The sequence below is a fragment of the Oxyura jamaicensis genome, chromosome 2 (genome assembly GCF_011077185.1).
Source record: "Oxyura jamaicensis isolate SHBP4307 breed ruddy duck chromosome 2, BPBGC_Ojam_1.0, whole genome shotgun sequence".
NCBI classification, from domain to species: domain Eukaryota; kingdom Metazoa; phylum Chordata; class Aves; order Anseriformes; family Anatidae; genus Oxyura; species Oxyura jamaicensis.
In genome coordinates, this window is record NC_048894.1 from 119,640,280 (window position 1) to 119,762,150 (window position 121,871).

A 121,871-nucleotide genomic window follows, 5' to 3' on the forward strand; every position below is an offset into this window, starting at 1 on the left:
CATCCAAGCTGAAATGCCATGTAAAGTAGCGAGGAAGCATTTCTCCCTCTGCTTAAGGATCAGGTAGCTTTAAAGAGAGCAGAGCTGAGATCATGGTAGGTCAGTGAGGCCAAGATTATCCCTTACCTGTTAATGCAACCCTTTGGGCAACTTTTATCACCCTGTGCTTCAAACCAGTCTTGCAAATTCATGGTGGTAAGTGATAAAGCTTTTCGAGGTAGTAAATATTCATATCAGTCCACAATTCTCTTGCAGGCTCTGATTTACCTTCATGCAGTGTGTCAACAAACACCTAATGCTAGGAAAGAGGACTCTTAAAACCCACCAGAACCTCACAGAAAAAAAAACACTTGTTTTCTTGAAAAGGGCCAGTAAGCTGAACATCTCTGAGAACAAGTTGATGGGGTGCCTTGTACGGATCCTGAGGAAGTTCCACTGGCATTTTCCATACTCCCGTATAATTCTGTTGGCATTGTGGGGCATTTACTTATGCCAGAACCCTAAAATAGGCAGTCTTTTGGTCTGACATTTCCCAGCTTATGATTTACTGATGTTCTTGTGGATGTTTATAAGTCTTGAGTCGGCAGTTACTGGAGCCTGTGAGACATCTAATCCCCTTCCAATCAACTATTACATAAACACTTCTGAAAAATAATTACATGGTTCTTCACACTGAATTGTTCCCCAAACCAGAGTGATTCAATCAGCTAAGGTGCTTTAGTCTTTCAAAATCTCTGTGGGATCCATCTGTCTGAATTTCAGAAGTGGCTGTTATCTTTAAAAGATAAGTAGAGACTGATGAATTATGTGAAATGGACTTTTCATTTTAAAAATCTGTGGCTCTTCAATAATTGCTCTGAAGTGACCTCTCTCTCTTTTCATGACATGTGAACCACTGAAGATTATTTGATTTTGATCATTTGATTTTAAGTGTGTCTCATAGAGTTGTCTGTCTTGGCAGAAAACAAAGTAAAGTCAACAACAGTTAGCAAGGCAGGTATTTACTTTGACAGTAGTCCATTTAATAATATGTAACCTCTTTATTGTTTAATTCTAAGGTTACTGTGAGGCAACGACTGCTTTTACCACCAAACCTCCTTATACAGCTGGCTAAAGAGGGACCACCGGCATAATTATGCTCAAGCCCCCTCTGTGAGCTGTTTGAGTGTGTTGATATAACTGCAGTTATTGTAGTGTGAATGAGGGCAGATCTCGGTGCTATGTTCAGGCTGCCGATTACCCTACTTCAGTTCATAAACAGTGGATGCCTATTTACCTTGCTACAGCTATCTGATTACACTAAGACTATGGACAGTATCTTCTGAAGCATGCTACTGACAACTAAGCTGTAATTATCAGGAAAGCATATTTCACGCTTTCAGACAGAATTATGCCATGGTTTCTCCTCTTTTTGCTTCCTCTTCTTTTTATCTTTGGAAAATTGCTTGAAAGGTCTTGTAACGTAAAGACTAGCTTATCATGTTATTTCTACGTTAAGATCAAAGAACAGTTTAAGAATTTCATCTATGATTTGTAAAGTCTTAGCTCAAAACTGCAGTCATTGAAAACACTTATGTTGAAGAGTGGCTAGCTGAACCTAGAAGCAGCACTGTTAATAGGCACCTACCGTTCCTCTTTTATTTGAGCCTAGGAGTGATTTTTTTAATTATGTTTTTTAATTGAAAAGAGCACCTTGCACATGGCTTTGACCCTCAGCCCATCAGGACACGAAGACCATGAGGACCTCCTCCCCTTCTGCCGCTGGGGAGTTCCTCAAAGCAGGTCTCAGAGAGAGGGTCCACACACAATGCAGTAGCAGCTTCTTCCATTTAAAATTTGGCTGAGATGGTCTTAGATTCATCCTGCCAAGCAGTTCCGGGCTGAACCTGAACCTTGAGAAAATCACTAGTGTGCTGCAGCTCCCAAGGGCCAGGTCCCAGCCACCTAGAGCCAAAACTACCAAGACCCCTCTGTGCTGCATCCTCCATGTCCCAGGCCTGCCACTGCCACCTCCAAGCGTGGCTGCTGCTGCTTCATGCCCATGCTGCTGGAAAGAAGCTGCTTCATCCTGCCAGAGACGGTTGACTGACCAAGCTAGTTTTACATGACTTTTAGCAAAGGGTAGCAAAGGTGTAGTTTCTTTGCAGATGACTCCCAGCTGGTGAATAGCAGTGATGGCCAGCAAGGTTTCAGAAATGTAAAACTGTCTTTTTCTGATAAGGTGCCTTGTTACTTTAGTAAGGTCATCATGTCACTTCCAGGAACTCCAGCATGAGGAAAGATTTCTTTCAGCATAAAAACTGTAAAGCATTTTCTCTATCTTGCTTCCACCTCTTCAACCAAAGTGCCTCTCTGCTGGGTTATACACCACCTGCTCCCACTCAGCTGCCCGTGTCTTGCTTCTTATCCCAAGACTGCTGTGCAGAGGCACCTACCAAGCCCTTTGCAGAGCTCATCAGGGTCCAAAAAAAGCTTGTGCCCTTAAACCCCTCAGTGTGCCTAATCTACCAAGTGCTTGTGCCTCCCTCAGGAGGTACCCTCACTTTTACTCACCATGGTTAGTCTGCCCTCAGCATGTGGACTTGATTCCCTCATCTACCTCCAGGACTTCAATCCCATGTCAAAACTGAATAGTTTCTCAGCTAAGAGAGGATTTTAATTAAAAGAGTACAGGTTGGGAGACATGCAAATCATCCTGCTCAATTTGTTCAGTTTTTCAGAGAAAAGCTACCACTGGGGAAAGCAGTGAATACCTGAGTTAGCCTAATGATTAGGATTCTCACCTAGGAGGTAGGGGGTGGGGTCTCTGCCTCCTTTCTGCCCATATCTCCTTCTGCGTAGTAGATGTGAAAGACCCACACAACCCATGGTGTAGGCTGCCTCCTTCATACCAGCCTGGATTTGCACGGTATTTTTCTTGTACGGTCTTTCATCTTCCTTTTTTTTTTTTTTTTTTTTTGTCTCATATCTTGAGAAAAGTATTGTTATTTGGAGAGGCAGCGCAGAGAATTGCCCTGCTATAACTTTGTGGTGTCCGTGACCCTGGCAGATGAGTATTGATTGCTGAAGTATTTGATTACATTAGCTGAGGCATAGCAGCCACAGACTTTGTACCATTTTCTCCCCTCACTTGCATCTGGGTGACCCTGGTAACAGAGGTTTAAATGAGGTTAGAAAGTAGCAGTCATGGAAGGAAACCAAAATACTTGCATATTAGCTAATATTAAAAATAAAAAAATAATAATAAAAAATAAAAAGGAAGGAGAACTGTTCAAACTTTTCATTTGCATTTCTTTTGTCACAAAGTGGGGAAAGTGCTCAAGAGGTTATTCTGGATCTTTTCAGCTTCATAACTCTAGGGCAACATTAAAAATTGGCATTGCTCTGCAGAGCCCTCTGAAGATATGCTGATATGCTCCTTACATTACAGGAGTTCAGAACAGGGCAGGAAGAGCTGATCACCTCTCTTGTTTTATATTTCTTACCCAATGAGTACCAATTCACAGCTTATGGGTCCAGATGTCCATTGAGAAATCCTACCCCAGTGAAAGAGCGGTGATGGGAAGTTGAATGGCAATGGCCATGCTCCCACAGGAATTTCAGCAGAAGCACTTGAGCCATCCCTGTGGGACCCTGTGTATGGTCTGGCTACAGTTCTGATTTCTACTGATTTGCAGTGAGTCTGCAGTTAAGGCATTGCACTTTGGTGGGATGGGTGTATGAACCCTCCTGCCTACCTCTGTGCTGTGATTTGTTAGATGGTCTCACTGCCTCTCATGGTAAATCTTTGAATTAGCTCTGTGGGAGAGGTGTAAAAAATCTGTTCGATATTATCTGCATTACTATTATTACAAGATAGTTGTGTTGCATGAACTAGTGCCAAGATCTGTCTTTTGGAAGTCTCCCCACATTCCTAATGGAATGAGCCTTCATCTGGCTCAGGTACCTCAGAGCAGTAGATGGTTGTGAGTCAGATTTATTGTAAATTCTTTGTAGAAAGGCTTGAGTGCAGGATAGATCATTAGCCTGCACTTGGAGCTATGTCTCTGAATGTTCTTGCTCTTAATAGGTTTAAATCAAGTGCATAATATGAATGAAAGGATGTGATAGGAGAAAAAAGTGGAGTGTTGGAATTTTCTTCTTAAAAAACCTCTCTCCCATTTTCTTTCCTTTTTTTTTTTTTTAAAAAAAAAAATAATATATATATTTATTTATAAAAGCATAGACCAGTAACAAAGGTAAAATACAAAACATTTGCATAATATGACATATTTGCTTTAAATCCCAGAATGAATGTGGTTGGAGTCTAAAATAAAATCCTAGTATATATATATGTAATTTGTGGTTACGGCCTGTGAAAATACTTCTGATAAAACTGAAAGTTATAATCCTCTGATTTAGATTAAAAAGGATATATTTATCACCTTTATAAATAGTTTATAGAAAGATGAGCTGGCTGGTTAAAAAGAATTTGGATAGAACTTGATGGTGTCTTTACAACGTAGCCAGAGCCTAAGCAGTTTGTGGACATTGCCAGCCCAACTCTAAATAATTCGTATGGTCATAGACCTTATTCACATGACCCTTATTCACATCTTTGCTTGTTTGTTTTTTAACATGGTACTACTTTGCCCAGTTACACTAGCATGATCAAGCCAGTTGGAGGACCCATGTCTCACCGTTCACTTTATTTGACATTAATTGATTTCCAATTCTTGATGGGGATAAAAGTTACAATTTAGATTGGTATTGGCTTTTGGCCTAGAATGATTAAGTAGTCCTAGAAGGCCTAAAGAGCTAGTCTCAGCTAGTCTCAGTCCAGACCTTTATCCATGTGCCAATGGAAGTTGGACATTCATTCACATCTATCTCACATTTCTGGCAGGTGTAGCCAGACAGACAGATGCTGAAGAAGTTAAATCCAGATACATGTGAATCCTGAAGCACATTTGCAGGCAGCGTTTCCTCCTAGAGACATCGTTTCATGAGTTCTCCCATTCTTACAGGTATTACATTTTGATAAGGAATGCATTTGCCCTCATTAACACAAGGTTTGGAATCATCCATCCACTGTTAAATAAGTTTCATGGACACAGTTCTAAGATGGACCATAATACCTCAGACACAAAATGTCTTGGGAGCCCTCCTGGCCATTCCTTAGTCATATCTGCCTTGGCAGAGGTATCTCTCTTTTGTATGAAGCTTGGGTTTATAAAAGTTTATTTGAAAAAGAAAGCTTTTACTTTCCATATTGCAGTAAATTTTAAAGGAAAGTTTTTCATCATGTGCATCCATATGTATTACAAATAAAACAGTACAGTTATTTTAATTGCAAATAGAGTTTTAAGAGTAGCAGTTTAGATTATTTTCATTGGAAAATCATAGGGATTTATGCAGGTTGAAATGAAGCACTTTTTGTTCTAAAATGTCAACAACAATTTAGCATTGGCTTCAAAACCAAACATAAATTTGTAAATAACGGTGTAGTCAGAGAACCTTACATTCTTTATTATTATTATTATTATTATATATTTGGTCTTCACTTTCTTGGTGCAAAATTAGCTGAAGGCTATAGACAAACCCTAACTTATTTGTAGCATATATCTTGTACATTCTGAACATTAACGACCTATCTAATCCTCACTAAATCAAACAAACAAAAAGAAAGAAACACAAAAAACAAAACTCAAACAGAAACTGAGTTTCTTCTTATATGTCAGCTGCATTTAGAAATGTGGATGATTGCCTCTAACTGAACTTGTAGACAAAATACTAAGGTGTATATGAAGGGACTGAAGGACCAGAGAGACTGCATCTATTTACTTTCCAATACCCTCTGTAGATCTGTCCATGTGGCAAGTAGCCAGAAGGAATAAAAGAAGATGTATTGGCAGATATACTGATTTAAGAGAGTGTGTTTCAGAGTCCTAGGAAGGAAAACAGGCATCTGATCTAATGCACACACTATGGGTATAGTAGGGAAGACTGAGTAAGTGAGATTGGACCAGTGAAGCAAAGCCCTGAGAACATGTTTCCAATGGATCAGGTTTATCATACAGCAGGGGATGGAAGTGCCAAGCAGTCCATGCAACCATGGAGATGCTGGCTTTAGTATCTCCTGTACTGTCTCTGAGGGCATGAACTCTTGGGGATACAGTCAGTAACCTCCCCACAATGTTCAGAACCCAAATTTAATCACCCGAGTGAATCCTGTGGTGTTTTCCACACCACTTCTCTACTGTTGTTATTCGTTGGGTAGCTAAAGTCAGGTCAGCTTTAGGAGCCACTGAATGCTTTGATTTCTCATAGATAAGGGAGCTGCAAGAAAACATTAAACCTTAGTCAGAATAGACTGGAGCAGTCAATATGAAGGAGACGAGAGGATATGAAAGAAGTTTCACTTTCCAGGGAACATGGAATTAAGTTAGCAATCTTCTTATCTACCATTATCTACTGTTGCAATTCTGTTTTGAATTCCTTTTCATCACTGAAGGTTATTTTGCTTAAAACATTGCACACACTTTCTACTCACAAAAACTCTAGTTTTAGGAAGGATTTGTTTAAGAAAGGAGGAGTAGATACTCTAATGGCAATAATACGTGCCAGGGCATAAGTAATTATGATAATGTCAGGCTTTCATATGTTCTCTGAGTCAATACTAACTTACAATGAATGTGCTGTAATTTATTTAAGTCATACAAAAACAGAATTGACAGAAGTATGAAAAGAGGCTGTACCCAAGACTGGGCACTTCCCTTACCCAGAGAACCAAACTAATAATTCAAAACCACTTTCATTATATCTAATTGTTTAAATAATATAGATATTATAAATGGCAACAATGTAGTGATCTTTGTTCTCTTTTGAAACTGAAAAACATTTAAATAAATTTACAAAGGTAACACACAGGTAATAATCACACACTACAGAATCTTTTTCTTTGCCTTTGAATATTTAGCACAGCGGATAGTGAGAATAGAAACAGATACATAATTTAAAGCAGCTCCAGGACTGGGTCCAAAATTCCATGTTTAGGAAGGGCTTTATCAGCTAGATTGGATGTCTTGCCAGAATGTGAAATTTGAAAATATCTAATGGCTCTGTGTGTCATCTTCTGTGATGAGGCTCACGTTTGAGTAAAGGACAAAAGGTCAGATCATAAATCCTTAGAAACATACAAAAAAATAGGATAACAACAATATTTCAAGTCTATTTGTTCTTTTCATTGGGAGGTGATAAGAAAACTCTTTCAGCCTGTTTCATTAAAAACTGGACTTTTGTGACACCCATCCATCATTTGCAGCAGAAATGAACAGGATGTTACAGAGAACCTAATGATATGCCTGAAATGATTGTTCGTACAGACATGACACCACTGAAGGTGAAAGGTGTGGTCATACCCATAGTAGCTTTAATGGAATTAGACTAGGAAAATCTATGGAGTATGACCAATAGAGGTCTATGGATATACAGAATTTAGAAAAGGGTGCAAAATAGCACTGGTGACTATTTACTTAGCTCCGTATTGGCAACAAAGATGGTGAAAGGTCTAGAGGGCAAGATGTATGAGGAGCTCCTGAGGTCCCTTGTTTTGTTCAGCCCCAAGCAGAATAGACTGAGGGGAGGCCTTATGGTGGCCTGCAGCTTCCTCACAAGGGGAGCGGAGGGGCAGGCGCTGAGCTCTGCTCTCTGGGGGCAGCGACAGGACCCGAGGGAACGGCATGGAGCTGGGACAGGGGAGGGTCAGGCTGGGGGTTAGGGAAAGGTTCTGCACCCAGAGGGTGGTCAGGCACTGGGACAGGCTGCCCAGAGTAGTGGTGATGGCACTGAGCCTGCCAGAATTCAAGAAGCATTTGGACAATGCTCTCAGACACATGGTCTGATTTTTGGGTGGTCCTGTGTGGAGCCAGATGTTGGACTCCATGATCCTTGCGGGCCCCTTCCAAGCCAAGATATTCTATGTTTGAGCTGGCTAGTTTAAAGGTGGCTCAGGTGGCCTGGGATGAGTGCATAAACCTTCAAGAATGTTAAGACAATAAAACAACCAACAGTCTAGAGAGGCATTTAATGCAGACAATATCGTTTATTGTAATACTGTTAAAAGTTTCTGAACAGAAATATATATTACAAAGAATATAATACAAGTTTTGCAGTTTCACTAGAACGTGAAAGATTTTATAGATTTTATTCAAGTATTTTCTAGTTTTTAATAAAAACATAAAGGTACTTCCCCAGGAAATTCTCCCCTCCCCCAGTCTGCCTTTATACCATAAAAATTTTTATTTCACCCACGGTGAGAACCCTCCACCTCCAACATTTCAGTTATTAAAAAAGAGTATGTTTTAACTCCTGTTGAATTTTTATAATTATTTTGAACTACCTGATGAAATTTTAACTATATTACTCTGGGAAGGTATTTGCTGGCAGAAAAAAATGAAATATTGTACACACACAATTCAAAGTCATAACTTGCATTTTAGAATGGTTGGTAAAAGGAGTAAGTTTTGTATCTACACCATGCATTAAACCCATTGTCTGCTGGTACCATAACAGTATTATGTATTCTCTATGAGGCTGATGAAAAGCATCTTCCTATAGATTTTCCCCTGAGACTTGCAATGTTTCATTTGCATATATACATAATATATATACAAAGTATATGTTATATAGTGTATTTATACTCTACACTGTTTATAGATATAATAATATATATATATATTCATAGACATTTCAGTCTATACCTGAAATCAATGTCATTGGATGGTTGTAAAATCCCCAGTCCTGCACGGGATTGATCTAAAGAAGGACATTGAACATTATTGTCCACAAGCTCAATCTCAAAGTATGAAAATATCAAAACCAAAAATTGTTTAATTTCATGGACAGCAAATAACCTGCCAGGGCATTTTGCTATTCCTGTCCCAAATGGCATATAATAATACTTCAGCTTGCGACCGTTGCGGTAGAAGTCAGTCTTTTCTTCTCCATTCTCATTGAGATAGCGATCATATTTGAATGTCTGTAATAAAACCCACAAAAGAGTTAGTTGATATCTGAATACCTCCAAGGACTGGATTTTAAGACACAAAGTCTGCTATTAAGACACAAAATGCAGGCTAGGAGGGAAGAGACTCTGGCAGTAAACACTGTACTGGGCAGTTTTTGTGCTTCATGGTCGTATTAGGCCCTAAGGTGCTTTCTGGAAAGGGTAGCCCCTGAAAAGCTCTGGCATGTGGGACAATATAATCTCAGGATGTTTGCCAGAGCTGAGCTAGGGAATCCTTTTGATAACTTCTTTTCTGGCCTCTTAAAATAAGCAATACAACTTGCATCCTTGTTCATGCATCAGAACTGGAAGGTTTCTCTTTCTGTTGTTGAAAAAATATTATTCTTATCCTTGTCCTCTCTCAATCCCCTCCCCTTATTCCCCTCCAAGTGGTAATCTGTCCTTATTGGGGAAGGCAAAAACTAAAAGGCTCTCCTGGGTTTCCAGCACACCTTTTGTTTACACCAAAACATGTTTTGCAGGTAGCGCTTGCCTATCCTTGAGACTCCAGGCATAAGAACAGACTGTCTGGAGCACAACAGAGAAACAGCTGTAGAGCATTCTTGGTAAGTGCTCTATTAAAAAACATGCTGGCTTCTGCTAGAGCTCAGAACTTAATGCACTGTGATAAATACTTACCAAGGGATCAGCATAGATTTCTGGATCAAAATGCAAAAGTTGAGGATAAAGAGCTACAATATCATCCTTGCGAATGTTGTAAAAATCATTTTCTAAGTGCAAAGTGAAATCCTCTTTAGCAACTCGGAAAGTCATGGATGCACTCGATAGTCTCATTGCTTCCTTGATGATGCTATCTATAGAGAGAGGAAAAGGAATGATTACCACAGAAATAGTATGTATATGTCCTTGGGGGAGGACATATTTTGAGCTATTTCAAACACACTATTAAAAGAAATAATTTAACAATAACTTTATAAATGCCTAAGAAAGTGTCTTTCTCATTTCTTGTTAGCATTATTATCCCTTCCGCAGATAAAACTGAGAACATAATCTGCTTTCCCCTAGAAAATTACTCATAGCTGATGCAACAGAATATTTGAAAGTGAGACACACTTTTAAGCTGAAGTAAAGAAAAAAAAATGAAAACATAACAAGAAAAAGAAACAGTGCAGTGATCAGGATTTCCTGAAACTTTTAGTGCTGGTGCACAGAAGCACCTTGTTTTTTGTTTGATTTCAATATAAACTGATTTAAAAAATCAGCAGTAGTCAAATTGACATTTTCAAAACTCTTCCCTGTAACTTGGACACTTGAAATATGAAGAAATTCCAGTAATGGTACTAGAAGATCTTGCTTCACTTAATAACAGCTGGGATACACAATTTGGCAACACCCTTTTATTTGATCTAAAGTCATTACCAAACAAAATATTGATCTGAATTATCCATGGGTGTCCAACACTGAATAGTTGTGCAGCAGTATTCAGACATGCCATTACCCATGGAAAAAAAAATAAAAAATAAATGCTATTCATGTGAATTGATACACTCAGGACCACCTCTGATGCTGGGAAGACTGATTGTGTTGGCCATTGCCAAAGAACATAGAGGTTTTTGTTCTGGTGTTTGCTGGTTAATAGTAATTCCATAGCAAGTGCTTATATGGTGACAAATAGAAGATTGTGAAAACTGTGGGGTGATTTCTGGTACTCCTGCAGAAAACAGTCATACCTAGTACTGGCATATTATCCAGCTGTTTTCTGTTCAAGGAAATATGTTTGCCATCTGAGCTGATCTTCTCTCCAGCACTTTCCAAAATACTTTGCACTTCTTTGGTAGCAGCTCTCATTGCTTCTGGATTCCTAAAATCAAAAGTGCAAAAGTATGACATAATGTTATGCTTAAGAATTGTTTAAAAAGGGTTTGTGCCATTCTTTTTATTCCTAACTAAAATTTAGTTTGTTAGCTGACAAGTACAACCTTCCAAAATGAAAATGTTGCAGCAAAATCTACTTAAGCAATTAGACTTTTTCACATTTTGGAAAAGATACAATAGGTTCTATAAAGGAAAAGAACCCCAAGTGTTTGATCTGTCTCCAATGGCAAGTGGGACAGAAATAATGAGCATAACACAGGTAATAAATAATGATGTCTCTAAAAAGCAATGCCAAGAATAAGAAATGAAACAATCAATTGTATATTAGGAAAGAGCTCCATTGCAGGTAGAAGATTTGGGAAGGGGATCATAAATCAGTTTTATAACATCACTTATCCTGGATGATGTGACAATATTCTGTTTAGCGGAAAAGAATCTTCCAAACTCTAAAAGTCCAGATAGTTTCCTTTACTATTTAGACTTTCTTACAGAAATATAATATATGAACAATGTATGGTACAATATGTATAGATAATAATGCAGGATTCAATAGTGTTGTCATTATGAAGGCACAATCAGCCAGGACACTTTAAGCCAATGCCTTCTTAGAATGAAAAGTACCAAATAACCTCAGTTATTGGCACTGGCTGGTAGATATGAGGTTACAAGCTACTGGCTAAATAAAAAACATCAGAAATTTAGATACATACTTAAGAGCTGGGGTAGTTTATATTCCATGGAGTATACTCACTCTAAAATGGACAATTAATAATTTTATCTGAACTGTGCACTCCTCTCATGAGTAACAACCGCAGCAGTTCCACTTCATACTGCAGATATCTAAAGTTAGGAAAATACTATATAGGAAAGTCTACTCTGGAAATTTAGGAAATTATGTATAGGAATCTTGACCCACTTAAAGCTTCAAAGCCCTTCCTTCTCTTGAGGAATTTGGACATATACCTCAAGTGAATCTCAAATCACTGGCCTAAACATGTATGTATAGTTCAGGATTTTGGGTCTCACTCTTCATGCTGCTGCAACAGCTTTATCCAAGTGTAAGAGCTCTGCTGCAGTCTCGGTGAAGAAAGCAGCAGGGAGCTGCCATGTTGGTATTGCTGCATAACTATTGTAACCTCAGTAGGATCTATCAACATATAAGCTATTGTCTATTAAGTATCTCTTAAATCATCCATGAAGTTAAAGCCTGTTTTGCCTGATCAAGTGAGATGGTCTAAAAATGTCTGATTATACTGGTAGCCTTCAATGCAATTAAAATTCTGACTGCAACCAGCACTTTTAGTGTCACATATAAATTTACTCCCAGTTTGTCTTTACAAAGTACATCACCTGCTACTTTTTAATGCTAGGATTCAAGGCATTGCCCTGGAGTATTTTTGAAAGTTTTCTCTGCCATTGCTCTGTGGTACCTCTACTTGGTCTGAGACAAATGAGGGGGTTTTATGCAGAAGTCCACAACAACATGCCACTTGTGTTGTAATCAGTAAACTTCTAGATACTAAAGAAGTATCAAGCAGTGGAATTTACCCATAGTAGTGAACTGGTTTCTGAAAGACAATAAACATTTTTTTTCTCATTTGGAAGCAAGAAATGCTGGGACTTACTTAAGAAGATAGAACAAGCTCCAAAATGTGGCAGGAATAGTGTTGGCTTGCGAGGCCCAGAGAACTGCCACATGGGTCTTCGCTTTTTCCATGTCATCAAAGGTTGACAGAGTGTCATTCAGGAACATACGGAGGGTGACAAGCTCAGAGAGGTTATTCCTTTTCAGGAGGTTCTTGTGGAGCAGTGCTTCCCCCAGCTTCTCACGTGCAGTGTAGGCACTCTTGAATAGATGGATAGGCAGCCCCGCCACAAGAGCCGGAAAGATCTTATCAAATTCCTTGAAATTTTCAAGGGCATTTAGAATATGTGCTCTCTCGGTTTCCTGCTTTGATAGATTTTTGTCATGATTTGAATTAAATTCTTTACCAAAAAGTGTTAAAAAGCCTGACTCAAACATCACCTGGCAACAGAATGTATAAAGTCCTTCTGTTACCCAGGCATTAAACTGAAGTTTAGATGTTCTTGACTGCAGCATGACGTCTTGTAGATTTTCCATCATTGTTTTGATGAGGTCATCTAGGGCGTTACCTTGAAGGGTTCTAATGAAAGTCTGATGAAAATTTTCAGTGGTGTTTCCCTCTGCTGGGTCAATGCTACCATGCCCAAAAGCCTGTCACAAAATAAATTGCACGTATGATAAATAAGACCTGTCATAACCTTGATGATAAAGTCTAACAGAAATTAAAGCCAAAGTATAACTTCTTATGTTATTAAAGGAAAGTATAATAATGACTGTGAATACTAGAACTGATACTTTCTCATAGCAGTTAAGAATGAAAATGAAAATAAAATCAAGCATGCTTTCAATAAATAGATGTGGTTACCTAGAGCTTCATTCAGTTCCCACTGACACAAAAAGGACCCTTTTTGCTTACTTCAATAAGAGTTTCATTGAGCTTCTCTTGTGTTGCTTCACTTTTTAAGGCACTGGGAGCTAATCTTCCATAGTGATGAGAACCTCCTGAAGAAGTTTTCAGCTTCAGCAAGCTATATATCATTTTGTAAAAAGGTGCTAACCATGTTTCTACTTTAGCAATTAGGAACACTACCTGACTAAATGTCCTTCTTTTACAATCCAAATTACTGTAAATTTCCTTTCTGTTAAGGAAAGGGGGGGAAAAAGACACCAGTGTTTTAAACCAATAAGAGTGCAGAAACCTGAAATCAATTATATTTCAAAGGCACAGTTATGCTACAGGGATTAACTAGGTACTGTTTGTCCTGCCAGCAGATAATTTACATGTTAGATACTGAAGCCACTTTTAACATGGTACCTTGGCAGAAGTAGCAAAATGGAACTTTTTCCAGTCCAAGTGTTTTCCATGGCGTATCAATGAATGGTATGAAAAAGGGTCAGTGAGGAAATGAATGTATTTCCCTGCTACTTGGCAAGTGAAAATGTGGCCATGCTTCTTTTGCTTTTCTCTGAGGAATTCGAGGGGGTTGGCACCAAACTGCAAGGCACAGCCCAGGTACGGAAGGAACCCATTTTCAAGTGGCGGCTCTCCTTTTTGCCTACAAAACACAAACAAAAGCTGAGTTTAGAAGTATGTATCAATATCTCTCCTCCAGGAGAGTAAGCAAAGGTAAGTAAAGGTAAGTAAAACAGTGATGCGAGGGTTTTTGTAATAGTTGATTTCTGCTGCTATTGATAAGTAATTTCTTTGCCTTTAAAGAATAATCCTATTGTGATGTCTATTGTATACAAAAGAGAAAAACTTTACCGGTCTGTATTATGATAAGCATAACAAAACACAGTTTGTTTGTCACCTTTCCTTTCGCTAGATCAGGAGTTTATTTTTCATGTATTTAAATGCAGCATTGTTGCCACTAGCTAACATGCACAGATGCTTAATTGCCCCATAAATAAATAATCTTTCCCACTAATATTGTCTGAAACATTTTTGGCAGTGGTATTCACAAATCAATTTGAACACCAAAGAGAATAGCCTTTTGAGTGTAGAAAGGTTGTTGTTATTGGCATATCCCATTTGGACCAGGTCCTGCTGAAAACAGTGGGAATTTGGCCATGATCTTCAGTAAGCATAAGATTTAGTCTTTCGAGCAAAGCATCATTAAGAACATGCTTTATGTTAAGCATATGCTTAAAATGAAGCATATGCTTAAATGATATTTTTTATTCTGACAGTCAGAAAACTACTTTCCTGCATACAGTCACCGTGGCTGCTAAAATAACTTTCAGATAATAGTTTAGTTCTTCTACTATGTTGCTGGTGGCTATTATTATACGGACTTATATTTTTACCTTTTCATTAAACTCTTTATAGTAAAACAAGAGAAGGATTGATGAAAAATATAAAATTACAACAGATAAGCAAATATACACTTGCTCTGTGTAACTAGGTAGGATATATTGATAAGATGAAAATGTTTGTAAGTAGGTATGAAACTATAATTAGATAGAAGTAGGTATTATCTGCAATTTGAATGCAGGTAAAGCTATAGCCCAGTACTTTAGAAAATCAGAACATGTATATTAATATTTTAATTTCCTCATTTATGCATAGATTAGTATCAACACATGCCTAGGCATTAACTCACTATTATTAAAAGTCTGTTTGGACAAGTTCTGTTGTAACTAAGTCTCTCAAAAGACCAAAGTACCTTGTTGCCCATGTTATCCTGCATTTATCTACCTGCATTTATCCACTTGATAAACTTAAGATTATACTAATTTTAGGCACATATACAGTATGTTTGTCAGAAATAGAGACTTGGTATACTGAGATACATTTACAGATTCCTTACCTCCTCCTCCTCCCTAGAAGAAACCAAGAAGTGCAACAGAGTATTATTACTATTCCCCAGATCCATGGTGATATGAACATTTCTGGCTGTACACAAAATCTTCCAGGTGGACAACCTGGTAACTACCAGTATGGCAGAAATGGTGACTGAGAATGATACAGACAACAGGTCACATCTTATATACAGTAGGTGCACCACTGTATTTAATGGCACACAGTCAACCTTGCAAGCTATTGATTAACCTTTTCTGGACATAGCCCACTTTGTCTCTGTTCTGACATCTTGCTGCAGAGCACTTCACTGGATTGATGCAGACAGTTGCAGACATGGCCTTGAGCCGATATCGGGTATCAGTAGTGGTTCCAAAGTAATCAAACAGCTGTAATAGTTGATAATTTGAAGGTCTCTCAGGTGTGTTTTGATCTATCCTGCAGATTTACCAATTACAGTCTATAGTTCAAGTTTAGCAATAAATCAAATGGCTGCTGACAGATGTCCAGTGGATTCAGACTGGGCTGAATGGTGGCTGCAGATCGTGTTGTCCTTTGGCTGCCAGCCTGACCATGCCTTACCTTTTCCTTTGTGTGGACTGACCTGGCTCTGGTGTGCTGCTGTGAGAGGGAATGGGAGAAGTTTAGGAACATGAGAAGCCTAGGAATATGGTCTCTGGTCCTATTTCCCAGAAGCTCTGAAAAATATATTGAATTTTCAGCACCCAGAGGACCAATCCCCCCCCCCCCCCCCGCCTTTTTTTTTTTTATTCTTTTGTTTTCTTTCTGATTGACTCCTTTCTGCTTAAATATATCCCTATGTACTCATTCTCTTTGATCATCCACATTGAGTTCTGCCATAGATCAAGAGATTCAAGCACCTCTCCTATGAGGAGAGGCTGAGAGAGCCAGGACTGCTCAGCCTGAAGGAGGCTCAGGGGAGATCTCACCAATGTCTATAAACACCTGAAGGGAGGGTGCAAAGAGGATGGAGCCAGGCTCTGGTCAGTGGGGCCCAGAGCCAGGACAAGAGGCCATGGGCACAAACTGACACACAGGAGGCTCCCTCTGAACATCAGTATGCACTTCTGTGCTGTGCTGTGACAGGTTGCACGGAGAGGCTGTGGAGTCTCCTCCTTGGAGATATTCAGAATCTGCCTCGGCACAGTCCTGGGCAACTTGCTCTGGGTGGCCCTGCTTGAGGGCCTCATCCACTCTGTGATTCTGTGATACCCTGTCCATACATTGCTAAGAACTTTCTAATTCTCCATCTAACCAGCCACTTTCGCTCTGACGTTTGCTTTAATCAGATATCACAAATCCTGGCATTGTCCCACTACTGTATTAACAGAAATCACCCACAAACTTCCTCTACTTATCTCATGCACTGCTCTGAATTCTAATTGCACTTTCCTCACTCCTCTGATTCCACACCTTTCTGTTTTAAAACTCAAAATCCTTTCAACTTCTTAACTCCCAAGCTTCAAACCTTTCCCTTGCCTACCTCCATCATTATGAACACAAGAGATTACAAACCCAGATGCATCCTCTGTGTCTGAGCAATAACTATGCCAGTCCATGACACCTTGCCAACAGGCCCTTCCCAAGTGACAGGAATTACCATGGAAGGAACGACTAAATCATCTGTGAGATATGACTGACTTTTAAGTGGGGGAAGTGGAGTCAAAGGCTTGAAACAGAGAGATCTGGGAGAAGATCCTGACAAACTGACTTGCTTGGAGAAAAAAGAAGTGCATTGCATTGAAATTATTTCAGACTACTGTGAAGCAGCAGCAAGTAGCAGAATGTGTTTGAGCAGGAACATGAACTGCATGTGTACAACATGCAATGAAATAGGGATGAAGACTCACACTGGCCATGACCATTTCTTGGCTATTCATTCTTCAGTATTACTACTAATAAGGAGCTCCCTCCCATCCCCCAAGAAGAGATCGCCATTCTGCCACATGCTGTGTAAGAATATTCCTTATCCTTAAGAGGAACCACTTCAAGTGTAACTGAAGCAGAGTGGCCAGGAGAACAGCAAGAGAGACAAATACTGCTAATCTGGGAGGCCTAGGTGGGAAAAGGAAGGAAGGAAGGAGACAAGAAGACCTGTGTAGGAAAGAGGACTGGGTTAGGTGAGGGACCTTACTGCAAAGGGCCAAGTGTGAGATTGGAGCAAAAAGTCTGCTAGCTCTGGGCTGGAGGTAATCCAGGTGTGAAGTAACTGCTGGAGACACACCAGCTGCCCAAAGGTCAGCGCTTGGAGTGCTCCTGGACATGCTCCTATTTGATAGCGAATACGTGGCTTCTCCCTGCTCTTTTCCCTCAAGGCTGCAGGGAGTAGGACAGCACTTTTATGCTCAAAAGAGGTAAAAGGATCATCTGAGATGAATTTAGTAATCACTAAATAGAATCATAGAATCACAGAATCATGGAATCATTAAGGTTGGAAAAGACCTCCAAGATCATCTGGTCCAACTATATCCCTACCACCAATGTCACCCACTAAACCATGTTCCTAAGCACCACATCCAATCTTTCCTTGAACACCCCCAGGGATGGTGACTCCACCACCTCCCAGGGCAACCCATTCCAATGCCTGACTGCTCTTTCTGAGAAGAAATGTCTCCTAATTTCAAACCTAAACATCCCCTGGTGCAACTTGAGGCCATTCCCTCTAGACTTATCTCTAATTATGTCCTCCTGTGTTTGGTCTAAAGTCTTCAAGAAAATTTAAGTTTTCAAGAAAAGTCATGAGATCTATGCTGCTTCTTATTTGAAATCAAAAGTACAATAACTAACCTGCATACTGAGGGTTGTTGGGTGACCCAACACTGGAAAAGACAAAATGGTTATTTCTATCATGATGCTATTTTAATCATTTAAGATTAAACTTTTTTTACCTTTCTGTCAGTAGCCAGTGAGAGTTCAAACTTTGGCTTGCCCCTAGCACCTGGCATTGAGCCCTCTAGGAGGTGACTCAGGAAGCATATAGCAATTTCTCATTAATCACTCAGGGCCTAATATGTTTCTAAGAGAGAAAGTGCTGGGGTTTAGTAATTTTTTGGGCTCACTTTTGTACCAGTTTTGCTGAGGTCACTACAGCTGTGTGATAAAACAGCAAGGATTTGGACCTTTTGCCAAGATCTGCCACATTGAACGCTGCACTGAAGGCACTGAGCTGCAGGTCTGGTAGGTGCAAGTATTGCCCTGGCTTCAAACCGAGGCAGACAGTGAAGCATGGGGTAATTCTGTGCAAATTCCATTACATTGGAGGCAATTTTTAATTTTCTAAACTGAACAAAAAGCAACACTTTTTACATCATTGAGGTTTGCCCTCGCTTAATCTATAAGCCACTCCCTTTTGGATGTCAGCTGAGGATCCAGTATCCCATCCCATTTCCATTTAAGCACAGATGTTCTTATATTTTGCTACAAAAACTGCTTTTTCCATCTGCTGAAAATAGTCTGTTTATCCTGTTATAACAGAACCACTTTATAAAATTCATGCTTTCCCACTTCCTGCTTGTTCCTGTTATGGAAACACCTTTGACTACATACCGTCATTTCCTCATCCTAAACAAGTATTACCATTTTATGTTTGTGTCTAATTTTTATTGCATGTATAGGTCTCAGCCTTTTTATGTCCAAACAGCACAAGAAATTTGGAAGTTTCTGTCAGTTTTGTGTCTAACATCCACAATACTGTTTGTCCAGCAACTGATACTTGTGGCTCCTCTCACCCTATGTGTAGCACGAGGTAGAGTTGCCAGTCACACCTGTCTTTTCCCTATGTGATTTGCGTAGCTGTGCTGCAGTGTGAGGGTAATGCCATTTACAAATGGCATCAGGCTGCCACACTGGAGTAATTTCTCTAAAACTGCCCATATTTCTCTTTTTGATTTGCACACATATAACAGTATCAAATGTCCTTCTGATAAATCTAAGCAGGAGCAGTGCCTGCCACAGATACTCCCTGTAATTCAGCAGATGAGAAATTTGATTCTCCTTTCACTTATACCAGCGGACACAAGGCTTTTCTGATTTTTCACCAGCACCAGTAAGGGGCCCTGAAGTTCTGGATATGGTATTTTGGTGCTCTTTAATTTCAGAGACATGTCATCTGGCTAGACACTGGGTCCCACTTCCCACTGCTAAAGCCCAGGCGGATGCCCTCCAATCTGCACAGCAGGGCTTGAATACACTGTGATGTCCCACCCTCCTTGACAGATATTTTCTGCAGCATGCTGTGTGTTCAGTACAAGGCTGGCTATCTCTTGCCCCAGCCTGAAAGGGAAACCCATGCAGTCAGAAAAAAGTTTGCCCACAACTGGGCCATACTGTCTGGTTTTGCCCCGGCTTTGTGAAGCAGACTCCCAGCATAAATGGTAAGCAGATTAGTGAAAAGAACTGACATGACTTGGGCTCAACACTCCCCGCAGGCCAATGACACCAGCAGCAGTAAAGTAGCACTTATACCTGTTTTGGGCGTTCATCCCTTATGAATAGTGGAGAAACTATTTTCTCCACTATTCATAGTGCATTTGGTGCACTTGGTGGTAGTCAAAGACAAATGGGACACACTTTAACAACTGCCAAGTGGCAGTGCACAGAGGCTGCCAGGAGCACTCACCTCTGCTCCTGTCCGTGAACTATTTTTGGTCATGGCCTCCATGGAGCCAGTGCTGTTCCCATGAAGCAAACAGCCCCAGCTTCTCTTCTGGAGAGGGACGGCTGTGATTCCTGAAGCCCGAGGGAGCCTCCTGGCTCACTACATGCAGCTGCTTGGAAACACCTCGCTATCCACCTAAACCCCAGCTCCATCTCTTATGTTGCAGCTCCACTTCTTTCTTAGTTGTCACCTGCCCATGGCGTTTAAACAGCTAATAATTAATGGAACAAGCTGAGGTGAATTGTTTTTCTCCAGGGTTACTGATGGCTTCCAAACTTGAGTGCATTTTCCTGAAAATATCAATTTTGCACACAGCTAACTATAAAACCTGTATATTCAGTAGAAGTCAATAAGAGAGACACCCTAGAAAAAAAATTATTTACTTTTTTTTTATTCTTCTTCTTTTTTTTTTTTTTTCCCTTTATTGTGTTGTGAGAACTGGGCTAATGTTTTTCATCAGCAGATAAAAAATACAAAAACTTTACAAAACACAACACTGCAGCACGAGGGCAACTGTAGTTTGCAGAGTGGTGTAAGGCTGACATGCTACAGCCCGGAGATGCCATCACAGCTATGAAACATTTCAGCAGCAGTGAAACATATAAAGGGTATCTCAGAAAGCTGCAGAAATATGAAAGGAAAAGTTTAAAAGTTCCACAGATAACTGGTTGTAGCTCAGAACTTTTTGTAGGCAGAAAAATACTAATAAATAATTGCATATCACCACCTACTGGTAATCCTTTTCAACTAACACATTCTACAGCAGTCACTGAACTTTGCTAGCGAGTTTCTTTCCTTTCTACAAAACAAAAATGGTTATTTATTGCACATGCTTATGTATTTGTCTTTGCATTTATATATAATTATAGAACGTATGAAGGCTGTTTTATGGGGAAGAGAGATTTAGATTTGTTCAGAGCATGGATGTTCAGTAGCCAGTGGACTGCTGGCTGTGCTGACATGATGAGTAACATCGTTGAGGTTCCCAAGGTGCTGAGGTGAAAACTTGGCTTTTCTGGGGTCCCTGGGAATTTTGCCATTGACTTCAGCAGAATCACGGTTTTACTGTTCTCCAGCCATGAGAAGCAGCTATTTTAAGAGAGGAATGACATCTGTCATCACATGACAGCTACATTAAGGGGTGAATATAGGAACTGAAGGTCCAGCATCACTGTTGACCTGACACAGCCACCATATGTCTAGAAACTAATTCAATTTACCAACACCTCCTCCACAGCACTCTGGCTCACACTTTGGAAAGCATCGGTGATGCTCCAGGCACAGAAGGGACAACACTGGCTGTGGTGTCCACTACCAGCATCTAGACCTGGCCTCCCACTGTAGCATGCCATCACCCACCCAGCCTTAACTGCAGTTTCACAGTGGTCAGCACCTGTTTATGGATTTGCTTTGGCAAAGAACCGCCCCTGTGGGCAGCAGTTAATAGCAGACAAGCCATTAAGTCTTAAGCCTCATCTCCATTGCACTACAGCTTTTCTGAGCTTCCCCTTGAGGAAAAATTAGTACTAGGAAATGGAGTTACAGTGCTCCTTGATCCCATCTTATTTTCTCCACCATTTTAGAGTTCTGTTGTAACAGCATAAACTAGCTGCTGTTATCAATAGAGCATGCCAGAAATGTAGTATCTTCCGCAAGAGACTGTAACCCCAGAAGTAAATCCAGCAGATCCCAAGCTAAATTCACCTTTTTCATGGTTTTCTTAGATCAGTGGAAATGGTGGAAGCCTTGTTTACCTAAACAAGAATAGATTGTCTAAAAGAATTGGAGTAAAATGATATTAAACATGCTGCTGGGGAATAACGCCAAACTGTTTAAGTCCTTAATGATCTACATAATCTGTCATAATTTCATGCTACTACAGTATAACACTACAGCTCTATTTTAGCAAATGTCACGGTTGTTCAAGGGGCAGATGTTGTCTTCATGGTAATTTTGCCTGCTGCAAAATTTTTTAGTTATCTGGCTCCAGGAAAGTACTGTGCTCAGATTTCCTTTACTCTCCCTCCCTCTCCCCCTCCCTTGTTTGTATGTATGTACAACTCGTTAGTAACGATACCTTTACAATATCTTTGAACCTGTGAATTCTTTTTTGATTATGAAGCACTCTGTGTATACAATGCATTGTGTTTGTATTAAGTTAATAAACGTTGGCTGATTATAAAGACAGACAGGCATGGAAACTGGGCTTATTTACATCCTGTTTAAGGACAATTGCCCCCGAACATTTCAATAGCAATATGGACAGATGTTTCCTTGAATGAACAAGTTAATGTTTACATATTTATCTCAGAGCATCCTCTGAATGTGCTCGTATATCAAATAATGAACTTTGCTTGCTTACACCGTATCAGTTCATTTTCTCTCTGGAATTTTCTTTGTTCTTTGGGAATGTCAGTTCATGGTTTTGTAACCTTTCCATCAAAAACTGGATCTTGCTAAGCCACTACCTCTCCTTGAATATCAACCATCTTAAACTAAATCTTATTAACAAATACAGTAATTTATTTCATTTGAATGATAGTATTTTAATAATATGCTGCAATTTGGCTTAGCAGTTCTCCTTATAAATGTAGAAAAGCTATCGCTAGTACTGTTAAACCTCTGTTGGTAAAAACTGAGAATATTAAGATTTAAGTAAATTAGCTTTTTTTTTTTTTTTTTTTTTCTAGGTATCACAGAGAAGAAACTGAAAAGAAAGAGGGCAGTTATGAAAGTGGGACAAACAGGGAAAGGACATGGATAATGGATGTAAAATAAGCCTTGATGAGCTTATTACTACTTACTGCTACTACAGGGCATACTACTACTCACTCAGTGCAGCAAACTGCATCTTTCTAAAGCAATTTTTTTCAAACTCTTCAGTTGTTTATATTATTTGATAACAGAACAGCAGCTTCTATATTATCCTATTACACTTAAAAGTCTAATTGCAGGCACTCAAACACTGAACAGGGAGAAATCAAAGCTCAGATGTGATTATAAAAATGATACAGCTTCCTAATACCAAAGAATTATTTTGAGAAAGGTAAGCAGGTAACAAGCCAATAGAAAAAGACTACAGTGTAAATTCTGGAAAAATGTGCCAAGCTATTCTGGGCTGCCCCAGCAGATGGAGCAGGGAATGTAACAGAACCTTTTCTCCTGCTTCCCTTGGTTATTGTCTGTTATCGTCTCTTTTTTTTTCTTCTTTTTTTTTCTTTCTTTTTTTTTTTTTTCCCTAAAACAAATACACATTCTTCCTGTATCTCATATTTTATTGTGGCTCAGTACGTGCTCTAGCTGCTAATCTCCCTGAGTTTGCCACCTGTGAAGCGTAGCTCCTAATTCATGTTCCCTACTCCATCATACTCACAACTCATTTTTATGTTACCATTTAAAAGTCACAGAGATTGGGATGCTGGAAGATCCCCCGCCATCCAGCATTATGTCAGCTAACGCAAGTGGATCTTCCACCTTACTGGAACAACATTTCAGAGCTGGGAGCCGGCCTGGGACTTCTGGTCAAAGTGGGGTATATTCCACAGGGCTGTATCTGCTGATCTGAGGGAAGATGGGCCAGCAGGGAATTGACAGTTGGAAGCCATCAGTGAGTTCCCCTTGATGTGGGTTCACATGGCCACTCTGGGACTGAAATCTTCCAAGAGTACAGGGAATGGAGAAGCTGCATTAACAGCACCAACTGGAATGGCGCCGCAGCCTGGAAAGGCTGAGGGCTGCCTGATGGGCAGAGAAAAGTTATCACAACTTTCTTTGGACAGTTGCTCTTCTCTTTCAGGAGCTTCTATCATTTTTCCTACAGATCTATACACAAGCGCAGTGCTTATTTTCTGAGAGTATCCTTTGTGGGTTGCTGCTAGCCTGTTGCCTAGGTAAGAGAAATTTTGCCTAGAGTAACTGTACATAAATCTGACCTTTAATGTGGATTCAGGCTTCACTGGACTGTGCAAAATGTGAAGAGCTAGATGAAGTGTGGGGCACACAGCTCTGTGATTGATCCACATTTTACTTTTCCAATGGAAAATACATGTCCTTCTCATACTAGAACTGCTTGAATATTATATTTTCCCCATCTCCATGTGCTACTCTTTATTTTACAGTATTTGTTGGAGGATATGTGAGAAGAATTGAACAGTGAATTCCTTTATATATTGCTGCAGAAATCTGCCAACCATGGAAGATCCTTTTTTGTGATATATTTATCTTTGTGATCATATTTATATGTAGGCAAAGTTCTTTATTTATATGTGGGCAAAGTTTTTTCTTTTTTTTTCTCTTTTTTTTTCTTCTTCCTTTTTTTTTTTTGGCTAAAGGAAGCTGTGGAATTGAACAATGTCTTCATTGTGCAACAGAAAGGAAAAGTAAGGCATGTTGTGGTAACAGACATAATATGAAAACATCTTGAAAGTGTGAGGCTGCCCAACCATCCAGATCAGATTAAAAAGAGATGAATACAGGACTACATAAACAAGCTGTCTAAAGCACATCCCACTAGCTTTACATGTGAATCAGCCTTCTGGTCTGAGAAAATTGAATTGCAACTGAATACAGATGGCTAATTTGAAAAACTATCTATCTGTGCACAAGTTTAACAAGTAATTCTGATTTTCCACCACCAGAATTGCTGTAATACTGTATTTTACCCATCTCTGTTTATATATATTTTTAATGTATTTTTAATGTATATAGGCAAAACCAATTATGGCTTCGCTTTGCTAATGAAAAAACTTAAAGCATAAATAAAAAAGCAAAAATGAAAAAAATACAGGAAATGACATGGTAATACAGCAAGAAAAGAAGTGATGGATGAGGGATGACAGGTAGGTGTAACAGAGAACAGGAGGTGAGGACAATAAAGACAAAACACAAGGTAAAAGAGAGAAGCACGGAAACATCTGCAAAGTTTACAAGTTGGAACAGATTTTTGCTTTTCTTAACAAATTAACAAACATGGATGCTCCAGCAGCCATATGGCTCAAAACTCTGATCTTGTAAGTTAAGCAGGTTTTGTGTAGCGTGTGACATGTGGTGGCAAACTTCCAAAAAGCACTCGTGGTACAGAAAGCATTTGACTTACTGAGTCAGTGTGGAGACAGCTCCCCAGAAAAGCAAGGGCACTGTGCCATCAGCACAGCATCCCTTCGATGAGACCCGTGCAGTGAGTGTCTGGCTGCTTCAGGCAATTCCACTTCCCAGGGCAGTTTTCTCCAAAACTGTCAGGTTAGTTCAGGAGGGGCAAAGACTTCCCGTTGTGACGGGTGAACCTTGCTGAAGGAGTCGATGTCACTGATGGTTTCAGCTCTTCTTCACCTCTTCTGCCCGCAGTCTCTGTTCCTGTAGCGAAAGGCAAGTGCCCAACTCCATCTCAGCCACCCCAGCTCAGAGGCCAGTGTCTGGTCAAATTTATTCTCAGATGTGTTTTAAGACAAAACGCCAGCCTCCCATCCAGGCACCCACACCCCTGTTTCTTCAGGCCCCTCTTGCCGCAAGCACTCTTGCCGTGTTAGCAGAGCCTGAAGGAGAGCAGCCATGGTGTCGTCCCCACAGCGAGGTCTGCCTAACCATCGCAGTGTTGTTACTTCTTGGGTAGCTGCATTCAGACCTATCTCCGTTCCTGCTTGTCTTCCTTTTCAGCAAGCTCCAGAGTATTGCTGTGACCCAGTAAAGGCAGCACACAGAGGTATACGGTCGGCCAAGGCAGAGAGACGTGTTTGTTGTCCTCTAGTCTGGTGTCACGCTTCATCGAGACCACAGAATTTCACCAGTGGTGCATAACTCAGAGACCAGGGCCTCCGCCTGAGCTAGACCATATCTAATGTGAATGTATAAATGTTCATTCAGAGACATTGAGAGAAAGGGAAAAAAAACACAGCACTGCATTCCTGAGGAAGCAGTGCTAACAGTTAAGTTGCTGTTACTATGAACTATGTGCCTTATTTCTGCTATGCCTGGCTTCTGTTCTGTCTTTACGACATTAAAACAAAGGACATGGAAACGCAGATGCCAGAGAAGAGCTGCTGGCTGTATTTCAGCCCCTTCCAGCGAAGTTCTATCTGTGTCCCGGGCGCAGGAAAAGCGCAGGCGCCCCTCCTGCGTGCGGCCTGCAGCTCGCGTCCACCCACTTCCTCAGGGCGCCCTCCGGCCTCCTTCCTTCAGCCTTCCCGCTTCATCAAGGAGCCCACAGCCCTCGGGACCACTTCTACATCTGCCACAGGGGCCGAGAGGGGTCTGAGGAGTAGGGAGGAGGACCACGGAGAGAGAGAGGGATGTTTTTGGGGGTGCCACCCCGGGGTGGGTGCTGCTCCCTGCTCACGCAGAGGTGATAAACAAATGCTCTCGCCAGGCTCTCCACAAGCAGCTGCTGTGTTTCCCTGGCTCTCCGGTTGCCCCACAGGAGGCCCTGGAGGCTCGTTTGGAGAAGTGTTGGGCACACGCAGCCCAGAGTGAGCTCAGGAAGGCGGTCGTTTAACAAACCATCTTCTGTATCCTCAGCAAAGCAAAGTAAAATGTCATAGAACAGAAAGCTCAAAATAATGCGCTGTGAGCACACTCCAGTGAAGTGCCTCGACTCCCTGCCTGTACCTTGGGAGTTAGGACAGAAAATAAATTAGCAAGTGTTTGCACAGCACTCAGACACCAGAGTGTTACTTGGAAAAGACTGTGACAACATTAGCATTTCCATCTTCACAGCAGAGTTTGAATAGCAGACAGGAAATTGGGCATGAAACGGCAACTGAACAGTGGAAAATCATAAATTCCCCAAGCACCATCCATTCAGCAGGCTGATGGGGGACAATGGGAGTAATATGTTAGATTGTCCTTCGAAGGCAGGATGAAATGTATGCGAACAGGGAGTCAGAAATAATGTTACCTAGGCTATTTTCATTCCTGTAGTTTCTAACGTTACATACTTTAACTTGGTGAAGCTCTCATGATGTAATTTCTTCTACAAAGCAAGTTTTTACACTGAAATTCTTGTTTCTATATGCCAACTGCAAAAATTCTTGTTTAAGAAGTCTAGAGGTGAGCTGGTACAACTCAGAGCGATGCAGCAGTTCTGCATGTTGTTTTGGGGCTGGTTTGTTCCAGAAACAGAAACAACACGCCAGGATACTCCTTGCACCTGGCTTGGAGCAGGGCCAGGTAACGCACTCACAACTGCCCCAGGTTCAGAACTGCTCCGCTGCAATTATTCTGCTTCCAGTACTGACAGGGTGCTGTCTTGCACAATTTGTACATGCTTTCTGTGACTATTTGTAACGTCTCATTGTTGAATGGGTGGAGAGTTTCCTAGCAAACAAAGGCACAGTTTATTCCCAGGTTCAAAGGAGAAATGCGACTTTTAAAATAACTACCACGTAATATTTTATGATTTTTGCAGCTGCTGTGACTGATATTAATCAGTAGGTGGCCTCTATTATTCTCTGAAAGTTGGCACAAGACCGGGGAGGTGGAGAGGGAGTATATTGGCAATGGAAAATTACCATGAGATTGCCCACGGGTGTTCTAATTTTGATAACTTTTACCATTTGTTTCGCTGCTCTCAAGCAACAGAAAGTCTTGGAATGCTTTTTGCAAATAGCTCAGGAACTAACCAAGAGCCACTTATTTGGGTGTTTCTGACTCCTTAAAGCTCCCCAGTCACAGAGGTGTTATTGGAAAGATAGAGGAGCCAGGCCCTTCTGCTGCCCACCCCTGAACTCTGGGGTGCAGAAGTATCTCCCTAGTCCCAGATTCTCCCTTCACATCACAGAGACTGAGGCACGTGCCATCCCCTCCCACGCTTCGGTTTCCTTGGGAAGGAAATTCAGAGATGTGGGTTTGGCTAGCACTGTAGTTGGAATTGCCTTTGGTCTACAGGTTCAAAGCATAAAGACCCTGAGACACATTAAACTGCACTGGTTGCATAGATTAGACATACGTATTTTCTAATTGTTATCTTTCTATTTTACTACATTTTGTTCCTGAAATTAAATGAGCAATAATTTTGAGAAAGCTTTTCATTATAATTAGGTTAATCTTTCTCTGTTCAAAAACCTGTTCTTAAGTAAGAACATCTTAAGCATCTTCATACTGTTCTTCAGAATCTTTAATGGAGTTGTGTTTCATGATACATTTAGAGATGAAGATGAGGTTAATTTCTGTTAATAGGGTTTTTCATTCCCCCAGGTGGATGCTAGTACATCATCATAAAGAATGAATGTCCTTTGCAGCCTCTAAGGTAAATGTGCATTGACAGTGTGGGTCTGACATTCACTGACAAGCACTGCTACCTCGACAGTGGGATGTCTCAAAAGATAACAACAAGGGATAAAGTAATGCAGAAAACAGCAAGTAACAAGGTAAGAACAGTGTCTCTGCCATGAGAGGGACCGAAACAAAATATTGCCCTTCCATGGTCAGGACCAATAACCAGCAGAATTGTATCACCTGGACAGCAGTCAGTGGCATATCTGCTATCTCTGTGCTACAAGGGCACTACCACGGTATGGATTCTCCAGGGTGGGTACAGGGCTTCACTGCATGGGACTCATTGCAAGATGAAGAGTTAAACCCCTTTTAGGTATAAATATTGTAAACTTTTCACTTCACTTATGAGGACTGGAAAACACACATTGCAACAAAAATCTCTGTTTAGCGTTAATTAAGGTTTTAATTGCACAAGTAGGTCAAATGACAAAATAGCCTGTTAGTGCCAGAAGGAAGGGAATCCCTTCTCTCTCAACCCCATTTCTTCCTCCTCCTTCTTTACCCTGTTCCTAGCCACACCCCCCCTTCCCCTGCTCTGGCTGGCCCTGGTGCTCACAAAATCTTGTTGTTGCTAGTTTAGCACACCAGCCCAGCAGAAAAATATCCATGTTTTTTTGGGTGGATTAGCGTTGTGCTGGAGCAGTGAGTTTAAGCTGTCCCAACAGAAGAGCCTGACAACTGCTGGGACTGGCTGAGGACCAGCCAGCAGCTACAGGGCAGGAGAAAGGGACTGGCGGTGGGAGCAGATCTCCCCAGGGGCTGGGGAGCTGTTAAACACCATTGCTGAATGCTCAGGTTTATTTAGATTAAGGGGAGCTTTAGGGCGCCCAGCATATTTAGCTACCTATATGATGAACAAGCTTTGCCATCGGGCAGTCTAGTGAAGAAAGATTTTAAAGACTGAGAATTGATGGTAGCCAAGTTAATACTAGAAGCATGGCAAATGTGTAAGAATTACGGTAATTAAGTATAAAAGCCGTATAAATGTTCTCTGTTTTGGGTGCTCTTTATGCGATGGTTTCTCTAGGGGAGTTTCTCCAGATGAGCTGTGGGAAGCCCTGCGCGGGGCCGTGAGCCGCAGGCCAGGTGGTGTGGTCACGGCGGGCCCTGCGACGTCAGGTATTACGAATGCATGACGAGGGAAGGGAAAACACGACGAGATTAAAAATAAATCAATCGGTCACCGAAACAACGCAGCAGAGGGAACTTGTTTTAAACAAGGACAATGGAAAGCGAGCCTTTCCACAGGCAACCAAGCGATGAGAAGGCAGTAAGACGTGCAACACGCCGCGGGCAAGGCACCGCACCTAACGAAGGACGAAGGCGAGGCACCGAGGACCGAGACCCATTCCCTGGGGGGGGGGGGGGGGGGGGGGGCGTTCCGCCCCCAGCCCCGGGCTCCCCCGCTCCGGCCGCCACCGCCCCCCGGCGACCGGCGCCCGGCCCCTTCTCTCGGCCGTCGCCGCCGGAGCATGCGCGGGGCCGGGCCAGCCCCGCCGCCGCCCCCGCTCCCCTCATAGCGGCGCCGCCGGGAGCTGCTGGAGCTGCTGGTGCCGCCGCTCGTCCCTGCGCTGAGGGCCGCGACCGAGGGCAGCCGCCCGGTAAGGTCGGGGGGGGGGTGGAGGGTCTTCGCTCCCCTTTGTACTTGGGCGCGGGGCGGCGTGTGGGGAGGGTAGGGGGGAGGAAGAGGAGGAGGGGGCCCGGTGGTATCGGAGGAAGGAGCCCGGTGGTATCGGAGGAAGGGAAGGAGGGAAGGGCCTCGCCTGCGGAGACTTCGCGGCCGTCGCTCCCTGCCCGGCGCGGAGGAGCAGCCATTTCGTGGGGCTGCGGCGCGTTCGGTGCTGGGGGGCGGCCGGCGCCGTCCCTCACCGGGCTCCGCTGGCTGCTGTGGAAGGCAAAGAGCGAATAAATAAAGTCAGTGTGCGCTGGCGTCCTTTTAATGTTTTGGGATTGGGGGGAGAGGGGTTTGGGGTCTGTACTGCATTCTTCTTAGGGCCGCGTAATGTTGCGGGGCTGGAATGGGTTTGTTGTGTGTTTTGGGGCGAGTGAGCCTTTTTTCAGGTCTGAAATGGAGGCAGCAGATTTCTGAGCAAAGTGCATAGCGAGAGCAAATGCTCAGACTGTATCAGAAGAAAAATACTTCCCCCCCCACCCCCCCTTTTATTGGAGGACACCTCTTGCAAAACAGTTCCTGCTGTCTCAGCTTGACCTTTGGGAGGTTTTGTCCTTTAAAGACAAAACTTCGTCTTATGGCTTTTTAGCCGTTCCGGAAGCTGAAACCAATACTTTCCTCTAGGTGCTGGTTTTGTGGCCTGCTGTAATCTCTCCACAGGCATAAAACACTCTTATTCCTTCCCTTTTCCCCATCTCAATACCGTTTGCTGCCGCTTTCAGAGACAGCAGTTGCCACGGACAGGTCAGGCTTCAGCTGGCTCTTAGCCTGTGTTCAACTCTGTTGTTTCCGACCCAACCAATGTCGGGAAGCCCGTCACCTTCCAGGCGAACCACTGTGTGTGGTAAGAGCCAGCTCCTACTTCCAAAACTTCCTGCTGATAGCTCGAGAGTGTCACGAGTGCTGCCTGTCCGCGGTCTCTCCCAGTGATCAGGCACTTCCCTTGGTAAATAGGTTCCTCTTGTTGAGACAGCCTGCTGACGGGGCTGGCGGCTGGGTTTCTGAGCTTGAGGTTACTCAGAAACAGGCATTTTCTCCTCTGGCTTTCATTTTTGTTTTCCTAAAAGCTTCAGGTTACCGTGTGCTCTCCACAGGATGTAGGAGCCTGTAAACAATCAGGGCAAGTAGTTCTGTGTCGGTGTAGACCTGGGAGTCGCCCACCTCCTTTCCTCTCCGCTTTGTGGTTACCACTCCCCTGCTCCTGCAGAAAGCCGTGGCTGTTCAAACTTCATGTTCAAGTCTGTTTTTGTTGTGAGTCATGGACGGATTCTTCCTGACGTTACTGGCAGTCCCCGACAGTGACGACTGCTGCTAAACGGTCATATTTTAAACTAAACGGGGTATTTTGGGGCATCTCACGTTACCTAATGAGTGGTTAGACGTGTACTTCAGTGTTACAACTGCCTGCGCGGAAATTGAGAATGCTCCTTGCTGATGTAAAAGCAACAGAGCTGGTATGCAGAGAGACAGGCTCGCTGGATGCAGTGACGGTGGTGACCGTTATTCTGGCTGTTTGTTGAAAAACCAGAAATAGTAACCAGTGAGATTTTAAGGAGGGAGCTGGCAGGGCAGCTCCTCGGTGGCCGTGACAGACTTTGAAGCTTCCAGCTAGGGAAGGGAGGTGGCCTGAGCGGTGGCAAAGCAGTGGCATAAGCTGCTGGAGTGCTTTAAGTGATTGGGGAACTAATATAAACTAGTACGTGTTGAGTTTTGCTAGTACTCTTACAGAAGACTCCATGTTCCTCATAATAAAGTAGAAGAAGCTTCAGATGGCGGTCTTTGGCAAACGTGACTAGAGATTGCAGGGCAGGATGAGAGTAGTCTGTGGAGGAAAAACCAAAGCTGGTCCAGGTGGAAGCTTTCCACTGTGGAAATGATCAGTGGGACCAGAGACAGCAGAGCCTGGGTGCTGTCTGTGCTACCATGCAGATGTTGGAGCTCACGGTGGGCTTCTGCTCCCTCTGTTGCCCTGTGATGGGACCAATCTGTCCGATGGGGTGCTGACTGCTGACTTGGAACATGTGCTGCAGCTGAAATCACCGTGGCCAATGTAGCTTGGAAAGAGATGGCCAGCCTGATGTGTGTGTATCTTTACCGGTATTAGCAGCAGAGTGCAGTGCCCAGGGACTGCATGCCTGACAGAGGGTTTTGCTGGGCTTGGGTTTGCATTTGCTGTTACCATTTTGGTTGAGCAAAAGCATTTAATTGCTTTCAGGTCAATGCTGCCTTAAAATGGAATTTTAAACTCACTTTAAATGTGTTTAATTTTTAAGGCTTCCAGGTCTTGGCTATATTTGGTGTAGCTGCAACAACTTGACAAAATTATCAGTTGCACATAATTATGAACGTGTGGCCAGTTATGTCAGGACAGTTCAGATCCCTGCCACATTTTGGGCTCTTTTCAAGTTTTAATTGCAGTCTGACATGATACTTGAGCTCCTGGGCACTCTGCTGAACAAGTAGAAAAGCTGTTAGTGACCTTATGTAATGCAAGGAGACATCTATTGTGTTCCTGCAGTGTCATGTTAGGCATCAGATTTTTTTAATCAATTCAGTATCTGCATGTGAAGAAGCAGTAGCTCAAGGATTTATATAGTGGTCGCTTTTAGCCTGGGATTATAGTTAATTCATTACACAAATGAGGACCTCTAAAGTATTTGGATGAGAAAATTAATCCCCAAACCAGAAGCTATTAGTCGTGCTGCCCCGTTAACTGTGTTCTCTGCACCATATGTAACTTAAAAGACTTTGTCATATTTTGTTGTCTGTTACTGTTCCTCTTCTACCCTTCCTCTCCTCAGTTAAAATGTTCACATTATTTGGGGTGAAATGTCTTACTACTCTTTTGCAAAGCTCTGTTGACCTTGGCGATGACTTGAGTGAAGAATCTCTTGAAAATGGCATTTCCTAAAGCCTCTGGTGCCCAGCTGCAGCAGAGCTGAGTGTTGGTATGGTGCATTACAGGATCATGTGAAGTGTTTTTTATTACTTCCTGTTAATGTTGTCATAGGGCTTTCACAACGTCACATGAGAGGCAGGCTGTAGTCCCTGTGGATTTTGAAACTGGCCACTGACCGAATATGGCTAGCTCAGGGTCTCTTGCTACAATTAATGTGGTACAAACGGACATGAGAAGCCAGCTGAGTGACTCCTTTATAGGAATGTCAGAAGTTATCGGAGTGTTTAGATACTTTAGGTAATAGTGTGAAAGCTTACGTAGTTGTAGATAAATTACTGTTGTACTTCTGTGGAGGAATATGATTAGATTTTTCTTTCAGTCCTCATTGTTGCATCATTGCCTCCTACACTCTTTCTTTGTGATACGTAATGAGAAACAGTTTTCCCTGTGTAGGATTTCTCATAGCTGAGACCTGAACTTTGGCGTCACTAAATATAGTAAATAAAGCCTATTACACAAAGGCTATTATTGATAATAGATTAAATAGATAGCCTTAATGGAATTTGTCTTTAGTGCTGGGTATCTGTCATGCTGAGACTTGCAGGTCACAACTGAAGTTATTTAATGCTTTGTCTCTTCTTTCAGTTGTAATGTTAAGTAAATACCTGATGCCTAATCCTGTTTTGTTTGCTTTCCCCTTTCTGTGTCTTCCTGCAACCCAGTGAGACTGCATCAAAATGTCTCTCTATCCTTCCCTGGAAGATCTGAAGGTGGACAAAGTTATTCAGGTATGGTAGGCTTTCATGAAAGTAGTGTTGGTGACAATAATAGATGTGTTGATATTTAGTACAAGAAAGGGGGCACTTCTACTGAAGCTGTCATAAAATGTTTTACCATTGCACTTCTAAGGGTCATTGGACCCTTGAAGTTGTAGGTAAGGATTGTAGTTGGGATTTCTTTGTTCCATCTGCCATGTCCCATATGCTTATGTGAAAATACATTTGGGTAACATGAAATTTACCCCCTGAACTAACAAATAAACCCACCCTGCCTGGAGCTAAAGATCAACTGCTAGAGTTTGTGATCTAAATGCCAAATGTGACCTCTGAATGAAGCAGTGAGGAAATGGAACTAGGCTATCTTTGCATTGAAAGACAAAATCTGTCCACAGCAAATCAGTGAGATTAAAATGGCTGCTGGTTGAAATGTAAACTTCTTGCACTAAATATTCTAACCTGTTATTTTTGTCCAGCATTTTGAGTTGGAGACGTTTCTTCTAAATATGTTTGATAAATAATGAGTCACTGTTGCTCTGAAACTTCTCTGTAAACACAACTTCCTGAAGAGGACTATGGAATCTTCTATTTTTAAACATTATTTCTGTAAAAAACATTAAGTAATTTGTTTGTCTTGTTGAATTAAATGATTCATGTGTCCTGTACAGCATAGCTTTAATTGTGCTGAAACCTTCCCCACCTTTAATCTCTGTCTTAGAGATACTGGGATAGCTGTTCCTGTCATACTTAACAGGCCTCTGTATGGTAACTTACTTTAGTTGGCCTCTTCTATTTACCAGTCAGTTAGCAACATACAGTGAAAACACTAAGTTGAGTTTCTAAACTCAGCTGTGCATTTGGGACCTCCTGTAGAAAACTCTTAGGAGGTCCATTTCTTTCAGAAGGTGTTAAATTAGTAGCACTGAATTGTGTGGAATGTGAATTGCAACCTGCAAGTGACTATGGCAGAACTCATGACTAATACATGTAAGCAGTGAAAATGTAGAACTGCTGTCATTCAACTGAAAAAAAAAACTACAAAACACTCTGCAAAGGCCGTCCTTCTTATAATTTTAAGTTTTAAAGTTTTTCAGCCAAGTTTAATGTCTTTCAGAGAGATCTTAAGCTCTGGAACTTGCTTAATAACAAAACTGAGGTTGACACTTATGCAGCTATTCTGTATTATTTGTGCAACTATCTCTGAGGAAGGTATGAGTTTCTATTGACATAATACAATGTGCTGCAGTATTATCAAACTACTTCTTTCAAAGAAAACAGCTGACTTCAGAGCTTCAAGATAATGGTAACAATACGTAAAATAATGCATAGTCTCCTGGCTGCATACTTTTTCTTCTACAAGGTAACATTTATGAATTTCTTTGCTCTTAGGCTCAGACTGCCTTTTCTTCAAATCCAGCTAATCCAGCAATCTTGTCTGAAGCTTCTGCTCCTATTCCTCAGGATGGAGGTAAGGTCATATACTGTGTGGTATCCTAATGTTTTGGAAAGCAGTTATGGAACTCTATAGTTAAAGTACAGTCAAATACCTATCAACATGCATCTGTTCACTGAGGGTGAGGCCGTGCCTTTTTGGAAATGCTTCCCCAAGTGCAAACAAAAAAGGTGCAAATACTAACTGTTTCTGTAGCATTAAGAAGCCTTGTTTTTTTTTTTTTTTTTCAGTGAGTCTAACATAAGATCTAGTGCTGGTACTGTTTGATCTCTCCTTAATGCTTACCTCAAATGCTTATGTACTTATCACGTGTTTGTAAACTTCAGAGAGCAGCGTGAGTCTGAGTGTCTTACCCCCCCCAGCATATGAGCTTGCTGGGGAGCAAACAAGCGCAAACCTTTCTCAATAGAGAAGTGGAACTTTAGTATTGTCATGTTAGCAACATAAAGCTTCCTGCAGATTTGGGGGGTCAAATGTCAGTTAGGAAATCCATCAGACCTGAAGTTGGATTGACTGATATCTCCTCCTGTTTACCCCATGCTCATATACATCCACAAATATGCACGGGTATGTTTGAATTCTGGGCTATTAAGTTATGTTTGGTCTAAAGGACCTAAAATAGCTAACCAGCATGACCATCTGCAGTGCCAGAATAGCCATTAGGAATGTTGGTGGATCAGATTAAAGCATGGTAGGTGTACCTTTGTTTCCAGTTCTGCTCTTGGGGCTGGTGCACCTAAGATCGTTTTAAGGGTGGATTTTTATACAGCTCACTTTAAATCCAGGAAGGATCTAAGTTCTTACCTTACCTAGCCTCATTAGAGTAAGCTTGCTTCAGCAGTCCCTCTCTCTGGCAGCATTTTTTTCTATTGTCTGGAGTTTGAATTCTTCTGCAACTTCTGTGTCTACTGTACTGCTGGCCAAATGACATTTTTGACATCAGCTTGTCTGCAAATTGCTCAGGAGCTGTGTGTGGCTGAAGACTGCTTATCACTTAGATCACATTTCCCTTGGGATATGTTATTAACAATCTCTAGGACATGCCAAGCCCAAAGGCGATCACTCTATCTTGGTAAAGGCTGGAGAAGATATATCTGACAGCTTTTGATGACGATTTCTGCTGTTTTGGAGACTCTTGTTTGAATGAGAATGTAATAGCAAGCTGCATTCTACATTGTTGTCTTTTATGAGGAATGAAGGAGAAAAATCAAGTCACTGCAAAAGTCTTGGGAAGCTTTAATTGTGTATAATCATAGGGGCCTGAAAGGCAAGCAAAAGACAGATACAGAAGTACTCATTAGAGGCTTACTAATCTGTATCAGTGAAACTAGTTTGGAAATAAGATTGGACAGTTCTCATATGAAACAGGATGCTCACGTGACAGCTGAAAGTATTAAGGGGCAAAAAAAAAGTTTCTCGGTGGGATTAGAATTCCTTGTAATGGCTTTTGAGTTCCTTCCTGGAAAAGTAGCTTTCAGTTTCTGGTCAAATGTGGATTCTTATAATAGCAGTTCTTATACATATACCAAAAATGAACACAAAAAACATCATCTGTGGATCAGGGAGCCTGCATGCTTTCAAGGCTGCCCCTTGTACCACTTGGCTCTCCGAGCAGCCTTTTCTGTCTCCACTGATTTGGTTAAAAGGGTGTGTGTTCTGGTAACTGCTTCTTGTTAAATAGAATCACTTTATTTGTGGAATGTCAAGAGCAGCATCAAGCATCTTTCCAGAGTGGTTTAACTCAAGGTCTGACAAATCTGACTTTTCTCCCATTCCCAGCCACCTGCTTTTCTCAGAGTAAAGGAATGTCCTACTGGATATTTTAAGGTTCACAGTTCTTTTTCTGTTGGTATGAGAACTATATCTAAAAAAAAACCTTCAATTTGAAGCTATGGGAAAATGACAGCTACTTTCTCATGAAGAATATTATAGTCAATTTTGCTCTCTGTGTGTTGATTCTTTGTATGGGCTTCTGGGGCTTCTTTTTTAATACTATCAGATCCTACACATTCAGTAGCTGTTGGTTCCATGAATTCCTCTTGTACTACACGCTCATTTCTGTCAATGCCATTGCCTCACACACTGTTTTTTAATTTTTTAATGTATCCTGTGTTCTCCAGCTAGCCTGATGTGGGGGTGGGAGGGAGAGTAGTTCCCCACAAATTGACTGTAAACTTTGGAGGAAAGAAGGGCTTGTCATCATGAACTGGAGCACAACATTGGTTATGGAACTCATGACCACATATCTAATGTTGTTTGTGCCATAAAAGAAAGGAATGAATGGAATTACTTAAAGAATGTGGAGAACTTCTAGTTATTTCAAAAGCACTGCTCCTGTAGTTGCTTTTCTCAGCTGGGCTAGAATAACAGTCCTGATTCAGGTGATTCTTACGCTGTAGTTTTCAGGTTATGTACATTACAATATTGCAAGACTTGTTTAAGTTGTTGTATGTGTGATAGCAGTATACTGGTCTATTAAACGAACACATTAATGGTTTTGTTTTTCTTGTTTGTATAGGTTTATACCCCAGATTATATCCAGAACTTTCTCAGTACATGGGCCTGAGCCTCAATGAAGAAGAGGTGCAGAGAAACCTACCAGTGGCAGCAGCTGCTCAGCCACAAGGGGTACGTATCAGTCAAGCATGCTTTAGAAACGGAAAGTATAAAGACTAAATGTGTATCTACGATTCTATATCTAGATATACATTTATATGTATACATAGATATATACAATCTATGATTGTATATCTAGATAGTAGTCTTGTTTATAGTATGTACCCCACCTGACTGGTAAATTATTTAAGTAGTAGAGCCTATTTTTCTACAGATTTAAACTGAGCAGTATACTTCCAGTTTGGGGGAGGAGGGGAAGAACTGGTGTTGTGACTTGCATTTTATTTTTTTCTTTTTTTTTTTAATCACTTAATATAAACTGATGTACATGTGTTTAAAAAGTTGAAATTAAGTTGTCTGGCTATTTTGTCTTAATCAGCAACTGGTAACACGACCTTCTACTAATTACATGGTAGCTCCAGTGACTGGAAATGATATTGGAATTCGCAGAGCAGAAATAAAGCAAGGCATCCGTGAAGCAATTTTGTGTAAAGATCAAGATGGAAAAATAGGACTTCGCCTTAAGTCTGTTGACAACGTAAGTATAGAAGCTTGCTTTTGCCTATACAGAGTATACTGGTGGATTAAATCACTAGTTGAATTAGTGTATGGTCACAGCATTGTCTACTGTATAATACTTGCTTATCTGTTACTAGAATTTGAAAGCACTCCATTAGATCTGAAACTAGGGCGTAGAGTAAAATCTAATTTTGTAGCGGCAATTTATTTTCATATAACACCTGGAGAAAACTTCTAATATTTCTTTAGAGTATAAAATGTCCTTGCAGAGCTGGTGTGACACTAGTTAGCAGTTTAAGTACTTTGCAGAGTTTCCGTGAAGATAGAGATAGAAGTCTTGAAGTTCAACAGTAGGCAGAGAAATGCATATGATGTAAAAAATACCTGTCCTTTTATAAACTCTTGCAAAATGCTACTCATGAGAAAAAAAATAGGATAGTGAGGGTGTCACCTGCATACAAGGAGTAATTTCAAAATGTCTTTCCTAGTTTCCTTTAACATGACCATGGCCAAAACATCCAGGAGGCTGTCTGCCTTGGTGCTTCTCTGTTTAGGTATCTTCTGATTCTCAGTGTGAAAAATGCTAATTTTTGGTTGTCTGTCTCTTTTTTGGGTGTGTTTTGGCCAGGTCATTTATTTACTCAAGGATTCACATAGGATTAAAATGACTCTGTAGTTCTAACCCAAGAAATACTGGAGTTTTCCTAGAAAGTAGTGTGAATTTCTCTCTGCTGCCTGCCCTCACCCCATGGGAGGGTTTATCTACCTTCTGTGTTGACCTCCTTAACTTGGTTTTGGCAGGTACTTTGATTGGAAATAGTTTGTTTTTTAACATGTTTTTAACTTGAGGTGCTAGCAGTCAGTAAAAAAAAAAAGTTAAACTAATGGGTTGAGAAAGAAGAAACCTGCTAGAGAGTTCTTAGTATTGCTGATCTATTTCTTGAGCAGTCTATAGACTATCTTGCACAGGAACTTGTCACATACACAGGCAGGCATGCGCATTTAGTACAATCTAAATGTATGGTCTAGTTTCAGATTTCTTGTTAAAACAACAGTATTTCCTCCTTCAAGGAAGGTGTTACTGTTAAACTTGTCTCTCTTAATTTCTAGAAATCTAAACAGAACAGACTTACCTGTTTCCTAACTTTAAGAGCGACAGATTCACGTTAGAATAAAGATATTTATAAACTGACTGAAATTTCAAAATAGTATCATAAAGACTTGCTGAATACCTCTCCTTTTGTTCACTTGATATTACACAAGAATAGAAAACTAAAGGGCTGTATATTCTGTGATTGGCTTTCACATTTAAGGAAGAACAACCTGTTTCTACCATGCTTCATTCTTTTGTAGGGTATATTTGTCCAGTTAGTCCAAGCAAACTCTCCAGCATCTCTAGCTGGTCTGCGGTTTGGGGACCAGGTTCTGCAGATCAATGGTGAAAACTGTGCTGGATGGAGTTCTGATAAAGCACATAAAGTTCTGAAACAGGCTTCCGGAGAGAGGATTTCAATGATCATTCGGGACAGGTAAGGCTCACTTGATAACAGGTTGTTATCCATCTTGGAATAACTGTGAAGTTCGGGTCTCCCTCACTTGAGAAATATGGCAGGCATACAAAATACTTGTTTGTCTGTATACTTTAATAGTAAAGATCATTAGAAGTGTTCCTTTTTATGGGGAACAGTCAAAATAATATTCAAAGTAGTCACTAACTCATGAAGTGCTATTGTGCACATCATGCTTGGGCATGATGAGGCCCTAACATCTTCAAGATAAACTGAGTGATAGCATAACTTAAACATAAATTCTGAGTTCAAGAGTTCTGTGCTTTTTCTGACACAACTTGAGTTTTGCTTATACTTACTGAAATACCAATAAAGAGAATATCAAAATGGTCAGTGTATTAATGAGCTTAAATTTTTTGCTTCCATTTTTATTTAGCATGGTAGTTTTCTTGTGAACTTCATTGCTTACATATGAGTTCATGCCAGGCTTACTAAAAGTATGTTTGATAAACCAGTATGTTTTTAATCAATATTGGATATTTATTGTATGTAGCAATAGTGGGACAGATACAACATAGTCTGTAGGCTGAGAAGACAGATGATGTGTGATGTGACTAAGTACACATCTTCAGAAAGTTTTTCAATGTTCTTTTGTGTTTAAGAGTCAAGTTTGACCCCAGTGGGGGGCATATGACTTCTATTGTATTAAATCAAAATACTGTGGTAGTAGATTTCCTACTGTCTACCACTTCTGCTCTCTTGCTGGATTTCTTAACTTCTTAAGAGAACTTAAAGGTTCATTGTCTGTAACACAGTGGAAAAGATGTTGGGGAAGCCTTCATCTCCAGAATCATGCAGTCACCTACAGTTGTCAAAATGGCCTGCTGTATTTTAGCTACCTGGTAACATTTGTTAGGCAAAACTTAAGTTTGAATGGCCATTTGTGTGGTTGGCTGTTGGGGTGGGTGGCTTATTATTAGTAAGCCAGAGGGTGGAATACCTGTAGAAAAGGGAAAACAAAAAAAACTTTAAAAACAAATTTCCATATGGAATGTGGCTTCAGCCTAGAAGCAAGAGATTAAAATAGCAAGTATTCCCAAAATGAAGTTAAACCCCTACCACTTTTCACTGTACTCCTTAGACTCATACATCAACTACATTAACTTTTTGCAAATCAAAGGTGCTGAACTAGCATGTGGTTCTCTCTGTGGTTTGGTAGACTGAAAGCTTGTTTTTGCATTTTAAGATTCTTCTGTTTCTTACAGGCCTTTTGAACGAATTATTACCATGCACAAAGACAGCACAGGGCATGTTGGCTTCATATTCAAGAATGGAAAAATAACCTCAATAGTGAAAGACAGTTCTGCTGCGAGAAATGGACTTCTCACAGAGCAAAACATCTGTGAAATCAATGGCCAGAATGTCATTGGATTGAAGGTAACGTTTTGAGGCTTCTCTGTGGTTTCCTTTCTATAGGCAGGGCAACTCATTCTGCAACTCATTCTCTTCCTCTCTACATCTACCTTTTATAGTTGGTTCTCAGTTTTTATCTTTTTAAGTTGTTTTGCCAACAGAGGAGTAAGTTTCCCCATCAGCCTGTGTCAAATTATAGTAGGATGTCTGTATCCCTACTCCAATGAGTTCCTGTAAGGGATGACTCCATAGGAAGTTCATTAGCACTGCAGCTTAGTGATTTGCCCCGAAGTTTAAATTCTGTAAGCAAGGAGTTGTGGGGCTGTTAAACTGCATGAATGTGTCTAGATTAAGTTCCTGAACTGCTGCTTTATTATTTGTATCAAGTGATGTTGCTCATATGATTTCTTGTTCAATAACAGGACCCCCAGATAGCAGACATCTTGGCAACAGCTGGAAACGTAGTGACAATTACCATCATGCCTTCCAGTATTTATGAGTATATACTAAAGAGGTAGGTAACAACCAAATAAAGCAGCCATGGTGTTAATTATAATAAAGCTGACAATTATTTTGCAGGCTAAATAAAATGTAATTTGGTCTTGCCATGAGAACAAACCTGATAGAAGTACTAGTTAAGGTGGTGATGTCTGAAAATGTACTCAATCCAATGGTTTTAATCAGACTAATGTGATTTGGTTCTGTTTTTAAGCTGTTGATATGTTAGTGATGTTCCTTTTGACTTTTGTTCTCTTGAAAAGCCCTCTTCTAAGTGTAACTCCACTAAATTTGAATCTCTGAGCACTTTGAAGTGCATGGATAATACAAGCCTTTGTTACCTTGCAACTAAAATGTTTCTAGTGCAGCTAGTTCTGGTGATGTAAACATGATTCTTGGCAGGATGTAGTTGGGTTTCTCTAATCCTTTGGCAGCATTAGCTTTCTACAACTAAATCTCTCCTGGAAAAAAAAGTTTTAAAGCAGGAATTAATTGTAACACTTTGAATGCTTGAAGTATAATTAAATGTTCCTCCCCCACCCCCACTGTATGCTCTTCTTACAAAACTGTTCCCAGAACAACCCTTTTTCCCCCACCGCCCAGCCCTTTTCCTTTCTACTTGTGATACTGCTCTGCACAAATGCCTGTATCTTGAAAGATGTTTGTATCACAACCCAGCTGCTAACAAAAATGTTGGGTATTGGGGCATGTCTTATTTAGGCAGTTTAGTGCAGCTTTTCTATAGCAATGTATTTGTTAAAATGGTGGAGAGAGAAATTTTTAGATTGAATTTAAGGGCTGGCAAGGACAAAGATACAGTGAACAGAAGCTTTTAGATGGCTTCCACATCTGTCTTAAACTGAATGACTTTTCCTTTTCTATAGGATGGCAACTAGCATTATGAAAAGCCTGATGGATCACTCTATTCCTGAAGTCTAAACATGCATCATGTACGTGTCTGTACATACATATAATGAGAATTCCACTAAACTTGGGCTATTATACTCAGTGATTTCTTTCTTCTGCACATGAGCCTTTCTGGAGGCCAAGAGAAGATATGCTGCATCAAGCATTTGCATCTATAATGGCTGGGAATGTTACAGTTCAACATACCTTGTTTATTCACAAACTGTAAAACTTGTAGCCTTATGCTTGACGAATGTGAAATTCCAATTGTGTTATGACTTTCGTAGAGCTCTTTCTTAGTTTACTACTACTATAAGCCATTGCAACTAAAGGAACCAGATATCACTTGCAAAATTGTGTCATTACCTAGGGCAATGCTGTGCTTTGAATGTTTAAGAGAAACAAGTATTTTTACTGCTTTCTGTTTGCAAGAGTAGATATGAAATAGCCTGTTTAGAAGTATGGCTAGTACTAGTTTATTTCTTGTTCTAGTAAATTCTGTTTACACAAGTATGCCAGCTAAGCTGAATATAGCTGAGGGCATCATTCAGTAAGTATATTAAATAAGGTAGTGTACAGATAATCAAGTCTTTTTATTACTTGTTATACGAATTGTAACTGATATGCTTATCTCTCGCCTTAACCAAGTTCTTAAAGATTCAGACGTAACCAAATAAATGACTGAAACTTTAGATGGTGTGTGCATGTTCTTGAGATTAGCTGAGATAGGCTTCTTTCTTAATGTCATTTTCAGCTGGCAAGAAATACAGGGTAGGAAATAAAGTTTTAAATAGCTTTCTAACAAAGGCCATAGGCATGTTCAACTGAGATTTTTAAGTGATCTGAAGCTAAATGCTAGGTGGGGAACAGTTTGTTTTTTTCATGTTCCATTCTAGCTTCTAGTTGCGAAGCTGTCTTTCTCATATGCTGCAGTAGCCCAAGGCAAGTAATTTTAGCATAGTTATTAATGGGTGTGGGAAATCAATTTAGATTTTCTTTTCTAAATGAACAAATTTTGTTGGGGAAGATGGTACCTTGCTTGCTTGCTTGTCCATCTAACTGAAAAAAATACTTCAAAAGGTGAGTGCAAGTGCAATAAATAAAACAGTTCATAGCTTGACCCTGCAATAAGTATAGTCCCAGGTTGCCAATCCCTTATTAGCATAATTAGCTAGCTGTAGCTTTTCCAGCTTGTAGGAAATGCACTTGGGGGGTATAATTGGGAACTCACTTTTCTTCCTGGGAATACTGCCACATTTATCACTTCAAGTTCAGCTATTTCTGTTCTGCTACTGCAAGCAAAAACCAGTATCTTACTTCAGGTTGCAGTGATCAGGTTCTTCCTGGGAGCCACTAATTGGATTGTCTCTAAAACTAGTGGGGCAAGCACTTACTGGCAGTAACTGGTGACTTCATGCAGCCTTGGTATGGCTCAGAAGCGTGGGTGTTGAACCTGTGACCTGTAGCAGTAGCCTTAAGGAACTCTAGCACAGTATCTTACTTAGCTACGAAACCCCTGTAGCCCAAAGAATGTATGGGCTCTGTCTCTAACCAACTTCTCCTTAGGAGCAGACTATTTAGCAGGGGACAATTCTATACCCCTTCAAGCTTTAAAACCCCTTATTTACAGGTTTTAAAAGGTTTGCTTAAATACCAACTTGACCAGCCTTTCACTGACTAAATCCCTCCAATTCCCTACTAAGTGGGTAGGTTATGCTTATCTATCAATATATAAACAGTTAAAAAAAAGGAGGAACAAACACAGACGAGCAAAAAAAATTATGCTGCATAGAAGGCCCTCTAGTGTGAAAGGAGCATGCCTGTCTGAAACTTGAATAAGACAACATGAAAAAAGGTGTATAAAGGGAAAGGTAGCCCTTGCTTTTTCAAGCACAGAGTACAATTCAAGCTGAAAAATTGCAGCTTGGTACCTTTTACTTGGTTCCTGCTAAAATATAAAATGAAGTGCAGTGTGAATTTTAAATGTAGTATTATATGCAGAAAATCAAACCTTTAGGGCCAGGGAAGAAATACAGTAGGGTGAAGGTAAATGAACAATGACAGGCACAATTAAAGCTTTTAACATGCTGCAAAATGCACTTGAGACCTCTCCAGGCACTTGTAGAATTTGATGTCTTTTTTGACTATGTACAGCTCTATGTGGGAAATAAATAAAATGAAAGGCAAAGAAACAGAGTAAACACCAACCATTCTGCTGCAAGATGGAGCCTGGTAACAGAAAATGCGTGATATGGTTTAGTTTTGTTACATGTGCCTTCACCACACAATAATTGATTGCATAAAATTCAGTTAAGCCAAATGAATAGCATAAATGAAATAAAGGTTTGCTTTAACACTATACCATTAAAACACTGAAAAGAAGATTTAAACCCCATTTAAAAAATGGAAAAATAAATAAATAAACACTACCACTAACCCTAGAAGAGTTATTTTACAATGCTAAAGAAACAGCTGTCTCCTGATAAAGATGTTATGTTTCAAAACTAAGGCACTATGTCCTGAGACTGAAAGGACTGACAGTGTAATTTAGAGGAATGCTTGTCCTGGACACTGTGGCAGAGCTTCTTAGCATTAGCAATAGAGGATACCATCAGAGAAATAATAATCATGGGTCACACTGATGCAATATCACAGCTGCAGGTGACTATTTCTTAAGTATGCCACTTAAAGTCTATTACCTGAAGTCTTTACCCTTACAATAGTTCCCTGCAGGGAAATAGATTCTTAAGGCCTACAGGGAAAATAAGCCCAGTACAACACCACTGTGACCCTGGGTTAAGACAGAAATGGATCAGATAAATCCAGAAGTTGCATCTCTAGTGGAAAGTTGTATTAAAATTCCCTCCCAAAGGCTATTTGAGTTGAAAGAAGCTGAGAACACCAAACAGCCTATGAAAAAGGTGAAGATGAATAAGAGAAGGATAGTAACAGAAATGAAGGCAGTAGTAATAAAACCCAATTATTAGGGAAGATTTATATCACCGTGTGTATGTATTACTTCTGTAAGGGGACCAGTTTTACGCTTTGCTTCCTTTCAGGCTACTACAATAGGGTGTGATTTTAGGTGTATCCTTCCCCCCCTTTTCTTTTTAATAATAGGAAAAAACAATATAGAATGTGTTCTTATTCTTCTTTGTGCCTTTGCAGGTAATGACAGTTGGAAACTAGATAGCACTAGACTGACCACTGCTCAGCCCAACGGCTGCCTTAGCAGTAAGTGGTGAAAGTAGTATTTACCCTTGTATGCATCTTCACTAGGAAGAGGTTTCCTGCACGAGGTACATACATTATGTCATGAGACACAAGATAGAGGTGCAAGCATCCTTTAAAGACTTGAATGCAAAAGATTCTTCTTTTAAACCAGTTCAGACAACACGCCATGATGCAGTCTATGTAAATCAAACAATGACTGCCAGTTAAGAGATCTTTAATTACAGAAAAATAGGTCTTTAATGTAATCTCATATCACTTTAGACAAGCACTTTCAATGATAGTCCATGAAAAATAAATGCATACACTGTGGAAGTTAAGAGCTCTCAGTGAAGTCACCAAAATCTAGAAAGTTGTAGTTGAACAGAGCTTCCTATCTGGTTGAACTTCAGCAGCCATCATTGCACACAGTTAAGTTCCTTTAAAAGGTTTGGTTTAAAAATAAAGAGTTCGTTTAAATGTCTGGAGGGAAAGGCACTTAGTATTGCAGTTTCCAGAACATGATTTGTTTGTCTTCCCCTCCTGTAATAACACTGTTACATTGTTCATTCATCCACATAGACATTACACCACCTGGGGAAAAAAAATAATTTAGAATACAAGTAGTACTCATGAGAACAGAACATACGTTTTAAATATAGTTTAGGGTCAGTGTATACTTAGTGCATCGCTATATACTTAGTGTCTATGTACAATAAACTTCTATAGTGTGAATGTAATGCAAAGAAGATTAGGCTGCAAGGTGGCTGTTTTTATTCACAGTAATAATCTCATGCTATACTGCCTCAGCTGATTTTTGGAATTGGAAATGGAATGTAAGTTCCAGTGTACAATGCAGACAACACGGTGGCAAAAGGATGCATTGGGATAAGGGGAGAAGCTTCTCCAGAAAGATTTTTTTTCCTACATCATCTAAATTTGTCATATTAAAAGTACATAGCACCTTATAGCATATACTTAGAGGCCCAATTTAAAGATTCTCTAGCTGCAGCTTGATGTTAATATAGCTCAAGTTCCAGAATATAAGTTTACAGAATGGAAGATTGAAATAACTTCATGAAAGCAGCCTTAAAAGCAAACTGAATAAAACTGAGATAGTTATTCCTCCTTCATGCATTTGGGTTTCTCATGTATTGAAGACTACGCACATACATGTAAGATGTTTGTAAATCTCTAACCAAAATAAATTTCTTTAGTAAACTTTACTTAATTGTTAGATTTACAGTCTGGACAGACTTTAATATAAAGTAGTCTACACTATACTTTAATAGTACTGTGAAGTACAAGAAAATGTGATATTTTTGATGCTATATGAATTAGAAAATCCCAACTCATCTATTCTGTTCAGTCTTGCAAAGAGCAGTACCATTCCACTGCTTTTACATTTCCTAGGAGGCTCTGTGTACCTCCTTCTGGTGTTCTGGTGCTCCAGGTAACATCAGGAACCACTCAAAAGCAGAGCAGATGACTCTCAAACTTGTCAATATCAACACAGACAGAAAACTGGAAACTTCCATTCAATTTGAGAACAAGAATAGTTCAGGTATACCTGTATGTCCTCTGATTCTTTCAGTAACTTTTCCACCAAGAAGGTCCCAAATCAGTAATTCACCAGACTGACTTCCTGATAAGATGGTATTTCCATCCCATTTGAAACACCTGCAAAGGTAACTGTAATCAGTTCACTTTAAGCTTTTATACAAAAACAGCTGAACAATTCCAAACAAAGCCAAAGATAATTGAAAACTGAGGTATGAAACTGAAGGAAATTTACTATTTAAAGGTCTTTCTGGAAAGGTTATTCCACATTCAATTTAAAGGGTCATGACCCAAACTTTCTTTACTGACTGCCCTAGACCCAGCTTCTTTCCCTGCCAGAGGGATGAAGTGTATTCCTACAGCACAAGAGGACCCAGTCAGTTGTACACATGTATGGTACACCCAAGTGCTCTCGTGAACCACCACTTTCACTTCCATCACTTCATGTTTCTGAAGTGCAAAGATGACTTTCAGGGTAATAACTGAAGAAAATGGTGCTGAAAAAGTAGGAGTTATTTGCTTAGATAGCTATTTGTTTTCATTCCAGTTTGGAAAGCTTGACCATAATGCACACAACTTACTAGAATGTCAGCCTTTGCACATAAGTGCAAATTAAGTATTTAATTGAATTCAGTAAGACAATCTTCAGTATTACTACCCTTTCCATTCTGCTATTGCCAACCATCAAGCATCTCCACAGTTAACTAAGCTGGCCATGCAGCTTCATAATCTCTGTGTTCTCAGGATTACCTCTGTGGCTCGTCAGCAGTTACAGAAGATATGAGCATTCCAGTCTGCACGTCAATCACTTTAAAACAACAGTCTTCTCCTGCACTGAGTAGATGTCTGCTGTCTGTGCAAAAGAGCAAGCAAAACAAAAAACACAACAAAAAAGAGCATGTTTAAACATGCAGCTCCAATTATCAAAGAAGTCTACAGTACCACGTTTGCTGTGACAGGCCTGACCTACTTTTTTATACAAAATTTACTGTAAATTATCTTCAAGCATGCAATGATAAACATTGGTCTAGAGTCTAGACCACTGGATTACAGTCTAGTACAGGCTGGTGTAGACTTAATAAATTCTTTATAGTAGAGAATCACAGAATGGTTTGGGTTGGAAGGGACCATAAAGATCATCTAGTTCCAATCCTCCTGCCATGTGCAGGGACACTTTCCACCATTCCCATTAGATTAGTAATTTCAATAACAAGAGTGTATTACATGAAATCAGGAATAAGATTCCCTTTGAAATTCCCAACAGTGCACATTAAAAAAACAAAATCCAACATACCGGGACTAAAAGCAGCATCAAACACAGTCCCAGAATGACATGGCAACTGGTGCAACATTGTTGCTGTAGTAACATCCCAAATACTAATGGTACCCTCTTTGGTTCCAGATGCCAGTACGGTATTTGCAGCATTAAGGTCGATTGTATTTACCTAGGAAGTTGAAAATCCCATGATTTTCCTGTTCTTTCATGTAAGCCATCTTGAGACAGGTTTTAAACACACACACAAAAAATCTTAAGATGCCATTTTATTTACAAAAGCTTTTACATTTAATTCTACAACATCCTTAATTAAGTATAATTATTACCTAGAAAAAGTGAAAAATAGGTCCCTTTAATGATATTTTAAAATACTTTTTCTTCACAGAGTAAGAAATGCAAATTGATATTTCAGACTCCTTGTACCCATAGCCTCCACCTAAATGCAGGACTTTACCCTTACGGGTAATATTTATTCTCCTTTATTCCTAAAGAACTTCAGTTGCTTCCAATACTCTTGGGTACTATTCTTAAATGTTATCAACACTGCTTCAATACTTGCTTATTTTATGCCCTGTTAAAAAAACAAAACAACAAGAAAAGAAAACACTAACAATCAAGTGGGTTTACAATACTTAAATATCCTAGAGCAATACCAGATGCTCTATGTAAAAGTGCACATTACACAAAACAAAACTATTCACACTGTTGCTTCAGTCCCCAAGACTGGACCTTTCATCCAAAAAAGCAGGGGACATTGTACAGCAGGACACTCATCTCAGATTAAAACAAAGAAACAAAAACAATAATAATAATAATAAAAAAAAAAACAACAAAGCAGTAAACCAAACTAACAACAACAACAAGCTAAAAAACACACAGCTAAACAAAACAATCCCCTAGACCGTCCTCGTGCTTTAACACATTGACTTTTCGTTTTAATGAGCAACTAGTTTTCAAATTCTCAGATACTGTATCTCTATCTGCGTACTTACACTAACATCGTGTTCTAACTCTGCAAGGAGTTCAAAGTGGTGTTTCTTATTGCTCAATGTCTCTCCAGGAACACAGTGCCACACCTGTAACACAGACATTTCAGTTTGCTCAAGATAGCATTAGTAAAACTCTGAATGAATTTCTCCATTACTGAATTCTCATATTAAAAGGGCTGCTTGTGTAACTGTGGGCCTTGTCTGCATGGCACAATACAGCAACAACAACTTGTACCACAAGTCATTTACACTAAGCAGAGCAACATATTAAACTTGATCATTACAACTCCAACTAGGTTACAGAAGCCTACCTAAGTGATTGTGTATCACTGCACTGAATGTATACTTACCAAAAGCCATTTACAGAAGGCTTTGGGATTTTTTTTTCCCCGTTTCTGTAACTTTTAATTTTAAATTATCTTTCAATCTAACTGTAGGCATGCTCTTTTGATTAGTAAGTTCCTGGCTGAAGAAATAAGCCACAGAACTATTAAACACTTTAGAAGCCTATTCCAGTCAGCAAACAATTGTCAGTCAAGGTCACAAAACACTCACATTCCTTCAACAAAAGCAGTTCACCCCCAAAGGAGCAAATTTATAGTAAATTAGAATGAAGTCCCTTTAAAGTAGCACTTCAGCTTTGAAACACAGCTGAGGTAAAGCTAATGAGCTTGTATTACAGTAAGTTTATTTCTAGAATAAGTATTTATTCTACTACAACAGGTGCATCCACTCTAATTTATTTGTCTGGCTGCATAATAAAGGGTTAGCAATAAGTAGTTATTGAAATATTAGGAATTTGTATACAAACCTTCACAGTGGAATCCCAAGACGCAGAATATAAACGCCCATCACGCCAACAAATCTTACTGACAGCATCATCATGTCCCATTAAGATGTCTTGACGTCTTCCAAATGCAATTGAATAAAAATATCTAGTAGGAAGAGGTTATAAAAGCATTATATCTTCAAAAACTTAAACAGTTTTCTCAGAATTGATTAGAATAACTTTGCTCCTACAGTTTCTAACATGAATCCATTGAAAAAAAGCATAGAAATATAGATGCTGCATGTTAACAGTGAACTTCTGTATCTATAACCATAAATATAATTACCAAGGTACTCAATGTAATTCAATAGTCACTAGGAAGTAAATACACACATATGATTGTCCCATGAAGAACTTATGACAGTGGTATCTCCTGGTAAGATTAGACAAGATGACAAGGCCTGCAGGAAAAAGGAGAAAGAAAACAATGTTGTATTTTTTACCCTGAGTTAAAGACAAGTACATTACAATGCTTCTTGTTCTCCAGAAGCATGTTAACTTCTTTCTTAAAAAGAAACAACAAAACAGGTGTTACATTACTTAACATTACTTAAGAAAAACCTTATAAGTTGGACACTGACCATCCTTTAAAGCAAGAACACTGAATGTCAGGTAAATAGAAAGTTAACCCTAAAGGTCAGAAACACATGTAGAACCGATGAATCTCCTTTTTCAAAATGCTGTTGTTCCAAGTACATTGGATGTGATTCCACACTCAGGAGAAACTGGGTCAGCTTTTCATCTTGCAAGCTACTGTCAATTCTAGATGCAAGAAGAAATCAAAAACAGATTTCTTTTGATGTTTGTTCTCCAAGACAGAAACTTACCTGCTCAGCTCTTTTAAACAACAGATACCTAATTTCTATTATTCTCAGCAAGAAACATTCTTTACAGACAGGTGCTCAGTTACATTGCCATTAATGGAAGCAGAAGAAAGAATCAGTTCAGTGCTTCTACTAGTATAATCTAAAACATGAACAATATACTGTTCTAAAAAAACAGGCAGATGGAGTGTTAAAAGACTATTGCTTCTGGCCTTGCTGCAACAGATTCGCACTGAAACTATACAAGGGGTGGTGGAGAGGGAAGAATGCAAGAGTGTACATGGCCTCCTCATGAGAAATTAACTTTTGGACTAGGATTCAGCAAAGAGCTCCCTTTCTATAGTGTCAAGAAGTGGCATTTCTAAGTTTGCCTTGGTTAAAGCATTAAGAATTCTTATATATAATTTCTCTTGCTAGTGTGTGCCACAGAAGGCACCAACCAGGGTCTTGATCCTAAAATTTGTTTGGGGACCTGCTAGAGCATAACTGTGTCTTCTAGCTGGGCAACATATTTGGCTTTCTCCCCCTCCATAGAGATGAGGGTACAGAGGAGGGCTAATGCATGCTAGTATCTTGTCTTGATAAATCGCTTAGAACATGACAGTAGAGAGGGAATCTCAATGACCCAACTCTGGCTACAGTGCTCAAACACAGAAAATCAAGTAAAAATCAAGTAGAGAAATCCCTTCCAACTTCTTGTTTAGAAGCACAGGAAAAATGTTCAGAGGTTACTGAGATCACTGCTCATGAAGAAAGGATACCTCGAGTTCACACAGCATGGATTCCACTTCTTGTCCTCGGCTTTTCTCTGCTGACTGACTCACAAACACTTTGGAGCAGTACAGCAATGGTGGGTATGCAAACATGGGTGGCATTTAAGCTTTGTGAATCTGTTCTTATACTGAGTGGCAGTTCAAGGTTGTTCAGGAAGTCAACCTCTGCCTGTGCCAGAGTATATTTGTCTACCACAATCCCCCCCCTGGACAGCAGAGCAACTCAGAACAGCACTAACACAGATGTAGAGTGCAAGCCTTTAATGCACCCTTCCTGTGTTCATAGAAGGTGCTCTCTTCTCTCCCTGGAGGCCTGACAGGGAATCTCAATTCACTCTACTAAATTATTCACACACATTAGAAGTGAGGAGGCAGGCAGGGGAAGGAAAAAAAAAAAAAAAAGCACTGAGGTATGCTAAGAGGTTTCTGTGAGTAGCTTTCAGAAGATTCTTAATGATGTCCTTTTTATTTTGACAGAAACTTACCATGTTTGAAAAGGACACACTTCTTTGGAGTGTTTTTGATTCTTTGGAAAACATCTTCAAAGTTGAATCTAAGGATAATGGACAACACAGACAAAAGATAAAAGGGCTGTTTTATATTATAAAAGCGAGTAATTTTGCTCCTGTTTGAATATTCAAATATTTTCTTATAAAAAGGATGTATGTTCAAGTCTTTGAACTTGAGAATCTAAAGTGAGAAATTACCAACTTCTCAAGCCTAGATATAGACAATATTGAAATCCTTGAATTAAAGACCTAAAACTTTAAAAATACATGCACTTAAGCTTTTTATTTACAAGGAATATATATATTTCACTTCATTAATTTCTGTAATAAGTGACTTGCAAATGTGACAATCCAGGAGCAAACAGAAGAAGCCTTTACATATTGCTTGATATGTTTCAGTATTCATAAGAAGTAATTGAGCATGAATTGAAAAAAAACAAGAATCTTGCATCTGGCACATTAGGGCAAAGCTACTTTAAAGACTGTAAAAAAAAAAACCAACAACAGAACTCAATGATTCTGGAAAAATCCCATATAATGTTGCCTTTATTTTTCTCTTACTGAAGATACACAAGGGATTCAATCTTAACTATATTTGCAAGATTCATGCTGTATTACTGAAGTATTTACACTGCAGGTTCTAGTAAATACCTCTGCAATAATACTCACCTTGGGATGTAGTGAAAACAGAAGACCCATTGCTTGTGACTGCTATTCCAGTAATTGCCCTGTTTAATACAAGTAAACTTATAGGTGATTTCATAGGTTTTAAAACTTAACCGCCAATTGACTATAGCTGAAATTTGTTATTTCTTCTCTGTAAGAGTTAAGACATTTAAGGAGATTAAAACCACTACAGCAGCGTGTTACATGCCTATATACAAAAATATACCTTGCTATATGTGAAACACCAGTACTGGTCCCCCATATTGTTCTGCAAGAACTTCATCCTCACCAGAAAGGACATGCCCATGTGAAAGGATTAATGATTTCACATTTGGCATTAGCTACAAAAAGAGAGTTTGGAATCTGCCTACAAGCAGATACTGAATATATACATGAAGTATGGGGATTTGGAATTCATACATTTTTTTCTCCTTGAATTTGATACTGGCAGAGTCACTATAGTCTACATATTTACCCATCAACCGACTTAAGTCGATGAGTTAGCTGTTAGGAAGCACAGAGCATTCTGTACTGCCAAAACTCTTATACAGTTCTGCTTCTATTTTTTAACTCAGTATTTTTGAAAAAAAAAAAAAAAAAAAAAAACGTTTAGAAGCTAAAATTAAAATTTATTTTCAGGATTAGGATTTTCTTAACCCCTAACAACCTGGTAACTAGGGACCTTTCTCATTACAAATACTGCCTTGTTTTCTGGACAAGGAATTACCCCTTTTCTAGATTAGGTTATAATCACAAAGAAGGTCCAGTCAGTAAGACATCCTCCTACTAGTTTAGCCACTAGGAAAAGGGATGGGGCCAAAGGAAAACTTGTTCTTGAAAATACGTTTGCTCTTGTTCATTGTTAGCTGTTTTCAAAGTTCACCTGAAACTGTACTGTTGGCTCATGGCTCCCTCTGAATCCATCAGAACATTAGTATGGTACTTGGATTACCTGACAACCTATGACTAGAGACTTGTCAGACTGCTCACACAGGAGCAGCTCCAGGTGTGCAGCAACTGATCTTTTAATTGACTTAAACTTTCAAATCAAATGCTACGAAAAGAAGTTAGGTGCTCCTTGGCTTACAAATACACAAAAAAATGGAAGTATTTATCTAGCTGCTGCTATGACAAGTTTGGAGAAAAGTAATCAATACCTGCTTCAGATACTAAAATGATAACGAACTTGGCTGTAGATCTGTATAAAGAATAAAATTAAGCTGACAAATACCTTTTCTAGACTGATAACCAATCATATAATCAAATTCATCTTTTGTAGCCAAATCAATCAGATGTCTCAAAAAAAACAAAACAAAACAACAACAACAACCAACTGACCATAAGCCCTAACCCATCATTCAGATTGATACATGGATGCCCCTTATCCCCCAGTTAAATAGAACAATTGCGACCGAAAGGCAGAGAGTAGTACCTACTCTTTGTGAATTTTATATTGCTCATCTAATTTTAGTTTGGCAATATTATTCCAAGCAAGTGTTATACTTTCTTCTGTCAAATCTTCAAATGATTCTTCATTCAGAGAAACTGCAATAAAATGCCACAGTAAGAGTTTCATCACAAACAGAAGTCAAAAAGATGAATTTCAAAGAGCTAGGTAGTTGAAGTTGCAAACATAAATATGAAAGTCCAGAAATCATGCAGAATTTCAGGAATACAAATTTCTGTCTACTGTAGACAGTGATCAGGTAACTTTTTTTCCAAACCTTTTCCTGAATGCATAGGGCTACATTAAAAAAATATGTTGTTGTCCTGCTCCCCTTCCCCCCCGAACTATGGCTTTTAAGTCAGAGACTTTGTATAATACATTTCCAAAACAGAGGGAAAAAAGAACCCTGAACACTTTCTGCAGAGATGTTGTGGTGTTCCTTTGAGATGCCAAGAGCTTTCGAAATGGAAAAGTACCAGGAAAGTCACCTACTGCTACAAAACAGCACGTGCTTTTATTAACTTATTTCACTCAGTTAGGAATGTTACAAATCTATTTCACTGTAGTCTTCTGAAAGTTAAGAGATAAAAAATGCAAAGGAATTGAGACTAATTAAATATTCATTGCTGTAAAAAGGCCAAATCCATCAAGAATTAGGTAGTCTACCACCGTAAATATTCAACAGGCATGACCATTATTACAACCATATACAACTTCCAAAGCCATTTGGATGCTTCAGTTTGCAATGGTAAGTAGTAACCAACTTTACTTCTCTGCTTAAAAATGAAAGCCATCAAAAGGTAAGTGAATCAAGGACAACCAACTGAGAGAAGTCTTTCCATGTAATACCTGGGCTGAAGATCCAGTCCAGTTTACAGTAGACCACTATTCATATGATGAGGGCAATAACATCTTAATTTCAGAAAAATGGGCAAAGTTTCACATGAACAGAAGCCTGTGTTGGCCTTACACATCCTTTTCTTGAAGTTATTCAACCAACATTTTCTTCCATACTTACTGTAGGAACAAAGTAATTTCTTTACAGATTTTCATTCAAGTCATGGTAGGGTGGGAAAAAACAACAACAACAAAAAACAAAAACAAACAAACAAACAAAAAAAACTACACAATCATATCCAGATGCTCAAATTAAGTTCTAAGGGTTCACTTAGATCAAGCCAATCAAACACGCTAAAGACATCCCTGTTCAAAAACTGAACAAATCTTTATGTCATTTAGAGTGCCTGCAGAGATAGTCAAAGAAGTTGCTGTCATGTCAGTTTGATTCTGAAGTGCCATGAAAGGCCAGGGAAGATAGCCTTCCCACAGCTTCAAAAGCAAAGATTGAACAGTCCCAGATGCAGGACCAGAGCTCCAGGACAATGCATGTATTTTCAAATTTGAAACTGATATTGTCAGTCTTTCCTCTAACAGTTAGATCATGTATTTATTTTGAGTTTGCTTAAAGGGCAAGTGGCCAAGAGAGTTATGTAATGAGGTCCTGTGGGAAAAAGATACAGAACTCCAAATCAGTTACATCGTCAGTTTATCTGTTATACACTTACCTGGAGACTCAGTTATGGAAACACTGTGAAAAGATGTTCGAGAGGAGCTTTTCGATAATATCCGTTGGGGATGAGGAATCGTAAACAACTGTTTTGGCGTCTGTCCAAACTCCAAGATTTGTGTCAGCAGAGCTACTTTTTCATTAGGGTCCAAAATACTTCAGAGGAACAAGGTATTTAATTAGTGCAAGTTGTTTGTTTCTTCCCTGGAAGCATGGATCTGCACATACAGTTACTATGGCACTATCAGCAATCACAAATTCTTACAGAACAGATTTACCACAGATGCAACACACATCCATATGACAGCTCCACTATTTTAATAATAATAAAATTTCACAGAAGTCGGACTGAAGAATCATTCAAGTTACAATCTTTCAACATTTGTTAAAAATGACAACCCAGTATCAGTTCACTATGTATTTGGGAGTCTAAAATGGAAGAGCTACACCATTCACATGCAGAGCATTCTTACAGACAGCAGAGAAGCTGACGGGATACTGGCAAATGTAGCTAACTACTTTAACAAACACATTCAGATTCTTGTTAATTACCTGTTTAAATCCACTCCTCCTTCATACGTTAATGGGTGAAACACTGAAAAAAAATTATACAATATAAATATGCAAGGCTCATTTTCTTTGTTTTATGTATCTACTACGAACAACTTGTGTTTTTACTCAACTAAGTTATATTTTAGTAACCAAGCTATTTCGTCGAGCTAGAGAGCTTGAGATCATGTGTTTTAATCCTGGGTTTCTTACTTAACATAAAATCCAGGATTTCTAAGACACTCAGAAAAAGTTTCAGAAGTCAGTCCTTTCAAATGGTAGCAGCTGCAAATACAGTGAATTAATCTGGGACCTCTGTATTTGAGCACTTACTTTGTTTTTTGATGTAAGGTCATTCATACACAGAACCCTTCTGTCTCTTGTCTGCTCAAGACTGTCTTGCAAATTCATCCACATTGCAACAAGAGAAGCACACTGTGTTTTACAAGTTTATTTGTGAGATAAAATACAGATGCCATAACTTAAATGCCAGTTTTCCTCATTCAAAGCCTCTGGCATATTTTACTTGACACTTAATGGCATCCAACCAGATTGCAACCAGACTCTGCAAGCCTAACATACAGCCAATCATGATTTAAAAGCATGTGAAAAAGCATATTAATATATATTTTTAAAATCACATCACCTGACTCTGAAAGTAGAAGGCATTGACAACCAGAATTAAGAGGTACTTATTCCTTCCCTCCCAGTATTTGAAAAAAAAGAACTACATTTATCTATCTTGTTAAGTGCACGCTATCTCACATTGTCTCTTACTTGTAATCCTTCAGAAGGATCAGGGCTTCTGAAATAAACAGAGTACCTTCACCGTTTAATATAAATCTGCTAATGTTCTTTTACCAAGACGACATTTCCTTATCAAACAGTAACATACTTAAGCTAAGTATCAGACCACTGAATAGACTGATCGTTGGTATTCCTATTAGGTCTAGAGAAATTAAACATGCCAACATAGCTAGCCCAGAATAACATCCTCTTCTGTAAGCATTTACAATGGTTATATACATGTTCAGCATATATTCGGAACAATGAAACTTCCCACACACAAAGTATACACACTACACAAGGACAAACTCAGTCACCATGTATGTTTTCCTCCATTCTCACTCCTAAGCAGCTGTAGCCCATTAAACACTTGTTCCCTTGACAATTCACAGAAGAGGAGGGGGGGGAATTTTAGAACTGAAAATCTTACACTGTGATTACAGTGTAGGAACGTTAAATACACATTTGTGTGGAGGCTTCTACGAATTCCCATTCTTAACTGGGAAACACTACTTCAACACTACATTGCCACACTGCACTGTGTAAGCAAATAACTGCAATGCTGCAGAATCTTCTTGCCTACCATTTAAAATATCTTCAAAGATGCCAATAGATTTTACTGGATAAGGCATCATTTCCAGTAAAGAACTGTATTTCCTTAAAGCATCAAGAATTCCAAGCATAATTATGAAAGCTGTTAATTAACAGATAGCTGTTACTTTACCTTTTTTTTTTTTTTTTGGTTTTGTTATTTCAGTAAAATGTACACTTACCATTGTGAGCTGCAACTGCTTCAGTTCCCTTCTGCTTGTAGCCAAATACAATGTCAATCCATTCATGAAGATGTTCTGATACATACTGACTCTCTAAAGCCTCTCGGCTCTTCTGAAGAAAATCGTCAGGACCTGGCAAGAAAAAGGTTAATTAAAGAAGATATCCCTCTCAGTATTGGTATCCATTTATGCTGTTCTTCACATAAAAACCTGAGCCCTAAACAAGTAAAGCAACAACAACAACAACACCCACACCAAACTCAAATTTGCTATGAAAATTAAATGTAACCATTATAGCAGTGTTTAAGAGCAAAAATTACTTCAGAAGAAAACACAGTAAGAGCTTTTGAGAGAAGAATAATGCCAGGAACCTAATAACAATGATAATTTAATTCATTCATAAAACATGAAGCTTGACTATTACTACCTGATGCCCAAGGCGGAAGCTCTACATCTTCAACCGTCTTTCCACCTTGTCTTTTTCCCAAGTCCAACTTCAAACTGTTTACTAGAAAACTAGAATCATTTTCATAAAATTCTGGAATCAACTGGTAGAAAAGGAAAAAAACAAAATGAAAGTTATTGAAATTCATATATTAAGCTCTAAAAGAGGACAGACATTTATCCAAGCTTTCCTCTCTGTCAGGGAACATTGGAAACTTCCTTCTGTTACCCTTCCAATTAGGCTTCCTGGCTACCAACATGGTAATTCTCCAAGTTAAGTTCAGAGTAGCATAAATATTTTTAACATTATATGTATGGCATATGAATCCATAATATCTAAGAGTATCTTCAGAACTCTAATCACATAGTTGCCTTCTTACTTTTAAGACATGCTGGTATGATTCAAGGCAAAAATCTAGAATAAAAATAGAATTACAAGAACAACTTGAGAGGTTAAGTCAGGTATTTTAAAGACCACCACAGCTAACCATTCTTAATTCCACTATTAACTATTAAAAAAATAAAAGTAGTATTTATGTATCACTAACCCTGTTATCAAAGAAACATTATTTTAACAGTACCCACAATTTGGCAATCATTCAACATGCTCCACAAGTTTTTGTCTCTAAAAAGCTCAAAAACCTAAGATAAAATTTCTGTAGTTTAATCTCTCCAGATGTACTGTTATAATGCAGCCAAATCCTAATGAGATTCCAGCAGGTGTATCCAGTACATAAAATTGCATGTTTCACCCTTAATACACTTTGATAATTCCCCCTTATTCAACTGACATTTGTCTTAAAAAGAACGTAAAGACAAACAAGGAATAATGCAATTATAGAGAAAAGTTCAAAACTTTAAAGGATTCATAAAATGCAGTCAATAGCTTCAATAACATATAAATTCAAATCAACAGAAGACATCTGGGAAGAGAAAGCTCAGCATAAGCACTAAGAAGGACTTGAAACATTTTCTGGCCATTTACCTCTTTGAAATCTGTCGCACCATCCAAACAATTTTTCCAGGTTTCTGCAAGACTAGACAACATGTATCAATCACACATTTGTTAAACAAAACAAAACAAAAACCATGTTAAAAGCTTTGTGCTCCCTTGATACCTATTTTAAAATGAAAACAACTTTGCTATAGACAAAACATACACAAACCTGTTAAACGTTCTGTCAGCATGATCAAACTTTCCATTCTGCAGACAGAGCATATGTTCTGGAGCTAGGGAGAAAGAAAAAGTCATCAGATGGCTTCAAACCTTATCCCCTTCTGAGGCATCTGTCTGCAGAGAGAACATGTAAAAAGCTCTCTTACCAACTCTAACAAGATAAAATAAAACATAACCCGGAGATGAATAGTGGCTCCCATACATGAACTTAGGTTCTGGCATTTCCTGATAACGTGTCTGCAACATAAGAAGAAGAGAGTTCTGTTTAATATCAGCACTCGTGCTTTCTTTCAGAATTGTACACCCATATACTGTCCCTTTATCTATTTATTAAAAAAAGAGAGAGTTGAGGGTCACCTCCCAGATTTTTTTTTTTCCTAAAGAGAAAATATATTCTAAGTACTAATAACTATGCTGCTTTAATCAGATCAGTAAATCAGTAAGAAGGCACAAAGGTTTTTTATGACTTATCATCCAGAATTATCAGGTCTTCTACTTTTTTCTTCTCTCACTTTCCACACAACATGGCAGTGACTTAACTTCAAAGTACTTAATATTTTTGCTTTTCACATGAAGTTTTACTAAGATTACGAAAGGCACATATTGATTGAACTCAGCCTGGCAGATTCCCTCCTGCCTTAAGCTCCTATGTGTTACCCCCAAACCCAATTGTACTCTAAATAAAAAGCTCATTAAGTATTTGCTGTTATTGAAAAGGTGGAGAGTACAAACATTACCAGTATTACAACCTTAAGAACCATTTAGGATTTTAAAGTACTTAATATTTTTATCAATAAAATGCAGCTAGTCTGGCAGTATTTTCTTCTCTAATACTTCATTAAGGACTAATGAAGACTCCAAAACATGAAACATTTTCCAGAAATTATTTTGGAATAGTCAACCTACCATAGTAGAAAATAATTTCATACAAAGAATTAAGAGCAAAAAAACTTGGGACCTTCTAACTGTAATTCTGTATTTGACTGTTTATGAAAAGAAAGCATGCCTATTTTGAGAAATGGAAAAAGTTTGTGCACTGCTATCTGCATGTGGAAATTTCAATGAAGTCTGATCTCCATGGATCCATATTTCCTCCCCTTAACAAATACTCCCTCAAATTCTGCATTTTTCTAACATGGAAATATTTAAGATTTCTGTTAGTTTGCCTTGTGTAATGCATATTTTACATTGTGTATTCCAATCCTTTGGTCTTGAAGTTTTATATTTCCATGTATGTTAACAGTATTTCAGTGCCTGCCATACAAACACAGTTACAATAGTGACAACTTAGTGATCTTACTATTAAAAAACAACCCCCCCCAAAAAAAACAACAACAACAAAACCAAACACACAGAATATTTAAAAATACAATACATACAAGATGAGAGATGAAGCAGATTTAAATAATTTTAAATTAGTACCAGTAAAATCAGTACTCATCAACTGAAAATAAATCTAATACTGTTTATAGGCAAGTTTATGGGCTTCTTGTAAGGTTTATAGTATTCTATATAAGTGCATTAACTCCCAAAATTTGTTTGACAACGCTCCTTTTATTTCCAATATGTACAAGGCCCAAAATGTTCAGTATAAAAAATCCAAGATATACATACCAGTAATCTATCCAGCCTTTCCTTATTCAGGGCACCGATTGGTTTACTAAGATCACGGAATGTTTCAGGCTTTGTTAGGTCTAAAAAAAAAAATAATAATAAAAAAAACCACCACAGACTATGAATTGCTCCTGCTAGGAAGAAACGTATTCTAATCAATAGTAAAAACCACAACTACTGCAACAATCACCACAAAAACACCCCAGTATTTTTTCCTTCTCCCCAGAGGCAAAAGAATAAAATTCTTGCTCTAAGTAGCTACTCAAATCCTTCCTTCCTGGTAGACTTGCTCTTGAACCACTTGCATAAGAGCTAGTGGTTATACATGCTTGACAGTTATTGCAACTAACATCATCTTCTATATGACACACAAAAGCAGCTGGTATTGCCTTATTTCTGCTCAACTATTCTGCATGCTACAGTTACAACCCACCAAACAATCAGACTGCACTACCTGAGCAGGTGCTCAACACCGCGACATTCCTTTACTGGTTTTAGAGGGACAAGCTTCCAAAACAAATTACACAAATATCCTCAACCAATGAGCCTATTTAGGCATAATCCTTGTTAGCCTATTCCTTTCAACTTGAAATATTCAGAACTGTAGAAGAACTCCTGGAACCTATACATTTCAATAAATCCAGGTTGTTCCACGAAAGGCCATTTTATCCATTCTTAAACACTGAATGTTCAAAACCACTGATTTTCAAAGTGACCAAACAGATGCTAAAGACTTTTATGTGTAAAGTGAAATATTTAACAGAAAAAGTGGAAGTTCAGTTGTCCAACTGAACTCCACAGTAAGGGTAAGTGCAAATGAAAAACATCCGAGGCCACTAACACCAAGTGCATTTTGATGTACCTGGAACTTTTGGCAGTATAACACCCATCCCCCCCACCTGCCCCACAGATGCCGGGCATGATGCACTAACATGCCTTCTTGTATACACATACCTAATACTGAACTAGAGTAGTCTGCTATGATCCAGGGAAATACAGGATACTGGGAGAGATCATTGCAGCTCCTATCAGCCAGATTGTTGAGATGAAGAAGATACTCATAGTTTGATAAATGTCCTCGCTGCCATTGTAACATGTAACTTTCAGCTGTATGCTCTGTAATATGATTTTCTAAAATAAAACATAACATTAAGGGTTTTTGAGGTTTGGAGTTCCACACACAAAATTACACTGTAATTAATATTAATCAATGTAAAATAATTAAGGGCACAGTTGTTTAAGATAACCAATCAGAATTATGTGAAAAATTTGTTTCAAAATCTACTATTTTTTTTATGTATTTTGTAATACCTGTTCAGATGGGCCTGAAGTGCATTCTACACTCCCCTCCCCCCCCAATAATAATTAAAAAAAAAAAAATCACTCGGAGTTTAGAACCGAATATGGACACAATAGGTGGAAAAGAAGCTGAAAGTTTATGAAGGTATAGAACAATATTTGCAGACCATGAACAGCTTTCATGGCAAGCAGGCAATCTTTAAGATTTCAAGGTTCAAGAAGCAGTTCTGCTAGGAAGCAAGGAAAAAAAATAAATATGTTTTCCTACTGGACAACTAAGGATGCCCACTGACAATAATTTATTGCAATAAGTCACACACAAATGTAAGAGGAATTCAGTATCAAGACAACTGAAACAGAGAAAATAGTGGAAGATAAAACTTTACCACCACTCAGGAAAGTAGGAACTATGTACCTGAAGCATCCAGCCACTGAGATGTTACAAGCACCTTTAGAAATTATAACAGGGTGAGCCCTATCCCTAACGTCCAACATCAACAAAATTTTCAAGACAGAACAAAGAATTGCGCTGGAAGTGAAATAAAAGAGGGAAGACTGATTTTTCCACTCCACCCTCTTGTACATCTTTTGACCTCTTTGGAAAGTAGAGTTGGACTCAATTTATTTCCATGGAACTGGAAGCCTTGACTTCATCAGTCCCTGCACCTGGGAACTTTGTCTTTGGAAAAAAAAATACAGGAGAAAGTTATCCAGCAAAGTCTGAAGTAGGGTAACAGCATGCAATTAGTTTAATAACAGAGAAAGTAGAGTCTGATATGATTTTCTATTCAAAAGGAAAAGGTAAAGGACAAAAAGGATTCTCAAGTTAAGTGATCGTTTCATTGTGGATTTTCCAGTTTCTGTTGTGAACACTCCAAGATTTGATGAAGTGGGGAAAATGTCAACTGATATTTAGGCAAATTCATTAAAACAGAACTACAGTTCCGGTACGACAATGAGATAGTACAAAATTTACATAACACTTTCAATATTGGCAGTAAACATGGAGATCCAGTGTTTCAGTTGTAGTAGCATTTTAGAAAAAATAACGATTAGCTTTTCCTTTCGTTTTTTCAGCACACATACTAGCATTTTAGAAAGTTTGTGTTCATGATCTGCAAAAGATATGCACCACTTTCTAGGAATTAATGAATAAAAGACTTAATAAAAATGATAATTTAATTGTTTTTGAAAGGTAATTTTCATCACCCATTGCTGCTGAGCTTGAGGAAGGTTCAAATACTTGCGTGTACTAAAAATCCATTCACTACAGGAGCTTTCTCAACACAATTTGTACTCAGACTTAACAAGGGCTAGGAATGGAATCCACCCACAAGCCCGCCTATAATCATCCAGCAAAGCACAATTTAGCTGAGTGGATCTTTCTTACTCCTTGCTTTGAAGAAACTCTATTTTATTATTTTGTTTTTTGGGCACTACATAACAAGTTGCAGATTAAAGGAATCAGTTTCACTTTAATAATGTCATCTCGGCTTTCATACTCAGTTCTTCAAATACAAACAAAAACCATGCCACTTTGCAACATTCATTTTGAACTTCGCTTGCTTCTACCAAAAATTTTTAGGGCTCATTCTTCCAATTCTCCCTACAAATCAAGAAAGCAAAACCCAGACAAATTTCCCCTCACAAGAGGCTACAAACTACATTAATAAATAAATATTGCAAACCTAGATATGTTGCAATAAGGAAATAGAGCTCATCTCGATCTTGACAGCTGTAGAATTTCAAGTAGATATCAGAACATAGATCATTTTCTGTGCAAAATACTTCAAGTCCCTTAGAAGTTAAAGGGGAAGAAAAAAACAAATTGAAAGCGGTTACTGACAAGGTATAACATTCCTGTTTTTACAAAATATTCCAGTTACTAATATCTAAAGCTTAAGACTAATAAGCTGGGCTGTAGGTTTGCCTACATACAGTCTAACATCTTGATCTTTTCTGTTTCCAACCCTAAAAGCATTCAATTTACACCCAACTAAGTAAACAGATTTACAGCTGTCTATAGACTGGCTCCATCTAGCTTGTTTAAGGACAGGTAATATATTTTTTGTCCTAAGTGAATGAAGTGAGGCAAAGAGTTAAAGGTCCATTTAGTTTAAAGGTATTTTGACACGCAAATTTTGTTCAATACTGAAATTTCAGCGTTAACACTGAGAACACACAACTGAGGTTCCACCACAGCACTGTCGGTATCCCTTAGTCACGTACAGCAGGGCTCATCACTCCACATTAGTCTCAAACTAAACTAGCGATCAGGCTCCCTCCATGAATCTATCCAGAGAGAAAATACACCATGAGAGGGCAATTCATTCTATCATAAGATAGGTGTTTGAGATAAACGGGATGAATTGCTCCCTGGAGGTACTCCCTTCTCCCTTCCCCTACACTGACTGCTTATGAAGGAAATTTTTCATCCTTGACAGAGTTCAATTTTCCTGTTTCCATCTTTCTGACAACACAGGGAACTAAAACACCTTCTAGTGTTTTAGGTTTAGGTTTTGAGCATTGATCGCCAAATATTCCACAGTTTTTAAAAACTTTTAAGTTTTATGTAATGATGCACACAATTTCAGCTGGTCAGTTTAACAAAACATATTTTAACAGCATGCAGTGTATATATGTATATGTATATCTGAGCTTACCAGTGGCATTAGACCATGTCTTCTTTTATAGATGCGCCGTACATTTTGCAGTGTTATTTGTACTACTGGTTTCTGTAGGGGGAATGGGTAGGGTGGTGAGGAAGAAAAGACTGAGATATTCCAGGAAATTTATATTCATTTACATTAATCTTTCCAATCAATCTGAAGTTTCTCTGAGCTAGAGATACTAGCAATATCAAAGCAAAATCCACCCATGTCATTTTATAAGTCAAATAGTGGTTTTAAGCAGTTACTTTAAAAAATGAAGTTTGTCTTTGCTGTTGGTTCTTGTCTGAGTAACGAAGCAGCTTAAGAATAAAAGAAGAACAATGCATTATCACCTAAGTCTGTTGCCAGTAAGAACAATCAAGCTAAAGATACGCAGAGCACATAGATCTGTATTAAAAAAATAAGGAAGCCGGGCAGAATGTTTGCCAATGGTGCCATCTAATGGATGAAAACTGAATGGCATTTTGTCATAAAAAGATCTGAAACATTTTACTTGTCTGGACACATTTTCAGGGTATTAGTAGCCTGCTAGGACTATTGCTGCTATTTCTGTGACAAAGTTCCAAAGCAGTGAGATGCTCTCAATTTTCCTCTAGAGAAAGAAATGCTCAGTTTAAAACCTAGCTAAAATCTTCCAATATGAAGTAAATATATATAAAGCTCTCACCAGGTAGGAACAGCACCACAAATTAAGATTAGAACTTTACCTTAAATGAAATTTTACAAGAAGTTATTGTTAAATATTAATGGAGAATGAGCAAAGGACATTTTGTGCTTTGTCAGTAAGAGGCAAGTTTTAAGCAAATTAGCACAGAGTACTGAGATATACTGAATGAAGTCACAGCAGCATAAATTAAAGGAATGCTAAGGAACTTTTTATGAGAACTTTCTGAAAATACAGTCTTCCTGGAGATATGCGGTATGTGCATTTAAGAGAAATAATATTAAAAAAAACTGTCCACTAAAGGTGCAGTGTGCTCACACCATATGCAAGACCATCTATGAGGCACTTACAGGATATCCATTAAGTGGCTGGAAGTACAAGTTAGCATCAGTAACACACACATGCCCTGGATTAGTCACCAGTGGTGTCACCATTTCTGCTTTACATTCCATATTCAGCGTTTCAGAAATGCTTTGAAATCTACAAGTGAAGAAAGGGAGTAAGTTTACCTCTGGTTCTTACATACGCAGAGCTACCCTTAAATTCTTCGGATTAGTTTATAACCATGGGATGTCAGAATGGGGAATTTGCTATTTTAGGAAAGAAGAGACTTCTTTGTTGAGACCTCTGCTTTACCAAGTCATGTGTTCTGCACCATTCTCAGAGCAGTATATCATTTCTATGTTCATTTTTCTATACAGAGCTTTATTCTGCATATACCAATGCCCAATTTGCAAAAAAATTAGTGGGTAAACCGAACCATTTGAAGAGGAAAGAAATGGGGGAAGTAACACATTCACCTTTACAATGGAGAATTTGTCATTCTCCATTCCAGGTGGTTCAGAATATAAAGAAGTTAACTCTCTGAATTAGAGAACTTGTGCTTCCCCAAGGAAGCACTTAAGAACTGAAGCAGTAAACTAATTGATCAGCAATTCAAGTATATTTTCCCAGTAGAAAGTTATTAGAAAAATACCTGTTTTTATCAAATGAAGTTCTAGCCAAACGGGATTGCAGTATAGCAGTTATCTAATGTGAAGAAAAAAGAAAATACAGTCTATGATCCAAATGCAATTAGAGTTTCGTTAGTAACATTGATATTCAGATAGAAATAATGAGATACTTACCATGGCAGCTTGATCTCCCATCTTATCTAGACAAGAAGCCCTGTAGAGCTAAAGGACATTGAACTTTAAGTGAAATAGCACAGAACTCCCACACAAGTCACAAGTCAATAGCAACTGGGAGCATTCTTAGTGCTGGAGTACTAGAAGAGCTATTATTCCTTCTTTTAGAAGCAGAACGTTTGTTCATTGTTATTATTATTACTTTGTCTATACACTACCACCCCTCATAGTAAAAAGCTACTGGGAGTAGCTTACAACAGCTTTCAGAACTACATGCTATGTTCAACTGCTGCATTTTAAAAACTAGATACTCCCATAATTTCACTTTGAGAATAAGCTGCTCAAAATATTTGAAGAAAGCTCCCCATCAAATACCAAAAAGGCACTCTGACAAAGTGTGTAGTGATACCAAATAACCACGTACCTGATGTAGAGTTTGCACTACATCTCCTACTTTCCCAGCCACGTCCAGTTGGAATAAGTGTTCCGTGGTACCCTAAAACCAAAAGGGTATTTACTACAAGTAAGTTTAAAGTAAAGTGCAATGAAAAAAAAAAGAAAAAGAAAAAAAAACACCTAAAATTAAAATACGCTAAAACCTTGTCAAATTGTTTCCATAGGTTGCAGTATACATTTGAAAGACCTATGTTAAACCCAAACTTTTTTCTTTACAAATCTAACTTCCCTGTGGTAAGCTCTTTGCATAGTAATTGGTCAGTTCTTTAATATAATGCAACATAATAGCTTTGAAGTGCTCCATTTAATATAGTGAAAACATCTGTAAGTGTAGAACTAGTACATGCTCTAACTAGTTTAGTAACACAAACATGTAAATATAGAATTAGTAAATGCTCTGACTAGTAAATGACTACTGACTACTATAGCTATATATAGTAGCTGAATGTATTGAATGTAATGAATGTACAGCTACTATATATAGTTTTTTAGACAAAATATTCCAGCCCATTCAATCTTGAAAGACCTGGCTTTAAAAGTCATCATTCTTTTCTACATAAATAGTTTTAAACTGGAATGATTCCAAATGTAATCACATGTTTGGACTACCCATTAATAAAAAGTCTAGGAAACCCACTTTGGCAGGGGACGTTGGACCTGATGATCTCTTAAGGTCCCTTCCAATCCCTACGATTCTGTGAAAACCTCATTAACATCACCCAACTTGTGTGCTATACACATTTATTTCCTCTAAAAAGTCTTCCCAGATCTCTCAGGTGTCATTTCACTAACATCTCTCATTTTGACTTTTATGTGCGTGGATCAGCTGATAGAAACTCTTACACGACTCATCTTCAGCAAAGGTGGTTAGGATCCCTTGAAAGACCCGGAATGCAGTGTAAAACAGTATTAACACATTTCTGTAGGATTTTATCTTTGGTTAGACTTTTAAAATAGCGATCAGTAAAACTACTTCAAGACATTGATCAGTGGGTACAATTGGATTAATTTAAAACTTAAGGAAACAAAACATAGATCTAGAATTTCAGCAGCAACTTGGTTAAAAACTTTGTAACATTTTACAAGTACACAATTTTCCTTCAACAGGGGAAGCATGGCTCTCATATTCTAGTGGATGGTCTACAAGGGCTGCTTATAGCCTACAACGTAGACGCTTTGATGAGCAGTTCTCTGTCTAGCTCTCCAGCTGTATGCAAAGAGAGCAATGCAGTGTTTTGTAAATGATCTCAGACAGTCAGTGGAAGACATGGAAGCTAAAACGTACTACCAGATTCCAGCACTCAGTGAAGCATCCGGCACTGGAAATGATTTAAGTGTAAGATATCTAGCAGCTATTATATATATATATATTCTGAAGTGACTGAAGGCTAACTGGACTTCTGTTTTAATTTACAGAAACATACCTGCACTTTAGTGAAGGAAGTTGTAATGGTCAACTTTCAGGAATGATTTATGTATGAATGACTCTTGACTTGGGACAAACTAAAATGAAAAACCTTCTAAAAAAAAACACTAATTCTTTACTATCTTTCCACTGTTTTGACAATGTTATAGTTACAAGATATTTAATAAATTGTGCACTTGGAGGCAAATCAGAAAATACAAGGAGCAGAACAGAAATCAGGTTTAGCACAAAAAACTAATGACATAAAGCAAATGAACAAGGAAATTTTTTTAAAAAAGGGAAATAAAGTAGTTTAAGAGACATCAACAAAACAACCCAAACCAGTTGTTTAGAGAATAATTCAGACAATCTTCTTGCTTCTTATAGCAGTAATACTTATTTATGGACTCCATGACTCCTGAAATCTTTTACTTGAATGAATATGGCAATAAATATAATAGCCTGTTTCAATCCTTGCCTTTGGAAAGAATTATTGGGCTGAAATAGTGTTTTAATGACTCTGCATTTTCATTTTGTATTTGTATCTTAACCCATCTCCCATTCAAGCTGAAAAACCCTTACTTGTGCACTTTGAAGCCTTCAGGCTCAAGAATCAGAGCAGACTCACCCTATCAGCAGAAAGGAACCAGAAGCAAGTTCTGGTTTCTGCTGTGAGCAGACTTATCTGCCATTCCTTTGAACCATGACGCATTCAGCTGGGAAATACCAGTTAGGAATCTCTCATCTCAGCTGTGCTTAGAACTCAGGAGAAGCAGCGTCCCCTAAATACTAGTGGCCAGCTGACAGCTCTGTCTGATTGTTCAGCCCACAGAGCTGCACAGCAAGGGTCAAGTCTGTAGTACGTCCCCCAACAAATCATACAAATATATTGTAGAAGAATTCAAGCACTGCTTTTTATCCAATATGTACAATTATTTATTTTTAAGCTTTATTTTTATATTCCTCAACTTCTAATTATCTTACTCTTTCAGAAATGAGAGCATAGGTCTTTGCAGAACATGAGTTCACTAAAAACAGTGAAAAAATGTATACTTACTCTGACTGTTTTATAGGGTGCAATAATGTTTCTTTCTTTAATGAGAAAAGCCTGAAAAAGCAAGAATGATAGTTTTAGTCTGAAAAAAAAAAAAAACAAAAGCAACACAAAACATCCCAAGCAAAAAAGAACACATCCAAAAAAAACAAAACAAACCCAAACCCACATCAATAGTAAACATAAATCCTGATAAAGGCAAAGCTAAAAACAGTTTAAGCAATCAAAATACTGGGTTGCAATATCCTGCTTTAACCACCCTACATGAACTGCAGAAAAACAATGACCTTTTGTAGCTGCTAACCACAAAAGGGACAAGTGTACACTGCATTTCAGAGGCTTACTCATTTATACAGTCAATTAGAGAGCTTTTATTCCCATCATATGACCTTCAACGAGTTGCAAGATTAAAGGCAGTAAACACAGCCACCAGTCTGGCCCCATTCAACAGAATACTCCTCCCCATCTTTTTGTCTGGCAGCTCATGTCCCTCGGGTTCTGCCCTGAAGGGAATGCCCCTTCCCACAGGGGAAACTCATGAAATACCATGAGCCTTCTCAAATGAGCTCTTTCCACAGCCAAACATTTTGCTTCCTGTTCCAACAGCCACGAACCTTAGATTTCCTCTCTCATTCAACAGCTCGCTTTTGAACAGTTTTGTATCTCTGATGCTACTCTCAGATCTGGAGAGGACCTTCCGCCTCCCCCCCTCCAAAAAACAAAAACAAACAAAAAAATGAAACCTTCAGATCCTTCTCTTCACAGCTCCTACACAAAGGCTTAACTGTTGGCACATTGATTTTATCACCTTATCATCTGCTGTCTGAAAAGTGTCAAAAACCAGAAAAGTCATGTTTTTCCCTGTCCATAGGAAAGGCTCAAACTTGTTAAAATCTCATGCCTGATTAAGACTAAATCAATCCTGAACTCCACGAAAGGCACCAGACTGCACTGCCAACTGTATTATTCTACACCATGGCCTGAGAGCCTTTCAACACACCAGGCATCCACATGGCTCCACCAGACCCAGTGCCTTGGTTTGCTTCCTACAGCGAGCACCATGCCTGTGGGTCTGCATTCAAAGGCAAAGAAAACCAAAACCAAGAGAAATACTGTAACTGGCCTAACAGATGAGCGTAGAGAAGTGGACACTGCCTACCTGGACTTCAGCAGGGCTCAGAAGCTAACATCAGAACCGACCTTTGCCATGTAGCAACTCACAGTACAGGCAAGCCAGCAGAAATTGAGCGGCATGCTTAGAAGCTTGAAGGCTCAGCATGCCTCTCTAAGTGCCACATCAAATAATAATGGCAATTAGTTCCTTTCATCTGACATCAGCTTTTACAGACCTGAACCAGGCTATAGGAGAATAAAAATCAGAATAAGAGACACCTTCTTTATACTCAGCACTTACTTCAGTACTATAACTAAATATTATTCTACCTAAAGTTCCAAATTCCAAAATATGAGGGAAAAGTCAACAGCACACATAAAAAAACGTATGGAAGAAGAACAAAAAGTTTAGCATACTACATTAATTTCATATTTTGGAGGACTTTTCTCCAATTCTATCTTAAGAAAAAGTACCAGAAAATAAGTTAATATAATCTCCACTTATTATTTATATTTGCTGTTTTATAGTCATTATTTTTTAGTTTTCTTGTTACGTAAAGGAAAGCATCTTATCCAGCTATTCATTAACAACTTTGAGCCCAAAGAAAAGGTGAACATGTTTAAGATGATCCAGTTATTCAATATGTACAGTTTCCTACAAGACAGCAATTCTACTAAAAATATTCAGAACTAGATCATGATTTATCATCAATCCAACTACTGAGTGAGTACTTTACATTTGAAAGTCCCTATGCCTTTTATATAAAATACCAGTATCACAGCAAAATGTTTCATCACAGCAAAATGTTTCAGAGCATTTCCCCAGTGACAGAAGGATGACTGGTACGCTACACATAGTGGGACTAACAACATTTGACACTTCAAAAGTTAGTTCTCTTTTCCTCTTGAATTTTTTTATACTAATCTGTTCTTCAGAACATCAGTGTATGGTAGATGGGATGAATAAAAAGTGTAATGAAATAAAAGACAACACTTTTTTTTTGACCACCTCCAAGTCTGCATGGAACAATTAGAAATACCTATAAACAACAACTGTAAAACACTCAATACAAAAAATAGCATAGACAAAATTAAATGCTTGTGTACCTCTTTGACTGCCAGAGTACATAACACAAGGCTTTCACTCTTTGGTAAAGACATTTTACCTCCTCAAACATTCTAGCATATTTGTATTTCCCACCTCATCTCTGTTCTTTCCAGAAATGAAAACATGAGGGGTTTGTTTGTTTGTTTGTTTAAGCTTGGGAACACTTATTAGCCCCAATTTTGCAAAACTTGAAGTATATTCTGTTGGTTAACATTAAGTACAAACATGTTTAAGTTAATCATAACTCATGACTGGAGCTTGAGCCCACATTTCAGGATGGCTACTGAAAATGACTTGGTGGACACACAGTGGAGTCCAATGTTTTTATAAAGCTGAACTGAAAGGACAAAGGTGGCTTTGCCATTACCAATACATGCTGCAGAAAGAAAAATATATATATATATAAATGTAGCAAGAGGAAAACAAGAATGATTAATAACCACTCTGAGATCAGTCTATTCACCTTTTTCATTCAATTCTAAAATTGCCCTAGGCTCCATTATAAAATGCAATGTAAAAAATTCTTCTGTAGTTTGAAATTTTCAGCAACAACAGTCTCACATCAATGTTAAGGTTTTTCACACCAATTAGTTGTGTTTCCAGTCAACTCCTCACCCTAGAATTCCAGCTCTGAGAAAGACAACATTAAAGAACGTAATCTTTCATGTTTATACATCAAGAATCTGTTATATGCAGCTCTTACCTGATTACATACAACAGAAATCCCTCCGGATGTTTCCCTAAAATGTAAATAAGATACTTAAATTGATGGGCATTTCAGCTTTTTAGAGTTAACTGCATATATACAGTAACTCAAATTCACATACCGAGTGAAAGGATTATTTGCTTCATTGTCTTCTGGGGCTTTTATACTAATGCAGTCTCTCAGTGGTATCTGCAGCAAGTAAGAAAAACACATACCCCTTCTTAAAAGGTTTTTAAAAGGAATCTTAATTTATCAAGAACTTGCAAGGTTGCACTGCTTACCTTGATAATGGGTTGGATATTTTCATCAGGTTCAAAAATGATTGATTTTGAACAGATTTTTAGAGAACCTCTGATTTTTCTACAGGAACAAAAAAACAAGTAGTAGTTGTGTATGTTTTACAGATAAATGAGACTAGAACAACTAGAGTAAACGAATACATATAAAATTTTCGTACCTTTCATCCCTGCAACCTTTATTTATGACATGATTAGCTGTGTGCTGTTCAAAGTAGTATTCTTCCAGGTTAAGAAGCAGCAGTGAAAACCTACAAATAAATAAACAAAGATTATTTCTTCAAAAAGAAAACACCATAAAACAGTTAATGTTCTTAATAAAATATATCAAGTATTTGGGAAATCTTCACTAATATATATAGAATCACAGAATCATTAAGGTTGGAAGAGACCTCCAAGATCATCTGGTCCAACCACCCCCCTACCACCAATGCCACCCACAAACCATGTCCCTAAGCACCAGGTCCAACCTTTCCTTGAACACCCCCAGGGACAGTGACGCCACCACCCATCCCAATGCCTGACTGCTCCTTCTGAGAAGAAATGTCTCCTCATTTCCAACCTGAACCTCCCCTGGCACAACTTGAGGCCATTCCCTCTAGTCCTATCAGTACCTGTGAGAAGAGGCCAACCCCCAGCTCCCCACACCTTCTTTTCAGGTACTTGTAGGGTACCTGAAGGTTCCCGCTGTGCCTCCTCTTCTCTAGACTAAACAACCCCAGTTCCCTCAGCCACTCCTCATAAAACTTGTGTTCCAGGCCCTTCTCCATCTCTCATAGCCCTTCTCTGGACATGCTCCAGGGCCTCAATGTCCTTATTGTACTGAGGGGCCCAAACCTGAACACAGTACTCAAGGTGCAGCCTCACCAGAGGCAGAGTACAGGGGGACGATCACCTCCCTGGTCCTGCTGGCTTCACTCTTCCTGACACAAGCCGGGATGCCGTTGGCCTTCTTGGCACACTGCCAGCTCATGTTCAGGCGAGCATCAAACAGTACCCCCAGATCCTTTTCCTCTGAACAGCTTTCCAGCCACTCTGCCCCAAGCCTGTAGCGCTGCATGGCGTCGTTGTGACCAAAGTGCAGGACCCTGCACTTAGCCATGTTGAACCTCATCCCACTGGCCTCTGCCCATCGACCAATCCTGTCCAGGTCCCCCTGCAGGGCCTTCCTACCCTATATGTGCCCTGTCCCCCTCCCAACACTCAAGAATGAATTAATTTAAAATAACTTTTTAAAAGAACAAGCCTGTATGGAAACTTTGTATACACATAAAGATGATTCACTGATGCTCTTCCAAAATAGTCAAGGTTAAATATTTCAGTCTGTTCATATGTCTGAGGTGGGAACTATCCTAGCACAGCCAGTCTTTAAGGAATAATGATAATAATAGCACTGCATTTAACTCGGATCAGTGTCAGCCAGTCAAAATACGCAATGACACGAGAGGTGGAGCAGGAACTAACAGCGTGGAATGGAGAAGATAAGATCTTCCCAGGGCAAAGCCAAGTGACATTGGTTTCAAGTGTTAAGTGAAAACCACTGGCATGGTATTTACAACACAGCTGAGCCACTCTATGGATACCCTCTAATAAAGCATTCTCCAACAACTTTTTGGCATTTTGTACTGGTGCCAGTGTTTGTTCAAACCCACAGGAAACCTGTTTACGGGCTAATCCAATAGAAAACAAACCAAAACAACAAAAAAATTGAAGAAGTCTTCTAAAGCATTTTATCAGAGGATCACAGTAATGCCAACACTCACACAAGGTAAACGCAAATAGGTTAGGTTTGATATAACATGAAACTACATCCTCTCACAAATTAACTTAATTGCTGCAAGTAATGAAAGCTCATCAGCTCTACTAACAGGGTGAACATGGGGTCACCTATGTGTTTCAGCAGCAGGGAATGACAGTGAATATCAGCACAGCAGGCAGAGCAGCAACATCTTATTTTCCTTCAACATACAACAGTTTGTTTGTGTGTGGGGCTGGCCCGATCTGCAGAAGTACTTAACATTTATTCACATCCACGCTTTGAGCTAAGTTCTGCATTGTGTTCATGAGGTGCTTTACGAGAAATGTTTGTGACAATGCTAATAAGCACCAAGTGTCCCCAGAGTATTATGGCATGTTTAAATAGCAAGCAGTAAACATGTCGTGAGTTCAAGAAATGAACCACATACTAAACAGTCTGCTTGTTAGGGCAGCATATTTCATACTAGAAAAATAGCATTACTGGAAAATACATCCAGTTTACCTAAGTTTTGTGTTGTGCCTGTGTTGCACTAAAAACACCAAGGCAAAGGTTTGCTGTACCTACAAGTGGGTCCACATGCTCAACACCTCCTCCTGACACCCCACGTCCAAGACTAATGCCCTAACACTCTGCCGCTTTTGCAAAAAGTCCAGTCTCTTTGCCCCTGCATTCTTGAAAACAGATGTTTTGTGATGCTATTAAGAAACACTAAGGTTAAAATGTTAGAAAACATAGGAGTTACAACAGTATAAGCCATATAAAACTCCTTACGAAAATTCACAAGTGACCTCAAAGGTCACTTCAGCCTTTCCCCCAGTTACCATTGCCGCGTGTTTCTTGAATATCTCAGGTTTCCAATGGACTTTTAAGAGCTTTGCCTTCACATATTTTCAGAAGACACAGTATCAGTTGCCTTCTGTTTCTCATAGAAGTTTACCTTTCAAACATACTGCAACCTAGGAAAGCACGTCCTATCAACAGGTGTAAACTGAATTTCCAACTTTCAGAGGCTTTGGTGCCATCACTCACCTTCAACAAGCTAAAATAGAAGCTCTAGCTCTGCATTTTGAAGAATAAAGCTTCATTAGGAATATTCTAAATCCTAAGGCAGTAGAGGAGTATGAAACCATAGCAGTTTCCACATAGCTACCATTAAATCCCATTTTTCAACACATCACCTAACTGAAGTCACACGGGACAAGCTTAAGTTTTATGGGCTTTTGCAAACTCAGATCTAGCAAGTGCTATCATATTTTTATTCAAAGCTTTTTAATAAAGCTGTGTCAAGATATGTAAACCAGTTCAACATCAAGATGTTTTTCTTTATAGTATATATAAGCATACACACTCAGCTGATAATCCGCAAGCCAAAATACTTAAATAAAGTTAAGAACAAAGGTAACGCCCCCAGTTGTTTGAAAAATCTTCCACTTTTTTTGTCAGGGAACAGACACTATGGACACAAGGAACAATCAGCTTCACAGCAATGATGTTAGAGGTCCCATAAGTCTTCTTTTGTGACAATTGGCAAATCATGTTTGATAGAACTCATTTCTGAAATAACGTAAATAAGTAGGGCCACTAACAGTAATTGTATCAACGGGGTCCCTCATGAGAGCCTTCACCACACACGATACTTCAGGCTTGCCAGGAGTTTTAACAAATATTTACAGGTGTCAGGGGAACAGATCACTCTCTGGTACATGGCATCGTAGGCAAACATGGTGTTGTGAAGGTCTGAAAAAATAGGAAATCAATAGCTATACAATTATAGCGGTGGGGATCTTCAACATGCAACTAAGCAGATGGACTGCAGAGGACCCAGCAGGGTGATTGTCTTCTGAAGAACTACAGAAGGTATTTGAAAGACACTTGTGGTATCAAGATGACTGACACACAAAATTTATGTTATCAGCTGCTACACAGTCCTATGACAGGAATTTGTACGTGTTTGGTATAGATCTAGAATAGTAGTTTGATTCTTCTGGGCATGACAAGAGAAAACAAACACACATGTACAGGAAAGGAATGATACCCAAGATAAGAAACAGGTTAAATGCATAGCAGTGGAGAACTGTATCTTGGTCTCAAGCCACCGAGCAGCTGTGCTATCTTCCCTGTGCTGCATAAGCCTATGACTTACCATGCTGCCCTGGAGAACAGCCTGGCTCACAAACCCAGCGTCAAGTCACATAAGACTAGGTAAGCCTATTCCTTTTTCCTCAAGTCTGACCCTAAGACATCAAGAAAACTCAACCTCAGCCATTAGTCAGGCAAACATATAAACACAAGGTCTTCCAGTGAGAAGAACCAGGCTGCTTCAATAATACAATTGGTTTCACATCCCTTCCCTCCAACAGAAAAACAACAAAATCTATTTAGGACTAATTTTTCCCCAAAAAGCAAAGCATAAGTATCAACAGGGAAATGTACAACACCACCGCTGAATCTAAAATGAAAAAGATTTTTTTTTTCCTTTTTAATTATTACCAAGAACCAGTATCTGGAAAAAGAGGTTTTGTTCTAATGCAAGCACTTTTGTTTTTTAATAGAAAAGCAAAGGGATCTTCTATGTGTAGCTGCTGCTCTCAAACCTTGTATTCCTGTAACACAGTAACAATGAATACTGGCAACTACTGTTTCAGGCAAACATGAGATGATCAAGTTGGCAGTATTTTTCTTAGCATTAGCAAGTGGCTCATTTTAATCCACTTTTGAAATGTATAGCCTCATTGCTACTTGAAACTTCCTTGAATTTGGATCACTTGAAACAAGTGATTTCATTAGCATTTATTAAAAATAGCATTACCGTTCTCTAAGTAGCTATCTTCTCTTGGAAAGCTCATGGAAACCAACTCAAATATCCTTTGAAATCAAGCAATAAAACTCATACCCTAGCATATTGTATGATGTGTTTATGCTGGCTTCCTAATAAAGATACATTTCACAGGCTTACGTTCACAATTTTTGCGGTCACCAGGCTATTTAATTGCTTACAACAGATTGATAAGGTCAGTAAGCCACATTTCTTCAGAAATTTCTTCAGTTACAATTTACTATTTTTTCCTCATACATTTAACTTGATATATTAAACTATTTTTAAAAAGCGATATATTGATTTGAAAGTGACAGAGAGGAACAAAATAGACGAGATTTTTAAAAAAAGCTCAGATGCCATTAAAGTATCTGTATGGGGGAACGCTCAATGCCTTATGTTTTAGCTTCTTAGCAGTCTGGTCTTTTTCCTTGGATAAAGTCTTGCCAACAGTAAGTAAGCTTTCAAGAAAGCTTCTCAGAAAATATGTGCTTAATGCATTTGATCATTTCAAAATCTGAAGGAAAAAAGCTTTAACAGCTTCACTGGTCCAACCCAGCCTACCAGCTTCCTCAGAGACTACTTCCAGTTCAGGAGACAACACGCTTCAAACTGCAGAGGCCATCAAATTAGCAGACAGAGAACACCAGCTTCCAGTCAGAGCTGTGGAGTTCCCTCCGGATAGTTTTGCACAGGTTTAACCTGAATGAGTTCATGAAGGAGAACAACAAGTAACACAGACTGTACAGAATGAAGGGGTCAGGGGCAAGAACACCGTGGCCAGAAACAAGACCTTCCTGCTCAGAGGGCAGCAGCCCTGCTGTCAGAGTGAGAAGGCAGCAGTGCCCCTTCAAGGATGAAATGAATCAGCAGCCTCCACGGCTAGCAGGGCAAAGCCTCGAGCTTTAACACAGGTGGAAGGGCATTTGAGCTGTTACAGCTCAGATTTAATGCAAACCCTGTATCTGAAATCAGCAGCAGAAGCAGCTACGAGGGAGAAAAAGAAGAAACTTTAATGAAGGCCCTAACAGCTTTTTTTTTGGAATATCTTTGATACCCATCAGCATCCACTGGTGTTAGTCCATTAGCTCTTTACTCCACGATGATCAGTCTTTTAATAGCTGTTGCTTAAAATCTAAGTACCTACTCTTAAGTGTAATTAAAGCATGCTAATACAATTTTGCTTGAAGGCTTTTTCATATGCCTCTTTTTGTGTTGTCCCAGAAAAGTGGTATTAAGAAAATCTGAAAAAAATCAAATGGAAGTGATGTGGAAGTTCCCTTGTGATGAGAATCAGTATTGCTTCAAAAAGTAGCTTTGGGGAAAGAAAGAGGAAGGGAAAAAGAGAAGGCAAGCACCTTGCCAAGACAAACAGAACTTAATCTGTAGCAGGAAGAAGAAAGAATACCGCAGGTAAGGCTGGTACACAAACAAAGCAGTGAAAAACTCTGGTTGCTCTTTTTTTTTTTTTTTCTTCTAAAAAAAAAGACACTGAGCAAAGTATCTATTGGCCAGCTGATGTGTGAAAAAGAGTCTTCCTTATGTGTATTTTGTCCTCAGAAGCTAAGATAAGGCTACATACTTAAAAACACAAAACAAACAAAAAAAAAGACTATTATTTTTATTAAAAAAAAAAGGTGGGAAAAAAAGACTATTGTCTTGCTTTTTTTTGCCTTTTTCAAAAAGCTCCAATATAATTGCCACTCAGAAAAGGGCTGAGGAATATGAGTCAAGAACACACCCTAGACACATAAAAAAACTAAGCAGGAGACTAAGCAGCAGAACACTTGCAAAACCTAACCTCATGTGATGTCACCTCCTATACATAAGGCTTGGGAACCCAAATTGCACCCAAACATTCCTAGCATTGTTCCAAGTATGCAGCAAAGAAGCCAAACACACAACTCTTGATTTACCAACTACAACTTGAGGTTTGTAAGTCCTGCCAGAAAATGTGTTATATCAGGCTCAGTCTACCTGAGAATTTTACTGTTATTTTGCTTCATGCGCACGTCCTTCCATACTTCGATTCTCAAAGACCCAAGTGAGATTCAGCAATACATTGAGCAGGGAGAGAACCAAAATCCAACCCGACAACAACAAAAACCAACAAACCCACAATTTATTTTATGTTCCAATGTCACCTAGGACATGTTTTATGTTCAATGTCACCTGAAGCACCAAACGAGGCACAGGAATGAGTGTGCAGGAACCAGCATCTCAGCAAAACCCCATTTACACCATCCAGAAGAAACAGCAGCCCATTGGTCATCCTTTAAAATTCTTCATCTGTGATTGAATTGTTTCCATTTCCACCACTTCATTGCACACGCTGGGAAACTACTGGGGCAGAACAGTTTCAGGTGGTTGACTGGACACACCTTGGACAATCACTTGACCCGATACTGAAGTACAGTTCTCATAATGGAAGTACATTGCCAGGGATGAACAAGCAGGCCCCCAGTTCAGCAGCCTGCAGCTACATAAAACCAGCTCTAAGTAAACCTCCTCCTAAGAGCAAAGTATCTATCGGCCAGCTGATGTGTGAAAAAGAGTCTTCCTTATGTGTATTTTGTCCTCAGAAGCTAAAATAAGGCTACGTACTTAAAAACACAAAACAAAAAAACAAGGGAACATCAAACACTGTCAATGTGCAGGATCTACATGCTACCAGTATGTTGTCTTACGTGAGTGATGTTAACAGCAAAACAGATGAACTCCTCAAACAGGAAGCCGAGCAGGCAAACCACCAGAACTATTTATAAAAAGCCTCTGTATCAAGTGTTAGATATGCCTACATTTGGGCACACAGCCAGCAGAACCCGGAACTCCATTTATAAAGAGAGCAACAACCTTACCAAATTGCCACATCATTTAATTTGAAGTTTGGTAACTAAAATAATTATTAAAAAAAAAAAGATTCCTACTAATGCATGTTGAGTATTTTTACAGATTAAATTGAGTAATCATGCACGCAACACTGCATTAATTAGAAGAAAACATAGTATCTTTCTTCGCTCTGAACACCTAGGAAAAGTGAAAATACAAGTCTAGGAATACAGGTACATTTGAAGTTAAAAATCCTGCCAAAATTAACTCAACCTCATTAGGTAGATTGCCTTGTTGAATAAAAAATAAAGTAAAGCCCATTCTTTGTTCTCAGTGTATGAACACAGGACATTTTGGAATGATCTTCTTTTCTTCTAGAAAATAGCATGGTAAGAACAGTAGACTTACATAATCAGATATTAAATCAGTCCAAGTAATTAGTTTGGGATTTTTTCCTGATCACTTAGAACTGATCTTCCTTCCTCCCCCCCCCCCCCCGAGCAACTATATAAGAAGATTAACTTTTTACCTACTGTTTCACTGTGCTCTCAACCAGAACTTTCATAGCTTGCATATTTGTTCATTGCTTTATATAAAAACAAACAAACAGAAACAAACAAGCCCACACATGAAACACAATTACCACAAGATTTCAGAAAGGCCTGGTCATCTCACTCGGAAATAACTACAGCAAGATTACTTAAGATTAGAGAAGTATGAGCTATTGTCCCTGTACCAATTACCCAGCAAGAAAGCTAGAAGAAAAACTCCCAGAGGATGTCATTTCTATTAGGCAAAATAAACAGCTGTTTTGTGCTGTTTTAAGGCAGGAGTGCCTTTAAGGAAAACAAAAGACAGGATTTGATATTTCAAAGCCAAAATAAAGTGCTTAAGAAATGTTTTATGATTTTTTTTTTATATTTTTTTTTTTCTTCAGAAAGGCACAGGAAGAGAGAGAGGGGAAAAGGCACGATACACACACACGCACCTGATTTCATATATACAAATTTACTCTTATTTTACACATACGTCAAGTTAGGCAAGGGGAAGAAATGAGTTTGCAGATATTTAGATGGGAAAAGCTGCAAGTGAAAATGATGACAAAATTGATCTTTCATGATGTTCTCAAACTGCAAACGGTAAGATACAAGATCCTAAATGCTTCCAAGGAACTTTCATTAACTGCAGATCAGTATTGCTGACAGCCACTGATAAGTTGGTTTTGTTGTCAGGGCTTTTAGGAGAGACTTTATACCACTTGGATCTTAGAGCAAATCTGATGAGTCGTGGCCTCTTCCTCAGCTTCTCAAAAAAGGGGAGACAAGTTATGTTAAAACCTGAACAGAGCTATTATAGTCATACTTCTAGCTTTTCCTACAGTGAAGATATTTTACTTCACAATTAAAAATCCTTCTCCTCCTCCAAAGGAGCTTGTCCATTCTCCCTCCATCACCCTCACAGTTAACCGAAACCATAGTAGCCCCCAAAAGCAGGAAGGAAAAGAAAGCAAAAGAAAGCAAAAAGGGGTCCAGAATACGTTTGGCCTTTGGAAACGTTTCAAAAGCTGTAGTAGCTTCATCAGCTGAATACCTATGAATCAGAATGTATATGGGCAAAGTGAGCCAAACTCTTTGTCACATGTTTTTCTCCCCAACAATAAACAGCACTGTGCAGCCAGCGTCAGGAATTTGCTCAGGGCTCACGCAGGCCCTGCTCGGTGTCCACGGGGGCCCTGGAGCTGCGGACCCTGCAAATCCTGCAACAGGAGGCACCTGGGGGGCATCCCAGTGCCGTGCTCTTACCTTGCAGAGACCTCCTACACGGCAATATGAAGGTTATGAAGGGTTTTGAAACTTTCTGACAAGCCAGATGTAGATAAGCCACATAAAAGAAACTGTGACACAAGCTAAAAATAAGAGAGCAAATTCTGGCCGGGCGCAAGGTAAGCCTTTCTCATACGGTCAGCCACAGGAATACGAAATGCAGTCTGAGAGCAGGAGGGGGGTAGTTGCATTTAGCGCTTTAAGGAGCTGTCAGAGAGTCTGTAATTGAAGGACTGACGATACGCCGCCAATCGTAATGTTCAGAAAAATAACAAACAGCTTCTATAGAGAAACAGCGCTGTGCCTCACCACCAACACAACCGAAAACAGCCGAAATGGAGCTTCCACGCGCTGCTTCCACGCAGTTTAAGCCGAGCGAGCTTAATTTATCTCCATTTCCCCAGCTTTGCCCGGCACCTTTCCAGCCCTGACTGCAGGCACCCAGCACCGACCCGACTGCAGCGAGGGCACAGGCGGGCACGGCGCCTGCCGCCCCTTCATCCCCCGGGGCCGGGGACCCCCGGCACCCTCGGACCCTCTCGCCCGAGGGGTCCAGGTCCGGCACTCTCACCTCTCCTTGGAGTAAAGCTCCCGCTCCAGCCGCCGCCTGCGGATGAAAGCCATGGAGCCGCCCGGCCTCCCCGCCGCCGCCGCCGCTGTCGCAGCAGGCCGGGCCAGGCCGCGCCTCAGGGAGGCGGGGAGAGCAGGGCCGGCCCGGCGGGACGCAGGGGTGCCTTCCCTAAGCTTCCTTCCTTTTCCCCTTCCCCTTCTCATTCCTTCCTTAAAACTTCAGCTGTGTTGTTTTTTTATCGCCGCAGGTACAGAGGAGCAACCCACGTCCCCGGCTCGCAGCAGGGCCTGCAGCAGGGCCTGTGCCCAAACTGGTGTCGGGGGGAATAGGCCGGGGTTGTCCCTCTCCACGGGGTGCATTCAGAGCAGGAATGGAGGTACCATCCTGTCACGGGTTTAAAACCTGAAAAACCTCAGTGGGAGGAACAGGTAAATAAAACCCGCACGCTTTAGTCTGTGTCACTGCAGCTGCATCTGAACAATCCGTAACGTGTGCGCTGACACGGTTTCATGCGAGGTAGGAAAACACTGTTGTTTGCATTTTTATAAGTAAAAAAATAAAAAAGAAAAAAAAAATTGAGTCATGCAGGGAATGTGATTTTTCACGTAGGAATAAAAAGAATTATAGGCTTGTAGGCCTCGAGTCTGTCTGATCTAATCTCTGCACTGAGGCTGATTCAGATATATGTTGATCAGTGTTACTCAGTTTCAATTTGTGGACCCGTAAACATGAATATGAGAATATTGTATGCTCTGTATGCTAAGAATAGGTTTACTTTTGCCATTTGTCTTTCAGGGACGTCTTAGGAGTAGTTGACAGAATCTAAAGAGGCTGTGCATCATGGTTTGAAAAGTGGTATCATTCATAAATAGATATTTTGATTTATAAAAACACCTATTGGAAGGAAATCTACAACACTGCTATGTAGATTGCAGCAATATTTAACTGCATTTATGAAACTGTATTTGCCTTGTATCCCACTTTATTCTTTTACTGCAGTCCTTTCTGTCAAACTCAAAATGGAAACGGACAGTATTTTTATATTGTTCACGTATGTTTTTATGAATCTGTGGGTGAATATATATACATAATTATTTATACAAGTGTTTTGTATGTGTAGATATGTATATCATCTTCACACAGACTACACAATTTTGTTCATTTTCCTCCCAGACTACATTCGTTAAATGATTTATTCTTAACTGTTTTTCTCTAGTCTCTTTCCAGTATGGTTTTTGCATTTATCTTAAGGTGTAAGGCCCCTTAGAGCACTTCAGCTGAGGACTAACACCAACTAGAGTGTAAGAATTACACCCTATGTATTAGGCAAAAGAGGAACTTCTATAAATACATCCCAGAAATAATTTGCTTTTCTTCTGACAGCATTACTTCTGCTGAGAACCTTTTCTCATCTACTGCCACCTACTTCTCCCCATTTTAGTCTGTGCATTTGAGTTTTTCTCAGTTGTAACATTTTGCCTTAGCCCTCCTTCTAACTTTAGATACTTATCCAGGTAATAGAAATAGTTTTAAACTCTGACTCTGCCTTGTAGCTCCCAGGTTGGTGAAAAACATTTATTTATTTATTTATTTTAATATATACCTATATTCTGTTACATCTTGAAGATCATTAAAGGAAATATTGAATAGAACAGAAATGACAACATACCCTTATAGGATGTCCCTGAATATGCTCTTCAGGTTTGTTTTTTGCAAGCAGCATGCCAGTTGGTTGTAATTTCATGAAAACTGTATTTCCTTTGCTTTTTGTTTTAATAAAACTGTCATGGGACAGTCTCCAAACTACAGTAAACTCAAGGTCTATGATACCTGTTTTTCTACTGAATCAGTTAAATTGATTGTAAAAAAGGGCATTGGATTAATGTGAAATTATTTGTTCTTGACAAACCCGTGTTAACCTCTTTATAAAACAATTTTTCTGGAATATCAGGATTAAAATTAGAAAAGATAGTTGTGGACCTGCTTACCTTAGATAGACACATTCTACCGTTTTCTTGTCTCCTGGAACCTGCATAGTCTTAGCAATTCAGAGATTACTTTTGACATATTATTAAACCAAATTCTTCAGGCTCTGTTAACTCAAACCCATATCATCTAGATAGTTTTTAATTCATTCCTTCTCTAAATTATTTGTAAGAAATTTAACTAATTATCTGGGCATATTTCCTTGTTGCAATTTCTATCCCTTTTTGCCTGTCACTCATTTTGTACTGTAGGCTTTGTGATTTTATTCTTTTATTCCTATTCTTTTAGGTTACTCTTCAGTTATGTCCCTTTATTGTGGCCTTTTTCTTTTTTTTTCCAAATCCTTGAAGGACTCCTAATGTAACTTTAACACAGTATACTTAAGCTTTCTACACTTCCTTTTGTTCACATCAAGATAGCTTGCTATTGTATGTTTAATTAAAAATGAGTGTATTGTTCTCTGTAGAAAATCTAGGTTAGCTTTAAATGACCGAGCACAGGCTAGACAATATAGAAGGGAGGTTAAATAACTCATATAGGATAGCATGCTGTTATGATGAACCTGCTTTTAGTACCCAGATTAGCTTGATTAAACTATTAACTATTTCTACATAACAATGCAATCTGTGGCAGTTTGCATTTCTTGGCAGTGGCAGTGTGCTTTTTCTTCCTCTTCTTAGAATAGAGAAGCCTATTTTGCTAAAAATATTCCATGATTGCTTTCACCCGGTTTACCTTCTCCCTTTAAAGTCAAAATGAATTCTACCCTACTTGTCATGAAATTCAAGTTAGTAATGCCTCTTTAACTTCTGTCCCTTGAAGCGAAAGATCATCCCTAAAACATAACAAGAACTTCATGGACCTTTTTTGCCCTGGTTATGTCATTTTTCTCATTTTCAAGTAGTTGAAATCCACTGTTATCTCAAGGGTGAGTTTTTTTGTATACCTCTGTTGCTCAGAATAAGTCAGAAAAAAAGCATGAACTTCCTTCTTTTTAAGAGAGCTATGAAAAGTAGACCCCAGTGGTGACATACTGCTACTTCTGCCTTTTCATTTTCACCAAGATACAATCTCTCTCTTCCTGGATTTGATACAAAATGAAGCACCTATTCTTGCTTTCCTCTGCCCATTTTCCTTAGCAAGCTGCATTCTTATACAGCTATTGTTGAAGTGTGCCACCGTATCTCCGATGATACTAAAACCATATTATTTCCACAAGTTCGTTAGATCCCTGACATTTGACTTCAAATATCCCTACATGTCTTTCATGATTTTCTTTCCTCTCTTAATGCTTAGTCATTTCTTTCTTCTGTCCTCCTCTCTAAGATTTCTTATTTCTGGCTCTTTGTGGCAGGTCTCTTTTTCGAAGTCTCTCTCTCAAGTTGTTAAAAGCTCACCTCCCTGCATATGTTAGTCAGTGTCCTCAGATGCTCTTTCCTGCCTTTGTTGAATTGACACCTCTCTTCTCAATATGGAAGAAATATATTTAAGGAACAATATGCCATGGTCATGTCATTGAGACCCGCTGTCAAACCATACACAGTTCTGTGCTGTTAACCCCTGTATTTGTAACAGAGTAGCTAATGCCCAGTTCTCCATCATAGAGGTGTTAGTTTTCTTCTATCAATGTGCTGCTATAATCCTGTTATTCTGGCTAGCTTCCTCTATTCTAGACTTGTGTCATGTCAGCATCATGCTATTGATGTCCTTGTCATCCCTTGTATTCCCAGGTGAATACCGCTGCTCATTTTCCTTGTCCTGAAGAAACTGGTGGAGGGCAAATAATTGAAAGCAGCAGAATGACAAGACCTACTATTATTATGTTTTCACAACTTACTTCCATCTTAAATAAATAAAGGGCTCAGTTTAGTCAATGTCTATGTAACAGCACAAACTTGAAGGCATACACAATTTTTTCTTTCAGGACTGGGGAGAACATATGAATGTACATCAGCCAGTATTATTGTGCATATGGGAGTCATATATTAGGTGTAGTATTATACGTACTGTGCCAGCAGTTTTATTAGGGAAAGTTTCTACAATAGTAGGCTTCTGGAGGATATTTATCAGTAAAGCTTTGTCCTTCAAGTACCTAAAAAAGCTTCATGAAATACAGCATTCAGATATTCCATGTCAATCCATTCTGTTCTATGGAGAGTTTTCAGACATGTTCAGGAGAGGCTTAAGCTCATCTGCTGAAGTCAGTGAAATTCCCACTGAACGACTGGGATCATAAAAGGCTTCCCGAGTGCATTTCAAGGATGCATCCAGTACTATATTTATGCTGTAGTGTATGGTAATGGCCGATCCCTGAAATGTTAATGAAAAGCAGAATTTGTAAAGAATGCTCTCTTATTGCTAGAACTGGTGAGAAAACAGAAGCACATTTTTCATGGAAAAAACAGTCACCCCTCACTGTTTTGCAATGACATTTAAACTATTTAAAATAAGTTTGCCATTTTGTAAAGTTAGCTTTTTTGAAAAGGTGCAAACAAATACTTGTACTTTCAGTAAGAGTTTAGGGGAGGTGGAATCCTGTAAAGCAGATGCTTGCTCAAAATTCTTTGTGGTATATGCTATCTTTTCATTGTATGTGTACTCACAGCCTAGACTAACATGTCTCTAACTGGTAAATCTTGCTTCTACCACAGTAACAATAATAGAATCAACAACATCGGCAGCAACAATAATTAGATGTGCCATGGCTTAACTGTTGTCCTGATCTGAATGATCACTTCGAGGTACATGCAGAAATTCCACTAATTTGAAAATAATCATGTAAAATTTACCCTGATCATACCATTGCAAGCTCCAATGTGAACACATTTAAACTAGTTTGTAATCGGCTTCTTTGTACTAAATTCTGCCAAGTTTTTTTTAAGCTAGTTGTGTGTACACAAAGAAATTTGCAAGTGTTTAACTGATTTAAAATCAATTTTAATTAAACCGATATTGTCAATCAACAAATGCATAATTTACCATTTTACTTGTAGCAAAACAATCCTATAGGCATATCTTTATAGTCATTTAAAGCTGTTCTATTTTAAAAAAAGTGAAGATAAGGAAGAGAGAATTTTGCACAAATATTTTACACAACAATTTAAATTGATGATTTCATACAAAAGTAAGGTTTCTTGTGAAATCCCTCTGAATGACAGCAATGATTAAACGGAGTACTTGACTAAATGGTTTTGATTTTACTGACATCCTCTATCCAGACTTCTGCAAAGCATTTGACACTGTCCCCCATGATATCCTTGTCTCTAAATTGGAGAGACATGGAAGTAAGGAATTGGTTGGATGGTCTCACTCAAAGAATTGCAGTCAACAGATCAACATCGAGGTAGAGATCAATAACGGGTGGTGTTCCTCTGGGGTTAGTATTGGGACCAGTGCTGTTTAACATCTTTGTTAACATCTTTAACATCATGGTCAGTGGGATTGAGTGCACCCTCAGCAAGTTTGCCAGTGACACCAAGTTGAGTGGTACAGACAACACACAGGAGGGAAGGGATGCCATCCAGAGGGACCTGGATGAGGCGGGCCTGTGTGAACCTCATGAGGTTCAACAAGGCCAAGTGCAAGGTCCTGCATCTGGGTCAGGGCAATCCCAAGCACAAATACAGTCTGGGAAGAGAATGGAGTGAGAACAGCCCTGAGGAGAAGGTCTTGAGGGAGTTAATGAGAAGCTCAACATGAGCCAGCAGTGTGTGCTTGCAGTCCAGAAAGCCAGCAGTATCCTGGGGTGCATCAAAAGAAGCATGACCAGCAGGCTGAGGGAGGCGATCCTCTCCTTCTGCTCTGCTCTTGTGAGGCCCCACCTCGAGTGCTGTGTTCAGCTCTGGGGACTGTTAGACCAAGTACAGAGGAGGGCTGTGAGGATGATCAAAGGGCTGGAGCACCTCTCCTATGAAGAAAAGCTGAGAGCGCTGGGGGTGTTAAGCCTGGAGAAGAGAAGGCTCTGGGAGACCTTATGGCGGCCTTCGAGTACCTACAGGAGGCCCACAGGAAAGCTGGGGAGGGACTCATTGTCAGAGGGTGTAGTGATAGGACAAGGGTGAATGGTTTTAAACTAAAAATGAGGATAGGTTTAGATTAGATATAAGGAAGAAAGTATTCAGAGGGTAGTGAGGCATTGCAAAGGGTTGTCCAGAGAAACAACTGTTGGAACTAGATGTCCTTTAAGGTCCCTTCCAACCCAAGCCATTTTATGATTCTATGATTTTAGTGCTCACTGAAAGGTAGTCTCCTTTAGGTCTCTGTATGCTTTCACTAAAATTGCTAGGAGCTCTTTATCGCAGTTTGAGCCACAGAGAATTTCAGAGCTGCATTCCCAGCCTCTGGTTTGGTCAGTTCAGCCTGTTTATGGGCTATAAAGTGGCTGATGTAGTCAAACATAAAGTGGCACCTTTATAGACAAGCACATATCATTAAAGGATAGTTGTCAGAGAGTGCAGGCATCTCTTAAAACAATTGCAGAGGCATTTTAGGTAATACAAGAGGTATGTTGTCACCAAAGTCTTCAATTGCTTTGAGCTGCAGATGTCTGCTATGGTCAGAGGTGAAATTTGGAGAGGCATTTTGACTTTTCTTGTTGTTGAAGCTTAAACTGGAAGTCTCAGAGTGAGGTGAATTACTGCTTAATCGTATTATTATGTGCCTAGCACTGAAGGTATGACAGCCTAAGAGTGATGCCCAAATCTCAGGCCATATCCTGATTTCCCTGTTGGGTGGTCATGAAACTGCTTACTAAACGCCTAGGAAGGTGGACATCTTGCATGTGCTGCTCAGCCTCTGCTGTCTGCATACAGGCAGATCCCTACAGTCTCACTATGGAAGTGTCCTGAAGAGGACTCGTAAAATAGTGCATGGTGTATTCTTATCCCAAAATAATCCAGTACACATTTATATATCTGCACTGGTGGGGTATGCAGCACTCAGTGCTAATTAAGTTTCTTTAAAGGCATGTAAAATTTAAATACCAATGGCAAAACTTTAATGTGAGTATATTTACTCTATTAAAATAGGTTTAGAATAATATATAACTATACCAGGAAAAAATGTGGATTATGTTCATCAAATAAGATCCCTCCTCACAACCTTAGTGCCCGGGTACTTCATGAAGTGATGACTTTGCTCCCCTCCAACATCTATAAATCACGTCATTAGATTTGTAGAAGTTACTCTGATCTGATCTAGAAATACTAAATATCTCAGATGATAGTTTGAAAAATAGATGAGTGGTTGAGTCATTTCCCTGTTTAACCTCTATTTTAAGCCTTCCAGTAACCTTGTAACATACAGGCATAGACACACAGTCCGCAAGACAATGGAGCTGTATTTCAAATAGCAGGAATGAAAATGAATATGGATAGTGATGGTGAGACAACCAGAAAAGTCTAGGAGCGTGGGGAGCATCTATTCAACACAGACACATTATGCAAAAGTAGTATTTAAAAATGGAACCTTTCAGATTAAAGTCTGATTTTCACTGTATCTCCCATCATAATAGGTCACTTAAATATGCTTACAGTGTAGAAAGAAACTTACGATATTGCTGGGTTTTCCCATTTTTTGTATGGGCAAAGTTGATTTGTTGGCAGAACATCAGTTTGCAAATGAATACATTGTTTTTTATTCCTGTTGTGAGCAAGTGCATGTGACAGTACAGTTAAGAGTGTGTATGTGGTATGTATGAAATCCTATGGCAAGGGGCAGTTCAAATTCCACTCTGCGAATGCTAAAGTCATAAATCTTGTTTTTTTGGTCAACAGCTTGAGCATTCTGCACGGAAACACCTTCCCAGGCAGGAGTGGTTTGCTCAGATGTAGGGGATGGAAAAGAAAGCAAAAGAAAAAAACAAGATGCAAGGCAAAGCTATGTAATTGGATTAGTTAGGCTGTAGCTGAAAACTTTCCAAAATCTTGGCTAAGGATATTTTAAGTGCCTACCTATATATATATATTATTTTTTTTTCCATAGGTAATAGTCCTAGGTATGTTAGGCCCTTTATTAATCAACTACTGCTACTCCGTATCCAACACCATTCCTGCTGCAGCAGCAGAAGCTGTGATAAAATAGCGTTCATGCTTCCAGTTAAATTCAGTAAAAGGGATCCAGAATCTAGATTAATTTTCAGATACACATGCAGGCATGTAATATTTCTTTGATATGTATTTTAAATTATCGGTTGATTGTATCCTGCTTTCCATATATCCAAACACACTTCAGCAAAGATAAAGAGCAAACCTATGGTAACGTAAGTTCTGTCTAAAACCTAATACTGTGTGATGAACTGGGGTGTGAATAAGATCAGCTCAGACAAAACCTAAATAAGCAGTCGGACCTCTTACCCCGTTGTGAAGACCACACAACGAAGATTTAAGAGCCCTTCCTTCAACAGCATTCCCATCCAGAAAACATGACACATTTTATATGATGTGTAATGCTCATGTGCGGTGGATGTATTTCTGAATGCAAGACCAGATTTTTTCTTGACTGGAAACTTCTGTCTCCTCTGTCACCAGTCAACAGAGTTATATTTTATTTCAGAGCAGCTGCAGAAGTGACTAAAGGATACAGCACTTCTATTTGGAGGGATTGTTCAGAACAGAATTTCTTCAGGAAATAATTGTAGTGCAGGAACTAACGGTAGATATTTCTCCCCTAAATATATCCATAAATATATTTTTTTATATATCCATATAATATATCCATAAATATATCCATAAATTAAGCTTGTAATCTGAGATAGTCTCCCATATTTCTACTGTAGATCTTAAGGAGTGATTCACCACTCTTGGCTCAGACACCACCACGAGGGAGAATGCTTTGCTTCCTCTGGGATCTGCATTCACAATGACCTCCTGAATTATGATGGTCAGATGTGCCTGGGCAGGCTGTCCACCAGGCAGCTCTGTGAAGGGGTAGTTCACTGGCCGTAAAGCACACTGTTCTTACAGCTACTTTGCAAGGCTGTGCTTTCATTTGTTGTAGTGGAAACAGGACTGCCAGCGGCTGACCGGTTAGAAGGAGAGGAGAAGCAGTCTTTTATATTTCATGGGGACTGCTTTTAATCCAGGAGCAGAGGTGAAATTCTAGGTTCTTGTGTGCTCTGAAAAAATTCCAAAACCAAACTAGGGCTTCTGCTTGGTACTCATAAGCATATGGTAATTTTTACAGTACCACATTTAGAGTTCCCACTTGGTATGATTTGAAAGAGAAAAATTCAGTATTTGATACTGCTGCCTCATTATAATAGCCTGACTTCAATGGCCTTCTGTTCAAAGAATTGGAACAGAATAGGTGTGAGAAACTACTTAGGACTACATCACTCAGCAATATGCAAGAAATAGATTGAACAGCTCTTCGTGCTGTACTCCTTCCAAGAATTATTATGATTGTTATTATTTTTAATTCCTAAAGGGGAAGACCGCTGATGAAGAAGCTCTTTAAGGTATCTGAGCCCTTCTTTCAAAACATGTTTGAAAGATGGTTTAGACATTGAAACAGTGTTTGACTTTTCATTTGGGGGAGATTAAAGGGTTCATCTGTTTCAATAGTATACTTTAAGTAACTAAGAAGAATTTTAAAAAGTGTAATGTAAAAGATACCTACTCCTTTTCTGAGGTTTTGAGCCTGAAATCCATTGCTTCAAAGGAGCTTGTGTGCTCAGCATCACTACTGATCAGGCATAAAAGAATCCAGCACTCTCGTTTACAACTTAAGCAGTGGTGGTGTTGATTTGGGAAGAGGAGAACAGAAGAAAAAATAAAGCTAAGAGTATGGTTTATTACCACAGGTGTCCAACATGTAGGATGTTCTCCAGACAGCTGTACATGTGAACTGGATGTTTTTGACTGATTATTTTCCTTCCTTGGACTGTAAACATTTTTTATGTCTTTATGTTAAGTAAACAGTCAATTCTTTGGGAAATGGAGCATCTTTTGGTTGTGTTTGTGTGATATGTAGCAGCATATTGTTGTCCATGACATTAAATACATTTCAACAACAGAGCTACAGTAATTGATGATGATGACAACTGGACCATAAGAAAGTCCAGAAAAACAGCAAGGCATACAAAGTATAAATTGTTATGAGACCATAAGCGGATGTCGTTAGCAGAAGGGAGATGTTATTATGAGAAGGTAAAATTCTGCCTGGGAATTACTGGTAGTATTTGATTGCCATTCAACTTTTCCTCTACGCTGACCATTGCTTCTCAATCATGTGTATCTGAACCCCTCCAGAATCTGAATTCTTGTGATACGGGGATGATGTATAAATTAATTTATCTCTTCATTTTATTTTATTTTAAATTTCTGCTTGCATATGAGTATCTCTGGCTCATCTCAGATTCTGGCTGTGCTCTTTGTGGAATCACGGAATGGCTTGGGTTGGAAGAGACCTTAAAGACCATATGGTTCCAACCCCCATGCCATGGGCAGGGATGCCACCCACTAGATCAGGTTGCTCAAAGCCCCCTCCAACCTGGCCTTGAACACCTCCAGGGAAGGGGCATCCACAGCTTCTCTGGGCAACCAGAGCCAGTGCCTTACCACCCTCTGAGTAAAGAATTTCCTCCTTATATCTAATCTAAACCAACTCTCTTTTGGTTTAATGCCATTCCCCATTTCCTATCATTATCTGCCTGAGTCAAAAGTCTCTCAATCTTTTTTATAAGCCCCCTTTAAGTATTGAAAGGCAGCAATGAGGTTTCCCTGGAGCCTTTTCTTCTCCAGGCTGAACACTCTCAGCTCTTTCAGCCTTTCTTTCTCTCACTGGAGAGGTGCTCCAGCCTTCTGATCATGTTCATGGCCCTCCTCTGGACCCGCTCTAACAGCCCCACATCCTTCTTGTGCTGGGGGCCCCAGACCTGGATGCAGCACTCCAGGTGGGGCCTCACAAGGGCAGAGCAGAGGGGCACAGTCACCTCCCTCTCCCTGCTGGCCTGTCCTCTGGTGATGCAGCCCAGGATGCAGTTGGCCTTCTGGGCTGCAAGCACGCACTGCTGGCTCATGTCAAGCTTTTCATCCACCAGAACCCCCAAGTCCTTCTCTTCAGGGCTGCTCTCAGTGAGTTCTCCCAGTCTGTGCTCGTATCTGGGATTGCCCCAGCCCAGGTGCAGCACCTTGCACTTGGCCTTGTTGAACCTCATTAGGTTCACATGTCACACTTTTCTGGCTTGTCCAGGTCCCTTTGGATGGCATTCCTTCCTTCTGTTGTATCAACTAAACCACTCAGCTTGGTGTTGTCTGCACAGGTCTCCAGATATGTAACTTAGCTTTGAAGCAAATAGTTGTTAGTTTAATAGAAGCAAATAGAAGAAACATATTCTGTGAAGAAGCAAATAGTTTTTAAATTATAATTTTTTATAGCTTTATAGGAAAGTGGGAAACGAAGCAGGAAGAAGTTAAAAAAGAAGTTATCATACATTTAAGTATGTATTTAGAATGTAAATAGCTTGTAAATATTTCAGTACTGATTACACAGTGCACTCAGGACACTCCTAGAAAACATGAAACCACTGTAAAAGCTAGGGAGTATGTGCTGAATTTTTAATTCTTGCAGGCTTTTCACAAAAGAGATCCAACTGTAAACCACAGGCTCTTGTGAAATAGCAGCACCACAAAGGTTTGTTCTTCCTTGTATTTCACTGGTAGCTATAACTGCAAGTGCTAACAGTCTGCACATGATACAGGAATTTGTAAAGGCAGAGGTGCTGTGAACTGTCAAGGAAAGAGTTTTACAGAATCGTCTATGGTGTTATTTCTGACCAGGGGACTATTGATCAGCTAACAAGTGTGGTTTATAGTCACACTCTGTGCTGCTCTTGACTGCAGCCAAGCTCTGGCAGACCAGTTTTCTCAGACTGTTTCTCACTTGGGCATTACCTGGGTTTATTCACCAAGTTTATGATATCCTCAATTAAAAATGCCAGTGTCAGAGCCTCGGGATATCTCCATGGGATAAAAAAATATCGAGACTTTTCAAATAGCTGAGACCTCCTACTGAATTATATACAGCAAAGATTTCAGCCAGAAGTTCTTCAAACCTTATAAACTGAGAAAACAGAGGAGGCCTTGATTTGTCAATGTATGGAAGAAATTTTGAAGCTGACTCTTAGATTCTTATGAGAAAAGCCCTGGAAGTAACACTTTGTGAAACTATTCCCTGTACCTTTATTGAAAGGAGAACAGGTCAGCTTTCCTTATTAAAAAAAAAAAAAAATCAGAAAAAAAAACCAAACCACCATGAAATAGAAGTGCTGTTTCACATTTTTGGTCACTTGATGGCACTAAACGAACACAGTATACATATTAATCGCCAACAGCAGAAGAATATTTCTGTGCCAGTGTATTTTTTTAAGGCTTGGCCTGATGAAAGTGCTTTGTTTTGTTCCGGACAGATTTCAGACATAAAAGAGATTAAAAATAAACAAACATAAAACCAAGAAACAGTTGTGAAATCTGGCTTACTGCATTCCTTCTGTCTTGCTAAAGTTCATGACATACTACAAATACCACAAGGTAATGGAACACATAGCATTTCTGAGCAGAACAAAAGTCACTTTTCCAATATAATGCACTGAAGACCAAACCAAGCCTTCCAGCATCAAATCCGATAGACACATCTGCAGACTTCGAGCATTAGTTTCTACCACAGTGTACAGCCAGCAGGTTGTTTATGGCCACCTGCAGTAGGCAGAGCACATGGATGTCCTGGCCCTTTACATATCTCAGTGTCTACAGGGAAATGGCTAATATTTCAGGGCTAAATGTCAGGGTTAACTGCGTGAATGCAGAGGTGAAGGGGGGAGAGCTTGGCATGGATGATCTCAGTCCTTGTACAGGGAGCTGCTGGTGTGATTGATGGCCAAAGATGGGAATGCAGCCTGCTGTGCCTCCCAGTAAAGACAGCTCCTCATGGACTGTCCAGCACAATGGCTGTATTCTCTTTATTTGTACTTAGAAATCTGAGCGAAATCTCAGCTAAATGGGGCCTTTTTCAGGACTTTTCAGGATGTGACTACAGTAGTAAGGGAACATTTTTATTTGATTTTTGAGGTTTAAAAGTATTTTCTTCTCCTACGAAGGGAGAAAAAATAAAGTTTTTGAAAATTGTTAACAGACCAGGAATCAAAAATGCTTTGGTTGGATCAAAGAAAGTAGTTTGTTATGATAATGCTCCTTCTCTGGATGTTTTTAACTTAAACAGGAAGTCACTTGGATTTCAAAACCTCCAAAGGTTTTGAAAGACTTTTTACAACCACCAAAAGTAATCTTTTATTTTGGAAATCTAAAGCAGGATATTACAGCAAGTTAAAATAAATTGGGGGGGGGGGGGAATTTTTTCTTTTTCAAATGGAGATTACATTCAGTCCTTTCCCATAAATAGGCCTTAATGAAAGACAACAAACCGTGGCACAAAACTCCCAGGCAGCTCTCGAAATGATGCTGGAGATTGCAACCACTCTCCCTCCACCTTTTTGCCAACCCTTCTGAAAGAGCAGCAGTGACTGGCTGAGCAGCACTTGCACAGAGGGGCTTTCATAGAGCTGAATTTGGGAAGTCCCATGACATCACATGCATCTAGCTGAAGAGGAAGGAAATGTGGTCATTGTATTTAAAGGTGATTTTTTTCCCCTTTTGATAATTTTTGGACTTACAGATAGAGCATTTTTTAATTGGTTCCATTTTACTTTTATTACCTGTTGTGACTACTTGCAGTATGGGGGACTTGGATGGTACGCATCCCAAGGGGAGAAAAACCTCCATGCCTTCACCGCCACTTCTGGAGCACTGGAGCATTGATCTGGAGGTTTTTTGCGTTGTCACTGTCCAGCTGCTGCAGAGAGAGGGCTCTGAGGGACTTCACTTTGTCATATCCTCTCGCTTTCCTTTTCCCAATGATTCTGCAATGATCAAGAAGTATGGTGCTTGCTGGGGGGTTGTGAACTTTACCATGGCTTCTGTTAAGTGGTAATTTGCAAGGTGCCAGCCAGTGAATCCATTGCCAGAATTTTGGTTGAACTTGTAATCTCATGTGTCCTTAACCATGTTAAGTTAGAGGAAAGGGATTGGCCAAAGCAGTGGACTGATTTCCACAGTATGCAAAGCCAATTTCTGCTCTCTCTTCTATTCATGAAAGCGCCTAGATTTCCACAGGAGGTAAATGAGCACAAATTTGGATTTCTTGGCTTAAAATACCTTGTTTCATGGCTATTTGATTATGCACTCACTAAATTTAATCCAGCTACAACAAACTGAATCTCTTCATGAAGTTGGATAAATGTGAGCTAAGCTAATATAAACCATGTGAAAAATGACACTATTCTATATAGTACCAGTCAAACTGTGTTTGGAAATATATATGGAAATATGGAAATATGTATGATAATCTTTTCAGAAATAATAGATGCAGTTCTAGTTTTTAGATGCAGGTCTAGGTTTTATATGATAAATATAAGAATAGAATACTAAGACTAAATTCAAACTCACAACCCCCCTGACAGAGAAACAAAGGAGAGAAATGAGGAGAATTCAAGAAATCGTCTTTTCAATACCACACATTGTCATATAGGTTTTCCACTGTTACACATCTTTATCTCATGCTTCCCGTAAGCGTGCTGGAATCACGTAACACAAAACCTAATTTTTTACAGCCACAGTAAAAAATGATCACCATTTTAATTACATGTCGAGTTCTGATTATGGTTGTACCCAGAATGAATAACTCTTCATGGCAAGTCAGAAACCACCCTCTCCTTTATATTTCTGCACAGTGATCACTTTCTAAAACTGTTTGATCGTAGAACATAAAATTTATTAATTTCTTTATTTTTATGTTTTTAAAGGGTTTCTAAAACGATTGCAAAATCAATAAATCCATTAACATTTGAATCAAAAACGTAACATTTACTGAGAGGGCTATTAGAGGGACTTCTGGGAGGATGGACACAGAGAGACTCAGTGGATATGCTGCCCAGATGGCATGGGCACTGCTGCCCTTCCTGCTCCTCTGTGTTTTCATGGAACCTTGTGATCCTTACTCAGAAAAATTCTGCATTACATTTCTACTTGAGTAGAGATGAAATGCTTAAATGAATAAAATGCTGAGATGACGGCAGCTCAACTAGAAACACTCCTGGAGACTCCTAGGGAGACCCCTCGCATCCACTCACTCCACTACTTGTCAACCCTCATGTTAAAATGTATGCACCTGGCAGATGTTTTTTCTGAAGTAACACTTCATTGTGAACAAAGCTAGTTATAGGCCTACTTGGTGGAGAATGTGCATGTCAGAGCTTCATAATCAATTAAGGGTAAAACCTTGGTCTCACTGGATGTGTCTATAGTGAAGCTTGAGCGAGAGTCTTAGCAAGATCTATTTTTGTGGTTTGCCCTGTCAGCAAACCTGGTAGTAAGGCCCTACCAATGGCTCCCCCAGAATATACAGGGCTATGCATAACAATTGGTTGCTTGTGGATCATTAGATGCAAGCATTAAATACAAGGACTTAATCATTAAATCCAAGCATGTGAATGGCAAAAAGGATCAGCAGTGAAAGCAACTCATGTGTGTCAATAAATAGGGAACAGGCAGATCTGGGACTCTGATGTGGCCTCAGGCTACTCTTCAGGGACATACATTGAGACTGATGGCAAAATTCGCATTGCTGTTACCTCCTAATTCCAAGCAGCCTTGTGTCTGTGTTCAAAGGAGGGAAGGAAACTGTTGTTTCTTCTTCTTTACAGAGACCGAAGTGAATATGTCCATACGCTTTTGTTCACTTTCTACTCTGTCAACATTTCCATTGACTTCAGTAGAAGTCCACATGGGGGAAGTCCAGCTTTAATATTCCTTTATGCCCACAATCTTCCCCTCATAGAGCCTAGTCATTTTCATAAATTCTTGGACTATAGTTTTACTTACAATAAAAGAAAAACACGCTTAGTTTTAGACTTCAAATTATTCGTGGGTGAGTACTGGAGACTAAATACAATACAAAGAGCGAAAAAAATCTGTGAAGCCAGATACTAACTTGGCATAGGTCCCTTAGCATCAGTGGAGTTCTGCTGATTTACACAAACTGAGAATTGGGCCTGTTAAAAAAAAAAAAAAAAGCCAACAAAACCTACAAGCATCTACAAAATTTGAACACTGTGCTTTGAAATATAAGGCAGACACTTTATCCATGGGTCTGTGCAGTCTTTTGTTGAAATCCACTGGAATTTAGACATATTATTTTTGGCCACTGGAAAGTGCTCACATTGTTCCACGAAAGAAACAGAAGTGTGTTGTGAATTCAGGAGAAAAATTAATAGAAATGTAAAAAAGAAAAAAAAAAGAAAGAAAAAAGTAATAATTAAAATAAAGAAGGCTATGGAGTTCACACAAAGTGCATTCCTTCATCCCAAATTAAGAGCTGCATGCATGAAGAGCTGCTCAAGAAGTCAGACTTAATTTAGCTGTCTTTCTACAGAAATTAAGTGTGGTAACAGTAGTGATGACTTTTTTTCCCATTTGCTAACTGTTCATTTTTCTTTTAGTCTCTTAATTCCAGTCCTGAATAGTGTATGCAATTTGGGAAAGACATAGTCTTTTCCAAAGAAGTACAAATAGCGTTGTGTGTGTTGACTGCAGTACCTCAGCGATGCCAATCCTCTCTGACTTGACATCTTCTCTGTCTGCCAAGGGAGCCCTGTCCTCTTCAGCCTCACAGGAGAGGCCGTGGGGTCTGGCCAAAGAGAACAGGTGTGATGGTTCTCTAACAAGGATGTTTCTGGAATTTATACAGGTAAGACAAACTGACCTGCCAGGCCATGGATCACAGTTTGGACATGTCTATGACACCACACACAACCCCATAACTCAATGCGAAAAAAAAAAAAATAATAAAAAAAAAATAAAGGGTGTTTTTTCAGTTATCTGGGCTAAACATGACAAAATGGGAGCTTTGACTATTCAGTCAGCAGTGGAAATTAGCAATAGTTAAATCAAAGTTCATGGTGTCAGGTAGAAAACCAAACAGGATGTACGCATTTATATAACCATACACCTGAATCCTGCTCTCTTTAGCCACTGGAAGCCAAGGAGCTGTTCAGCATACATCTACACTTCTAAATAATAGGAATCATGGAGGAAACTCATACTCTGGTCATCTGTGCTGCTCAATTAGTAAGTAGCCTGATGGCATGATTTTGTCCTGTGCCAACTAGCATGCTCTGCCACAAGTGTTGGATTCAGATTTGAGATTTGGAGGCATTAACAACCATTCCCAAAAAGGCAGTATGAATAAGAATGACAAGACTTGGCTCCCTCCACCCTTCTCAGCTCTCCAAAACTGTAATAGCAGCTTTTGTACCCTCAAACATGTCAGTATATCAAACCCAAGGCATGCAATCATATTTTTATTTTCAAGCTGCAAAAACACTGTTTTGGTGAGCTGGAATGCACTTTTGTATTATTACGAACATTTTGAGCACACATGCATGCAGAAACAATCATATCTGAGGGCCTCAGGGGTACCTAAAGAAGACCTGAAGGACAAGTGGTTGTAGTAGTGTAGACAGGACCAAGCCAGGACACTTTGCTTCAGGGCCAGATAAGGGTCCCTGAACAGGTGTTATTTAGCAGAATAGTCATATTCACCAGCAGCTACACTAGCAGGATCAAATAATAAATGTTATGCTGCAGAGTAACTTGTTCCTGTGAACCGAAATACCATCTCTTGCAATGTAGCCAGTACAAGTATAAAAGAGTTCTTTATCCTTCCAATGTGTGCTTTAGATAAGCACATTAATGTAAGAATGTAAAAAATAAACTGAAATACCAAAATACAAATCAGTCTGGCAAGTCTTTTTCATCATGGAGTTATTTTCAATAAAGACCTTTTAAAAAAAAGTCTTCAATTTTTTAGATAGGTGCAACTCATTAATATGCTATACTACATCTAACAAACCATGACACAGCAATAATAAAGTCCCATGTTTTATTGGACAGAATGCATAATGCAACCTTTTTCATCTAGAGAAGATTCTCTCTTCTCTCTGGTTTGAAGTAGAATATGAATAATAAACTAAGTGGTAGCTCTAAGAGACTGGTGCTTTTTCGTCTCTTGTAGAAGACAGAAAAACAGGAAAAATATCTTGCAAGTGGGAGTTTTTGAAACTCCCAATGGAGTTTCAGTGGCTGTTTTTGAAAACATTAGGTACAAGGATGTTTAACTTCAGGTATCCTTTACTCAGCTGCACTCACACAATTCCTGTTGCCTTAAATGTGTATTTAGTGCTGATCTGTGTACTAAAACAACACATTCGTGTACAGTTACCAAGAGTAAAAGTTCTTGAGACAAACAGCTCAAGACTCACAAAAACACAAAACAAAATAAAAACAAAAATAAAAACCAACATATACCAATACTTCAAGGATATGTGGAAAATACAACAAACCCTTGGCCAGGAAAAATCCAAACCACACCAGCATTAAGAAACACATATCCAGAATGGCCTTCAGATATGATGCAAACTTTAAATTAGTTTCTATTGCAATGGGCATTTTAATTGAAAAAGGCCCAATTTTCTTAGCAATTGGGAATCCAGAGGGAATGGGACTTGTCCCACAATACAAGTCTGGGAAATGGTATCAGTACAGTATGGGAAACAATCTGGGAAAGGGTATCAGTACAGAGCCAGTCACATTCTGGCAATGTAAAGACTAAAGCAAAGGGTCACTATTTATACTAGGCAAATGGTTTGAGTGATGATTTGGCTAATTGATGCCCATATATGCGGAAATGTACACAGAAAATTACAAAATATTTTCTGACATTTTATCAAATATTACCTGCCACATGGTAAGAAAGCCATTCTTAGGACTGCTGCCTTCTCTCTCCATCTGCAACCCACATACAGCGTGAGATGTACATGGGAAAGTGCACAGGGAAAGTACACCTTGTTAAAACACTGGCCTTTTAGGGAAGGACAAAGAGGACAATGCTTTCAAATATTGGTTCCTAAGGTTAGACAACTGAGTCCACATTTCAGCTTCTAATTTTAAGATTCTTAGTCCTGGTTCCCCCGAAGAATCTGAGAAGAACCAATGACACTCTGTATGGACTGTTCCTTTATTCACTCCCTTCTTAAAAATGCAGACACGCTTCTCCACTGGATAACGGCTCTCTGTTCTGCAGATTATGCATTTGTAGCAGGTTGCACTTGGCCTTCAGTTATTGATTACAAAATGTTGAAAGCATATGAGTTTACATATATAGGTTTAGCTAAAATAACAAAAAATCTTTCATGATATTGTATAAGGCAGTAAATGGTAACTTTAAAAATTTCCATTTGCCATATGGTCTTCAGGTAATTTGATATAATTCAAAACAGGCATTCGGTAGCCTAATAGTTTTACTGTGCCACAGATGTGTGCATTCCCTTGAAATTTATTTTTAGTTTGCTTCTCAGGCCTTGATTCTTCTGCTGGCATTAGAAGCCCAATTACAGAAGCAAAGCAAATTCCAAATTCAGTTCACAAGTCTACATTATCAAAACCCTCTACACTGGAAAAATATTCATGTCAGGCTTGAAATACCTTAATCATATTTCTCTTCTTCATCCACTAACACAGTATATGAGGATATGATGTAGAAAAGGTAGAAGTAGCTAGAAGCTACTCAGGAAAAGCTCTTCCCTGTGTTGTCAGAGTCATTTCAGAGAACTGTGATTTGAGTCTGAGCTTAGGCTTATGGGTTTGCAGCTTTAACATGATTATGCACATGCATGACTACCACCCATACTTGAGTGCACATGCTGAAGATTTTAATTCAGTGGTTCTAAACACATCTTAGTTTGTTTTGTTGCTGTGTCTGAAGCAGCAGCGATAGCTCTGAGAGCAAGCTAGGGAAGAGGGTTTTTTTTTTGTTTGTTTTGTTTTGTTTTGTTTTGTTTTACTTTGCTGCTTTGATTTTTTTACAATAACTGAAGTATTAATGTGAAACCTTTGAGCTCAGATGGGAAAATGTTAAAACCAAATGAGTGGTTCATGGACTGATAAAGTTTAGATATCAACAGAATGTGTGCCTGAAACCTTAGATGAGTGAGTCCACTTCACTTCGCACAGCTATTTTTTTGGGCAGTTGTCTAGCAGTTGATTCATGATCTGTGCCTCTCCAATCTACTTCATGTAGATCTGACAGATTAAATCGGGGAGGTGGCAATTTCGCAGCACGAACTTCTACCCCAAGTGTGGCCAATGTGAGCTAAGCAGTCTGTAGTTTGTAGATAGGAACTTTTTGTTCTGCTTTACCTGTATGGATTAAAGATTAGCATAACAGCATCATAGTTGGCAATCCCCTATTAAATCATATCTTTTTTATCAGTTGTTCACTACTTTTTGCAGCACTATATCCATTTACATACAGTACATTCTTCCAATGTTTTTGTTTTCAACAGTTGGGTTTTAAATGGTATTGCTTCAAATGATTAGAAATGTGATGGAGCCAGTGGGTGTTTAAAAGATTTTCAGGCTCCCTCAGAAATGCTTACAGAATCACCTTTGGTAAAGTGGGGCTTCATAAACACTAACTCATCAGAAGCATTAATATATACTAAAAATGCTTACGTTGTTGTTAACGTGGTGACAGTATAAGCAAGCTCTATGAGAACTAGTATTGGCTGAACAGACACAAATATAGCAGTGCAGGACACATTAGCAGAACAAGAGAGATCACACTTCATGAGATATGATAGCTATAGTCTGAAATGAGCTCTTGATCTGTGGGGTTGTCCACATTGCCGTGCTGTCACACCACAAAAGCCAGCACATTTTAGACATGCAAGGTAGGCACAACAGTTTTTTGGTATGATTGCCATTCTCTTGGAGAGGCTGGCCGGGAAGGGGCAAGTCCTACCAACTTCTGCAGCTCTAACTCCCATGGCAGGTACAACCAGGAACATTTCAACTGATCACAGGTACAAACATGTTAATTGTGTACCCTAAAGACCAGAGCTCAGAAAAGCAAGAGCTCCTTTACTCTTTCTCACTCCAGTATTTGTACAGGTACTTATAAAGCTCTTGACATAGGAGGGGCATGACTTGTGAATCATGATGAATACTGCTGCTAGGTTATCACACGCTCATTTTTCAGTACCTACACAGAGATACTTACGGGAACTGCAATGAAACTAGACACTGTTTCTAACCTTTTATTAATGAGATCAAAGTTCCTAGTTCAAAACAGATAAAACAATAAATACTTAGTTTGAGCAGAGAAAGTTAATTGGTATATGGAACTTCAAATTAAATCAAAAGTAAAAAAATTATATATATTGCAGACATGTTGTTTCTTGCCAAGGTCTTGTTGTTGTTCCAAGAAAAATTAATAACTGACCTACTGTAAAACTCTATTCTTATTACTTTCTTGAGGATTTCATCAAAAATAGATATCTTGAATGTGCTGGATATTTCTGGTTCTTTTGATGCTCTGCTGTAACTTTAATCTCCACAATGCAGTTGTGTTAACACCTTCCCACTGCTGAACCGGATTTCACCTTCAGACAGAGGGGACTGAATTTTTAGACAGTGCTAATCCAGGACTCAGCAGTAGTGGATTTTGGAAAAGTGACTGAAATATAACCCAAGCTGGGCTGACTTGGTTGGCAGGCTGAAGCTGAGGCAGCTTTACAAGAAATGAGTCTTGAAAGATCCTGTGTGCTGATACTTCGGTTGTAAGCTACATTTCTGAAACTTCCAAGGGAAGTTAGGGGGACCAGAAAGCACTGATTTATGGCTGCAGAATAACTTTTTTTTTTTTTTTTTTTTTTTTCCCTTAGGAATAAGCATAGTTCATCTCAATCAGTTCTCATCTATCGGCTGCTCTGGCGCCATTGATCTATTGAAACCTACTGAAATGGTTGCACATTCTTTTTTCTTCAATAGTACCTAGAAATTACAGCTCAGTGTTTTCTCAGGTTACAAAGATACAGGTACTACAGCAATATGAATCATGTAAGTGTGACAGATGGGTAGGCAGGCAGATAAAGACAGGAATGTTCTTAGAGCCTAAACAAGACTCTCAAAAGTTGATGCCATCATTACGCATATGACAGCAATTTGATTTCAGTGAACCTCTCCTCAGGCTGCAGTCTGGGCAAGGGATCACTTGCCTGAGACTCTTAACAGAGCTGCAGGATGTTCACTGGGTAACAGCAACTCCTGAAGAGCATGTGGAAGGTGAAATGTGAGCCATGGTTTTCTACTGTTGGTGCAAGGGAAATGGGTAATCTGTTCATTTACTGGTACCTTAGATCCAATTAGAGGAATAACCTACTGTGATTGTTCATATCAGGGACTTTTGACATCATAATTAATTTTTCCTTTCATAGAATCATAGAATCATAGAATATTCTGAGTTGGAAAGGACCCATAAGGATCATCAAGTCCAACTCCTTACACCGCGCAGGTCTACCCAGAAGTTTAGACCATGTGACTTAGTGCACAGTCCAAACGTTTCTTAAATTCATACAGGCTTGGTGCAGTGACTACTTCATTGGGAAGCCTGTTCCAGTGCGCAACCACCCTCTCAGTAAAAAAACTCCTCCTGATATTTAGTCTAAACTTCCCCTACCTCAGCTTCACCCCATTCCCACGGGTCCTATCACTGGTGTTCATGGAGAATAGGTCACCCGCCTCTCCACTCCCCCTCACGAGGAAGTTGTAGACTGTGATGAGGTCCCCCCTCAGCCTCCTCTTGTCTAGGCTGAACACGCCCAGTGACCTCAGCCGCTCTTCATATGTCATCCCCTCCAGGCCCTTTACCATCTTCGCCGCCCTCCTCTGGACATTCTCCAACAGTTGAACATCTTTTTTGTACTGTGGTGCCCATAACTGCACAGAGTAGTCAAGGTGAGGTCGCACCAGCACAGAGTAGAGCGGGACGATCACTTCACTTGCCCTACTAGCGATGCCGTGCTTGATGCATCCCAGGACACGGTTGGCCCTCCTGGCTGCCAGGGCACACTGCTGGCTCATATTCAACTTGCTGTCAACCACGACCCCCAGATCCCTCTCTGCGGGGCTGCACTCCAGCATCTCATTGCCCAGTCTGTATGTACGGCCAGGGTTGCCTCGTTCCAGGTGCAGGACCCGGCACTTGCTTTTGTTAAACTTAATGCGGTTGGTGATCGCCCAGTTCTCCAACCTGTCCAGATCTCTCTGCAAGGCCTTTCCACCCTTGTCAGAGTCTACAACTCCTCCAAGTTTGGTGTCGTCGGCAAATTTGCTCAAAACACCCTCCAGCCCTACATCCAAATTGTTTATAAAGACATTGAAGAGGACTCATCTCTTAGAACAGTGTGCTATGCTCATACATATATATACATGTATATGCAATGTATAACAATGTGGTCCATGTCACTCTCTGATTGAAAGAAAACTAAGCAGAAACTTCTGCTAGTGAATTTTATAATGATGTGTTACAGGACATTCAGCAAAGAATCTGACCTCCTTTTCTGCATGGTGCATCCTCCATTGCAATGGATGGAGATATTTGGTTCATTGGAAGAAACAGTCACCAGAATATATGGAAAGCTGGTGGAGACAGAGCATTTGCAGTACAGGTACATACGTCTTGAGAACTGTCAGTGTTTTGTTTCTGACAGAATTCAGATCATTTCCAAAAAATTACCTGCTTACACACCTTAACTTCACCATATTCACCAATTTTTGATTTCATATAGGAAAGGGTTTTTTTTATTATAATTATTGTTGAATAAGTATTTATAATTCTATAGCTTCTTGTTCTTGGCTGCAGGTGCAGACAGCATTTGCCTTCAGCTTGTATTATAAAGAAAAAACAAATTGGACTGTCTATGCTATATCACATCTCAGGGCATGCTTCTCATCTAAAATAAAGGAGGAATGTGTTACCCCTCTGAATTAAGATTATGGGGTTTTCTGCTTTTTTCACATCCCAGAAAAGGATGCTTGTCACATTCTGACAGAAGATGCTAATATTACCTCCCATCATTCCTGAAGGTAGATCCTACACTAAAGTCCAAAAGATTGTGGTTAACAAATCACATATTTTCTACTTATATTCTTCATTTTTCCCCATGTTGTGTTTTACCCCGCCAGGCAGCTAATTACCACGCAGCCGCTGGCTTACTTTACTCAGGTGGGATGGGGGAGACAATCAGAAGGTAAGTGTGAGAATTTATGAGTTGAAATAAAGGCAGTTTGTGAAGTAAAGCAAAAGCTGTTCTCACAAGCAGAGCAAAACAAGGAATTAACTTGCTACTTCCCAGGGGCAGGCAGGTTTTCAGCCACTTCCAGGAAAGAATCACGGAATCCCGAGTTGAAAGGAACCCACATGGATCATCAAGTCCAATTCTGCAGGACCACCCAAAAATCAGACCACATGTCTGAGAGCGTTGTTCAAATGCTTCTTGAACTCCAGCAGCTCAGTGCTGTGACCGCTGCCCTGGGGAGCCTGTCCCAGTGCCCGACCACCCTCTGGGTGCAGAACCTTTCCCTAACCCCCAGCCTGACCCTCCCCTGTCCCAGCTCCATGCCGTTCCCTCGGGTCCTGTCGCTGTCCCCAGAGAGCAGAGCTCAGCGCCTGCCCCTCTGCTCCCCTCGTGAGGGAGCTGCAGGCCGCCATGAGGCCTCCCCTCAGCCTGCTCTGCTCTGGGCTGAACAAACCAAGGGACCTCAGCCACTCCTCACATCTTGCCCTCTACACACTTCACCATCTTCAAAACCCTCCTTTGGATGCTCTCTAAGTAGTTTTATGTCCTTTTTACACTGTGGTGCCCAAAACTACACACACTACTCAGGACAAGGCTGCACCAGTGCAGAGCAGAGCGGGATAATCTGTTCCCTTGACTGGCTAGCAATGCCATGCCTAATACACCCCAGGGTACAGATGGCCCTTTGGGCTGCCAGGGCACACTGCTGGCTCGAGTTTATTCAACTCATCATTGACCAGAACCCCCAGATCCCTTTCCACAGGGCTGTTCTCCAGTCCTTGTATGTAGTTCTCCAGTCTGTATGTATAGCTGGGGTTGTCCTGTCCCAGGTGCAGAATCCAGCACTTGCTCTTGTTGAACTTCATGCAGTTGGTGATTGCCCAGCTCTCTAATTTTTCAAGATTTGTCAAGAGGTTTGCAAGGCCTCTTTACCCTCAATGGGGTCAGCAGATCCTCCCAGATTAGTGTCATCTGCAAACTTAGTACACTTTCAAGTCCTGCATCCAAGTCATTTATGAAAATATTAAAAAAAGAACTGGCCCTAAAATGGTGGCCTACAGAACCCCACTAGTGACTGGATGCCAGCCTGATGTGACCCTAATAGAATCCTTTGAGTCTGGCCCATCAGCCAATTGTTCACCCATTGTATTATGTATTTATCTAGCTGAATACTGGACATTTTGTCCAGAGGATACTGTGAGAAACAATATTGAAAGATTTTCTGAAATCCAAAAAGATTACATCAACTGGCTTCCCTTGGTCAACTAGGTGAGTGATCTCGTCATAAAATGAAATTGAGTTCATTAAGCAGGACTATCCCCTTATGAACCCATGTTGGCTGTGACCAATGACTGTATTGTCTTTCAGGTGTTTTTCAGTAACTCCTAAAGTAATTTTCTCCATAATTTTACCAGGCACTGAACTGAGACTGACAGGCCTGTAATTACCAAGGTCATCTTTCTTGCCCCTCTAGAAAATTGGAACAACATTTGATAACTTTGAGTCAACTAGGACCTCTCCAGATTCCCAAGACAAGGAGCAGGGCTCATCAGGCATGACTGTTTCTTGGGAAGACTAACACCATCCCTCCTCATGTCCCTCCCTTCCTTCCTACTTACCCTGGAATTTATTGCAGAGCATGATGTCATATTGTATGGGATGTGTCTTTGGTCAGTCTGTTTGTGTCCCCTCCCAGCTCCTTGTGCACCCCTAGCCTACTCATTGTCAGGGCAGCACAAGAAATTGAAAAGTACTTGGCACTGCTCTGCAATAAAGCCATTGGTGTGTTTTCACCACTATTTTCATCAAAAATTCAAAGCATACCATCATACAAGCCTCTGTCAAGAAAATTAACTCAGTCCCAGCCAAAATCATGACATCCTATTACCTGATGCTTGCTTTTAAGAGAAATATAAACAGAGAAATAAACACTTCAGCATTTCTACTGTTTCCCAGCATTTTTATATAGAGTAACACAAATCTTGCAGCAAAGTTCATTTGAGTTATATTGAAGGTACAATGAGTTGTTTTTTTTTTTTTTTTTTTTTAACCATTTCTACAAGTGTCCACAGTTCTGAAAGACTGGACTTTACCCTTCAAGCATTTGACAGCCAGGTTTCAAGGAACATCATAAATCTTTGCAGTTCCAGAGCAATTGAAATGAATGCTGCTATCATTATTTTAAACTTAGGAAAAGAAACACCCTGAAGTATTGCATAACTTGGTAATAAAGAAAGTCTTTGTTTGAAACAGCAGTATATGCTTTGTCTATTGACTTCCAGCTAATTTTTAATCTTCCCTTCAAATACAGACTCATTCAGAACAACAGATAGCTATGGACGTGTACCTCAACTTGTTCAAAATAGCATTGCTTATTACCTAATGGACAAAATGGGCAAGAAATACCTTGGCTACACCAAATTTGTTCCTTGTGTTCCATGATGTGAAACCAAATGCCAAACACAGGCAGAATAGACTGATATTTCAATCAAACCATATTCACATTGCACTACTGTAAACATCTATGCAGGATGCAGGGTTATATAAATCAGGCATCCAGCTTGTAAGCAGAGATATTCACCACCAAATTGTTGTAACTGTCTTATTTAAAATGAATGAATGAATAAGAACCAGACTGTGCAATACATTAAGACAGATGCCTGACTCTGTAAACAACAATGGCATACATCTGATTAACAATTATTTTTAGAAAACAAAACAAAACAAAATAAAACCCACCTTTTAAATCTTGTCTAGGTTAAAAATATTCATACAACAACTTACTGTCTTCTGCCAAAAAGCCTACCCTCTATTAGACTGATGACATTTCCTTTGAAAAACATATCTGGCTTCTGAGACTACGATGTCCATCAATGAAAATGATGGTAGTGAAGAGCAACAAGAAGGTGATATAGCAGATAAGGTTACTGACATATGTCCAAATAGAATTTCCTCTGTGCCAATTTTGAATAGTCAATTTTGAACACTTATGGAGAGTTTCACAAATAGACAGTGAAACTTTGTTATCTTCAACTGGTAAGGAGATAGCATATTCTAGAGCAAAATAGATGGCTACCCCACTCAATCTGTCATTCTGCCTACAGATGTGTTTGTTGTCTGATTGGAAAAGTTAAAAAGAAAAAAAAAAAAAAAAAAAAAAGATTCTGCACAACAAAACCAAAATATACCTGGCCAGTTGGGAAATGCTGATTTCCTAAAACACATTCCTTCCTGACTTCTATAAGTAATCCGTTTATATCAAGAAGCATGAGGTTTCATTATACTTAATTATCTTTGCATAATTATAAATGCTAATGGTCACATAATTATCTAGATCTTTTAAAAATCCAATCACTCAACTCACTATTTCACTCAAAAGGTCTCTTGGGGCTGTAAATCTCATAGTTTGCATGAAATAATATTTCCTTGAATTTGTTCTTCATTTAACTGCCATTAATTACACCATATAACCTCTTCTCATATTTTGGAATAGAGAAACAGTGGGTGCCTGTGATAGTTTTATATTAATACCACTGCATTTCAGTGCTCATTTTGTAAGCTAAAACTGTAAATGAATACTTAAAACCTAATGAATGAGTTGATGACAACCGTATAAAATAACAAGCTTTATAAGCACTATCAGAACCACTACCTTAAATTAATGCAAGAGCAGTCCTATTCAAAAATATGTCAGGTCTGCAATCAATCCAAAGTATGTAAATGAATACTGAAGAGGTGAGTCCAGACTTTAGGACTGTATGGTAATCCCATTCAGCAATAGGTACCATAGGGAAGTCCTGCACAATCCTAAACTGTAAAACAGATCTCACAGATATGGGCCCAGGACCCAAAGCCAGTTAAAAGGTTTTGTAATCCCTGCTGAGTAATCGGCACTTTTTTCCCCACGGCCCTCCTCTCACACCATTGTAGACAATGCCGTTGGCTCTGGTGGGTGGTGGGCTTGCACCAGCCCTTCCTCCTTGCAGGGCTTCCTGCTGCTGTCAGCACCTCCTTCAGGACCACCCTCATAGGTCATTAAAATTATTACAGCTTTCACTTCAGAAATTTACTTTTACCATATCTACTGGGTCTGGCTGGGATGGAGTTAATGTTTCGTACAGCAGCCCATACAGTGCTGTGCTCTGCACTTGGAGCTAGAACAGCAGTGGTATCACACCAGTGTTTTGTCTACTGCTGAGCAGTGCTGGCACAGCACCAAGACTCCCCCCAGCCTCCAACAAGAGCCAGCAGGCTGGGGGTGGGCAAGAGGCGGGGAGGGGACATCACCAGGGCAGCTGACCTAAATCCACCAAAGGATGGTGGATTTATCCATCCACATGATGTCACACATGAATGTGGAAAAGGAAGGAGAAAGGAAGGGGAGGGGGGGCTCTTGTTATGAAAATGTCAGTCCTCTTGAACAACCGCTACATGTATTGAGGCCCTGCTTCAGGGACGTGGCCAAACATCACTTATTGATGGGACATAATTTCTTTCTTCTCTCTCTGTGCTTCTCCATGTCTTTTGCATTTTTTTTTGTTTATTTGTTTGTTTGTTTTTCCATCTTCCTTTTCCCTTTAATTAAATTATTCTTATCTCATCCCGAGTTGTTTATTATAATAATAATAATTATTATTATTATTATTTTTCCATTCCAGAATACTTTCTTCTTCCCCTCTTCTAAGGATGGGGAGTGAGAGAGTGGTTGTGGTGGATTTCAGCTGCCCAGCAAGGTAAAACCACCACACCCCAAGGCTCAGTGCAGGGTCTCTTTCCTTCCGTGAGCAATTAAGGGAGTAATGTTTCTTGTCCTATGATCTTCATTTTTCCAGCCTGATCTGCACTCTGAACAGCTCTGAACAGCTACCAGATCTTCCTTCCTGCATTTGCATGTCTCAGCAAATAGGCTTATTGTCTCCTCATTCTTTGATGTGCTACTCTCTAATTTCTTTCACAGTGTGAACCAAATCTCATTGCCAAAATGTGATCTTCAGTGTCCTTGGGATTGGCTGTTTGTACTTCCGTTCCACCACTCCTTGAATAAAGTCAATGCAGCTCACACGTGCTCTTTGAAGAACCCTCAGCCCATTTTTAAAGTTTCATAGGACCTTCAGCACTCTGTGCTCTTCATTTGCCTGTCTCAGTGGCATCTAGCTCTGCACCACTGCAAAGTTAATGGGAGCATACATGAATATAAGTTCAAGCTGTACAATGTAAGCCTAGGCCTAAATGTCAGTAAAATAGTGCATGTGGCATTTAATAAAACTATAGCCTATAGATTCTAAGGCTGAGTAATGATAATACCAGTAAATTAAATATCCCTAGCTTAGCTGTCCAATTTTAAAGCAAGGACACACCAGTCCCATGCAGAATCAAGAGATGGACTGCTGCAAGTGTGTGTCTTAGATATATCAAAAATCTCTGGCATGATGCAAACAGTCAGCAGTACTTTGGGTATAAGGAAAGTGTGTTTAGAACTCTGCAGATCTCAGGCATGGAAAAAATAGGCTCTGCTGCGTTGCCCATTTTGAGTTTGGGATAACATAGTGCTCTTGTACATTTTTTCTGTTTGCTATATTGCCTGAACAAAACAAATCCAAGTAATAATTTTATCATCAAGTCTAGTCCTTGGAAAAAGGAGGTCAAGGATCTTCAGCTGTTTGGAAAAGTGTATCTTGGAGGATAAATCAAGATTTATAAGGCTCAATACTCCTGCAAACAGCTAGGAGTTTATGTTATAATTCAAGAGTACCTCAAGTTTTTCCTGTTGTATTTTCTCACTTGTCGTCTATGTTAGATTAAATATATATATATATGAAGTAATATATATATATATATATATTTCTTATTCTCTGGCTCTTTTCTAGACCTTCATCCACTCAGAGTTCTGTTCTGTCTCATCCCTCCTGGTGGCTGTGTGGAGCCCGACACTGACAGAAATCCCCTAAAACCTGGCTAACGTATATGTTTTTTTTTTGTTTGTTTGTTTGTTTGTTTTTAAATTATTATGATTATTTTTACTCAGGCAAAAAAAAATGATGCTTCATAAAACCACAAGATAGATGCATTTGGGAGATACTGCTGGAAATCATCTAGCCCAAAGATCAAGCAGAGTCAGCTAGAGCAAGTTGTCCAAAACTGTGCCCAGTTGGATTCTGAATATCTCTCTGCTATGCTCTCCTATTTTGTAGAGAGATCATATTTTAAGTCCATAGGCCAGGGGCCGCTGAGATGCAAAATTATGACTTTCTTTGGTCCTAAAAAGCATAATAACCTTAAATCCAATTAACAAAATATTTTTATCACAGGTTTCACTTATGATTGTTTTTCACTGCTTTTAATATGATACAGTGTTTGCACATGGATATGGATGGAATCCATGGTGCCAACTATAGATTCCAAAGCATGTATATGTAGAAGAACCTGCTTGTTACTTTGCTTGTTCTCATGGGAAATTTTAACACATTAATAAGGATTATGTGTATACATATGTACGTTTATATATTTACTGTATATGTTATATATTCACAATCACACACACACATATATTAATATATGCATATATAATATACATATATTCACTCTGCAGTTGGTGGAGCACTGGCACAGGTTGCCCGCAGAGGTTGTGGAGTCTCCTCCTTAGAAATCTTCAGAAGCCACTTGGGCACGATGCTGGGCAACCTGCTCTGGGTGGCCCTGCTTGAGCAGGAGGTTGAAACAGATGGCTTCCAGAGGTCCCTTCCCACTTCAATCATTCTGTGATTCCGTGCTATATACATACATGCATATACATAAATATGGTGATAAAAATGATGTATTCATATTCATGTATATGCATGTGTAATTACACAGGTATATGCAAATACATGCATATATATGCACATAAGAGGAGTTTCCTTTGTGTATATCTGAAAAGCATTGACAATTTTGCTGCTTTCCCTCATAAGAAAAATAAAATTAAAATAAAATAAAAAAGGAAAACCTGTTCCTCTCTTTACAAAAACACAGAAAAAAAACAAACATCTGCCCAGCTGCAGATGTTAGACTAAATAAACATTGAAAACAGTAACAAACAATAGAAATAATTTCATTTCTAAACTTTGAGTAGCACAAGGGAAAAAAAAACTCTTTCTTCTTTCGATGTCAAACAGATTGCAGAACAGTTATATAACCTAGAAAAAAATTATTTGCCTATAGACATCATTCCACTACAAAAGCCACAAGTTAAATGATTAAAATTGGACTAAGCAAAGTCAAATAAACAGCACAAGAAGAGCTATAAAACATATCATTGATGAATAATGTCATTGTTATTATGCTCATGAGTACTTCCATTTGCAGGGACAATGGTTCAGATCCCCAGCTAAGTGAAAGAGTGTACATTCAATTGAAATCAATGAACCTATTTTGGTTGCATATAAAATGCTCTTATAATGTTAGCCTGACAATTAGAAAACTGCTGAATTGCCCATACTGATCAATTCTTACTCCAGTTTGGGAAACTCTTCATCCATTCTGCTTATGCAGTGCCTTGATTACCTTGATCTTGAGCCAAACCTTTTTCTTCATGTCTAAAATGCAAAATATATCATTTAAAAAGATCTGTTATCATATATATTTTGTTGCAAAGACATTTTTCTCCATTTGGATTCTTGGGCTGTTTATTCCCGTTGCTCTATGCATCATGATGTACTTACTAATAAAGCTTGGCAACTATCATGCCTTACTGAGTAACTGACTGAGTAAAACAGAGAACAATGGTAAACTGAAAATGGTAGTATAGCTATAAATCCAAACAAATGCTGTGATCAAAAATTGCTGTTCTGAGACCTTAAAAAAAAAAAAAAAAAGAATCTCAGAATTGTAGGGGTTGGAAGGGACCTTGGAAGCAGGTTCAGCATATGGCATCTGAGAACATCTATGAACAGGTGTCAGTCATTAAGCAAAGTTTACAGCACAGAGAAATTTTAATCCCTCATAGTGTGTGTATCCTACAGTATGGTCATAGAAAAAGGTGATGAGATAACCGTATTGTCTTCTCTACAGACTACTACACTAATGGTGTGGTGATGTAATGACAGAACCAGTGTTTATGCTAGGTTGGAATTTGTTTTGGAGAATTTTTCCCAAAGCTTATTTTTAGTTCTGAAGAGGCCGTCAGCTTCTGTCACTGAAGCGAGTTCAAATCAACTAATAGCTAATTAGACTGTAAAAATTGCTTTCTTGACACACCATTTCAAATATGCACACCTCTTGCATAGCTACACCAGCTCCACTGTTTGTTTGTTTTGGTTGATTGGTTTTGTCACGCTGAACATAAGATACTTCTATTTGTCTGCATGACTCCCTCCAAATTCTCTTCATCTTAAGGTCTTCAGTAAATCGATTCCAATCCCTATAGACTCATGGTGCCTATTTCTTATATCGCACAAATGTGTAAATATGCATTTTTATGAAGCCAGAAATATGAAGCTCAATAATTTTCAAAAAATTGTAAAACAGTTGTAGTGAATGATGAATGTGAATGATTAATTCCAAATGTTTATAAACGTTGTATGAAGTAGACCAAAAGCCACATTTCCCAAGCAAAAAAAAAAAAGGAAAACCTAACTCACTCAAAAAAACCTTACTTAAATTGAGTATTAGAAATATCGATTTATTTACTGGAAGCAAGAAGTAATTGCTAGTAATAAATATTAATCATAAAGGAGAATATTTGAGATGGCAGAAAAACAAATAATAATATGATTTTTTGAAGTTTATTAATATAAAATTGTATGTGATGTCAGTTCAATAGTATTAAAAAAAAAGAGAAGCGTACAATAAACATTTCAATTTGTATGTATAAACAGTATATGACGTAGAATATGTCAATGTCAAATATGAACTATCCAGTTGTAACAGAAGAATCTGTTACAGAACAGATATGGAATCAGATAGTTTAAATTCAGCAATCTGGATATCCTGTACCCACGAGTTTTAAAAGAGCTGGCAAAGGAACTCAATGAACATTGAGGCTGAAATTTAGTCAGTCTTGGAGCACCAAATAAATTCTGTTAGACTTTTGTTTCTTGTTGTTTAAGTTACCATTGTATTTTAATAGCTTAAAGGAAAAAGTTGGGTAACTACGAGGCTATCAGTCTCCCATTCAAATAATAAACAAGTGACACAGAAAAAAACAAAGTGCTAATGTAGTTCAATGCTACGGTTCCTTTAAAGTGTTAATACAGTACTAATAAGGTTAAAGGCAATTCACACACACAAACGGAAAACAGATCCTGTCCAGCCAACCAATGGGATTTTTTGGTAAAGCTGACTGATAAAGGTAATGGTGCTTGACTTTTAGAAGTGTTGGGTTCTGTACAACATTTGGGATGATAAAAACTAGCATGGCACATCTAGCTGATAGAAAACTTAATAACCAGTCATCGCAAACATGGGTAAGTGTTGGGCAGAGATATTTCATTTCACTGAGAGTGGATCTAGAACGACTTCATGCTTCTACCATTTCTGATCGGGGTTGCAGCTGACAAAAACTGTGGGACAGGCAAGTGGGGAATAGGAAGGGATGTGCTGCTCAAAATAAGCAAAACTTCTTTTTCAGACAGTCATGTGTAATGTCACTTGAATTAGTCTCTCTATGCAAAGGGAGTCAGTAAATTGTGAAGAAACAGCTCAGCTCGGTACAAGTGCCTAGTGTGTGGCAGTGGGCCCTGGTGCTGATGCTATCTTTGGGCTGTAAACAGTGATCTTAAGAGTTGGAAAATTATATTTCCTCTTCATTTGGCATGAATCTGACTGTCACTGCAACACTATGTTACTGTTTTCTCTGAGCCTGAGGAAAATGTTTACAATTTGGAGAGGAGTCAGAGAACAGTCATGACAGATACAAAAGGACAAGTAAACATACCTTAGAGAGAGAGGCAATGCAAGAGCTCTTTCTGTTTAGCTCAACCAGGAGAAGATAGAAGGATGCCTTTGGTCACAGTCTGAAGCAAACTGTAGGAGGAAAATAGGTCAGAATAGGTTCTTCAGCCTAGATGGAAATGCGTAACCAGACCCAGCACTGAGGACACATACACTTTGTGGTGGTTAAACACTTTAATTATTTACCGAAATCTGTGGTGAAGTCATCTGGAAATATCTCAATTAAGATCACATGTCCTTTAAAGTGTTTCTCATTACAAGCAGGAATCAGCTCAGTGAGTCCTATGGCCAATATTTAAATGCTGATATCTGAGTCAAATCCTGACCCACAATATGCTTATTTCCAGTCCAGCATATTTATTTAACTGTCTGGCATGAGATGAAAAACCACATTTTTGTACCTTCTTCTGCACACAGAGAGACATGAGCTGTTATATATGCATGGGATAAGCAACTAGTACTGGAGGCATCTCTCCTGTGCTGTCTGCTCGTGGCTCAGCACTTAGAACTGCACTTGGGTTGTAATCACTTAGTCTTGTAAAACACAGGAAGGAAAACAGGTAAAGAAATCACAGTGGTATCTTATGTTAAACAAGTGTTTTTTCATTTAGCATCATTCTTTAGCAGGACTGCGGATAACACACAAAGGTTTGTTTAGTTAGGAACACCAGGGGCAGCCTTATTTAGACAGCCTATGAACAGAACAGTTAGGAAACACTTCATATTTATCAGAGCACATCCTGAGAGCACCAATGGGCCCCAGATGCCCTGACCAGCAGCCTTAGTGCTCCAGCGATGTTTTTCCTGATAATTTTTCCTTAGCCATAGCTTGGGAGAATGATTTAAATTCAGTGGACAGGCTCTTCCTGGGAATAAACTACCCTTAAATCCCCCTCACTTTTATCTTAATACTTGTATTTTTATTTATTTACTAGTCTCAGAAAGTGTTTTATGAGAACTTATTTTCCTTAGTGTCTGTATCTGGTTATCACTACATATAATCTTTGTATAGCACCAGCATAATATTGTTTTGGGCACTTAACTTAAGGACTTACTGTTAGTTATCTGATTCCATCACATACGAATTTCAGCTAAACACTTCGCTGTCAGTGTAAAAGAAGATCCTTTTTGTAATTTCTCTTCTCTGAATATCATGTTCTTGGTATTATAAAAACCTGTATTCTGCTCAGCTATTTGTCTGTACTGTTGTAAAGCCCAGCTGTTCAAAAGACAGCTGGACAATAACATAGTCTTGCTTCTCTGAATAATTCAGATACAAGCACAAAGAATGGTAAGCACACCTCATTGCTTTAGTAAATGCTTTAATCTCAGGAGAAGGGTGAGAAAGGATCCCTTGAAAAGCTCTGCTTTTTGGCCAAAATTGCCAAAATTGTTTAGGTTGAAAATTGAAAAGGAAGATTGCACTGAATTCTGCACACTTTGAGAGAGAAAGATTATCTGTAGGTAGAAAATTTCATTAGATTCCCACCCAAAGTATTCAAGTCTGGCCTAATTTCCGAGTTAAACTCTGAAGTCAAATATTGTGGCAGTGCTTCCTAATCCCAAGGACACCTGCATATTTCACAAAAGCAGTTCTTCGGAGCTAAAGCTTCACTTCAGGGGCAACATCTCCACTACTTTTACTGAGGAAAATCTGCTAATCTTAATGGTTGGGACATTGTGCCATAGGGTGGGATGATGAGTTTATATCCTTTCTGTAGTTATCTGAAAATGAACTTTAGTTTTCCACTTTCTAGCCAGAAAACTGCTTTTGCTGAGACGAGGGATTGGTGTGCTGAGTGCTTTTAGAAAGTGAATTTGAGAAAATCCAGTAAAGTAGGGAGTGTCTCCTGGCAGCACAGAACCACGTGCCAGGGACAGGGGATGGGCAGGATGTCAGACCTACCTCTGTCCCTTCCTGTTCCTAACTATCTCAGCTCTCTTGGGTTGCTAACTGCTGAGAAAGTTGTTATGCAAAACCTAACTTGCCCTGCAATCACACAAGTGCTTACCTGTCTGACCCCACACAAAATCTTTCATTTCAGGTGCCCTGAAACATGAAAAGTAGGAACTGACTTCTGCAAGCTACTTAGCTTCATAGCCTCAGACTCCCTGTATACATTCCTAAAAGCACTGTGGCAAAAATTGTGTTTTCTTGGTCTGTCAACATGTAGTTTTTATACTGTTCATGTGAGTAAAGTAAAGCCTATAATATAAAGAACATTTGTTAATATTCAGGGAGAAGATGCCATGCTGGCCATGGCCATGACATTTCTTCAAATATACCAGAGAACCTGAAATCCTTGGAGCTCTAAAAGAAGACAAAGCAAAAAAACTCACTCATCACATGGAAAAAACAAATCAGGCCTGTCCTTTCTCCACAGATTATATCATTTGCTCCATTTTTATTTTATTTTATTTTATTTTATTTTATTTTATTTTATTTTATTTATTTATTTTCCCAGCATTTTTAGAGGCTCCCTGAGATCCCTGAGCTCTGTAAGCTCTGTGCATTTTTTACAATCTTTTTTTTTTTTTTCTTTTTTAAATGGAAAAAACATGCATGTCCATATGATGTCTCACCTACTAGTCACGTTGCTTCTTTTGTGTTTGCTATTAGATTGACACACTATAGTATAAATGTGTAATTAAATCTGTTTAGTACTTTTTTTTTTTTCTACTCTGTGCATGCTCAGTGTGAGCAACTTCCTCACCCTAACCTGTCTGAGATATATGGATGTCCTTCAAGAAGGCCAAGAATTAGAGAATGACCACCTTCATCAACCTTTATAGACTATCTATATCTGTCTACTGTCTATATCTCAGTACTAGGCTTTATGTCCTAGGATGACTAATACTTTACAAATACACAAATTTTGGCATCAATTCATTGCCCTTGCTGCAACACTGAACAAGTCCCCACATGCTATTTGACAGAACTTTGAGCACAGACATGGTGCAGCACTGTCTCTCAGTACAATGCTATTAGTACATGCAGTGATGTCCCCGCTTCCCAGTCAAGGGAGTTAATTTTTCATTGAAAACTACAAATCTCTTTATTTGGATAAGGCTTGGATTAATTTGTCAAAGCCGACTCGCAGGGCTGTCTATTATCCCTTCCAGGGAATGGTGATTAGATCTGTACATAGGTTGGGGGTCTAATTGCTGCCTTATACAGTTATAATAAATATTATAACCTTCTTTGTTTTATGTTTTTCTAGCTGTGCAGTCTGTCAACTGGTTTATCTTCCTCACTAATTAGGCCTGGGGCTTTGGGGGAATTATATGGTAACTCCTAAATCTCCTTCCTGATTATCTCCATGTTTACCTTCATCATTTGATCTGATAGTTTTTGTTATTATTTTAATACAGAAGAATACAGTCATTAATACCCTTGGTGGGGGTATGGGTACCTCGACTCTATAACCATGGTATAAACTGCTACCTCCCCACTGTGCTTTCCCAGTGCTGAAAGTGGTTAAAACGTGACTGGGAGAACTGCTTCTCTGTGCTTCCAGTTAGTGCTTATAAGTAGCTGTCAGGAGGACTGATTTCTCACTTGTATTACATTTTGGGAAAGCATGAAGAAACAGATTTGCATGGTAGATGTGGGGATTTATCCAGTATAGAAGCACCAGCAATGTGGAGTGAAAGGATTCCTTATTCTGCCAGGACAGAAGTTTTCAGAAGGGGCAGAGACACTGACCACCAGAGAAAACCCCTTTTGAAGTAAATGACATCTCTCCAGTGTTGGTGGTCATTGGACTTTGCCCTTTGATGGGAAGTAGAGGAAAATTTCCATAAGCAAAACATTTTCTCTGTTTCTTTGGGAACCAAGAATGTCAGGATATGCTGGACCCTGTGTCCTGTTATACTTGGAGGTTGGAAGAAAGAGAAAAATGAAGGTAGTATCTCAGGAAAAAAAGGTATTTAATATAGTGGATACTCCAGTAGATTTTACAGATTGTTTTTCCTTGGGTCCAAAATCTAATGGATTCATTATAACTTCAGTAATGAAAGCTGAAAAGTTGATCAGCAAGGCCAGTTTGGGGCTGGTCTAGAAAAGGAAAGGAAAGGAAAGGAAAGGAAAGGAAAGGAAAGGAAAGGAAAGGGAATGAAGAATAAGGAATGAAGAAAGGAAGAGAAAGAGAGAAAAGGAAAAAAGAAAGAAAAGAAATAGAAAAAGAAAAGAAAATAAAAGAAAGAAAATAAAGAAAAGAAAGAGAAAGAGAAAGAAAGAAAGAGAAAGAGAAAGAGAAAGAAAGAGAAAGAGAAAGAGAAAGAGAAAGAGAAAGAGAAAGAGAGAGAGAGAGAAAGAGAAAAAGAGAGAGAGGGAGAGAGGGAGAGAGGGAGAGAGGGAGAGAGGGAGACAAAGAAAGAAAGAAAGAAAGAAAGAAAGAAAGAAAGAAAGAAAGAAAGAGAAAGAAAGAAAGAAAAAGAAAGAAAGAAAGAAGGAAGAAAGGAAGGAAGGAAGGAAGGAAGGAAGGAAGGAAGGAAGGAAGGAAGGAAGGAAGGAAGGAAGGAAAGGAAGAAAGAAAGAAAGAAA

At 39.2% G+C, this 121,871-nt stretch overlaps 3 protein-coding genes and 2 long non-coding RNA genes across 7 annotated transcripts; 2 read left to right on the forward strand and 3 right to left on the reverse strand.

Annotated features, from left to right (window-relative positions):
• Positions 1-8,068: 8,068 nt before the first annotated feature.
• LOC118161196 (cytochrome P450 7A1) lies at positions 8,069-15,454 on the reverse strand. Its single transcript, XM_035316289.1, has 6 exons — positions 15,278-15,454; positions 13,783-14,023; positions 12,508-13,118; positions 10,738-10,868; positions 9,686-9,861; positions 8,069-9,019 (listed from the first exon to the last, which is right to left on the reverse strand). The coding sequence occupies exons 1-6, from the start codon at positions 15,355-15,357 to the stop codon at positions 8,720-8,722; spliced, it is 1,539 nt and encodes a 512-aa protein (XP_035172180.1). The 5' UTR covers positions 15,358-15,454; the 3' UTR covers positions 8,069-8,719.
• Positions 15,455-17,462: 2,008 nt separating this feature from the next.
• SDCBP (syndecan binding protein) lies at positions 17,463-43,165 on the forward strand. Of its 2 annotated transcripts, none has more exons than XM_035316291.1 (9): positions 17,463-17,477; positions 33,507-33,572; positions 34,950-35,028; positions 37,532-37,641; positions 38,009-38,167; positions 39,502-39,677; positions 40,922-41,093; positions 41,492-41,583; positions 42,452-43,165. In XM_035316291.1, the coding sequence occupies exons 2-9, from the start codon at positions 33,522-33,524 to the stop codon at positions 42,504-42,506; spliced, it is 894 nt and encodes a 297-aa protein (XP_035172182.1). In that variant the 5' UTR covers positions 17,463-17,477; positions 33,507-33,521; the 3' UTR covers positions 42,507-43,165. The 2 variants fall into 2 exon arrangements, with proteins under 2 accessions (XP_035172182.1, XP_035172181.1); XM_035316290.1 differs by lacking the exon at positions 17,463-17,477 and adding an exon at positions 29,697-29,790.
• A 2,739-nt stretch (positions 43,166-45,904) lies between these two features.
• Positions 45,905-83,379, reverse strand: NSMAF (neutral sphingomyelinase activation associated factor). 2 transcript variants are annotated; one of them, XM_035316287.1, is made up of 31 exons: positions 83,164-83,379; positions 73,528-73,617; positions 73,352-73,430; positions 73,192-73,259; positions 73,068-73,104; positions 70,147-70,197; positions 67,653-67,724; positions 67,229-67,276; positions 67,078-67,130; positions 66,452-66,581; positions 65,429-65,500; positions 64,454-64,562; positions 62,421-62,597; positions 61,467-61,546; positions 59,999-60,089; positions 59,842-59,905; positions 59,661-59,712; positions 58,659-58,779; positions 58,232-58,363; positions 56,676-56,718; positions 56,122-56,279; positions 54,546-54,654; positions 53,113-53,171; positions 52,420-52,487; positions 50,671-50,738; positions 50,320-50,443; positions 49,512-49,595; positions 48,538-48,688; positions 47,994-48,096; positions 47,254-47,363; positions 45,905-46,277 (listed from the first exon to the last, which is right to left on the reverse strand). In XM_035316287.1, exons 1-31 carry the CDS (start codon positions 83,364-83,366, stop codon positions 46,183-46,185), a joined length of 2,901 nt encoding a protein of 966 aa, XP_035172178.1. In that variant the 5' UTR covers positions 83,367-83,379; the 3' UTR covers positions 45,905-46,182. The 2 variants fall into 2 exon arrangements, with proteins under 2 accessions (XP_035172178.1, XP_035172179.1); XM_035316288.1 differs by lacking the exon at positions 83,164-83,379 and adding an exon at positions 80,180-80,301.
• Positions 83,380-106,499: 23,120 nt separating this feature from the next.
• Positions 106,500-112,612, forward strand: LOC118161198. The gene is made up of 2 exons (XR_004747900.1): positions 106,500-106,768; positions 112,356-112,612. It is a non-coding gene; the product is annotated as an uncharacterized LOC118161198 (long non-coding RNA).
• A 2,220-nt stretch (positions 112,613-114,832) lies between these two features.
• Positions 114,833-119,104, reverse strand: LOC118163237. The gene is made up of 3 exons (XR_004748936.1): positions 118,381-119,104; positions 117,309-117,397; positions 114,833-114,969 (listed from the first exon to the last, which is right to left on the reverse strand). It is a non-coding gene; the product is annotated as an uncharacterized LOC118163237 (long non-coding RNA).
• Between the last annotated feature and the right edge of the window lie 2,767 nt (positions 119,105-121,871).

Coding starts and splice junctions, on each gene's coding strand:
- LOC118161196 (XM_035316289.1), bottom strand. CDS start 15,357: ATGTTCATATCACCATGGATCTGGGGAATAGTAATAATACTCTGTTGC. Junction 14,024..15,277: donor CTTCTAGGGAGGAGGAGGAG/GTAAGGAATCTG, acceptor TGTGTTTTGTAG/GCAAAAAGGAGAGCCGCCAC. Junction 9,862..10,737: donor GGATAATATGCCAGTACTAG/GTATGACTGTTT, acceptor CTCTCTCTATAG/ATAGCATCATCAAGGAAGCA.
- SDCBP (XM_035316291.1), top strand. CDS start 33,522: ATGTCTCTCTATCCTTCCCTGGAAGATCTGAAGGTGGACAAAGTTATT. Junction 33,573..34,949: donor AGGTGGACAAAGTTATTCAG/GTATGGTAGGCT, acceptor CTTTGCTCTTAG/GCTCAGACTGCCTTTTCTTC. Junction 41,094..41,491: donor AGAATGTCATTGGATTGAAG/GTAACGTTTTGA, acceptor GTTCAATAACAG/GACCCCCAGATAGCAGACAT.
- NSMAF (XM_035316287.1), bottom strand. CDS start 83,366: ATGAGAAGGGGAAGGGGAAAAGGAAGGAAGCTTAGGGAAGGCACCCCT. Junction 73,431..73,527: donor AAAGGTTGCAGGGATGAAAG/GTACGAAAATTT, acceptor TTGTTCCTGTAG/AAAAATCAGAGGTTCTCTAA. Junction 66,582..67,077: donor ACTTCATTTGATAAAAACAG/GTATTTTTCTAA, acceptor CTTCACTTGTAG/ATTTCAAAGCATTTCTGAAA.